The following is a 143,196-nucleotide window of genomic DNA, read 5'->3' on the forward strand; positions in this document are numbered from 1 at the left end:
TTTTTTACTTAAAGGTCTAGTGTGTAGAGTTTGGCGCCATCTAGCGGTGAGGTGAAACTCTGACAACTGCGATGACTGACGGGAATATGCAAAAGAAAATGTCACGATCTTGGTTTGTCCGTTCTGGGCTACTGTAGAAACATGGATGCTTGCTTGTGAGGAGGACGCGCTCTCGACATGAACGGCTCATTTTAAGTTAACAAAAAAATAAAACCTATTCATATCATATTCCATTTCTGCCAATATATCCCCCTAAATGCTACACATTGTCCCTTTAAGTAAGTAAGTCATTTCTACTTTTAAAATAGTATTTCTGCACTGTGGTATTACTACTTTTACTTAATTAAAAGACCTGAGTACTTCTTCCACCACTGCTGGATCGTGAGTAAAAATTTTAATGGAATACTTTTATTTCTAATGGGGTATTTATATTGCTACGTATATTGCTGCTTTCTCTTAAGTAAAGGATCTTTATTTCTTCCATCATTGCCTACTAAACTTCAATGACTTCATTCTGGATCTTTCACCTTGTGGACACCTTTTAGGGAGGCCAGCAGAACCAGGCCAGCATTCTCTGTAAATACATTCACAAAGTGTGTAAATCTGTTCCTGCGTGATCTCAAATTAGACTTGCGCTTACATTTGTCGTGAATAAGGTTCCCGAGCTGCAGCCGGAGAGGAGCAGAAACTCATTTTCTGGTTAGATCTGAGGGAAACAGGACAGGAAACAGGAACTTTTTGTTTTCCCTGCAACAGAAACATAAAATATACAGACCAGTCTGTGTGTGTTATTGGTGTTTCAGCTCTATTGTTCTGTTTTGTCCCAGATCTGACAAAGCTAACTGTATTAATGATGAGGAGGCTAACACACACACACACACACACACACACAAACACACGGGGCAGCGTTAAGTTGTTGGACAGCAGAATGGAGCTCTGTTGTCACATCTGCAGCCCTCTGCAGTTTCCTTCTTGCGGAGTTCAAAGGTAGTTCCACCACTGGGAGGTCAAAGGTCAGAGGTCACCACAGCCGCTTCTCCCTTTACTGAAGTCTTAAAGCTTACACTTGAGTCTCGGTGTGACTGCAGTTTGCGTTCTCCTTTGTTCACTTCCCTCAGCAGACTTGTTACATGTAGCGCACACTGCTGCACAGAGGAGGATGAGCAGGCCTGTGAATCCAAAAACAGATGTTCATCTTCTTACAGACCGTCTTGTCGTGAACTGGGCGGCTCGTTCCCAACATGAATTAACTCATTCTTTAAACGTTGTAGTGTAAGCTGTTCTCCAACATTTCAACCTGTGCTATAAAGACACTGCACCACGGTTGCATGACTTCACGTCACCACGACGGACCAGTGTTCAGTGTGATAAAGACACATTGAAGCTTCAAAATTCACAAGAGGAGTATTTCATGACACAGTTTATGTCATAGAACAAAACGTTAAGACCTCTGAAGGTTGCATTAACCACAGACCTTATTTCAAGCATCTGGCTTAAGCCCATTTAAAAAACCTACTGACTTTGAGACAAAGGCAAAAATGCTCACTCATTTCCGGGTTTTAGGACTCATGCCTGAAGCACCCTATTCACCCATCCAGCACACACAGAGCAACATGATTCTCCCCTGAGTTGGGTCCGATAGATATAGTCCAATTCACTCATGTTTAGCTCTGTGTTTGGTCTCCACCAACTCCGGAGGGAAATATCCGTCTCTTTGGCTGCTTCATGCTCCACGATGTTCACCAGTTAGTCGCTAACTGTGACTGTCTGCATGTTTGGTGCTGAGCAGGTAATGTACAGTGGGTTGTGACCTTTTTCATGAGAGAAGTGAGAAAGCACCAAAAAAAAGCGGAAGCGTCGGGTGATAATTCTCTGTTTGGTTGTCACATTACTCCGTTTGTCTTACTACTTCTCACTGAGGTCTCTCCTTGTTTTCTCAGCTGGCTGGCGTTAAAGAGGAGTTAACGAGCCAGACAGGTTATAGCATCTGAGGTAAAAAAAAACATATTTAATCTTTACTGCATGCAGCTGAAAACTGTCAATCTAAACAAATTAAAAATGTGAATAAAAAAGCATTCTGGAAATGTCTCTGAAGAAACACAGCAGCTACAATCAGAGGTCAAAGGTCACAGGATATAAACTCCTGTCAGTTACACAAGTACCACTCTCCACATCCCACGCTGGTTGTATCGGCAGTAACAGGACCGGCTGTGTGTGTTTTGCTGCCAAATAGCTGGATGAGCGGCTTTAATAATCATTTGAAAGGGAAACGGTCTTCATTCAGAAGAAGAATAAAAACCTCTGTTGCTGGCTGGTCACATGTCAACACAAGCAGCCATCTTGTTGTTATGCCAGCAAGACAACATCTGGACGCTGAACAACCTGAACCTCATCAGGAGGCTGCTGGCTCCACAACAGCGCAACCGAGAAACCAATTGTTGTTTTAGAAAATAAAACTGCTTGTGGGAAACTATTTGTAAATTAAGTTTATTGAGGTTCATAATCTATTTTTCTTATCACAGATTATATATAACACTGAGTTATCTGAAGAGGCTGTCGAGGTAAACCTAAAGTAAGATAATTATCATTTAGCATCTGCGGCTAATGTGGCCAGCTTTACCGTTAGCTTAACTGCTATTTGCCCACAGTACTGCACACAGGAGTCACATCTTCACACAGCGGAGGTAAGAGCAGTGATGTTGGATCCTCTTGATTCTTTTTCTTGGTCTCATTTCAAACTTGTGTCTCGATTTTGGGCGTTTGACAGATTTCACGGAAAAATAAAAGGAAACCGATCAGAGCAAAATTAACCATATACTACAAAAGAATAAAAAAAGAATACAAAATAAATACAGTAGAATACAAATAAAACAGGTTGACTATGAGAGGCTGGAAGAACTTATTAAACAAATATCGACTGATTGTGATCGATTGGAGTATCTTTATCAGACTGAAATATGTGTCATCTCAGGAATACAAACCTGCAGAGCTGCGTATTCGAAAGAAAAGAATAAAGGATAAAGCACAGCACAACATCTGTGTGTGCAATATGCATGTTGCACCAGGGGGACTGTATAAAACAATACGGCATCACAATAACTGAACCACATATTTATCACCTGCAGTGTCAGGCGTGTGTGTGTGTGTATGTGTGTGTGTGTGTGTGTGTGTGTGTGTGTGTGTGTGTGTGCTCATTAATCACAGCAGTGTACTTACTCCTGCGGGACGCTCTGATCTCAGGAGGGAACCATCTGTTGATCGACACCTTTTCTTCTTCTGTGGTGAGAGGAAACACCCAGAAGTCTGAGCTCAACTCATTACACATCAGAGATGATAAAACACAGAAATCTGTACTCGGGGGGCTTCTCAAAGAGCGACAAGCAAGTTTCTTCTCTGAATTTAGACTTTTGGAAGGCACAACGTTTAACACGCTCCAAAGATATGATACAGAATATTTTAGGAATTATTCCAGGGGATCCCGGGCGGCCTCCTGTGTGGAGTTTGCATGTTCCCCCGTGTGTTTTCTCCGGGTTCTCCGGCTTCCCCCCACAGTCCAAAGGCATGCAGTTTAGGTTAACTGATGACTCACAGGGCTGATAGCGTGGCTGGAGAAATACACTCTTGACATCATGCATCTGCTGTGGAAGATAAACCCCCCAAATCTCTGTTAAAAATTCTGAAAGATAATTGCAGTTACATCGAAAGAGTCAGAGAAGAGGAAGCTACTTAAACGCTTATTGCCTTTAGTGAAAACTAAAGCGAGGCCTCCCACCTTAGTTTTGTGACTCACAATTAGCTTAAAATACTGAATATGGAAAAAATATTGCATTCTATGACGTACTTGTTAAACAAAGAGATTGAATCCAGCCCATTACTCCTATTTGTCTCCAAAACCCACGCCACAGGTTCTCTCAGGTTTTTATTTTAAGATCCTGACTTCCAGTTTTCCTGAGATCCTCTTGCATATTTTGACCATCTTGTTTGTTACACTCCACAATACACTCCTGGGCCTGACAGTACTTGCCTCTCCTTTGCTCTCTTTAGTGATGCATTACTGCCATCTTCTGGAGTGAGTGGACTCCTGCAGGGTCCTGGTCTCTTATGGTAACCCACCAAACGTCTACTGCCTTGTCCACTCCCACCATAGTACCCCAGTATGCTCTAGACCAGGGATTCCCAAAGTGTGGTGGTGCGCGAGCTGCCTCTAGGGGGTGCGCGAGAGGAAAAATGTAATGGTGGTCTAATGGTGTAATAATTAATATTAAACATAATTTTAAAAAAAATAAGTAGGATTTTTTAAGTATAAGAATTCCCTTTGTAAGATTTACATATAAAATTAAAAACGTACAATTTAATAAATAGATGCACTTCCGGTCCGGCCGCCAGACTGTCTTTTACTACACACTAGCTAGCCTAGCTCGTGCACCTAGCGTCATGTCATTCATTCAGCAACATCCATGAAAACATGTTAAACTGGCTGAACTCGGGGAAGCTGTCAGGTGGGACATCTGAAGCTATCAGTAATAAAAGAGGAGAGGGACAGAGAGAGAGGGAGGAACCGGAGGGAGAGAAACGGAGAGGTGCGTTGGGGAGAGACCGGGAGAAGAAATCGACCGGGAGTCGGAGAAAGAGGAGACGGAGGAGACCGAGAAGGAGGAAGGGATATCAGACAAACCGGGAGCACAGAGGCCCATCGCGGAGTCAAGGTGAAAAAGAGGAAACGAGAGTGAGCATCAGACTGGGGAAAAAAAGAGGAAATATGATGACAATTATCTGGGTCTGGGCTTCACTTGGATTGGCGATGCAGATTGTTGTGCAGTGAGGTTCTGGCTAACTGCTGTCTGAAGCCTCTTATTTGCGCCGCCACCTGAACACCAGCATGCCAGTGCAAGTCAGAAGCCCCTTACATTTTTTAGATCAAAATTGGCCAAAAACAATTGCAGTCTCATTCATGTGTTGGGTCTACACCAGGGATTCCCAAAGTGTGGTGCGCGCACCCCTGGAGCCTCCTTTTTTATTTATATCTGTTTCTGAGCCTATGTGCCACTCTTTGTTCTTTACGTGGCTTACTGTGTTTAAGTAAATACATGTGAAATGCAATCTGCCTCTGAGCCTGTGCGTGTGTCCTCGCCATCTTTATTGCTCTTTAAAAGTGACGCCTTGTGTAACTGAAATTTATACAGCGGACTAAATCTTGTAACAAACGCCACGCGCGAGCAAACAGTTCTCGCATTGGTCCGATTTTATGCGGCTATAAATAGGCTCTGTTGCGTTTTTTTTAAGGTGTGGGGGATTGGGGGTGCGTGAACCCGGTCGGGATGTAGAAGGGGGTGCGTGGCCTAAAAAGTTTGGGAACCGCTGCTCTATACCAATGCTCCTATGGGTCTTAATCTTTATATGTCTTTCACATTCTGCAATAAACAAGCACACTTTCTGAAGTTTCTGGCACCTGACTTTACTTCAGAATCAGGATTATATGCCAGTTATGCACTAAAATACCAATAACACTGCAAGACAAGAATTTTAAATATAGAATGGAAATGTACACTAACTTTACATTATGTAACGTGTCCATGCAGTACTATAGTTTAATCTCCAAAGACTTGAAAAGAAAAGCGAAAATCTATCTTTAAGTCATTTTTCATGTAGCACCTCTGTTGTATTGAACTATTATAGTTTTAAGATATACATTGTAATATGCTATTATCTTTATAATTATGTAAATGTAGAAGTTGTACAAGATAAATTGAAATACATTGTCCACTGTACAGTAACACTTTTTAAGTTAGAGAATAGATACATAGACTACAATACAAGCGTTATCAAAATAAATGAAAAAATAAGATTTCTAAAAAAAACTATAAGAAATAAAATGTTTCCCCGCAATTTTAGCCTATTTTAGAGTACAAGTAATTGATTGAAAGTTATTCAAAATTACAAAAGAGCTTGGCATTTCTCCATTTTCTACAATGAATATATTTGCCCATAATAATGATCAGATCAATCATGTCACAAAATAGATGAGTTTAAATCATTCATATACAAAAAAGAGAGAAATGTCAAAAGTCAGAATGCCATTTTTGTTTTTGTTGTCTATCCAAAATCGTTTTGACGCGAGGCAGGAGCTCTGTTTCTTCAGTCACATTGCTAAAGGTGGTCAACTTAAAATTTAAATAAATAAATAAAATGCATTCTACACCGGGAAATTAGTTTTTGGACGTTTGGGGAAATAGGCCGTTTAATAAATCCAGAATGTGCTTTCCCTACACGGATATGTATATCTGCCTCCAACTCCCGTCATGCACCGCGAGACTTTCACCGGAAGAAAACCTACGCTTTGCCCCTCGCACTTCCTCTTTCCGTCAACGGAGTTTAGGTATGGCATCTACAGTCCGATTCCCTTCGTGAAATCTGCTCTATATCATGTTTTTGTTTGTTCATCCACTCTAATGCCACACTTCTAAATGTTCGCTATTTGTATAAGAATACGTTATACTGAGTATTTTACTGGCAGACATGTTGGGGAGCATTTATTTGTGGTTCCCAGTAGCTCGGTGATAACATGGTGCTGTGACGGCGGGGTTTAGCGGCTCAGAGGCCGGTAGCCGCTCCAAGCGGGGCGGATATGTGTTTTATCTTCTGACCTGAGCCGCTTGGACAAAGTAAATGTTATTTAAATGTATTATAACTGCTACTAAAGCGGCAGCAAGTTGCGCAGTTACTGTCAACCGATGTTCCGCTGTGAGCGTCCCGTTAGCACACAACAGCTAGCTCACTGCGAGGAGGAGGAAAGCGTCTCCGTGTCTGTTTTAGTTTGTAACTTCAGCTCAAAGCGAGTCCCCACTGCGTCTGAGCAGACTCCTGTCACAGCGGACCAGACTTTATCTCCAGAAAGAGGAACGTGTGTAAAGAAGTCGGCCGTTAGCCACAGGCCTGTTAGCTGGTGAATAACCGTCTTGTCCTCCCGTTGCAGTACACGATGGGACGTGTGATCAGGGGACAGAGAAAAGGTGCGGGCTCCGTGTTCAAAGCCCACATCCACCACAGGAAAGGTGCCGCTAAACTCCGTCACATCGACTTCGCTGAACGCCATGGCTACATCAAGGGGATCGTGAAGGTACAGCTGTCTTCTTCTTCTTCTATTGCTTTGTATGGCGGTTGGCAAACAACTTTCGGGTGCATTACTGCCACCCACTAATCTGGAGTGTGAACGAGGGAAAGTAACTATAATGCAACCCAAAACAAACATAAATATGGTAAAGTTGGCTGAGAACCCAAGACACGTTTTTTAGGAGCAGATTGAAGTTGTCCTGCTTGTCAGTGAATGCAGACTGACGTTGTGTCCGCTCTCTCAGGATATCATCCACGACCCTGGCCGTGGTGCTCCCCTGGCCAAAGTGGCCTTCCGTGACCCATACCGCTTCAAGAAGAGGACAGAGCTCTTCATCGCTGCAGAGGGCATCCACACCGGACAGTTCATCTACTGCGGCAAGAAGGGTAAGCGTTAGAAGTGGACTCTCCAGGCACGCGGGGCCCCAACCGGTTCCGACGACCCCGCTGTCCCAGTGCTCACATTTTTTTGCCCCACCGTGGTTCTGATGTATCGGTGTCATTACAGATGCATTTGTATCGTTTTCGCGCCATCAAGCGATGGATATGAAGCCATATGTTGTGTTGAATTCCAATCTTACATCTGGCAACTGACAATAAATTGTATCCAAAATCGCTACGGGTGCTCTGATCAGGATGTTTTGGGGGCCGATCCACGGAGAGCATTATAGTCCTGAAGTCTGAATTGAGTCTTAAATGTTTAAAATTAGAATCGTGCATCATCTGACTAATACACAGCAGCGCCTTTTCAAGGTCGTGTGATTAATTGTTAGAATACCGACGCCGCAGGTTCTTGTAAACTGAAATTGAGGTCACGTTGGATAGAAGTGTGTTTCAGTGTGACGCCCGTGTCTGACTATTCTTTCTTTTTTATCCCACAGCCCAGCTGAACATTGGCAATGTCCTGCCCGTTGGCACAATGCCCGAGGGAACCATCATCTGCTGTCTGGAGGAGAAGCCCGGTGACCGAGGCAAGCTGGCCCGCGCGTCAGGAAACTACGCAACCGTCATCTCCCACAACCCCGAGACCAAGAAGTCCAGAGTCAAGCTGCCCTCCGGCTCCAAGAAAGTGATCTCCTCTGCCAACAGAGCTGTCGTCGGTAAGGATCCTCCATGCGTTGCCGAGCTGACGTTTCCTCGTTGACTACTTTCACGAGTATCGGTGCGTCTTCTGACCAGCGCTGTCCTGTTTGTCACAGGTGTGGTTGCCGGAGGTGGTCGTATTGACAAGCCCATCCTGAAGGCCGGTCGTGCCTACCACAAGTACAAGGCCAAGAGGAACTGCTGGCCCCGTGTCCGTGGTGTGGCCATGAACGTAAGTGAACACGAGCGCACCGCAACTGTGTTTACGCTGGAAAGCAGGTACCACGGGTTTTATGAAGTCGACAAAGGAGGAGAAACGGTAGACCAATGGCATCTTGATTTTAGTGGATGCGCTTATGAACGCGTTTCATTTAGTTTATATTTTTGCAACATAGATTCTGTTGCGTTGTGAACAGCTGTCTGCGTAATTTTAGTTTATTGCGTTGGTCCCGTCAAACGGCCTTAATCTATAAAAGTTTGATGAAAAGATATTTCACTGACTTGCAAGTTTATTTGTCTCATTTCAACGAGGTGATTCAAAGTGAAAGGTGTAAGCTTTAACAACGTCTTGTGATTTTTACATGCGCCCCACAAGTTCTCAATAGCTCAGGAGAACCTGTACATTTTTATCTTGGAGAAGTTTTCCAGACGTTGCACGTGTTGAATGCAGCACGTTTTGAGCGCCTGTAGATGCGAGCGGTTTCAGACTGCTCTACGGAAGAGGTGGTGCCGACGTGAGGCTGTGGTCTTCACTGTAGAATCATGTTTGAAGGCTGGACCACTTTTCTACTTGGATGGTGTTTAACCCTTAAGGGTCTTCATTTGAAAAGGAATCCCTCACATTCCAAATGTCAATGTGACTTTAATGTTTTAAAAAAAAAAAAAAAGGAAAACCACTCTCTAAACAGAAGCTTGTTTGGCGTGGGGTTTCTGCAGCTAATATAAGGCCCACTTTCTGAAGAGCTGCAGTCTGTGCGCTCTGGAAACGAGACAGTGTTCGGCACAGTAAGGAAATGAAGAGGACGTTTAGTTCTTGCTGAGGATGTAACTGCAATAACAAATGACGGTTCCTGTGACTGACGTCCTTGTTCCTCTCTGCAGCCCGTTGAGCATCCCTTCGGTGGTGGTAACCACCAGCATATTGGCAAACCCTCAACAATCAGGAGGGACGCACCTGCTGGTCGCAAGGTCGGTCTCATCGCTGCCCGTCGTACCGGCAGACTGCGTGGAACAAAGACCGTCCAGGAGAAGGAGAACTAAATCTGACTTTCTTGATAATAAAAAAATGTGTTCTAAAAGAATCTGTTCAGTTTATTCATTTCCAGGTCAGTAAGATGACAATAAGCCCTTCTCTCCAAACATCACAGGTCGGGTACAGCTGGGAATTATGAAAGTAATGATTAAACGCTAGTTCAATCAACAGTCCAGCTGTGTAAATGTCATCTGGAACACCTGTTGCTGTCTACGAGTCAAAATGTTTGCAGTGTACAAAAAAAACACGTTTCGGCTTCCAGGTGGACAAACAGGATTTATTTACAGTTGTAATATGAAACATAAGTTTGTTTTGGGCTGTTCAGGGCTATTTTTTTTTTTTACATTGAACAGATTGACTTGATAACTGGAAAACCAAAATGAGAGCTAATCAAACTAACTGCTGTTGCAGCAGGTAACTTACGGAGGACAGTATTGGTACATACAGTGTAGACTGATACAGGACATTCTGTTAAGATACATTGAAGCTGTGGTTTGTATTGAATACTAAACCAAACTAGCCTTATGAAGGAATATTTAGGTAGGATTTCAAGAATGTTTAAACCAATACGGTGGTCTTCAGTGCTTGTACACTAGAGGGCGCTCTTGTATCAGACAGCATAGGCTGATTTAATAAGGCAGACCTTCCAAAGTCTTTGGAAATGCTTAGACGTTTGACCCACTTAAAGATGTGGAGCAAAGAGTGAGCGGGGTGTTTTAATTTGAGACAAGCAGAAGTTATTTTGTATTTCAGAAGCATTCAATATTTTCCTGAAGGGTGCCCACCTCCCTCCAGTTGGGAACGAAAGATGAAAATGTGTCCGATCTATAATGCTGGGGCACTCAAACGGACCTTTAATAAGAAAACGGTCACAGCTGAAGCAGCAGAGATATCTTGAGTTTGGATTAGGTGTTGAACTCCAGAAACACTACTTCCTACACTTCCCACAATGCAACAGTGACCGGTTCCAAAGGATGTATTGCAGGGTTGATGTCCCGAGTTCAACGCTTGCAGGATGCGTTAGTCACATTTACAGAAACTCGAATGACGCAACACCCTCAGCTGCCAGTTGGTTAGGTACACGGAGCTGAAACTAGCGCAGTCACATCCAACAGTAATGCAATATATCCGACCTTGAGTCATGCTCAGTTCTTGTTTTTAAACAGACTTGGAAAAGTGTTAAATCATGTTGGAGGATGTAGTTTGTCGCGCTGCTGAACTGAAGTACATTAGTCGTTCCTATTATTTTGTCCACCCCATGTAGATCCATGGAGGTCGGATAAATGAGTTCAACTGCAGCACAAACTACATCCTCCAAAAACAACAGAGTATTCGACTGCATTAGTTTCAGCTCGGTCTTCCTAATGACCTCATCCCACATTGGCAGATGCAGAAACCACAAACCACCCACAACTTCCCAACTTGGTACAAAAACATCAAATAAAAAGTCAGCTGCTAGCTTGTGTGCATGTTTTCTGGATGAACTCTGGTGTCGCTCGGCAGATGTTTGCCGGTCGTTGTCCACAAGTAAAAATGAGACGCGGGCAAGATTCCATGTTCTTTATTTGCTAAGGGCGCAATGCTTTTTTTGTTATATTTCTGTGCACAAAAAACCTCACAAAGTGAAAGTCCACATCGCGACTGTAGCTCCAGAATTCAACGTCACACCATGGCCAAAACAAAAGTCGGCAAAAAACAGGGCGCAGAACTCTGTACAGTCAATATCTCCTTTAAAAATAACACAAGGACAAAAATGTTCCTCTTAAATCAAATTCTATTTTTTTTTGTGAAATACAACAAAATAAATTCTATAAAATAAGAGCAAAATATTTAAATATAATACGATGGGCAGAATATTTTCATTTGCAGGAGTATTTGGTATGTTTTAGACAACAAAAAAAAGAAAAGAAAGAATTCAAAAAAAAAATACATGCATTCAAGTTACCAATTAAATACAGTATTTACTGATGTTTACCTTTTACTCCTACAGAATTACAAATTAGCTCAAGTTGCAACATGACTAACCAGCCGCTATTCTTACGGAACAACCCTGCTGTGGGACCGGTTCTCCGTGGAGCCGCGGGATCGGCCCCGAACTCGGGGGCGAGACGCCGACCCCGACCGGCTCCACGGCAGAAAAGGCGGCCGACCGGGCAGCGGGTCTGTCTCGGACTAGGCTCTAGTGAAGAGACAGAAGCAAACCACAGTCTATTCTCACCGGGAGGCCCCGGTGCAGCGATTCTGTTGCATATGTGTTTCATTTTTCAGAATTCCTAACAATGAAAGCCAAGCCGTCTATCCCACCAAAAAAAAAAAAAAAACGGACTGCCAAATGTTGAAGTTGGAGGATTATAATGTGCAATTGAAAAGCCACTTATTCATACATTGGTTCAAAATATCGCCCTCATTGTAGATAGGGTAGATGAGTAGAAAAAAAAAAAGAGAGAAGGAAAATAAAAACCCCAAACAGAAAAAAAAACCTAAGGGTAACAACACCCCTCTGGAGATGTGGATTAAGAACAGCTTTAGGTTGTTATGATCACAAGTCTTCCCTTGGGCTACACTATTCTGGTGAGAAGCCATGCTAAATGTTACAGCATATTAACTAGAGCTTCAAAAAGGATTGAATTAATTACCAGAAAGAAACAAAAGAAACAAAAGAAAAAAAAGAAAGGCAATGAGTTTCAGAACAATGTTGCATCACTGCTTTTTCACGTCAACCAAAACACCGTAAAAGTCCACCCAACCATTCCATATCTCACACTAAAACCAACCACAGCTCGTGAGTTGATTTGGCATGGGTCGTAAGGTTGCCAAGGAGCTTAAGAATAATAATATAATTATGATAATAACAATGCGTCCTTCTACAGTTGAATGACCAGTTAACTGTCCGATGGCAGAACAAACTTTACTGCTGAGCATGGGTGATAAAACAAAGAGTCGTTGTCTTCTTACAGTTTTTTTTGGGCATTTTTCTTATTTATAATATCCATTTTGTTTTTTGTGTTTTTTTTTCCTCAATAATATCTGCGACATCTCCCAACAGCAAACCACACAGAGTTATGCTACCGGGGGATCTGAACAGTCAGAAACATTAACATACTATGTACACCTTTTCGTCGTGTAGACAAGCGCGTCAGCATCGTCCGCTCCGGGTAATCTGTGTTTCTTTAGTAGAACTCTTGTCCACTCCGCTCTCCTCCGCAGCCGCCAGCAGGCCCCTGTCGCGCGGGTCAGGCGGCCCCAGGCCAGGGGAGAGCGCCGCCCGGAGGCCGGCGGGAGATAGGGGGCCTAGGGGAGGGATGGAGCCCTGGCTCTGCCCTGCCCTGGGGCCAGAGAGAGAGAGAGAGAGAGAGAGGGAGGGAGAGAGAGAGAGAGGGGACGAGGGAGCGAGAGAGAGAGAAGAAGAGAGAGATAGAGCGAGAGAGAGAGGGGCCCGACAAGGAGCTCTGTTGACCAAAGGATGAGAGGAAGGAGAGCGGGACGATGGAGGCTCGAGGCACAGCAGAGGAGGAGAGAGGGGGTCGTTACTCCTTAGGTGGGGCAGGCGCTGGGGTGGTGGAGGTGGTAGGCGTGGCCGTGGGGGCCGGGGCCGGGGTCAGCACCGGGGTCTGGGTCGGGGCCTGAACCGGAGTCGGAGTCGGGACCAGGGTCGGGGTCGGAGCCAGCGCCGGGGCCAGGCTCGGGGTCGGGGCGACCTCCTCGGTGCTCTCCCAGTTATCTTGTGCTCGCGGGCCTGGGCCGGGAGTGGGACCAGGGCCGGGGGATGGGGCGGTCTGGGCGGGGCCCGGAGTCGGGGCAGAGGCCGGACCGGGACGCTGAGGGTTGTTCATGTGCTGAGCAGCGGGCCCGGTGTACGGCTGCCCGTGGGGGTGGTTGTTCTGTTCGGGGGAGGAAGTGGAAAATCAGTGTAAACACAACAGTTTAATAGAATACATTAAAACATTAAAAGATGTAATGAAACCTGACGCCCTTTTTTTCTCTTCTCCCGAAAATGAGAATTTTATTTTTTCAAAACTAAAACTGTGCTGTCTCCTCATCCACAGTTCCGATTTAATTCATTTGAATCCTAAAGTACCGTAACCATTGTGACAAGAGGTGTGTTGTTTTACATTTGAAAAAAAGTTACGTTTTAATAATTCCGTAAACTCCTTAACATGGTTTTTGGACCGACTATGCTTCCTAACATGTCAATGCTTGGGTTTATTGTGATTATTATTGCAGATCCAAATGCTTTAGGTCGTCATCTTTCTAAAGATGTGCAGTATTACTCTGTGGGTTGATGGGAAGGAACAATACAATTAAAAAACTGTGGGCTCAATCGAGGAGTCATTTTTGGGGAATCTTGCTCAGACTTGATCATATTTATGCTGAAAATAAGTTTAAACCACATTTTTTCCCTTTTTTTTTTTTTTAAAAAGGCAAGGAGTTGCAGATTCGTTAGAGATCAAGTACAATATGTTCTGGTATTCATATCGTGGTCATATGAGCTGTAGAACAAGGGGACTCTAGGGTGGAACTGGTTTTAATGTGACAAACTTAACCAATAATCCTAAATAATACTGTCTGTTTATCAAAACTTAAAAACTAATCCTGAAATAATGTCTTTTGTCTATGGTGACTGGCCTACGAGATTTAAAGTAGCCGTCTGCGCTCCACAATAACAAGAAGCAAACGGTAAACCCGACATTCCCAAAGAGCGCACGAGGAAGGAAAGCAACCAGAAGGCGCTTCCTACGCCGCCGCCTGCCATGAGGGCGCCGAGCGGCGGGCAGGAGCCCCGACACGCTACCTGCTGAAACTGTGTGGTTCCAGGAGAGTGCGGGTACAGGGAGGTGTCCTCGGGAGGGGACGAGTCCTGATCGTCCGGCGCTTCCTGTTCGTCCGGCTCCTAAGCAGACATGAGACAGGCGTTATCGCAAATTACATTTAAACTTGGCAAAAAGTAAAAACAAGACGACGCTTCTATGGGGAAAAAAAACGTGCACAGCAGGAAACGCTAGTATGTGTTTTAACGCTGCAGTGTTACGCTCCCGGGGTTGTGTGTGTGTGTGTGTGTGTGTGTCTGGGGCGCTACGCTGGCGAGTAAATGTGTGTGTTCTACACCCAAGAGCATCCGGCTGCTAATTCAAAGAGGACAAGGCTGGAAGATAAACGTCTTCTTCTGTGAGTAAGTGTTTTTCTTACGCTCGTGAAACACCAGCCTTTTGTTAAACATATCTATGTATCATGGTGTTGGGTCTAACATGTGTGCACACATACACAGACATGAATATTAAAACGTGATGTGAAGTCAGAAGTGGAAATACAACCGATCCTGTGAGGCTATCAACAAAGATTTGTAATATGTAAAAGGTTGTGCTTTATTGGTGACGTCACAAAAGCCTTCCTCATCTGTTCTTTAACCATCTAGCTTTTATCAATCAAAACTGGACATTTTTACTGCCTTTGAGATTTTAAATTAATCCGATTTAATGCAAATAAAATGTAAAAGATTGACATCCTAGTTAGAGGGTCTGCCCCTAAAGGAGTAGCTCTCCCATCTAATAGGTGAGAACGTTATCGGTTAAGTACCAAAGTGGAGGCAGAAAGAGCCTGTTCATACTTAGTATATTGGCTACGATATAATGAGAAACAAGTCTCGCCTAATAGCACAGTACAGTCGAGGTCTCACATTTGAAATGTCGTAAACTGAACACTGAAGTATAGCTGAAGCTAAGAGCTTGCTATCAGATGCAGGTGGCTGGCGGCATCACAGTTTGAGTTGGGGAGGAAGCAAATATTGGCAATAAAAAATGTAATAAATAAGAGCGCTAGATTGCTCTGGAGGACCGACTGCGTCAGTGACGTGTCTTTAGGCGAGTCACTGGGTGTGTAATGCAGCAGGACAAGCGGCTGCATTACAGACCTCCTGATGCCCGTCACACTATGCGGCGCCTGTCCTGTTCCTTTACTCGGGACGCAGGGCGGCAATTTTGTTTGTTTTTAATCTTTGGTCACAATCTGTGTTGCCAGCACGTCATGTACATCGTTTGAGAGTTTTACAGACCAACAATTACACACATCTCAAGGTATATACTGCAAATATAAACTGTCAAAGGTGCAGGGCAGTTTGTGGAGCCTTACTTGAAATTCCTGTATTTGCATAACACTTGCATCACATAAATGCATATAAATAAAAAAGGGGACAAAAAGAAAATGGAGCAAAGTTGACAAAATGGGAAGAGCCTATGGGGACTCAACACAACACGATGCTTCTAGCCTCTGCCACGGATAACACGTTAAGCTACAACTCAAAAGTGTGCAGGTCTAACTAAACAAAGTGTTCACTGTGTCGGTGATCTAAACATTCGTTTCTCTGCCGGTTTCTTTAAGAAAAAAGAAAAGAAAAAAAGATTTGTGTTCATTTCCTTCCTTTATGTTGTGGTGAAATACTGACCTTCCCTGGGCTTCCCTGAGTACACTTGAGCTGTGTATGGAATATTACAGGAGAAGTGTGTCACTTGACTGGATTTGTCAACATAAAAATACAAGTAACTTATTTTACGTGATAACAAAAAAATTTAAATCATATGATATTTGTATGCATTGTGAACTGCAGCCATGAATCAAAAGACAAAACATATTCAGCATAGCAAACATAGTCATAGCTGTAGCTTAGGGTGGACATTTAACATGTAATGGCTTAATTAATTTACTCAATGACAAGATATTTAATTACTTAAAACCAAACATTTATTTGATCAAATGTCAGAAAAATCAACAAGCCCAAGAAACTCAAATGTATAAAGACATGAAATAAAGAAAACGATAAATGAATCATTCAAACTGTTGATCATGAATTGTAAATCCAGTACTTAAATTATCCCTTCAGTGTTGTTACATGTATACAGATATATATCCAGTTAAAAGCTGGTCATGTTCATTCAGGCTGTAGAAGCTCATCTGTATTTCTGATATATTATGGATTTCTGTTAGCTTCACCACTGCACACTATTGTTTACTTGTTACTGTGGCAGCATCGGGCCTCATAGGCATGTTTTACTGTGGTGTTTTCCCATTATTCATATATGTGCATGTAACAGAAAGACCCCCTCCCTCCATATTGTCTTAATCAATCACTTTTGAACAGCTGTTCTCCCACTCTGTCCCGCAGCTTTATCCTCCAACGTCTAAGCTCCCTGGGCACCGCCCCTGAGACTGAAGGGTGATGGATAACGTGCATTGTAAAGTGTGTGTGTGTGTGTGTGACGGGGACAACGTCAATGCCATTTACCTCCTCGGGACAAAGTTCACAGGCCTTGGCGAGTGTCATGCGTGCGCTGTGCGAACGCTCCAGGAAATATCCGTTGGAGGTCTCGTTGCTCTGGACTGGAGGCGACCAGTTGTTGTAGGTGTACTGCGGGTTCCCCGTGTACGGCCTCCTCTCCAGCTCGTCCCCCAACCACTCCACCGCCCACGTCCACTTTCGTTTCAGGTCACCATTGCTCTGTGTGTGTGTGTGTGCACAAGGAGGAAACGGTGATTAGAACCACGGCATTCTATGTTCATAGACAGAAAAAAAGGAAAGAGCGCATTGGCTCTTATTCAGTCAATGTTTGCTGGTGTTGCACAAACAGGATAAACATCTAAAATGAACCACCAGCTGCCGTGTACGCGTAAAACGGGAAACTGAGTCTCCAGTTCACCCTTCTGAGAGTTGGTCGCCATGGTGTTGCGTGTGCGTTGTCATGGACACAAGGGTCACTTTCCCAGCGAGTCTCCACTGCATCAATTGAGTTTAAGCTGCAAAGCTGCCAGCTGTGTGTCTGCTAGCATACTCTGAGCCAGTGTGACGCAAGCCTGGCGTCCAGTCAAGATAGTGAGTGAGTGTGTGTGTGTGTGTGTATGAAGTTATGAAGTTAGCATCAACATTACAGCTGTGAACAAATATCTATAACCATATCTTTGCGCCAGCCACCTGCTAATTAAAGTGAAGGGCGTTAGCGCTCAATTAAAAAGGTGGGTTGACCTTTAAGGAAGACAAACAATATTTCCTGTTAAACTGAAAAAAACATGTTGACGGAACAGTTCATTATTAATTATTTATTTATGAGAATTATTTCTATTCATTCTCCCTAGAAAGTGTAAATAAAATCTACTTTCTTGCAGGAGATACGTGCTCACAGTGGAACAGTAACCGAGTCCGACAACAGGAGAACTACAACGTGGATACGTCTTTTAGCAAAATGTGTCTAGCACTTTCAAGTCACAAGTTCCTTTGTGTAGTGTGACGTGTAATTAAGGAGACAAAAGGGGAGGTAGGGAGATAGGAGAAGGAGAGAGAAAGGGAAAAAGAAAGATCCATCGGGCCCCTAGTGTACCTGTAGGATCTGGTAAGCCACCGAGCAGTTGCTAAAGAGGGCCACCATGCACTTGATGCACTGGTAGGCCCGTTTCTGGTAGTGGTTCTTGGAGCGCTGGATGGTGTCAAAGAGCCCGTCTCTGTCATCAGGAATGCCCTTCAGCACATTGTGGATCCTGCGTGAGCAAACGGGGAAAGGAGAGATATAAACTCAGATCAAAACAACAACAATGCAGCATTCATCCGTTAAACACGGAGCCACCGGTCTGACCTGTGTGTCTGCCAGGAGTCCTCGATGAGCAGGATCTGTAGCAGCAAGTCCAGGTAAGGCCTCAACTCATAGGTGTAGGAGTACGCCACCTGCACACGCACAACACACACACATGTAGTCTGAGGTCTGGCGGACATTGCAAGTGAGCCGCCTGCCGAATTCTAGTGGGTCGGACATATTTACCTGCCAGAGCAGCTCACTGAGCACGGTGGAGGAGAACTGCGGGTTCTCCCAGCAGCTGAAGCGGAGAAGCTTCACCGTCTCCTCAGAGTTGCTGCAGTCCTCGATGATCTTCTTCACGTAGCTGGTCCTCACGAACAAGATCTCAGCCACCAGCTGCTGCACCGGCATCACCGGGGTCGTCAGGTTGGTGTCACCGTACGGGTTGGGGAGCGGAGGGTTACCTGGAGAGGGGAAAACTAAGAGTAAATATTCTGAAACGCAGTTCTGAAGTTAGTAAAAAAAAAAAGGCAAAAAAAATATACATCTTCAACCCGTCTATGAAAGCCCTCAGCTCCAAGCTCTGCGTGCACAGCAGAGGCTCAGAGAGCCGTGTTTCTCAGTCACTAGATCATGAGAAAGGATGAAAATCCTCATCGAGCTCCAACTCCGCTTCCTGATTTATTACTAGCTCACATCTGCAGAGCTTGTGTCACATTTTGTGTTGCTGAAGAGTAAAAAAAACAACAACAACTACTCACCGTTGATGGATGACTGCATGCGTGAAGAGACGTCACAGCAACGGACCAGCTGGGAGACCACGGTGTAGAGCTTTCCCAGCTCAGCGTACTGATACTTGATGGGAGGGCCGGGACCCTCGTCCAGAGCGACCAGCATGAAAGTAGCAGGGACGTTCAGCTTCAACAGCTGGGTCTTTTCTGCCAGGCCTGCAAATGGGAAAGGGGCAAATTATTCTTTCCATCTTTACAGAAACCTTGCTCGTACGAGTCACGCCGCAGGTGTACGAGTCAGGAGTGCGAGTGCCGTGCGCTCCTTACCCAGATTAGCATACATGACGAAGAGGTTAAAGTACTGCTGCAGGTGACGGCCGTGTTCAGACACCTCTCTCCTGAGCAGGTTGAGTACGGCTCTCAACAGGTGGTCACTCAGACTGAGGTTATCACAGCCCTGATATACAAACATGGGGGGAAACAAAAACAAACAGACGCAGCAGGGTTACTACAAGCAGCACAGGACGAGAAACCTCGTTTTCCTCCCCATTCTCCGCTAAAGTCGGGCACCAACCTGAGTGGAGGGCCCGGGCGAGGCGGTGGGGGAGGGGCACGGGCCGTCTTGCAGCGAGAAGTGAGCGATGAAGACGATGAGCTTGGCGAATGCGCCGCGGACCTCGGCGCTCGGGCACTCGAGCAGGTACTCCGAGAACCGGTTGGGGTAAGCAAACAGGACCTTGTGTGCAAACCAATAGCGTACATTCTTACTGTGTCTCAGCAGGATGCAGAGGGCGTCATACCTAGGACGGGAGGACAAAGAGAATGTGGTCAGAGGAGGACGAGGACGAAACGGAGGGTGAAACCCCTCCTTACCCCACAAAACCCAAGAGGCGGGCGGAGCTTACCAGTCGCTGGCAGGACCCCGTACTACCTTCTTGGTGTGAAAACCTGTGCTGAAGAGGAACCTAGCAGCCAGCTGAGCACTTATCATAGCAATCTCCTCTGCCTCTGGCAGAAGATGGTCTTGTCCTGATTAAAGAAGAAGAAAAGAGAGTGCAACGCTTAACTAAACACAGTGACAACCTTCCTGTTAATTTGCTTATAAAGTACTCTTAACATGAGCAGACAATCTATTAAGCAAGAGACCAACGTACACAGCTACATTTAACTCGTGTTGGAATCAAATTACTGGATCGTTATCGATTTGACATCAACTGCGACGCCCCAGACGGCGGGTTAGCGTGGATACAGCGCACGCCGTACGGTCAGCGGTGACACACGTACCCCTTTGTTTTCATAACTACAAGGTTATAGAGCAGACTTTCTGCTTTCAGGGTGTTTATTTTAAATTAAGTCTGATCAGACTTTGATTTCCCTAATTGGTGGACTAGAAATACAATTTTACAATACTTACACAGATGTACACCTCATTAAAGTAAAGCAGGCGGCAGCTTAACCTCATAATCCAATGTGCTGAGGACACGAATAATGTGCTACATAAACATCTCATGAATAGTGACGACTGCCATTTTTTTTTATCCTTGTTCAATCAAGTATGAACTAAAATGAAGAGTGAAGGCTCAGAGAAAAAATATTTGCTGCTGAAAAGCGTTTAAAAATAAAATAAAAGATACAATCGTATCTCAACTGGATACAAAGTAGCAAACAAAACATCCTGATGACGGCCCTCAAGCGTCTATTTCCCTGGGAAACATTACTGGGCTCTGGTTCCATTAATAATGCATTTACAGAGGCAGTGCATTTCTGGGAACACCACTGACCACCAATTATTTCCACTGGGATGCTGCACATTTACATCACTTTAAATGTATATATTCTTTTTTCTTTTAGACAAGCAGGCCAGAGATTTGTGATAAAATCATAATGGCAGCTGCTATGTCTTTGAGAGGGAAGCTTTGGACTCTCCAGTGGAGCTACGACGCCGACTTCCTCGCAGTGCAAAGGGATCAAAGCAGCCCTGTGGGTGTATTGGATGTGCAGAGTCATGACTGGAGGAGTGACACTGTTCTGTGCACAACAACGCACATGCAAGGGCTGAACTAGTTTGTAGCAGCAACGATTTGTCGGCTACATTGACGATCCCTGAGGTGTGCACGAATGTTGCAGAAGAACTAAGACATTTATACTGATTACTTGTGTGGTTAATGATCCGCCTGTTAGTAGCTTATTTTAGCCTTCTTATATGTATTTTGTATAATCTGTTTTTCACTTCAGGTTTTCAACTATAATGGGCCTGACATGGTTAGATCAAAAATAAGGAAACATCAGATTGCGTTCATAAAAGAAACATTGTGTTCACAACCATCATATAGCAGCACAATATCTGTCGTAACAGCCGCCGCTTTCTGCACGTTTTTGTCGTAGTTTGTTTCAAATGTGCTTCTAAAACACCCCACCCAGGGTTTGAGTTGAGCTGAACTGGCTACCTAGATTAAATTTTGTTGTAATAATTTAATATACAATAAGACATAATCCACGGAATGAATACATTCATTCATAAGCCACACCCACACACACACGGAAAGAGGCATACCTGGAGGAGGGTTTAAATAGACACTGTTACAGGTCAGAAGTTTCTTAATGAACTGGAAATATTCCAGGCTGTATTGCATTCGGTTGTGCATGAATTGGACGTTCTGCTTGCGGACGCTGCACTCGATGACAGCGGGCATCTTGACCTGATGCGGCTTGGTAGAGGAGATGGTCAGCTCCGAGATGTATTTGACAAGCTCGCTGTCCTTGTCCAGTGAGTCCATGCGCTCATAGAATAAGATGTAGGCGTTCCACCAGCGCTTCTGCCTCCGGTACGACATCCTCTTCATCATATGGTCGAACACCTCGCCCATGTATTCCCCTCCGAAGCACTGGTTCTTCATCTCCTCCTCGTCGTCCATCTTGCACTCCGTCACGTCGCCGTCGTCGAACTTGTACCAGCGGTTCTTCTCGCCGTCGCCCCCGTTCCTCTGGATTATGTAGGAATAGTAGTGTCCGCCACTGGCCTGGCCCGAGTGGACCAGCACTCCAACCAGGCGGTACTTGGAGCTGCCGGGAGGCGTGGGCTCGGAGGGCTCGTTCTGTTGGATCACCTGGTTCTCCGGGTTGACGTCGTCGCCCTCCAGCTTCGCCACGCCCGCCACCGTGTACGGCTCCATGTCCAGCTCCCTGGGGAACTCAAAGTAGTCGTTGAACTTGATGGCGCACTCTCTCTCCCAGTCGTAGTCAAAGCGCTTCAGCTGGATGGCCAGGACAGGCGGCAGCTTCTTTATCAGCAGGCGCTTCACTGTGTCCACCTGGCGAGGAGAGCGAACATAACCGGTTACCTCTCTGGCCCTTTAAGTGAATGTCTAAAACAGAAAAACTTTGAACCGAGGGACAGCCATTAAAGCCTCTGCTATTTGTTCCATCGCACCTTATTATCACATTCTAATATTGTCTGGCGACCAGGTGGGTGCTTTATTCTCACCTTCTTATTACACTTCTCACAGTGGTAGGCGTTAGCTCCCTCAAGAAGATCTCCCTTGACATACTGCTCCATGGAGTCCAACAGGTTCTGGTGGTTCCTGATGTCCACATTGAGCGTTGTGAACGACTCCTCGCACTCATACCTGGCAACGCAAAAAACATTAATGGTAGCGTAAGTTTATATTTCTGAAACGGTTTCCGGTGACTGATGGGAAGTCTGCACTCACCTGTGGGGGCATCCCTGACAGATCTTCTGGTCGGCGAAGGACCCTCCCAGCACCTTGCTCAGCATGGCGGGGTGGCCCAGGGCTTTCAGAGCTTCGTCCAGACTGTCCACCAAGGAGTTGAAAAACTCCAGCGCGTCGTGCTGCTCTCGCAGGTTCACAGGCTCACCCCATAACCTAAAACAGACGGTACAGAGATCAGACATCAGCGACTGCCAAAACAGGCAAAATGCCACAATTACTAAGAGTCTTTGAAATACCTGAACTGTTTCCAGAATCCCCTGGGGACATAGTACTGAAGTCTGGATGCAGCCAGGTGTCCGAAAATGACCTGCAGGTGGCGAAGTACCCCGATGTTGTACTCCTTTCTGTCCTCTGACTTGCTGGAGGGTTTATCGTCAAACTGATGGTGGTAGCTGAACACCTCATCGCGAGGATCCACGTTACTCTGTGGAGACGAAACGCACGGGTGAAAAATGACTCGCATGTCTCCAGCATCCACAAATGTTCATTAGCTTTTGCTACCATATGTCGTCGTGTTCTTGGGGGAAACGAGTAATGGCCTGTAATGGTTTGGGCAGAGGCGTTGCTCCAATCCAAACTCCCACCCTACCTCATTCTCCTGCTTCTCATCCCCCGACATGTCGTCATCCACGTCTGTGCCTGTGCCCTCAATGGCCAGGATGCCATTGCGGATTGGAGGGATCATGTAAAGCTGCTGAATGACCGAGTTCATATAACAGGTGGCTCCGGCGTTCTTCAAACCAACGAAGCCTTTGTTGGGCCGCGGCCCCACCGGAGGCAGGTACTCCCATTCCGTCAGCGTCTCGCAACCTGAAAGCGGAGGGAAGCGGCAATGCCCTCATGCACCATGTAGTTTACGAGTCATCAAGTGAAATTGTCACACCGCCGTTTACATACCCAAGTAGTACATGTCAGTCAGGGTGTCGACTATTTGCTTGAGGTTGCGGACACATCCGACGGCCAGTGCTACCAGGAGCTCAAAGCCAGCGTTGATGGAAGCGGGGGTGCTGCACACGGGGATGGCCTGCTCTGTGGGGAACTCCCCACTCTTCATGTACTGCAGGTACACGTTAGATGCCGGGAAGATGAAGTCGTCGATCAGCTCCTGGTCAAGAAGAAGAAATATTCTGTGAGTAACGTCATGAGCAAGGAAACGATCATCGCGGACAATGCCGACATTTTCAGGTGTGGATTGTTTCACCTTGATGAGGTTAGCTCCTCCTTTCTCGCAGCCGATGTAAAACTTCTTCTCTGGTGTCTGGAAGGCCAGAAGCTCTTTGGTAACCCCAAGGTGTCCCTCCAGGATGGTTTCCTCCACACCGGTCTCCCCCGTCCTCTTAACCTCATCCTAGTTCATGAAACATGTTTGTGTGTCATCAACTCAGCCGCCACACTAAACTAGATCAATTCACAGGGAGAAGAATACATTCAAATCGGATGAAACGTGTGATTGACACGTGATAGTTTTACCCTGATCCGTTTCAGCCAGTCGATCTCGTTGTTGAGCAGCACCTCAGCGTTTGGCAGGTTGATATTGCTGTTATACGCATAGTTCAGAAGGTGTCTGAGTAAAGTGAAGTAGTCTCCAGCGTGTTTGGCTCGCTCCTTGGCCGTACTCTGGACACGGACAACTTCAAATTAGGATCTTGCGGGCAGTTAACTGTTCTGATTATTAGAAAGCACCACGGACAAATAATAGCCTTTAAGAACACGAGGCAATAGTCACTCACCCCCAGCACGGTGAAGAGGAGGGTGATAAAGAAGAGGAGCGGTCGATGGCCCATACAGCACCTCGTTGCCATCAGGAAAAACTGCTCCTGGGCCATTTGACGCACAGATCTGTGAAACAAAGGACGACGTCACCGTCACGATATCCTGTCGGAGCTACGAGAAGGCTGGAGTTCAGGACGTCTCCGCGATGCAAAGAGGGCGTGGAACCCATTCCTGGTGAACTTACTTGCTGTGGCAGTGTAGCAGCAAGTCAATGATGAAGGTCTGCCAAGCCTTCTCCTTGCTGAGTGTGTCCAGAGCCGTAGGCATGAGGGCAAAACACAGCGTCATCACCTCCAGGGCCTCGCAACACACCTGCTCATCTTCCCCATCTGGCTCCTTAGCTGCATTTGTCTAACGAGAAAAGGGAACAATGGAAGCATTATACAAAATTACACAGCGGTGCAATTTTACATTGCTAATCCCTTGAAAGTCCACAAAGCCCATCAAGTGCTCTTTGTCTCTTGGTTGTATATTGAGCCCTTTACTGTCCTGCATCTATTATCCTCAGGCTTCCTATCCAGCTTATTATACTGTATACTGTAAGTATGCTCCATTCAGCTCTAACAAAGAGCAACATTCAAAAGGGAACTTACCTTCTCATATATCTTGCTGATTTCTTCATTTGAACTGAAGACGAGCTGCACTGTGCCACAGCCTGATGCCCACACTATTTTCTGCACCGCTCGGATCACACAGATGTCTGGGATGTACTTCGATGCCTGGAAGAAATTCTGGTGAAAAAAGTAGTCCCATAAGATCGTCATCTATCCGTCTCAACATGGTGCCTACAAAAGACTATTCACAATAAAACAAATTACCGTTGCTAGTTCACTGTATTCTATTCTTACAAACCTCTATCCATTTTCTTACATTTTCTGTGACCTCATCAGAGATCTGCTGAGCTAGGCGGATGGCTACGTTGCGCAGCATGCATTCTGAAGCCGGGTTGGGGATGTTTTGCAGGGCACTCTGGAGGACCAGGGCCTGGTCATGAGTGGCCTGATTGATCTGTAGACGGTGCATGGAAGGTGATGGCAAAAAAAACATGTCAAGAGATGCCAGTCAAGTATGAAAGCGCTAGCCATACAGGTATGAGTCTGTGGGAATTGTGTCCGTGTGTGTGTGGCCTAACCGGTGAGACAGGAATATTTCCCTCGGCGTTGGGCTGGCAGGCCTCGGCCACGGCCTTCACATGCCCGAAGCCTACGGCGGTGAGGAGGAGCTTGGCGATCTTAAGCGCATTGAGGTAAGCACCGCGCCGTGTCTCCATGTCCGCCGATGGGAGGAAGTTGTTCCTGGTGAGCATGCTCAACACCAGGGGCAGCCCACCGCTCTTCAAGAAGTTGTACTGGAAGTCGCTGGCGTCTTCGCCCAGAGTGGCACTGGCTGGCATCAGCAAAGCATAAACAACCTGGGACATGGGGAAGAACAGTATGAACCTTTTTTTATAGCTCAACAGACATGGGACTGAAGCCTTCGGCTAGTCTCACACAGCAGGATCAGCGGCATATCCTGGTTTCTTTGTTTAAAAACAGGAACTCTCTAAACCTGGCACATTTAACAATTTATAGTCACTGCAGTTATCAAGCTAATTTTGTAGTTTTGCCCTGCAAGATGGGGCCACATATTGATGTACTTTACCACGTCCTGATTGCTAAAGGAGTTATAGCACTGCTGCTAACACCAATCAACCCACAATAACCGAATACTACTTCACGGGCCAGTCAAGAGAATGAAGAAAAAACAACAAAGAAAACATTGTTACCAGGGCACAAAATGTACCACAACTTGTGTAGCAATAGCACACTGGGACTCACCTCAATGAGGTAGAGCACTTGTGAGGGTGAGGGGCCGAAGAAGCGCGAGTCCAGCGACGGACTGAGGCTGTTCTCCCCGAGCTTGGCGTGGTCCAGACACACAGCTCGCAGATTCTCCACGGTAGTGTTGTCTAATGGGGGAACAGCACAAACGTGAATGAACTTCGCCCGTGTGTGTGTGTGTGTGTGTGTGTGTGTGTGTGTGTGTGTCGTTTCATCAAGTGAAGCGGCTGAATAGTAATAATACTCCACAGGTGCGTGTATACCTGGGGGCATGAGTTTCATGAGAACTCGAGCTCCATCTCTGAGCAGTGGCATGTTGAGGTTGCAGCCCAGGTCGGCCACCTGCCACAGGAAGGAGATGTAGCGCAGATGCAGCGACATGATCTGTGAAACAGGCCAGAGGGCGTTAATCAGAACCATTTATTGCCATGCATGTTTTCACATAGAAGGAATTTGTCCTGGCGGGAGATGCATAACATTTAACAATAAACAGAGTGCAATAACGGGGAGCATGAATATTTACAATTAAATCTACAGTAGAATATAAAATTAAAGTTAAAATAAAGTGCACAGTTAACAGAGAGCAGTACTTTAAGGTGGGATGTAAGTGTTATGTGAAGGTGACAAGAGGACTGCTGTTCACATCCTGGTCAACACACGGTGACTTAAACGACCACATTGTTGATTCAGGGATTAGAACAGGAGGGCCACTTCCGATTATTTTGAAAAGTAAAAATCACATTGATCGTAATGAATAATAAAGGATCCTAACTGACTAAAACAAAATGATAAACACACCATCTGATTAAAAGGTTCAGTGGCTGTCGCAGGACTGTACTACGCCTACCTGCGTGCCTTCGCACACAGCTTGTGGAAGATTGGTGACGCCCAATGAGTGCAAGCGCACTCATTGGGCGTCACCAGTCTTCCACAAGCTGTTAGCTTGACAGCTGTTAGCCATGTTCGCTGTTTTTGTTCAATAGGATAATTTGGGGGGAGTGGCTTTAAGTAGAACACTTTCAAATCAGGTTTCTCACACAAATTGAATGCAGTATCTGCGGCATAAACTCACCACACCAGGAAGACAACTCTCCACCTCAGGGTTGGGGCCATCACTGTAGTGGTTGCCGTGGTTACCAGGAGAGCCAGTGGATGAGTCAGAGGAGCTGTCTGGGCTTGAAGGCATGTTGGCACTCACCTGGGTCAGCTTGGCCGTGATCAGCTGTATGTATGTATATATATATATATAAAAAAAAAAATAAAAGAGTGAATTCTGATCTAAAAACAAACCTTTTGATGTTGACACAGTGGTTCGGATCACTTTAAGAGTAAAAAAAAAGAAATGCCTATTCTATGTATTCATATGCAAAAGCACAAAAGAGGCAACACTGCATCTTCGACAAACGTATTTTCTTTTGCAGAAGAACAAACCAACACTCACCGTTTTGTCCTTCAAATTGAGCTGCCCAATCAGCTTCCTGTCGTCAGCTGGGTCAACGACCTCTCCGCCGATGAAGAGCTCAATCTTGGTGTGCGCGGCATTGGCTTTGATCCTGTTGAGGATGCCGCGCCGGACCGAACCGATTGTGTCATTGGTGTGTGACCAGATGTCCAAGTCGTCCACCTGACGCCCCTGGTTGGGGAAGCGGACGATCAATGTGATATGCTTCCCTCGGAAGGCTCTGCAAGAGAGAAAATGGAAGACGGGTTGCCTCGAGGTTTCAGTGAAGGAGCACGAGGAATGTTAATTAGCGTTCCTGTATAAAAGATGACTGCGATCTCCGAGTGGGCGGCAATGTTGATTGCGTTTATTCTTGTGGCTGTACCTCGACATAGGCAGTATAGTCCTCTCCTCGTGGTAATCGCTGTCACACTCGTTGATGTACTCTTTGAGTACGGTGAGAACTCGCACCATGCGGATCGCCTCTTGGCGGGCGCAGTTGATGCTGTCTTTGTCTCCATCTAACACACACAGCGTGTCGTAGGACGCCTTCAGACGGTCAAAACAGGACTGGATGAAATCTTCATGAATTTCCACCTAAAAAAAGGGAAAGGAAACGGGTACGACGATGAAGAGACGCAACTTATCATACCCCGAATGATTTAAATTTGGTTTGAGTTGACCTCTGCACAAGATCATGTTTGTTGACAAATAAATCTGGACAGGAAAGACAAGAACTAGTTTAAACCTCGGCTCTACCTGAAACAGAACGGCCAATGTACCTGATTGACTTGTAGTTTTGGTCCGAGGTTGGTGTAGATCTCTTTCAGCAGGTCTATGGCTCGGCTGGCGATGTCGTCGCTTCCTTGAATTACCACCTGGGAGAGGAGAGAGGAGAAAATAGAATGAAGTCCCACTCGGAGCTGAGAGCAGACATGTCTGTGTGCGAAGCCCTTTAGGAAGAGAGGAACCTCATTATCGGCCACTCAGAACACAAGAGGGAGGAAGGAGAGCGGCGCAAGGATCACAAAACTCACAGTTCGGATTGTAACACGGTTTAAAATCAGCAGAAAATAAATGGAATAAAAACTGAGATGCCCCAATCACATTTCTTTTTAGAGCGAACATGATTTGCCGATTGTTTTATAATCCATTTTGGCCGATACAGATTGTTTTTGTTGTTGATTTATGTTATAGCAGCTGGTACACGGGGCTCCAGCCTTTTATTTTTCAACAACATCTCGAAAATTAATTTTGAGTCAGTGTAAAAACTTGTTTTGCTTTGTCATAGTCATCTACAGTGGTTCTTTGCAAAACAAACATTTCAAAAGATTAGGAAATAAAATATTGCATTCATATTTATAGAAACTGATCGGGTAGTGCTAGGAAGTTAAACAGGTCCTACTTCCCTCTCTAATATCTGTATACTGCTGTGAAAAAATCTCTTTCAAACAACTGTAACAAAAAAGATTATATTTGAACACAACATTAGGATATACCATAATGTGGCTCAATGGAACATCCCTACTTTAGCCGTTAGCTCCGGTGCTGCCAACGGTACTCGCTCTTCTCCAGAAGATTTCGCTACAACACCACGCTCCATTACATGACTAGGCAAGGTGCAATGTACCAGGGCTGCTGTTTTATCGCTTGCAAGAGAAACCTAACCTCGCAGAAACGGCCCAGGTGGTAAGAGAGGGTCTCAAAAGCACGAGCACAGTGCCCATCATGCATTGTGTCCACTGTCAACTCCTCTTTTTGTTGATGCCATTCCTACCTCAAGGCTACAAGGACAAGTGTACAGTAGTGACACCCTGCGGAGCATCTTTTGCTCCATCAAAGCTTAAGTTATGTCAGAGCAGAGAGTGCAAGTGTAATGTGAGCCCAACCAATGAGTTACATTTATTCATTACAATCCAGGCACCAATAGATCACGGAAGAGTCTTTGAGATTAAGTGCATCATCACCCAGTTCCACCTGAGTCATGTGCAACAAACCGATCAGATGCATGAAGTAACGTAGCAATTACAAATGTTTTGAGAGCCAGCGAGACGGTATATTAGGTGAAATATGTATTCTCGGTCTTCAAGCATTTTCTTACGTCAAAAAGTGATTCTGCTGACTGAATCGGGTTTGGTCTCAGCAGGCCACACACTGCAACTGGTCATGCAGTCAGAATAAATCCTACACATCTCTCCGATGCGTTTCCCAAAAACAGTGCATTGCTGCTCTTCTCTGTGATACACACAAACTTAAAAATGATCCAACCAGAAGCTTCTAAAATCAGACGGCCAGGATTTAGGCGGTGCTCAAGGTGACTAAACCAAGATCTCTTTTCAGTTTTGAATGTTTTCTTAAAGTTAATAAAAGGTGTATATAGCATAAAAAGAAAGCCTCCCTCCCCAATAAACACACTGTGTGTGTGTGTGCCCATTGCATCGTTTCTCCTCACCCTCCAGAGGTAGTCCAAGCCTATTAGTTCCAGGTCATCCATCATGTAGGCCCTGCGCTTTGCCACCAGCTTGCCCTCCCTGCAGTTGACAGCCTTGAAAAACCTTTCGAAGCATTTCATGCCATTCTCCGTCAGCAGGGACGGGTCCAACTGCAGAACGTTGTTCTCAAAGAAGTCCTTATTGATGTCTGGGTCCAGGTCTGGTTCATCACCCATCAGTTTGGAGTACCTGTTGGAGGGCAGGGGAGCAAAACAATTGTATTCAAACCACATGCTTTCTGCCTTTAAAAGATGCAAGGAATTAAGTTCAGGCGAGAAGAAATCCTACTGTACCATTTGAAGCAGGCCTCGCGGTCGCAAAGAAACACTGCGTTCTCAGCCAGACACTTCCATATCTGCTTGGCCTGAGGGGCACACAGCCACAGCTGACCGTCTTTTAGTAGGAACCTGGCAAAAAGACAAAACCAACAGGAAAATCAATAGCAGACACTGGTGGCCAGAAGGTTAAAGAAATATGCTTGTGAAGGTAATTTAGTTCCTCCAAGACTGGATTTATAACTGCTGGTGGGGTGAAGTCACTGGGTACCACTTGCTCCTCCCTAATTACCCACAGTTGTCCTTGAACAAGGTACTTCAAATGAAGTGGCTCAGTAGCTAGAAGACACAACTGTGGATGCAACGTGTAGCTGTTACAAAATGGACTATGACAGCATTTGTAGCAATGCAGCTGATCCGAGCCAACACACGAGATATCGGATCCTGATTTAACTCAAAGTCAAGCCGTGCTTTAAGACCGAATGTGATTGATAATTAAGGGTTTTATATCCTTCCATTCGTAGTTGTACGCTCAGCTCTTACTAAAATGTGAGATATGGTACCTCAGGAAGTTGAGTCGTTCCTGTACTTCCTGCACGTGGCTGTAGCGGCTTCCTGGTCTGACCGTCTGAGGGTCAAACTCAGCCTGTTCTTCTGTGAAAGCACACACACGACCAGTCAGACTGCAGACAGGGCACATCCCCGACCCAATTGCTGTACCACCCGAAGCGGGGTGCCGTTTCTGCCCCCCAGCCCCGACAGCGTACCTTTGGAGAACTGCCTCATGGTCTCCATGTAGGCCGAGAGGTTCTCGGCCACCAGGGTGACCAGAGCGTGGTTATGCTGCAGCTGGTTGATCAGGTCGTGGCGGTAAAACGCATGAGGACTTCTCTGAGTTTGACTAAGGAGAGAGCAGCAGGAGGGGGGGAGGTTGTCAGGGGGAACAAAAAACAAAAAACTGAAATTTGCTGAGGAAGCAAAGGAGGACTAAAAAACAAAGTGAGAATGAAGCTGACATACACAATTTCTGATAATAATAAAATAATAAATAAACATAGCATGACTGATTTCTCATTTGTTTTTTATCAGGGACATTAAGAAAGCAGCGTTTGGTGTATTTGTGCGTGTGCGTGTGTGTGTGTGTGTCATAGAATAACCAGCAGAAGAAGTGATATCATTAAAGGCTATTTCCTGCCTTGATTTCCACATAAAATGATTTTCTTTGGCTTGAAAACAAAACTCAAAAACCAGATGAGCTTAAACTATATGATGATGTTTTGATAGCCACATGGGAATCTGCTGTACATTAAAATCGGTTTGAATTACCAATGCCAAACAATAAAAAACTAAAAGAATTGGCAAAGATGTATTACAATTCTTGAGTTACATTCAGATTCAGCAGGAGCTGGATTATGCAGAATAGTGCTACCTGCTTTTTAAAAACCCATTGTGGTGCTTCTACATTTCTCGACTCATACTATTATTATACGTTTGAGTGGGTTCAAGGCATGAAATACCCCTGATACTTTTGCCTCGAGTGATTTGTGCTGAAAAGAGCTGGCATCAGGAAGAATGGGGCTCCATCTCAAAGGACCTTTCATTTAGTTGTGCAACGGTCTTGATTAAAATGACTATTCTGTGCATGCACTATGGCTTGTGTTCAGAACTGACAAACTGCACAGGAACTCCCTCAAAGTGCCTCTGTAATTATGCAGTAATTATGCACATCCGATAAGACTTATCCCAAAAGTGTCTGCGTTTTAGAAATGATGGTAACGTCGTCTCATACTAATGTTTGGACTTGGCTCGCATTCAGAAACCACACTGCGACTTGATCTGACCTGAAGATGCATTTAATATAAACTATAGTATCTCAGGCTATTTGTTTATTTATTATATTGAATAAACATTAAAATGGTAATAACTGTCATTATGATTATTATTAATTAATATCCAATATTAGGAAGGGCCTATTGTATTTTATAATATATGATTGTGACTAAATCTTTTAGTCTTATTGTCCTGTTAATGACACCAGTGTGATCATTCTAGAATTTAGAGGGAGAGCCGCTTGCATGACTTTTCAGGAGAGTTACATTTTGGAAATTCCTCTTCAGAATATCCTGATATCGTCTCAGTGACACTGAGGAGGTCTGCTACTATTTTGAGGTAAAATTGGCCAGCAGAAACAGGACGTTACTCAATGGCACCAAGTTGGTGCTCTCTAATTTGCAAGTTGGAAATTGATTGTTTGACTAATTATTCACACAATTGAAATTATCTTTAGGTGTGTAAGCAATATTTTAAATATAATATTAAATAATTTGTTTGAATTACTTGTGTATATTAATTTAATTAATATTGACAGGCCGACTGACTGACCTAGTGAATTAATGGCAAATTTCCTATTGCTTTTATTTATTTTATTGGGTCGCTTTTATTTAGACTTTTTTTTGTCAGTGCTCTTACCATAATGCCTACTATATACACACACACGTAGCTCAACTCTAATTTGACTGTCATTTTGTTTAAGTAGAGCCTGGCATATTTCATTACCGTTTCAGTTTTCAACAGGTGTGAACTTGTGACTACAGCTTTTGGTCCAATTGATCAATGTTTGAGGCCTCAAAGGTCAAGTGCAACAAAGAATGTGATGGATGAGCGTCTGGGTTGCCAAGGTTTCCCCGTCCCAAAAAAAAGGATCTGCAGCTTATTGCTTCGCGATCAGAATACTAGCATCTTGTCTGTTGCTCGACTGAACTACACATGTGCAGGACTTTGAACAGGAGATAAGATGAGGCGTCAGTCATTTGAGATGAAACCCAAGAGAGAATTGCATAAGCGGATTCATGTCAGAGATTTACATTTTATATAGTGAATATATCATAAACATGTTCAAAGAGAAAGTCAGACTTGACGTGAAACAGAAATAGGTAGAACCCTGGAATTAGCACTCAACTTACCCCACTAAGTTCGTTTGTATGTTAATTGGCATTTTCTTTCTGAAAAACAACAGGCATGTATACTACATGTTTTCTACATTGACTAGAAAAAAGCACTACTTCAAATCAAAAAGAATTTGCGAGTAATGCTAAACAATATGACTTCATATCATTCTTACAATTCTTTCACAAATGTTTCACATGCTAATGTTAAACTAATGTTAAGGCACTGCTTATGTTTCTATAAATCTCTACAGCTCCCTGGCAACATGATTGACTGACAGAACAAATTTGGAATGAAGCTAAACCTACGCCTCTCTTCAGCAGGTATAGCAAATAGGCCCTTTTTCATTGGACACATTTTGACATGTCACCGAAGGAGAAGAGCACAGGTGCATCTATTTTTGGGGTCCTGGTAACACATTCGTTTTAAAAAAAAAAGAAAAAAACTGGGTTTTCCCAGTACTACCAGTCAAAATGTCCGCAGTGAAAAAAAGGTCTATGATTAAAAAAAGAAAAAACATGTAAACACAAACTATCTTTTAATATCTACAAGCTAGCTACGAGACTAGACAGATAACTAGCTTGTCGGCTAGAGACAGAAATGGCATTTTGACTGGATGGATGTGTGATTCGGCACGGGCTTGGAGGAGTTTAAGTTGGACCTGAGTCTATAGACAGTCTCTGTTTAGCTGCAGTTGCTGAGTTAACTTTGTTGCAGTATAACAAAGCAAATTAAGGAAGTCTTAATTCAATGTAATGAATAGAAAAGTGTGCATCCCTTTGTCCACTATTCCTAACTAAAAAAAGTTGCCAAATATCTGTAATGCTTGATTTAAAGCGCCACACACAGACACAGTAGGACGTAGGATGTTTTAAGAACATACTGAACAGTGAAAACGTGACGTTGGGAGCTTGATTTGTCTGGGGGAGAGATATTCAATAGAAGAGAAGAAAAAAAGTCATATATTGTGTGTGCGTCGCCCAGCCACTGGTCAGCACTGATGGTTAATTCGTGCACCGTGATGAGTTGCAGAGGACAATCGTGATGTTATCGTGCAATGATGTGACACTAAACTGCAGGTCCACTTGCTCTCTTGGGCGCCAAGCGAAAGAGTTCGACATGCCTGGGGTCTTGTGCAAATGTGATTAAAATGCCAGCTGGCCAAAATTAAGTGAATGTGAAGGTCACGGGTCTTGTCGCTTTCCTAGTGGGTGTTCATGCATTATGTGCAAAATACAGATTAATAATTCAGAATAAAGCACTCTAAGACTACGTTAGATAAACACTTCAAACCTGCCGACATCAGAATCGTCCTGTACACGTTCCTGTAGTGTAAAGATCACTTACCTAAGGTTTTGAGGGGCTTCTCCAAAGAGGCTACAGATTTCTCTGATTTGCTTCAGGGCAGGGATCACCCATTTGTCATTGGTTCGTAGCTCCTCTATGAAGCGATCTATCCACTGAACCTTCTGTGTGTCTCGGTCCTGTGGGTGAAAATGAAAACATGGTCAGCATTTTTGCCTCAGGCAAGTCCTTTATCTGGTATTTTTGCATTTAACTTTGAACAAATTCACCAACATGCACCTGTGAGCAACTGTAATCTAATATTTTGATGTGAGCACTAAGCGCCTGGTCCATGATGTCTACAGGCACGTCGTCGCTGTGCGCCAGGTTCCACAGCAGGTTGAGGACCTTGTGGGCCATCACCCCGTCCTTGTCGTCCTCAGCCAAGCGCCGGATGAGTTCCAGCAGTTTTTCCCGCTGCTTCTTGCTGGCATTGGTCCAGCTTGCCTGCACAAGAGGAACCACCAAGTCCAGGGGTTAAGGTGACGCGTGCACCGCTACGTTGTTGCGATATTGTGAAACAAAACTTTTTTGTGATCCGTGATTAAGTTATTTATCTGACGCTTACTCACCTTGAAACAGTCAAAAAGGTGATCGAGCTGCTCAGGCGAGAAGTCCCACGCCAGCTTGGCCAGGAGGTCGTGGACGTTCTTCACGATGGCCTCGTGCTTACCAGCCTGCGGATACAAGAACACGACTGTTGGCTTCACAAAAACACTTCCAACATTCCCCAGACGTCTCGGCAGCGTCAGGGATACGCTGTTAGTTGCAATGTCAATTTGACAATGCTTGTGTTGTGAGAGTGACCCGTGATTCGTAGCACAGTTGTTTTTTTGAAAACTCAAATCCCAGAAACTCCTTTTAGTACAGACAACTTTACTGTGAGATGCTTCCATACCAAAGTGGAATTCATCTCTTCAGACGACTTCCTTTCTCTCTGTGCACAAATCCTTCCTCTGCTTTCACTCTAGGTGTGACCAGAGCCAAGTGTGTGTGTGTGTGTGTGTGTGTGTGTGTGTGTGTGTGTGTGGTGTGATAGCGCCACGGTGGCTCAACTGGTAGTTATTGTCGGTATCACAAACGCTAGTGATAGCAGCCCAGTGACTGGTATAAACTGATTTTTTTTTTTGAAGTGGACGTCGAGGACCATTTCCAGTCTAAAAACATAGCAGGGCAAGAAAAACGTGACTGAAGGGAACGTGACCAGACAACCCACCTGGATCTTCCAACAGGTGCTCACGTGGAAATCCCCAAACATGCAATAGGAACTAACTAAATATCTTGACGCTCTTCATTTAGCATTCCCCCAAAAAAGTACAGCAACATTCAGTTTGCTTGTACAGTGCAGCACAAAACAGACCCACGCACTGTTAAGTTACAGCCGTTTGTGTTTGCAGTAACTCGCAGCTCGTTGGCTGTTTGTAACTGCCGATGATTGACTGCGGACTCATCGTTTGTTACTCTTAGCCTGCAGGTGATAACACCGCCGAGTGCTTCGCCCCTGCTCTGTGTACCTTTTGAAATTGGGCATCAACATCATGTTTACACGCGTATTATCAAAGATGTATTGATTTAATAAATACAACCTACATTACAGCAGTGGTCGTTGCCGCCCCACCTGGCGGAGATCTGCACTCGACTGAGTGCACCTTTATAGTTACTGAATCTTTTGGTTCCGTCCCATTATAGACTAATCAATTAATTATAAGATTAATACTTAAAAAATAAAAGTGTGTTGCAGTGTACCTGTGCAGCCCAGATGTTGTCCAGATCCTGCATTGTAAGAGCTTTTTCTTTGATAACGAAGCGGAGGATCTTTTCCAGTTTCTCTACGTACTGCGGCTGGTGCAAACTGTCCCTCAGCACAATGGACAGGATGTGGTTCTGCTGGATCCACTCCTGACGCAGGACAAGAGAGGTGCATTTTAGAGGGAGGGAGAAATATATATATTTTACGCACAGCACAAAAGTCGAGAGCTGAGCTTACCGCCATGCGCTCCGCAGTCAGCCACTCCTCCTCTTCAGGGTTATGCCGATGAGTGTAGTAGGACACACTGGAGATCACCTTGTTGACTTCATTTAGTGCATTCATTTTGCCGTTAAAAGAAGAAATTTGCAATAACCTGGAGATGAAAATGGAGAGTTAATTTAATTAAACATCAAATCATAAAGGTGTTTAATGATGACTGCACTAGAATGTTAACAAAACACTGACTAATAATATGAACCAACATTAAATTTCTTGGTCTGATAACTCAAAGATAAATAAAATCAATCAATCAATCAATAAAAAGGCATGATCTTTCGGTACTCACCTAAGAATCATTTTTAATCTAAAAATCTCTAAATTCTTCACGGTCTCCTCCTGCCCCGGTACACGAGAAGCCAGATTCTTCAGAGACTTGATTATCATGGACAGTGCGTCGTTTTTGGCTTCATTCTTGGCCTCTTTCTTCAGCTCCTCGTCGGTGAGGTTCTCTAGAAACTGGGGAACCATCTCGATGACTGGAAGGAAGTACTTCTTTACCGTGTGCAATGTGAGGAACTCGTAACACTGGCCAAAAGGCCTGTAAACGCAGGGAGAAACAAAACCAGGATCAGCATTGTACGGACGACACAGAACGCTGTTGCAGAATATTGCTCTCGGGGAACAGCAGCCTCACTTGATAAGTGCAGCGATGATCTGGACGTTCAGTGCTTGGCCGCTCATGAAGCGATCGTGCAACATTTGAAACCCGTTTAACGTGCCAAATTTGTTTATTAAGTCCACCAACCAGCCCTGTGAAAACAAACAAACGTCACATTGAGACATTTTTTCGAAACACTTCCCCAGACTTTTTATTTTTCGTGCAGGATATTCCACCTTAGAATCAGGCATTCACCACCAAAAGACATGCAAACGCATATGTTTCTTGTAGAACAGCCAATAGGAACGCACCTTACTCTGAAAGGATCCGTGATTGGCCAAAGTCGACCGTCACAGGCTCGACATTCTAATGACTAAAGCCAGGCGGCGGTGCAGAAGTCTTCTCTAAAGAGGTTCTCTAAGACCACTCTACTTACAATATGCTGACAGGGTATCATGTCATTTTCAACCAAATGATGCAAAAAACTAAAACTGCCTGCCCCAGCTTTAACTTTCTCAACAAAATTAAACACATTTTTTGTTTAATTTTTTCTTCACATGACCAAATAATTCCAAGCTTGCAAAACATTATTTGTGTGCATTATTTTTTCATTTGAGAAATAAACTAGGGGGAACCACAAACAGCTTCACCTGACAAGAAATACAACCATTTTTTGCTTTGTAGCCAATAAATACTTTTAAGCAAAAAAGAAAAGTGACTTAATAGTCCCAGCGGTACCCTAAGTAGCCCTGGGCCGCCTGCCAACAGAGGCAGACAGGCAACAGGGCTGCAGTGCTGTTCATACTGACCCTGTGCCCACGCTGCATTCATCACTTTTTACTACAAAATCCTATTCTCCGGTGTATCTCTTTCTCTTTAATGCAACCTGCTTTCTGACACAAGCACACAAGTGTCCGATGGACTGCGAGTTACATCTCTTTCTCCGTCACTCCACTCCACGAGGACCCCGAGGGTGAGACTAAAATGCGCCTCTATGGATTTTTGTGTTTCGGGAGGAGAGACAGGAAGAAGAACACGGGCCGTTTCTGGTTTCATTTGATAAAAGCCCAAACATTTATTACATGACATATAAATGTGTGAAGTAACATCATGCACAATCTACACTGTAAAAAAAGGCGTGTTGTAAACGATCACCTGATCACACAATACAGGGCACAAAGATCGGTTTTAATAACAAGGATGAAAGAGCCTACGATGAGCCTCATTAAACTGGTCAGACATATATTAAAAAAGGAGCACAATTTTCACGTTTGGTTTGCGATTCACCTTAGGAGAGCGCGGGTCCGGTGGTCGGGCGAAGAGCTCGTCATCGGCCAGCTGTGCTCCAGCGGGGACGGTCTCAGAGGGCCGTGTGCCGTTGTAGATGTGGAACTTGCAGTGAGGGTTGGTGGCCATGGCCAGTAGCTCCAGTAGAGGGAACCAGTCCTGAGAGAGCTTGGCCACACACAGCTCCACCAACCGGTGTGTGTTATTGATGATACACCTCTGTGAGACATGGGTTGTAAGGTAGATACAAAATAAAATGGTGACGTTAACAACCAGACTATGAGAGACAGAACAAAAACATGAGTGGGCGAGGAAGAGAATTTCAAAACCAACTGGGGAAAAGTCCTTTCTCGGAAATGCTGCGATCCGCGTCTGGTTTCAGAACATCAACCTTGCATTCTGACCTTAAAATCCTGCGTTTCCCACGCATTGCTTGGGTCGTCCCAAGTATATTCTGACTCATTACTACACTAAAGTCCAGAAATACAGATTGACGACATGTCATTTGCGGTAAAGACCCCAGACCCACCTCACCTGCTCACCGTGTCAATTTAACAGAATTGTAGAACCACTTTCTTGACACGACTCCAAAGATTGAACTACATTAATTTCAACCTCAACGGCTGCACTATTCCCAAAATGATGCACTCTTAATGTAGTCTTTCATCTCCTGGATCTACTCTTTTGCATCAGAGGCCCGGTATGTTGAAAACAGATGAGGAAAGGATGTATAATGCATTTTTAAGATTTGAACAAAAGATATTTGTCAGAGTTTATAATGAATGTTTTTCGCACAAATTAAAAGTAAAGAGGTCAGTCATATGCCATGGCCTAAAACATACAATTACATAAGAGCCAAATAAGAATATATTTTAATTTACAAGGTGTATCTAATTCAACAATGTGGGTCACTTCAAATGAATGTGCTTCTACTTTGTGTTTTAGTTTATAAAAACGAAATGTTTTCACAGATACCTTAACATTAATACACTTTACTTGGAAATATGAGAAACCCTATATTATTCATGGCTTCTGCCCGGTTACCCTGCAGTCAGGCGAGCCTTGATAGAGCAGCTGCCACAGACTTAACCCCTAAAATAGACAACCTGTCAAGTTGGTTGTTTTACACAGACTTTGGTGCAATTACTGGCTTGATGTTTGAAACTTCAGATTTACACATTAAAAAAAATAAAAAATACTATGAAGTGAGCCTGCATTAATAAAATGAAAATCTAAAGCCCCTTCTGCACAGTGTCCATCAGATTCACAGATCTCAAGGAGCCAGATACCAGTAATCAATATGGGACTGGCTCATCAAAGCATTCCAGAGAAGCTTTCAGACATCAGTAAAGTAGTGTCGTTTACGAGCATCTGGTTGCATCTTTAACAATTGCTGGGGATCAAAAAAAAATAAGTTTCTTGTGTAACGTACAACTTAATTCAAAGGGTGACGGTAGAAAAACTGTCAGTTTTACTGGTTTATCATGAAAAGGTATCCAGAGATCAATCTCCTTCATACAACACAACAGTGAACCTTGGCTATTTTCTAACAAACAGTTCATTGACGGATCGCTGCTGGCGTTGCCTCTTTCTCTCGGCTCTAAGAAAACTAAACGGATGACTCAATTTGCAGGCAAGCACCTGGTCTGAGCATTGCATGCATCCAATGGCATGAGGACAAAGATGGCAAAGAATCACCAAAAGCTAAGCTGACAATAACACTGACTTTTGTCAAACCAACACCCTCGATCCCTCCCATAATCAACCAGTACAAAGTAGTAGTCTGCTCTGTGGGAACTGAGAGTGGGGTCAAATTGCATAGATGCTTATCCGTTACCACTTAAATTCAGCTTTTACATGAGTTAGAAACAAGCAGCCATATTTTCTTTCATTAAAAACTGAAGAATTGTTTATTTTATTTGAAAACAGTATATATATATATATATATATATATATATAATTATTTTTTTATCAAAAATATAAAGCAACAGCGAAAACTCACATGAATCTCAAACTTCCAGCCACTGACTGCCTCGTCCGTCAGGATCTTTGTGAAGGAGATGGTCAGACCATCTCGGAAAAATCTCTGACAAGCCTCACACTTCACATCCAGTCCTGCAACGGGAAACACATCTCTCATAAAACACTGGACCATTCATATCAAATGTGCTGCAAAGTGAAATGAGAGGCACTCATGAACATGACGAGCATGATGGCGGTGCACGGACAAATGCGTTGGGAAAAGCTTCAGTTAGCAAAGTGGCGATTCTGTTGTGGTGTAAAAACTGGGGCAGCTTTTTGAGCCCCGTTCAAACAGAACGACAACGATTAATCAATCAGTTATCAATTATTTAATTAATTGGTAACAATTTTGAGTATTATTTTTCCAGTAGACTCAAGATACTCAGGTATTTTTATATTGTTACTAGATGTTTGCTCCTATATTAATGTTCAGAATGTTAAATAGAGCTCCATTAAACGTGATTATTTTCTAGTTTGAGTAAACTGAGTTTCTTTAAATTGTGGAAGAAGAAAAAATGAGAAGAAATTTAAGGACATCATCTTGACCTTTGGGAAACACTGGTCAACATGTTTCACCATTTCCTGACATTTTATAGACCGAACAACAAACAAATGAATTATACGCCGACTCCACGTTGACAAAATGTAGACCCGCATTCAAATGTGCTGCTTTCTCGGTTTCATTTTAACTGAAATCTTTGGGTTTCAGACAGATTAATATATAAAGAAATACGTAGAGAGAAGAAAAATGACAGACAATGAATCATCAACCATATTTATAATCTACCAATCGTTTCCCAAGAGATTTATCAAGCACAAGGGGTAAAACATTGGTTTGATATAATTGTACATTACATATCTGTGTCTGATGTGTTACTCTTACTAGTTGGATCCAAATGGTGAAAGAGATTTTAGAGATTCTATTAAAATTAATCAAATGACTGAAAACGTATTCAACAGATTAATTGAAAATGAAAGTAATCAGAGTAGTGGCCCCATTCTCTACAATTAAATTGACTTTGAAATGATTAATAATCTGTACTGCATGATTAGTCTTGAAAAGCAATGACTGGGATGCAAATGCGACAAAGCGTCTCTATAAACACAAAAGAACACGGTGTATATTCCTACCTTTTTTACTCAGGTCAATAGCAGCTTCCAAGAGGACTTCTAACTCTCCTTTTGGCAAAACTGGAACGACCCAACGAGGCCTGGAGGGTAAAGGAAACATGAATCAACAAAGGCATACTAAGTCCATGGGAAGACACGAGTAGAGGCATGGCGCACCACATTGAGCTGCATTTAAACAATATTTGAACTTGAATCAAATTTGCGTTAGTCACAAATTTTGAGGAAGCGGCCTCTGTGTGTGTCCCATGTGAGCGAGTACCTGTTGATCATATCATCCAGCTTGGCTAGGTCAGTGTGAGGGAAAGCGGGCTCCTCCTCCTCCAGCTGAGGGGGCCCATCGCCCTGGCCCTGCTCATCCGGTGGGCTCACTGGAGAGTTCTCATTAGATGAGTTTGGAGATGATGTCTAGAAAAAAAGTAATCACACAATCAGAATCAAGCAATGCCTGTTGATCTCTGTAGATGTTATCGCATAAACAAAATCGGTCAATCACACTAGGTATCAAAAACAAATTCCAAGAATTAGTCGCATGGTTAAGGACACTAAATCCTTCAGAGCTCTTCCACAGATATGAAGCTGCTGTGCATCCTCTTTGCAACATTGTCGGAAAAATATTAACATCTGGAAACGTAATCTAGCTGAAACAACTCTAAAATGTAATTCAAGTAGAGTAATACATTCCCAACTGCCTTGTTTAGTACATGTATAGAAGTCTATGGCGGTGGGAGAGGAGGCCCAATCAGCTGTTATGTCCATTACACACCAAATACTAAGAAACAACTTTGTTGCCGTTTGTTTCTTTCCTCTTGTGGGGTGAATCATTCCAAGTTTGGCTCAAGTATGGCGATGAGTAACAGCCAAGTTGTTACAAAATTATTTATGATAATATATTTATTCAATTCATACATCTTGTTGACATTTTGTTGTATTTATTGTGATAGTATGACGACGAAAAGGAAACACAGAGAGGTGATGACAGGTTGCGGATGTCATGGGAACAGGGCATGTGCATTCAACCAGTCAACCAGCAGGATGCCTCCTGGCAATCTGTTTTGATTTTGTGTCTGTTAACATATACATGTTATTCCACAAATAAATATGAGAGCAGCAAGCATCCTTTAGGGCGAGAAGAAACTCTGAAACAGCGCCATCGCTTTTCAAGGTGTATTTAAATATCCCTTGCCCGTGAGCTCAACGACACTCGCGGTTGTGTCATTAACTGAAACAGCAGGCTGCCGTTTATCTCATTTGCGCGCTCGTCTGGCCACTCGCTAACAAGGCTGTGCAATTTGTAATGTTTTAATGGGGGAACAATGGGTCATTTTTCATCACCGGTGTATCGAAACAAACAAAGGATCAGAAATGGACCCGGCTCTATGTAGCTGATACCAATCCATCCATCAAGAAAAAAAGAAATGGGCCCAACCCACAATGCACCTGTCCGCCTCACCACATCTCTTGAAGAATTATTGGGCTTTTACTAAATACCGTGTTTTCCCATAAATTAATCCAAATCTGCGGCGAAACAGGAAGACAACCGCAAAACTCTGTTCTGTCATTTTTGGTTGAAAGATCCCCAAAGCCAGAGTGGAACTTAAATTGCTGTTACACACACCGGTTTCTATAGGGCCGTAAACCAATGGAGAGGTAAGGCCCAATTCTGGCATGGGATAGGGTTTCTATTGTCATGGGCCTCTAAGTGTACATGCATGTGGGCATAAAGAAGCAGGTGTTTCTCCTGAAAGGCCTTTAAACAAAGCCATTCAAGTCATTATGCTGGTAGTATTTGGTACACAGAGCAATGCTTTTTTCATTCTGATCTAACCCAGAAGAAACAACAAAAACCTGTAGACCAACATGGATGTGTTAAAGGTACAAATGTGTTAGTATGTGGGTGTATCGGTGTTACGGTGATGTCAAACAAACTTCTTTTTTTAAGGAAAGAATGTTTGAGAAAACAAAAAGGCAGCAATGTGCATCCACGAATGTGCATTTCAGCATCGGTGTGACCGTTCCCGTCTTTATCGCTTTCCTAATGCCAACGAGTGTGTACGAACATCGGCGGCGGCAGCGCAAGCAGCTGTGTGTGACGGAGTAAAAGAGGGACACATATAGTGGAGGGAGAAGCATAACAGAGAAATATGAAATGTGGGGGTGTGTGGTGAAGGCTCCTTCTGCTTGGCTGACCTACATAGGCAGCTTGCCTCTCACGTCTCACCACGGCTCATCTCTAACCAACACAGGCCTGCACATGCACACGCACGCACACACACACACACACACATCCTTTATCCATCACTCAGGAGGCTCTGTTCATTGATGCCTCGCCTCCACTCTTTCTCCCTCTTTTCCGCTCCCTCCTCCCCTCTCTATTTTTGTCCCCTTGAGCATCTGTGTGTGGTTTAGGTAGGAGCAATATCTGTTAAAATAAATAAATAAATACTGTGCTGCAGTGTCTGGACGAACAAAAAGAAAAGAAGAAAAAAAGATATCAAAACCCACCACGTCCCGTCTCCTTTCACATATTAATCGAAATACATGCCTCTTCCGTCAGAAAAGGAAGTGTAGTGCAGTAATCATGTCAAACAAAGACGACACGATGAAAGCAGTAGGCAGCCAACAGAAATATGCAATACATTTGACAAAATATAGTGAAAGACAGTGAGGAAAAGTATGAAGTTTGCTTTGGCCAAAAAGAGTATGCTGACCTGGTTCTGTGCCAGTGGGGGTTGGCTTTGCGCGTCAGGTGCCTGGCCCTGGCCCTGACTGTCGTTGCCCCCCACTGGAGAGCCACGCGTGGTGGCCGTCATGCTCGCCACCGGGCAGATCTTGGCAATCTTGGCCTCTTAGGGAGCGCTGGCCAGGAGGGAAATCACAGCCACCTCAGCTGTAGAGCAGAGGGAAGAGAGCCCGAACGCACGAAAGAGGGACACAAGCACCTGGAGATCTGGACGTGCCGCTGAGACCATTGCATAACCTGGAATGAGGGAAGAGGGGTAAAGGTCAGAACAATCAGCAGGTTGGTTGAGTTGTAATGCACAGGCAAAAAACACAAGGTGGTTATAATCAACCATCTAAAACAACTTGTTCTGAACTGGGCCGTGCCTGATAGTTAACCACGTTCTCCGCAAGCAACTTCACAAAAGTTCTGTGTTGAGTGATCAATTAGATGTGTAATGAATTTGGATGCTCCCGACAAGCCTTGGAGGGCCGAGACGGATCACTGATTTGAATTATACTTAGAATATCCAGCATCAATCATTGCTGATTTGTTCCCGATTCAATATATCTTAATTACACCTTGCCAAATTCAGAAAACGCATCATCTTACATTTACAGTTGCAGATGGTCAATCGCTAACAGACAGTTTTAACATCTCTTTCAGACAGAGTAAATTTGCCAACCACAAGGCGACGCTGCAGTGACTGGTGTTGGGACTCGCTACTAGCTCATCTAGCCCTTTAACAATAATAATATAAAATGATGAACCGCATAATGAATTATATCAAACACACCTCAAAAATAATCCTACAAATGCCTAGTTTCATTTTAACTAAATGCTGTTGCCCCTTGCTAACACAGGGCGCTCAACACTTGCTATGAATAAGTAGCCGGAGGATACAGTCTGCCTGAATCCATCTCAAGGCCCACCGTCGACAGCATCATCTAAAATGTGTACAAAGGCGACGTGAACACACAGCCTCAGGTGTGTATCGTGGCACTGGGGCAACAATGATGAATTGTTCAGTGAGTGCAGTGTTTTATACCGAGTCTGTTTCATTGCAAACTGGGTGTTATTTTGGCTTTTTTTCATTATTATTAACCAGAATAAATTGAGCTCACAAAGTGAATTACCGAGATCTGGGAACAAGGTGACATTGTCACACGCTACAGACCAATAGGGCGAGAACCCTGAGCAGTCCCGTGGTCAGATCGCTTCCAACAACCTACCGGTTCGGCCAGATTATCTAACCCACTTCATTTGGAGGTAAAATGTGAAGATAAGATTTCCCAACCGGGCGGTAAACCAGGAAGTTGGTCCGTAAACTGTGAAAGATATTTACTGCGGAATGTTTTGGCAATATCGTTTGCTTTCTATTCTTTAAAACCTGCGCAATCACGACACCCCGTGTGCCAAATAGTTAAGGAGCATTCAACATAACGACAACAGCCCCGGTTCGATTCCAGCCAGAGGACATTCATGGCATGTCATACCTTGCCCCGTCTGACTTCTTTTTCAGAGGGCTCGGCATTCCCAGACTCAAGCAATTCATTATTAGAAATAGGAATGATGAAGAAAACAAGGAAGAGAAGACCCAGCTTGTATGACACAGGAAATCCCCCCCCTTTAAATGTCAGCACGACAATCAGCACAACATGATTCAGACTGCCAATTTAGCACTTGGCAATGGCACTTGACTGTCTGATCAACAAATCCTGACGATAAATGTCCTTCTAAAAAGGGTAGCTTCCAAAAGCATATCAATTGAAAAGTTCCAAGCTTTAGCTTTCATTACAGATAACTTTCAAATACATTATGTTTGTTTTTTTAGCATGCATTCTCTTTGAAAATAGTGGCAGACACTTGAATAAGAGATATTTTGTGTCGGATAACTGTGCAATGATGGAACTATGAATGAACTGCCATGCCATTTGGGACCTATACATTAGCACATATCCCTCTAGATCAGCAGCCAAAAAGCTGAAGTCTAATACTATATATTGTCTTTATATAAACCAATTAGTTCCTGGTTCTTACAATGTTCAAGACTGGTCATTGGATGACAAATCAAACTGCAATTGTTAAAGATAAAGTAGTTGGCTAGAAGACACAAATAAGGCCAATGCAACACCACACCTTTGTCTTTAAGCCATAAACATTAACACTCTGGATATATGCTAGTTCAGAGCCAATACTGTTTTCAATGCATTTTTGCAACTGAAGGTGAAAGGGGGCTATATCAGGTTTTTCCACTGCGATTCCAGGGATCAAAATCAATACGGTGCAGGGGCATCATAAAATAAAAGGGAACGTGACTTGGTGTTTTGTTTAGACAAAATGGAACATTTTCAAGACATCCCCTATGCTGTTTAAACAGCTGAGAGCTTGAGTGAAATTGTCAATCGCACTATGTCTTAGTCGGACCCTTTGTGAGCTCCAAAAGATAGGAGTCCTTGAGCCATTATGATTGCAATTACGTTCCATAAAAGCCCATGTCTCCTGAATCTTCTGCCCAAAAACATCAATAGTTTACCACATCAACAAATGACTGGAAATAATATAATTCAATTGGAATGATGCACATAATACAAAGTTTTCAGATACAAACAAGTCAACCCAACACCAGAGAACATGAACATCATTAAGAACCATAACCCTCTGGGAGCGGGGCGAACATGGGCCTCACACGTTAACATGGGCATACTCAAGTGGCTGATTTGAATTGTGTTTACCTCAAATCTATTTGTGAGCTGCCATGCTTTTTTTCCCCTCAGATATGATTGGGTTGAAACCAATTGCTAGCACGTTCGTTTGGTTCATCTAGTGTCACAGTGTTTTCCCTGGTGTAAGGGTAGTGAAACTAGATTATTTCCTATTTTACAGGTGGCCAGTGACATCTGCTTCAGCATCAGCAATTTCGGTTGCAGCTGTCAATACAGACCGTACATTTCGTTATAATAGGCAAAAGATCTGGAGAGTGTGTTTGGCTTGCAGACAACGAAATGCCATCTCATGTATTGAATGCCACAATCAGTGAACCACTTAGTAGCTAACTATCTACTAATGGGGGTGGGATAGGGTAGGTTTCTTTGATGACGCACAAAAAAACAATGCTTTATCAACAGTGTCAAAAAACCGACACACAGAGAGATCAAACAGCAGCCACCATTAAAACAAGCGCTAAGCTATGTAACATATAACTGCGGCCTTTAGGATCGAACCGGCTACGAGACCTATACGTTGGCGTCATTTAGAAGAAGAAATACATATTTAATGGACCGAGAAATCGGTCATATTACATTATGTGTGTTACCTTTGTAATATTGTCAAAATGAAACAGCTCAAGGTGCATATAAAGTACACGGTGACGTTACGTAACTATCAATACACACAAGCACAACAGCTGTTAACAGCTGATGGTTTAGTTAGTTAACGCCTGCTGCTAGCTAGCTAGCTGCTAGCTGCGGCAACTAACGTTCGGTTAGCCTGCGAGGCGATCCGCCCAGACGGCGGAGCGGGGACGGCCTTGTCGTCCGAAGCCCTTTGCGCTGAGACACACAGGCCTCAGTACTCGACCGGGCCTGGCGTTAAGACTTGCCCAGCAAACCGTTGCTACACAACGGGTGACCTTAAGCACATATAGTTTGGTTAATAACCGAAATCATCAGCTAACATCACTTTCCCCGCGTTAATTGTTGACCAACAATGTCCATGTAACGCCGTTTACGATGCGCTTGGGTTGTGCTAGTATGCTAACGAGCGGCAATCTAGATAAACAGTTAACGTTAGCTAGCAGCTAGCTTCCGAGCGAGTAAATACCCGAAGGTGCATCGAGCTAACGTTAACGTTCCTATTTTGACAAGCGGCTCGCTGGTATGACTCGACAACTAGCAAACTAGTTTCCCCATCTATAAAATAAACACCAAGCGTTTAAGCTTAGCATCACTTTAAGGCAATTTCAGCGTTTTAAATAAATTAACCTGGCCGGTTGCTTTAGATAACGTAAAATATGTTAGTGACAGGGGAGTCGTCTATTTCCTGAAATGTAGAGTGTTCTGACCTGTATCGTCAAGTTACAACTTAATGTTGGCTAAAACAAACTAAAAAAAGGATATTGGAAGCCCAAGTGAAACTAAATGTTAACGGCAATGTGGTTTGGACAAATCGACCATTAAGGAAATATAGAAATAGTGTGCGGAAGACAATCAAATATGAGTAACTTGTAAACAGGAGCCATTAAAAGAAACCGTCCATTCTCAGTCGGCAGACTGTGTCGAGAACCGTTTTCGGGTAACGTTAGCTCAAGCTAGCTTGCTTTCAGTGGCTCCAGCGGGGTAACATTCATCTAATCGGACTGCACGTACCGTTAAAGCCATGAATTGCAGTTTAATCGCGTTGACACCGTCACATTTTCATCAAGCAGCAGCTAGCAAAGCTAAAACCGCCATCGACTGAACATCACAAGTAACCCAAATGCAGTAACGTTACCTTGCATCCGCCACCAGCTGACGCTAGGACTAGCAGTAGCCAGCTAACAATCAGCAGCCAGCGTACAGAGCTAGTTAGCTAACAACTCACCAGGAATTTGATATGACTTCCCCCTCTATTCACGGGCTACGTCCAGCCTTGAACGATGGTATCGTCGTATATTACATAAACGCGGCCTATACCAGCGACAGTTTTTGTAGGACCCAAAACCTGTTACTAGAAAGATCTAATTCCGACGTTTTCCTCCTCTGCTTCTGGGTGTTTTTCCTGCGTCACCGGCGCGGTAACAGCCCCCTAACTCTATCTAGTCCGATTTCTGGGGCTTGTCACTTCGGTCCCAGCAGTCACTCACAACTTGAATCAGTTCAACATGGCGGAAGCGCAGTCGGACACAAACGCCGCTCAGTGAAACGGGCCAGACGACTGTGTGAACTCCAGCGGTCGGCGTTGTCTGTGAGCCAGTTTGCACCACACAACGGAGAGCAGCGCCGCAAACACAACACCCGCTGAATGGAAAGGGCATAAAACCCCTCTCAATTCTGATGAAGTGACTCCGGCTCCAGCGGGAGTACACGGCCCGTTGTTTGGTAAAAACCAGGCGAAAGAAACGGAGCAACCGGGCGCACTTGACTATATCGCCTCCTATCGCGCGGGGTGGTCACACATGAGCGGGCCATGTTATCAAGCTAAACACACAAACTGACATTAAACCATACATTTTATTAGAGAAGGTGCGGTTAGGAGGAAACGCATAGGGGACTCATGTAATAGAAGCTCATGGCAAGCACTATAAAAGTCATGCAAGAGTACATGGCAAATATACTAGGATGATCACTTTCACTTTTTGTTGGGCAGATTAAAAGATATGGTGACACTTTTTCCTGTCTGTCTGTAGACATGTGCCGATATGAACGTTGAAACAAGACATACAAATCATAATCAATGAGTGAAGAGTCAACACGTTCACTCGCAAATTAGAGGGATTTCACTAAGGTGGTGGGCCTATACTGGTTATATTACAATGAATAGGGGTTAACCTTTTACTGTGTTACTCGCAGCTTCAGTAAACAAGCAGCTGGCAGGATTTAGGGTTTGAAGGGGAACATTTCATTTATGACTAGTTCACTGGCAGCATTGAGGGATGATAACCAATTTTTCCCAATGTGTTTTATGCATCGGTCTCCACAAATACTACTCCTCCACCCTTGGAAGGCAATATGGTTCTGGGTGCCAAACAATAATAATAACAACAATAATCCAGAAAGTACAATTTCTTCAATAAAGTTCAACCACAACGTGCTCTCAGTAAGTGTCATTACTATATTATATTAGAAAACATAGAAGAAATCATGGTATGACTCATTGCAGTGTGAGAATGGATGCATGTGTTAAGGATGCACCAATCCAACCTTTCCAGTCCCATTACCTGAGATTTGGGGTTATCAGCCAATTAGTACCGTTCCAATCCAATTCTTCTATTACTTTAATAACCCCTGCTTCACAAAGGGGTACTACTGACATGCCTTTGGCTGGCTTTATAGGGGACATGTAGCAATAAATCGAAATACAGATAAACTGTGACCTCTAATAAAACCACTGCAGAAATGAAATGTATTCATATATTCAGACTTTATAAACCATCTCTTAGAAATGAATGCTTTTCAAGGTAGACTTGATCAAGATAACGTACCAGAATTATAATCACATCTGTGTTATAAAAATTAAAAAAAGCACATGAACACAAGCATATCAAGTATTTAAGACTGGATAAGGCAGAGACTTGTTTAACTGTTGCCTGAGGTATCTCTGTCAAACACAACAGATCTTACCAGTTTTAATGGGTCATCTTGAGTGGTTTGTTTTTATAGCATTTCATGATTCATTATGTTCTTGTCTTTTTTGTCGTTTTGTTTATTCGTTAACCTTCTCTGTCATCAACAGTGGTGGAAAGTAAGTAGTACTGAAAAGTATACATTTACTCAAGTAGTCTATATTGAAGTATAAATTTGAGGTACTTGTTTAGCCCACTTGAGTAATTCCACTTTGTTACTTCATACTTTTAATCAGATTACTAATACAAAATATAACCATGTAAATATATGTCATCACAGATTAAGCAACACAGCAGTATAAACAGTAATTACAACTATTGCCACGCATTATGTTTATTTACTCTTCTGTGATCCCATATACAGATTATCAGGGCCACAGATTAGATAATGCATTAATACAAAAATACAATAAATGACATAGAAGCAATCAGAATAAGCTTTATTGGCCATGTGTGTTTACACATACATGGAATTTGACTCCGGTTTCACGTAGCTCTTCGTACTTATACACAATATACAATAAACAAGAGACATATGAAAAAAAGACATTAAAGACAACAGAGACAAAAAGACAACAGTAGCTATCAAGTTTAAACTAAATCCGTGGGAACACCGAGAGCCCGACATGTACCACCTTGTTTGGTCCCAGTTAATCCAGTCTGGGAACCAGGTGTCAAACACAATTATGAGGAGACGTTCACGACTCTCGCTCCTCCGAGGCTCCGCTCCGGGTTTTCCTCCTCACCGGACATACGACAGGCATTCCCAACAGCAAAGATGGCGGCCGAGCGGCGTTGAGCCTTCTCCGTTATGAGTTACCAAATTTGGCACATTTGTTGAGTTTTCTGCCGACTAAGGAAACCGAGTCCACGCCGAGAAACCCGTCTTGTGAAAGAGATGTTGTGAGACTGAAGAATAATCTTTTCACGAGGAGTTCCCTATAGTTTCTTTTTTTTTCCTTCTCCGTTGTAGCGCTGGGTGGTGATTGCCGTAGCTAACTAGCCCGTACCGTCATTGTAAAATGGCTCCGGTGCAGATTGGGTCCGATGGGCAGCTTGTCCCGCTCGGGGGTCCGGTCGTCTCGGGTCCGCAGCCGCCGCCCGGGACGCCGGCCACACAGGGGGTCCGGCTGAGCCTGCTGATTGAATTTCTCCTCCAGAGGACCTACCACGAAATTACGCTGCTGGCAGAGCTGTGAGTAACACTACAGCGGTGTAGGCCTCAAAGCTAACCAACCGGCGGGCTATTCAGCTAACGCGTACAAACTTGTACTTCCCGAGCCGCCATACACTAACGACAACTAACAACTAACGGTTGCATTAAAGTTGGCACTAATGGAGGAATTGGGAGATGTCTCTTCCTATTTCAAGCCCTGAGAAACGTGGCTAGCGGCGGGTAACTGTCGTTACCGGTGTGCCAGGGGGCGTACCGGTAAACAACACGTCGTTTGGGTCCGAAGAGCCCAAAGTTATAGCTCAGTTGCCCGGCGTTAATACTTGGTGTTTATTCAAGACCAGTGTTATATACTTGGGTTCATGATGGACACTTGCAACAGTCTGCTGTTAGCTAGCTAGCTGCAAAGATGAACGTTTCCATTTACTGTAATGGGATGCACAGATTTTAGGCAGGTGATAACGTCAGGTTGTGCTTTTGCTCTGCTACTGAGGATGAGGAACTCTTTCAGTAATTACCCGTTTTAATGCATTTGTTCTTTTTCTAGGCTTCCCAGGAAAACTGACATGGAGAGGTATGCTTTGATTTGTATTCTGAACTTATTTATTCCTTCACTCCTGCAGCCATGCATTCTGTTAAGCTGTTTTTTACATCCCCTTTTTCTTTTCTTTTTTAGGAAAATTGAGATCGTCCAGTTTTCCAGTCGCACCAGACAGCTGTTTGTGCGTCTGCTATCCCTGGTGAAGTGGGCCAGCAACGCAGGGAAAGTGGAGAAGTGTGCGGTATGTTTACTTGTAATTTTGACTTCCTGGTTCAGGTGTTGTTGTTTTTTTATAATGCACTGCACGCTGACTTTTCTCCATAATAAACTGACCACCTCTCTACGTTATCCATGGTAACAGATGATTTCCAGCTTCTTGGATCAGCAGACCATCCTGTTTGTGGATACAGCCGACAGGCTGGCATCGCTGGCCCGAGATGCCCTGGTGCATGCTCGTCTGCCCAGCTTTGCCATCCCCTTTGCCATTGATGTTCTCACCACAGGGACGTACCCACGCTTGCCCACGTGTATACGAGTAAGTCTGTTGAACTTCTCTGCCGGCTAAACCTGTGTGGTGTTGGGGGATCAAACTCTGGGCTTTAAAAAAAAAAAAAACGTTCTTGTGCAAGCTTGGTGTTTCACCACAGTTGTTACCACGTCCATTTCTTTAGGACAAGATCATTCCTCCAGACCCCATCACTAAGGTTGAGAAGCAGACCACCCTGAGCCAGCTTAATCAGATTTTGCGACACCGCCTCGTCACCACAGACTTACCACCCCAGCTAGCAAACCTCACAGTCGGTAAGCAGCCAACCAAACCCGCTCTGGTGTACTTCAGCTGATAGCCGTTCTCACAGCGTATTTAGCATTTTATTTTTTTAAGATGTACTGGTTATGAGAAGATTTCACGAGTGTGTTTTGCCTGTGTGTGTATCTTTTCCTAGCGAATGGACGTGTAAAGTTTCGTGTGGAAGGAGAGTTTGAGGCCACATTGACGGTAATGGGAGATGACCCCGACATTCCCTGGAGGCTGCTAAAGTTGGAGATTCTGGTTGAGGACAAAGAAACTGGAGGTATGGCGTGCACTCATCCAGCCTTGCTGCACACCACAGTGGTTACCGTTGACTCACCGATTGACAATACACTTCATTGCCAATGTTTTGCTCTCAACTGGTTTGTCTCCCTTCGCTCCTTCTTGACAGACGGCCGCGCCCTGGTCCACAGTTTGCAGGTGAACTTCATCCACGAGTTGGTTCAGGCACGCCTGTGTGCGGATGAAAAACCCCTACAGGACATGTACAACTGCTTGCGTATCCTTTCTATCGACGTTGCATTTTGTTGTGCGTCCTGCACAAAACCACTTGGCTTTGGTCCCAGTCCGGTGGGAACTACTGCAGTGGGGCGGGGGTGTTTGTCGGAGCATATAGAGTATTGACTGGTCAAGCAGACGCTTGCAGCATTCCAATGAGTAACACAGCTGCAGAACTGCATCCTACTTAAAGCCTTTTTTTTATGATTATTAATTCTCAAACAACACAATTGCCTTTTCCGACTGACGGGTAAAGAGTAGCACTGTTCTCACTACAGCCTGTCACTTAGTCATATCATATCATATCATGTGAGGTGTAATTAATTCCTCATGGCGATGTGTTTCCAACATCTTTTATTAATACTGTACTAAAAGAGGAACGTATGTTGTTGTTTTTATTTTCATGTGTTCATGCTTTTGTGAAATTTTTATCATCATTTCATTGGTCCAAACCAATCACCGAACATTTTTATTTTCAGGCAGTGATGAGTGTGCCCTTCGTCATGCCGTTGCAACCTGTACACACAGGAAGCAAAGGATTTGCCCTGACAGTCATGTGCCTACGCAACAGCCTGTTAAGCGTTCACGCAAATATAAAAGACCCTAATCGAGCATGCAAGCCGAGCACGACTGTGCTAATCACAATGCTAATCAGTACATCTCCCCCACCACCGCCAGCAGTGCAGCTCACCGCGTCAAAGAGCAGTCTGTGATGGGCACAAATACCCCTTTTTACTAACCAAGTGTATGTGTCTTGAGGATGTGTGAGTGTGTGATTTGAATATTAATGGAAAGATGAGTATAGTACTTCTTTTTTATTTATTTTTTATCTTTAATCACCTGGACTTGGTATTTCCCCACACTGTTTTCTTTAACCGCATTGTGTCCAGACTCCTTCTGCCTGTCACTGCAGCTGGAGGTGCTCCACTCGCAGACTCTGATGTTGATCAGAGAGCGATGGGGAGACCTGGTACAGGAGGAGAGATATGTGCCCGCAAAATACCTCACGCTCACTGTCTGGAAGTAAGACGTTTTAAAATTGCCCAAACATAAAACATTTTTTTTAAGAGAACACTGTGTTCTCAAAAAAGAAAAAACCTGAGAGAAAGTTCAAAATGGCAGATGCATGCATATAGGAGTCATTCTTATGCTCTGTCCCTTTTTTGTTTCACCAGCCAACAAGTTTTGGGGAGGAAAACAGGCACAGCCTCGGTGCATAAAGTCACTGTCAAGATTGACGAATCGGATGGATCTAAGCCATTGCAAATATCTCACGAGCCTCCTCTCCCTGCCTGTGACCCAAAATTAATGGAGAGAGCCATGAAGGTACAGTGGACATGTGTTTTCAGCGTAATGTATAACAAATGGGCAGTGTGGCTTACCGTACAAATATCCATCGGATAAATAATGTTAGTTTTTGTCTCTCGATCATCCCGTAGATTGACCATCTGTCGGTGGAGAAACTTCTGATCGACAGTGTGCATGCGCGGTCCAATCAGAAGCTACAGGAGCTGAAGGCCATCCTAAAGACCAACAATCCCAGCGACAACTGTGTGTATTAACTCTACTTTCTCGTCAATAAATCAAGAACGCATTATATCTCGAGCCAGTGCACAGAAATCAGCGTTGTTGCCTCCAACACCTGCTGTGCTGCTAATCAGTGACAACAGTTGGGGAGAAGAAAATAGGCCTTACGGATGCGGGAACGCACCATTTTCAACCTGAGAGAAATCTAATCTATTTGCGTTATGTCAATGAATGTGCCGTTGCCAGGGTTTAGAGTCCTCTGCAAAAGAGATACTTAAGCGTGTGTGTTTTGTTTATTTCAGCGTTCATCGAGACTGCTCTACCAACACTCGTTATCCCGATACTTGAGCCCTGTGGTCGCTCGGAGTGCTTACACATTTTTGTAGACCTGCATTCTGGCATGTTCCAACCCATGCTGTATGGATTAGGTAAGTCATAACACACGTTAAGGCGGCACTATTGTATAATCTTTTTGTTATATTTGTTCATTGGGTTGTGTTTTATATAAGGGTTTGGTTTGTGTGTGTGTGTGACAACAAAGGGTATCAGCAGTTTGGCTGGTGATGTCTCCTGGATGGTGTAATTGTTCGTATGCTCTGCTCTGTGAGAGTGAAACCCCGGTGTGTTCCCTCTCTAGATCAGTCCATGCTGGATGACATTGAAAAGACCGTTAACGATGATATGAAGCGCATCATATCCTGGCTTCAACAACTGAAGTGAGTTCTCAATTTGTTACATAGCTATGAACATGCAATGTATATTCGCAGCCAACGGTATAAAGGTTTCTTTTGTTACAGGCAAAAGATAGCAAAGGCTGTTAGCCGTCAACAGTAGACATCAAAGTCTGGTGGCTGCTTCTAGCGTGTTTGACTAATAACTGTCAGTAGCGACACTTGGCTTAGTAGGGTGTTGAAGGATTGCCACGGCTCTGAATTTCCCAGAGTCTCGCACCAGTGAACAGTGAGAATGCTATGTGTAAAACTATGAGCTATGGATCTGGGACTTTTTGCACCTTTTTTTTAATATTTTGTTTAGATGCCAACATCTTTCTTTTTCTCCGTGGTAAGGTTCTGGTTGGGGGAGCAGCGTTGTCGCCAGTCTGTGAAACACCTTCCCACCGTGTGCACTGATGTCCTTCACTTGTCCAACTCGGCTTCCCATCCCGTCGGCAGCCTGTCAAAACACAAACTCTTCATCAAGCTCACTCGTCTTCCGCAGTACTACATTGTGAGTTCCTCAATCGGTATATTGTTGAAAAGTGCTATTAAAAAATAATCTGTCCACGAAGGTAAAAAAGTCTTATTCTTTTTGTTTTTTTTCTGGCAGGTGGTGGAAATGCTTGAAGTGCCTAGCAGCCCCACAGCGTTGCAGTACAAGTACTCTTTCCTGTCCGTGTCTCAGTTGGAAGGAGACGAAGGACCCATATGCGCACAGCTCCTCCAGCACTTCAAACCCAACCTTGAACACCTCGTTCAGGACACAACAGGGCGAGCGGCCCGACCTGGGACGAAGAGAAAGGTAGTCCGTGCTACAGCAGTGGTACACCAACCATTCAGTACTTTAGCATACACAAATTTGTTGTTTTTGTTTTAATGGATGTGGTGCTTGCCTTGTTTTTCGAACTAGGACCTTTTTGTGAAGACACGCCATTGATAAGAAAGCAAAACATGTGAGCCTAGCTGGATAAATTTAACTAAATACATGTTTTTTTTTGTCTTCGTAGGTAGCTGGGGACCATGGGGACTCGGAGCCAAAGAAGCCGAAGCGGTCTGGAGAAATGTGCGCCTTCAACAAAGAGCTGGCTCACCTAGTAGCCATGTGCGACACCAACATGCCTTTCACTGGTCTCAGAACAGAGGTAAGTCACTCAGTGCTCAGAGAGATGGAATCAATTCATGCCAAGACGTCTCGTAAAAATATAAAAACACGGCAATCTCAGTCTTTTTTGGGGGGGGCTCACGCTTCAATTCTGTTTTTGTGTCTGTCTTTGAGCAGCTGTCCAACATGGAGATCCCAAACCAGGGTGTCCAAGTGGAGGGAGATGGCAGCAGTCATGCGATACGTCTACTAAAGTAATACACACAGTTACAAGTGCATGCATGCATTTCTGCACACACAATGGCAGCTAAATGTAATTGTTTTTCTTCTTAAAAATGTGAGTAACTCAGCGTAATTGTTATCTGCAGGATTCCTCCCTGTAAAGGTGTCGGAGAGGAGACCAGGAGGGCTTTGGAGCGGTCCCTGCTGGACTGCACCTTCCGACTGCAGGGCAGGAACAACCGAACCTGGGTGGCCGAACTGATGCTGGCCAACTGCCCTCTCAACAGCACGCACAGCAAGGAGCAAGGTACACACACGTAATGTGTTCCCAGTCCGTCACTAAAAGTTTACAACGTGGCCCGACGTCTAAACAAACCCATCTGTCTCCCCCCGCACTAGCCTCCACTCGGCACGTGTATCTGACCTATGAGAACCCTCTGTCGGAGCCGGTGGGCGGGCGCAAGGTGGTGGAGATGTTTCTCAATGACTGGAACGCCATCAGCCAGCTCTACCAGTGTGTCCTCAACTTCTCTCGAACGCTGCCAGGTACGTGTGCCGTCGTCTGTGAAGCAAAGATTTCACTCGCATGTAAATTAAAGACTGCGTTGCTCTTAAAATCAGCCGGTATGTTGCTTGCCATTTTGCTGCAGGCGCGTGGATTTGCAATAACTGGGATATGTGTTTTTAAAAAAGTTTTTTTTAATTTAAAACCCAGATATATCAGATTCACTTCACTTAAATGTAGCGTGTGTGTAGAAATCTGCACACAACTAATTACAGTTAGTGAAAGCTCGCAGTCATCAGTGTCACTCCCGCTGTGGGTCTATGCGTGGCCAAAGAGGCACACTGGTCTAATGCAGCTGCTCATTGTGACTGCTCCCCTCCAGAGATGCCATCTTACCTGAGCCTGTTTTCAGAGGTGCGGCTGTACAACTACCGCAAGCTGGTGCTGTGCTACGGCACCACCAAGGGCAGCTCCGTCACCATCCAGTGGAACTCCAACAGCCAGCGTTTCCACCTGGCCCTGGGCACCGTGGGGCCCAACTCCGGCTGCTCCAACTGCCACAACATCATCCTCCATCAGCTGCAAGAGATGTTCAACAAGAGTCCGAACGTGATGCAGCTGCTGCAGGTAAACGACCGCCGTTATGACACCACAGCCGTGACATCTTCTAGGGCAGTGGTTCTCCACCTTTTTTCAGTGATGTACCCCCTGTGAAATATTTTTTCCAGCCAAGTATATCCTAACCATCACAAAGCATTTTTGGTTGCGAAAAAGATGTAATACACAGCGCTGTGCCATCAGTGTCTGATTTAATATCAAATATATAAAATTCAGTTTATGAACTTACACTTATATTTGATTGAATAAGTATTAAATAACAATTTTACATTTTTTTTTATTTATGCTAATTTTAAATATATATTAAAATAAAATCTTGCGTACCCTCATTTGAGAACCACTGTTCTGGTCTCCACTTGAATGTGTTCACTTGACTTCCTCCCCTGTTCCGCGTTCCCTATCCACATCAGACACCATCTACTTATTCTTCTGTGCTTTGTGTGATTACCTGGCTAACGTTGCTACTTATCATCTTTCCTCAGGTGCTCTCGGACACACAGGCCCCTCTGAATGCGATCAACAAGCTGCCGACAGTGCCCATGCTGGGCCTGACCCAGCGCACCAACACTGCCTACCAGTGCTTCTCCATCTTGCCCCAGTCGCCCACGCACATCCGCCTGGCATTCAGAAACATGTACTGTATCGACATCTACTGCCGCAGCCGCGGCGTGGTAGCCATCAGAGATGGAGCCTACAGTCTTTTCGACAACACCAAGATCGTCGAGGGCTTCTACCCTGCTCCAGGGCTGAAGGTACACCCGGCTTGGAGGCACAGTAGTGGTGTCAGTTTCTGTCTAAACTGTCTGACCAAAGAAAACCCTGCATTAGTTCTAATGGACGTGCACCTATAAAGTAAACTAATCAGGATCCACCCAAAAACAAACGTAATGCAGATGAATAACTTGAACCTTTTTTGTCCTTCTTTTTAACATAATCGTCTGTCCTTGTCTCGTGTCCCCCGTCTAGACTTTCCTGAATATGTTTGTAGACAGTAACCAGGATGCTCGCCGGCGCTCCGTCAATGAAGACGATAACCCGCCCTCGCCGGTGGGCGCCGACGTGATGGACAGTCTGATGAACCAGTTGCAAGCTCAGCAGCCACAAACGATGAGAGGGGGCGCGGGAGGCGTCTACCCGCCTCTCACCTCACCGCCACCCAATTACCACGCCAACGTAACGCCCTCGCCGTCCATGATGCCCACCCAGTCGCCAGGTAATGGGCAAACTTTCTGTGTTTGTCCCAAGTTTGTGCGAGTGAATGATTTCCCGTACCGTTTGTGTCACCCAAGCTTGTCAAGCTGCCATGCAGAGTTTACGACCGGCCAATCATTGTTTTTGTTTCTATCCCATTGCTGTGATCACCCCTCCCCCCAGCTGACTTGTACATTTCATTGCAAGAGCGAGTCGTGTGAATGAGAACGAGGAAGAGCAACCACGTGTGCCCATTTTGATTTTCATAATAAAAAATAAAAACATGAGATCAGCGGCGTTTCTCATGCAACATGCACATGCACCTCGCAGCTGAGAGGGAACAAAGCATGCATTTAGTCCTGCTCCTTCATTCCTCCATCTCAGCCCGCCAGCCGGAGACTACAGCCCTTCCGCCCTGCTTTAGCATGTGTGTACATGCGTGAGTGTGTGTGTGCGTGCGTGTCTGTGTGTAAGGAGAACTTGTCAACCCAAGAGTCTGACGAGTCCTTTGGTGTGTGTGTGTGTGTGTGTGTGTGTGTGTGTGTGTGTGTGTGTGTGTGTGTGCGTGTGCGCAGGGAACATCCATTCCTCTGGCTCCCCTAGTGGAGCTCTGAGGGCACCTTCTCCTTTCGGGCCCACCCCGTCTCCGTCTTCTCTGGGCATAGCCATGGGCCCGACCAGCTTTGCCAGTCCCCACGGTAAGCAGCCGGGTGGCCCATAAATTCTGGCCCCAGTGGTAGTTCTGGTCTGTGGGACAAGGGCTGGAATGGGCTGCACTGAACAGCTTCACTTGGTGCTGCAGACTATATGACCAAGTGGCCTGTGGTCAGTAGGCCCACGGTGCTGTATTTGTTTCACTGTGTTTTTGTCGTCCATTAAGTTGTTGTTTCGTTGCTGATGGCTGTTCCTCCCTCCCCATAGGTGCTCTGGACCCCAGCTCTCCATATGCCATGGTGTCTCCCAGCCATAGGGGCCAGTGGCCGGGCTCACCCCAGGTCTCAGGGCCTTCTCCTGGGGCTAGGATCCATGGCATGTCCCCTGGTAACCCATCGCTGCACTCGCCTATCCCCGACCCTCATTCTCCACGTGCCGGGACCAGTAAGTACTCGCACCTAGTTATGCACTTCTTTACTTGCGTGTTACTTAATGCAACTACACACACCGATATGTCTGCAGCAAGATGACATCGTCTGACACGTCAACGTAGCTCGATTCTAACTTCTTTCTCCCTCTCTTCTTTGGTGTAGGTTCACAGGTCATGCCGACCAGTATGCCTCCCCCCCGCAAGCTACCTCAGCGCCCCTGGGCTGCCTCCATTCCCACCATCCTCACCCACAATGCCTTGCATGTACTTCTGCTCCCCTCGCCTACTCCCTGCCTGGTGCCGGGCCTGGCAGGGAGCTACCTCTGCTCGCCGCTCGAGCGTTTTCTGGGGTCAGTCATCATGAGACGGCACCTTCAGAGGATCATCCAGCAGGAGACTAACGTAAGTACTGCACTCATTTGGAGAGATAATTCCTTGGTGGGGGTTTTGTTTGTGTGTGTGTGTGTGTTCTGCTCTCGCCTAACTTCCCCTACTCTTTCTCCTCTCCTCCAGTTAGCCATTGTGAACTCCAATGAGCCGGGCGTGATAATGTTTAAGACGGATGTACTCAAGTGCCGCGTGGCTCTCAACCCAAAGAACTACCAGACGCTGCAGCTCAAAGTCACTCCCGAAAATGCAGGTCCCTGGTCCCAGGAGGAGCTTCAGGTCCTGGAGAAGTTCTTTGAGACACGGGTAAGAAAAAGCAGCAGCCACTTGAAGCCTCAGTCATACATTAGTCAAACACACACAATAATTGTACATATACATGATAACTGTTTTATGTATTTTTCGGAAGCATTTAGTCAAAGTGTTGTGCTTCAACTAAAAGACATGTCAGATCGGTTTACAGGGATGGACTTAAAGGCCATTCATAGAAAAAGACATGCCTCACTCATGTTGTTATTATTATTCCGTTGATTCATCTGCTGTCGTCCTTTTGCTAGGTTGCTGGTCCTCCCTTCAAATACAACACTCTGAATGCCTTCACAAAGCTGCTCGGGGCGCCCACTAACATCCTGAGGGACTGTGTGCGCATCATGAAGCTCGAACTGGTGGGTAGCTGTTTCTTTTTTTACGAGCGGTTGTTACAACGTATTGAATCATGCTTGTGTGTGTGAGCCCCCTCAGTTTATTTGTTGCTGGTTTTTTTTTTAAGTATTTTGATCCAAATAGAAAACGACTAAAATTGCTTTGTCTCTACGGAGAATCCATAAAAATGTATGAATATGCAAACTTTAGTTCCCAGCTGACGAACAACAGAGCAAACATTGCAACGAGATAACAAACAAGTACAGGAAACGCTCTGATGAACTGCTTTTTGTACTGCTGTGTTTTTGTGTAATTACAAGATTGCTGTTCTTTACCTTAAATACAGCTCTTAGAATTGCTTCTGCTTGAAAGGTATTACATGTACACATGTGTAAATTGCCGCTCTTTGCAGTTCCCTGACCAGGCCGCTCAGCTGAAGTGGAACGTCCAGTTCTGCCTCACCATCCCTCCCAGCGCCCCACCCATCGCCCCTCCTGGAACCATCGCGGTGGTGCTCAAGTCCAAGATGCTCTTCTTTGTAAGTCTCCTCAGCGCCTCCACGTTAGCTCCGTGTAGCATCCTTTTTTTGTGAAAAGGCCTTGAACCTGTATGTTTTTTGTTTGCCTCACAGTTGCAGCTGACCCAGCGTATCCCCGTGCCCCAGGAGCCGGTGAGCATCATCGTGCCCATCGTGTACGACATGTCCACCGGCCTCACGCAGCAGGCCGACATCCCCAGGCAGCACAGCTCCTCCGGCGCCGCAGCGCTCATGGTCTCCAATATCCTGAAGAGGTTCAATGAACTGCACCCGGCCCGACAGGGTGAGACTCGCATGCTGAACGAACACCGAAGGATTTGCCACGTCGGGAAAAAACGGGATAAAATCTGCTAAACTGAAACTCGTGGCAACTGGATATTCACAAATGTCCTTTCTAACGCTGTTGTCTTTTTCTATCTGTCTTCCAGGCGAGTGTACGATATTTGCGTCTGTTCACGAGCTGATGGCCAACCTCACTCTACCCCCCGGCACTCGTCAGTAGAGACGACACACTCAAGAGTCCTGGAAGTCAACCAGAGACCCTTTGAGACCGAGGACGGGTCCATCTCTGAGCTGAGGAGAAAAAGGAAAGCAACAGCTGTGGTCCCAAGATGTCAAAATCCAGACCGTCTCTCTCGCTCTCGCCGCTTCAGCCACTGGACTATTGGCCCGATGGGGAAATGCTGTTATGAAAAGAATTTAATTATGTACAGTTGTGGACCACAGTCTTTATTCTTGATAGGAGCTCACAAACCAGATTTGCCGTTGAGGTAGATCATGACGAGGGGTGGAATATAAATGTTATTTTTTTCCTCCAGGTGCACTTGTAAACAAGATTATCTATTGAAATTAAGGTTGTTTACGAAAATATGTATTATATTGTATATTTGAGTGTTGAGCAGAATCAGGTGAGTTAGAGTTTTTGCTAGAGAATTGTCTTCAGTTTTTCCTTTTTTTTATTTTTTATAATGCAGACTGATATTATTTTAGTATCAGGAGATATATTCCTTAGCACACTATTTAAATGTTTTCTTTCCTTTTACTTTTCCAAGACCTCTGCATTTTTATTTCAAACTTTCACTTTGGATACTGTAAAAACTGTGACAAACTTTATAAGCCAGTTGTATTTTATTAAGACCCATTTTGAGTCCTGATTGGGGATTTGAGACTTCCTGTCTGACTTTGCTATTTAATAAACCAAGCCCAGAGTTGGTTTGTGCTTCAAGGATCATCAACTGGCAGCACTAAACGAATCCCATCATTTACTGAAGTAAAGAGAAGCTACACACTACACTATACTATACATACTATATTATAAGTACATGTCATGCTGTGACCATTCAGGGGATTATTCAACATAACCAACAACAACATCAACATCATTGCCTGTTCCCGCCTCTCAGTTGTAAAGATTTTTCAATATTTTTTGACAGCGCGTCGCTCAAATGATCAATTGAGGAAGTGGCAACCCTAGAAAAACACAAGTCTTGGTGTAAAGGGCACAGTAATTCCCTTTCAAATAGTGGACTATAGGTGTGAAACGAAAATACTAAGCTAGGACCGTGGTGGTCTTTGTGCCCTGCATCCTCCCCAAGTGATGCTGCCACCACCATCCCTAAAACATGACATCATGCAGACTGGTCCCGGGGAAGGGGGCGTTCAAAACTGCAAATCACGGACCTGTCCTTGCAAAGGGCGTGGGCATTGTTTTTGTTTTTTTATTTGATATTACATAGCTGCATGGATCCTCCGGGTGTTGGGGATGTATTCTCCACCTCGCACCTGCGGGGAAAGCGGAACGGATTGCGGACGAAGAGGCGCTCGGAAGAGACGATTGGCTTTTTCCCTCAAATCCGACCAAGCGCTTGACCCGCGAACGCAACTCTCCTCGCGATGGATTTGGATACTTCCCGACAAAATGACATAAGCTAAATAAATAAACATTTATCTGTCTTTTTCCCACCCTTTCTTCGTCTCCTCTATAGCCTCAACTGGTGACGTTGCGTCTGCAGAGCCCCTTATGGCTGTTATCAGCGCTGCCAGTTGAGAATAGCGAGATAACCACACAGCCGGGTTGAGTCCGATATGGCGGCGAGCACGTCCGAGCCGCTCTGCCAGCCGTGCGTTTACCACGACGCGTTCAAAGGTAAGTCCCGGCGCTGCACACTCGTGTTTTTTTTAATTATTATTTAAATGTTGGGGCAGTAGCAGCGTTAACATCTTTCTGGTGCGCGGTATTACGCGCAGGAACGGGCCGCGTCTCATTTCAACGCGCTGACCACTCCCCTTCGGTCACTGTAACAAGTCCTCCATCCTTCCTGTAGGATAGATGACGCATGCACCCACCCCTGCTGTGAGTTTGTGTTCGTTATTAAGGGGAGATGTCAGACAGGCCTACTGATTTGGTTGCTGTGTGGTCAGTGGAGCTGCAGGTGAGGAGACCTCTGATGCCGGTCCAGCTGAGTCCGGAGCAGGTGGGCCTGGAGATGCTGTGTCTTTGCGGGCAGCTGGACCTCCTCATCAGGGCTCAGATGCAGCAGGTAGAGTTGACCCCGAGCGACCTCAACGCATCGCTCCGCCGGTGCTGACGGGGAACACATATTTAACCTGCACTTTGTGTCCTGATTTCATCAGTGTCTGTCAACTATCAAGAAAGTCACATTTTATATAAAAAATAAATAAAAATGAGCCCCATGCATCTCCATCAGCCTTAACCAAAGCAAAATACCACTTTAGTTCAAGTTGGTGCTTGATGGAAACCCATCGATAGGAAAAACCCTCAACAAAACAAGTTAAAGAATCAGCTCTGCTTATTGCCTTAATTTGAGTTAACATTTTTTAGGGGAGGGCTTTCATTAGCCGGGAGCACGAATCCAGATAATGCACATTTAGGCCCTTTAGAAGTCCTTCTGGCCCTTTCCCACATTGTAACTCTGTAATTCATGACAGCCCTCTATGGCCGTCTTAGACTTGAGGAAGTCACTGTCAGCTCGAGCAGGATTATGTGCATCTTGTCCCAACATGCCAAAACCCATGAACTGGTCTCAGCTCCATTTGTGAAGTCTGTCCTGCTGTTCATGAAGATTTTCACATCAATCTCTGCGCCGACGCTCCTCCTCCTCTTTTTAAAAAATCCGATGACGTTATCCTCCGTGGTGTCTGTGTTTCCAGTTCCAGGAGCAGTTGGGACAGGGCTGTAGCCCAGAGGAGGCCGACACTTTCCAGGCTCAGGGGTCCGAGATTCTCGACCAGATGCTGCAGTGCCTCGAACATCTACCGAAGCCCATGCCCCAGCTGGAGGTAGACGCCGTCCGACGATAGTGTCCAAATAAAGTGTTCACGTCACGCGCCTCCTTAAAAGGGGCTTGAATTCAAGGCTGCTGTTGCATGGAGTAACAGCTGAGGGCTCGTGTGTTTCCTCAGGACTACCTGGACATGGTGGGTCTGTCGGTAATGTTCCCCCGGGTGGAGGTGTTCCTCATTCAAGGCAGCCCCGTGGACATGCTGGAGAGGCCGCCGATGGACGGTAGGAGGAGGAGGAGGAGGAAGATGAGGAGGAGGAGGAGGAGGAGGAGGAGGAGGAAGACGACAACGACGATGCACATTTCTTTTTTTTATACATAGATTTAGAAAGGAATGTCAAATATCAAAGTTTTTCTAAATTCTAGCTGGGATTCAGTTCAAGACACATAAAAAAAAAAAAAAAGTGCAAAGCTGTCAAAAAGCATCTGGTTTCTAATTTAGAAATATGCATGTTGTATCTTTCTGCTCCGTATTCATCTCAGCTTTAGCACCCAGCCAGCGATGGGATTTTAACGACTACTTTAACAACTTCAAGCAATTGTACTTTACTCAAGTATTTCCATTTAACGCAACATGATACTTAAAACACACTATGTTTCAAAGGCAAATATATACTTGACTTTTTACTCGATTTGAAAGCTTCAGTTACGATTCACTTTGCAAAAGGAAGATTTCACGCACAACACACAAGATTGCCTCATGGTGCCTCGTTATAGATAAAACCGATGAAACCAGTAGTTTATAAAAAAGGTTTAAAATGGGCTCCACCTTGACTTTACATTAAATGTATACACACGATCAAACGCTCACATTATCCTGCACGACGAGCACATTAATAACCCTCTTGTGCTTTTATGTATAAGTTTCAATGTGGGAAAAATAAATTGACTAACGTGAGCCGATGCTTCCTCCTCCTGCAGAATACTTCTCCCACGTCGCCAGACTGAACCAGCTCCTGGTGCTGAGTCAGCAGCTGGAGGAAGACATCAGGCACCTCGGAAGTCACAAGTACATTGCCCACCAGCTGTCGGTCATCTATGTGAGGAGAAAACATTCCTATCGTGCATCGACTGCTTTGTTTTAATCCCACTGTGCTTTTTTAACGTGGCTCATTTTCTTCTTCTCGCAGCAAGTCGTCAGCTCTTTCAGAGGAATTCAGGCTTTCTCCGAAATGAAGAAAGACATCGAGGCCAACTTCAAACAGATGAAGCAGTCTCTGGCGGTGGAGGAAGGCTCCAGGCACGAACCTCAGCTGGCCGCTCACTACACCAACTGGTGAGTGAAGAGTCCAAGCGTTAAGTTGATGATGATGATGATGATGATGCTTAGTGCTGATGTGAATCCTGCTCCCTGTATAGGATCTTAGAGCTGACTCAGAGCTTAACTTCGGTGGTGTTGACGCTGCCGGAGGAGCTCACGGAAGACCTCGAGCAGGCCGTGACCTTTGCGTCCCAGTTCCTATCCTGACCCCCCCCCCCCTCCCCCCCCACGTCTGACTCCTGACGCTATGAGGCTCTCAATGAACTGGTGTTGTCACGACTGTGAGATGGTGCTACGTTGTTCATTCAACCGGTGGGGTTGGATGCTCCATTTACAGATCATGTAGGTTTTTATATATCCTCCCCACCCCATGAATGTGTCCCGTGTTAGTCCCCTGTGGTGAGTCAGTTGGAGATGAATGTATGAATCCCTCTTTGCACTACTGTTATATCTACTGTCATGCTTTTCTTTTTTTAACCTAAAGTGGAATAATAAAATTTAACACAAATTAGGGAAATGTGTTTGTGTCCTCCCTGTTCCGAGTGCATGTGATGATCATATCCATGGAGAGAGCTAACACATACTATTATTTTAGTTAGTGTTTTGAGGGACAAGCTCCTACACAAACACAACTTTTCTGCCAAAGTTGCCAACAGTTTGGGTCGTTTCACATGAGAGATCTTCTCTGTTTGGGGTTTTTGTCTGCGCTCTTCTCTCTGGTTTGAAGTGGGCGGGGCTCCATTTTCATAGGAAGTACAACGAAGTCATTGATCCAGGAAGCATTCAAAGAGTACACAAGTATACGTGTAAAAACAACAACAGTAACAGTTAGTCCAACAGTGATATGATAATTAGAATTGACAATGATTAGCAACACATTAGCCTCACACAGAGCACGCTATCTTGGTTAAAAGTACAAGCGTTTCCATTTTCTGCTGCCAGACTAACTCATAATGTTATTGAGCAATGATACTCTGTTTGAATACAAAAATATACAAGAGACATAGTATATAATTCAGTAAAACCGTACAACACGCTAACATACTATATCATGATATAGTACAGTATAATATATTATGAGATATAAGGTACAGTAGCTTATATAGGGAAATGCACTAATGTAAAATAATGCATAGCAGCAATATACAAAGTAAACTAGTCAATGCAACAATATAATTTAAAATACTGTGGTAGACTGCCGGTAAAACTGTGTTTTCTCGGAAGCAGTGAGAGAGACGTGTACATTCCCATATATATATATATATATATATATATATATATATATATATATATATATATATATATATATATATATATATATACACATATATATATATATACACATATATATATATATATATATATATATATATATGGGAATATTAAAAAATTAGGGGTGCAGTATAAGTACAGTATAATATGATAAAATACCACGAGGTATTTAATACAAAATAATAATAAAGGTATATTTTTATGCCAATACTTCACTTACATACTTTTATTTTTAAGGTTTAGGACTTTTGAATTTTTGATTTAATTTTTATTTTAGGATAACTCATGACTTGACAATAATAAGTAAACGGCTCCCCCTGCTGTTAAATCCCCGCACAATGTTAAATCAGAAAATACCTCGACAGGTTAATTTAAAATAATCGCCGCAAACAGCGCCACGCTGAGACCTTCTTATAGCGGGAAGGACACAATATAATAATATAATTTAAACCCCCGAGATGCCGTTCATTAGAGCGCTGCACGAGGCCGCCTCCTGTCTGCAGACTGTCTCGTGTCTCACGCGCCTAACGGATGTTTACAGTGTGCAGAAAAACAAACCGGACGGGCCCGTCTGTCTGTGACAGCCGCCGAGGGGGCGGGACTGAAATGTGAGTGACGCGTTGGTAATGAACCAATCGCACACGTTCACTGTGGTTCGCCAGCCAATCGAAACGCGCGCTGGGTTAGTCCCGCCGCGGCAGCTTGACTGTGAGAGCCGGGGAGGAAAAAGAAGGAGGGATATTCGCGATGGAAAACGTTTTATAAAAAAATAAATACATATATTAAATGTGACAGCCTTTGGAACATTAAGGAAGGGTGAATCAATGTGAAGAGGGTGAGTTTGAAAAGTTTCGAACAGGCGACAGATCCGTCTGTTGACCTGTCCGTCATCTTGGTTGTGACGTGAATGCACCGCAGGGCTGCTTCAGGGACCCGCGCGCTAGAAAACGACAGAGACGCAGGACAGCAGCGTAAAAAAAAAAAAAAAGTAAGAGTCAGTTCGTCTCTGAAAAGCTGTGCCGGAGTGTCCACGAGCAGCCTTTAAATCCCCTCTGGCAGCTGCTGTTTGTTTCTGTTGCACGAGCGGTCTGACGTGCCGTCTTTATCGGTCCGTCTCTTCCAGATGCAGAGGAGCAGCTGGGCCCCGCGTTGAGACCTGAGGGACGAGGAGATGATCCCGGACCCCTCAGCTGCAGCCGCAACCAGGGCCACGGAGCAGAAGTAAGATCAAGATGTGACCTTTATTGATTGAATATGTTATTTAAAAAGAACAACATAAGAGTCAAATAGTAAACTAGGATAAGAAAGAAGAGTGTTATGGTCACGCCTGATGTTTGCGTCCTTGACAGTGGTGGAGGAAGTACTGTGATCATTTAGTACTTTAGTAAGTACAATTTGCAACATCGCAGTGTAATAATACTCGTGTTACAAGTCCAGCATTCTACTTAGAGTAGAGGTACTAAATGTACTTTAAAGTATCATTAAGCAAAAGCTCCTCCTTCTGCAGAAAGGACCGTTTTAAAATCTGGAGTATTCAAGGTCTGGAAAGATGGTTAAAAAAATGTTATGCACACAATTTGGACACACTGCTGTAAAATAATAATACTAATAAATAACTTTATTATTTGCGATATAAATCCCAGTAGGTCTAATCAGCAACATAACCTGGGTCTTTTCGCCCTTTAATCTATAACAATGCATATTTAATAAGTTGATCATGTTTTGTTTGTGAACTCAAAGGAACTATAGCAGTTACATAAATGTAGTGAAGTAAAAGGTACAATATTTCCCTCTGAAATGTAGTGGAGTAAAAGTATAAAGTGACCCAAAGCATAAGTAACTCTAAATAATAATAATAATAATAATAATAATGCATTTACTTTATGTAGCGCTTTTCATTGTACTCAAAGAAACTTTATGTGATATAATCCAATGTCTTGACTCCCCAGTAAGAACCCTCATGACGAGGCGAACTCCTCCGGGGCCGCCAATCAATCGGAGGACGAGTCGGGGAACGAGAACCGGCAGAAGAGCGCGGTGGGTGTTCTTCTGTCCGTCAGTCAGCGGGCGGGTCTAACAGCCCGAATGCGACCGTTCACAGGAAGAGTTGGTTAAAGCATGCAGGCACAACCCAACAGTGCCTTCTTGGTGATATTGTATCTTTGATTATCACAACTGTTGATGGGATATTATGAGCAATGAAACAATACGTTGATTGATAAAGTTTTTTGACATTTCACTAATTTTTTTAAGTAAAAATGCCAAATGTGAGGACTCGCTGCTTTTCTTCATCAGATGTGAGAGTCAAGTGAATATCTTTGAGTTTTGGTCATTTGAAGACATCACTTTGGACTGTGGGAAGTTCTATTGAGATTTGTTATCTGACACTTTACAGACAAATCATATAATTGAGTAATTGAGAAAATAATTGGCAGATGAATTCATCATGAAAATAATCGTTCGTTGCAGCATTAGATATCGTCATACTCATCAATGCTGTTATTTCCCCCCTGATAAAGCTAAACCTCCCTTTGAATCATTGCGAATAGATAAAAAAGAGACACCTACTTGAAAGCTTTTAGTGTTGCTGGAGTGTGATGCCGGAGGAGTGAAGCTGGAATCTGTCTTTTTAGAAATGTGTATTTGGCGCTTGCTTTTTAAAAACTCACATATTCACCGCCGCTCGTTTTCGAAACCCGCAGCAGAGGCGCAGAAAGCGACCACACGAGGGCTGCGAGAATGTCAAGCGCAAAAGTGCCAGAGCCGGCCGCGGCGGCGCCAGCGGCGCGGGAGGCAGCCGGGGGAAGCGGAGACGCGTGGAGGCCGTCACCCTGTTCGAGGTGCTCACCATGGGCAGGAGCGCCATGCAGGTAAGGCCAGCTCGCCCTCAGTGTGACAGCCGAAAGGGGTTTTCTGTGTTTCCTCAGAAGCAGTGTGAGAGACGTGCACAGAGCACGCGGGTTCACCTTTTGATTTATAACATGAAGGTTATCACATTGATATTACAGTTCTATTCGCAGGAAACACACTATTGACTCTTGTTTGATGTCTGAGCAGGCGGTGATTGATGATTGGATCGAGGCTTACGGGACAAAAAGAGACTCTTCTCTCCTCGATCTCATCAGCTTCTTCATCCAATGCTGCGGGTGCAAAGGCAAGCAGATGACGCACACACACACACACACACACACACACACACACACACACACACACACACACACACACACATTTTTACATTGCAACAGTGGACTATCGGCTACTTCAACTGAGTGAGGACCTCTGTTTCTGGTCTTTTTGAGAAAAACAAAATTTGAATAAAATATAAATTTACTTTTAGGATATAGACCTGTCAAAGATACACGCACACACACACACACACACACACACACACACACACACACACACACACACCACACACAATCAGGCGTGTGTCTCCCTCCCGTCTCTCCCAGGTGTGGTCACAGCAGAGATGTGTCAGAGCAAAGATGACAGAGAAGTCATGAGCAAGATGGTGGAGGAGCTGGATGAGGTAACAGGTCTTCAACCTCGGCTTCTTCCGGCGTCTTTATCAAACGTAACACTGTGTACACTTTGCTTCAGGTTGCTGGTCTGCAGTATAAGAAGTTCCTGGCCTTTCCGTGGATCCTCACAGTCACGTGGCCCATGGACACAGTCAGTAGTACCTCCCTGCTTAATGGATTTGTTCTGACATTTGCATCTTATTTTGGCTTCATGCCCAACCGTTTCTCCAGTCAGGTTTATAACAGTGATCAACATGTCAGTTAGATGCATTATTATATTGGTTTCCTATCTTTTTACCCAGAATCCCTATTAGTTACTACCAAAGTAGAAACTACTCTCCCTGGGGTGTGTACAAAAACACACACACACTACATCACAATATGAAAACAAATATTTATTTAAAATCTAAAGCAAAAAATGTAAACAAAAGCAAAATGCGGAGACGCTAACCAAAACAACAACAATAAAACCATGAATGACAATAATAACAACAAATGACAACAAGTCAAAAAATGTAAACAAAAAACTAAAGAAAAACATGCAAACTAGCAAAAACGTCTAACGCCAATAACAAAGCAAATACAAGCACCCACACCTAAAATACCTAAAACACAGAAAAACTCAACTAAAAAACAGCAGCACTATTTAAGAAAAAATATATTATGGCGCAAAACGTGTTGGATTTGGGGATACAAATAAAATGACTCTGTCATTCACATGATTTCTATTCCCTCGATAATAAAGACCCAACAGCGGTCATTTGAGACGATGGACACTTTCCATTCATAACTATTTTAACTCAACTGCAAGCTGTTCAGCTGAAGTATTGCGCAGCGACGCTGAGGAGTGAAGATAGCGTAATGAAATCAGGCTGTACCGTGTTATGCGACTTAATGCTGCTGTATTCTTCTCACTGTTTGTTTCTTCTTCTGTGTACGCCGGAGCACTGAAGGGACACAATTTCTCTCCCCTGTTCAGTACTTCATATGGAGAGCAATTCTCCCTTGACCTTTGGGGATGACCTACTTCTTTCTTTCTTTGCTTCTAACTGAACTGATATCCAATTGGTTTAAGCTCCAGCGTGATCCCTGACCCGCCCCAACATGCTCCTCCGCCTCCAGGAAAGTAAAGATGCCAAATATCTAAGTGACTCTCTTCTCTAACCTCCAAGTAATTGCTGCTTTTCAAAGTGTTTCTCTCTCTCTCTCTCCGCTCCCTTCTGCTCCCTCCCCTCTCATGCAGGACAGTGTGGAGTATCCTCTCACTCAGCCCGGGCCGTACGGCCGCTGGTTCCACTCGGAGTTCTGCGACTTTGTGGCGGTGCTCGTGGCTCGGTGTCAGCACAGCGTCGTATTTGACAGTTACCTGATGACCACCCTCATCTCTCTGCTCACCGAGCTGTCGGACTCCTACGTACGGCCTTTCAGACACACCTGCACGCTAGCGGGTAAGGAACAGAAAACACACACACACACACACACACACATACACAAGAAAAAGATAAGAAAACTAAATACAAGGAGAAAGAAGAAGGAGTGGGAAAAAGGGGGTGTGGTCACCTCCATCCTGGTTTACACCAAAGCCCTTATTATTTATTTTCTTTTTTATTATTATTATTATTATTGTATATATCTTTCATCCCTGTTGTTTTTATATTTTATTTTTTGTCTGTAAATTGCTGCTACCAAATTCCCCCGTGGCAATTAATAAAGTATATATTCATTCATTCATTATTATTATATAAAATGTTTCCCTTTTTTATTATTATTATGACATGTACCTTTATCTATCCTTACAATTACTATTATTATTGTTAGTGATGATGGTGATGATAATAATAGTACTGTTATTATTGTTATTTATGTAGTTATTAAACTTACTTATCAATGTAATAATGTTACTATGACTATTCATTACTTTTTTTGTTCACTCATTTATGCATTCATTTCCCTTTCCTCTTCCTCCTTCTCCTCTAACAAACCTGTGGTCACAGCTATTCACACAAAGGAATATGTGACACACTTACACATACTATTGTTTCGTACCTCTTGTCTGTATATTTTGTGCTACACCTTTAGTCTGTGTAATTTGTTTCCCAAAAAGCCAGATAAAACACGCACACACAGATACATAAACACAATCAATAAACTAATCTCTGCTTTCCTTGGGGGTTTTGGTTTGTGACGTCGCTGACCAGCCGTGAAGCTGCTGAGCGCCCTGGTGGCCGTGGCCCTGAGCCTGAGCGCCGGCATCGAAAACAGTCAGAAGCTGTACCAGGTGCAGAAGAGCAAGCCGATGAGACAGAGGAGCCCGCCGCAAGCGGAGAGGATACAGAGGAAGATCGCGGAGGTAATGACCGGCGCATCTCAACATCGACAGTATCTGAAGGCATTTATCTAAGTGATGTCTGACCCTTCAAGCTGCGGGAGAAGAGGGCGGAGATAGAGAGCATGATGGACGTCATCTTCAAAGGGATCTTTCTCAAGAGATATCGGTGAGTGTTTCTCTGACGCTGTTGGCCTCAGGTGCGTATGTATGAATTGAAAATGAAATGGTGGTAAGAATGAGATAAATACAATTGTTATAGTAGGTTCAATATGGAGGATGATGATTTATGATGATTTGTGTCCGTGTTTTTCTGTCCTGTCTGATTGTTCGTATAGTTGGTTAAATAAATAAAAATTATATAAAATGAGATAATCTTTTATTAGTCCTGCAGTGGGGAAATTGCAGGATTACAGCAGCATTGCACCCAAGAGACACATAGTAAATAAAAAATCAAGTAAATAGTAACAAAAAACAGTAAAGAAGAATACAATAGCAATATTAAATATACAGACGGAATAAAAAAAAGTATATACAAAATATTTAAATGTATATATTGCAAGGTGTATTGCACCAGATGAACGTAATTAAAGTGGCCAAAAGTGTTTTTTGTTGTCTAGTAATGTGAGTCCATGTGTAACTTGTAAAAATGATTGAAAGAAAGAATGCGTATACTTTAGTGCGGAGCTGATTGTTGCGTGTGTGTGTGTGTGTGTGTGTGTGTGTGTGTGTGTGTGTGTGTGTGCAGCGATGTGCTTCCAGAAATCCGCTCCATCTGTATGGAGGAGCTGGGTTTGTGGATGAAGCTCTACAGTTCTGCGTTTCTCAACGACAGCTACCTCAAGTACATGGGCTGGATGATGCACGACAAGGTAAACGCAACGTGTCGCAACGCAAAGATTGCACAGATATATGGTCTGGATATTTTTGGGTGAAAAATACAATCTTTCAGAATGTAGACAGACTGCTGCCGTTTCAGGTACCGGACGTGCGTCTCAAGTGTGTGTTGGGCCTCCAGGGCTTGTATGGCGATCCTCCGCTCCTCCCTAAGCTGGACCTGTTCACCACCCGCTTCAAGGTGAGCAATTCTGCTTCAAGGAGCATTCACGTGTTATAACCACCAGGGAGCGGAGGAAAAACTTAAATATCAAATTCAGTATCGACAGTTATATAAAGTTGTATGGAGAATGTTTCCTATTCACACATTCAGCAGACACAGTAGCTCATTTTAAATTTAAAAACATTGTGACGATGTGAAAGAGGTCAGCCTTACAAGGCTTTATGGGGAATTTTGGCCAAAAACTTTACAGTTTTGGCTGGTAGAGACCAAAACGGAGCTAAAAGAGAGTTAATATTGGATTACATTCACCAGGTGGACCAAAAACACCACTCTTGTTTCCGCTGCCCCCAAAGTAGCCAAAAAAAAAAGGATTTTGCCGCTGGAAACGACTTCTGAGACTGAACCAATTCAATTAAAACAATGAGATAAAAAGCTGTGTAGAGATGCAGAAGTCTGTGTTTTAGCCCTTCAAATAATTCTACAACACAGCCTCCTCACGTGCTACAGAGTTGATTCACTGTTACTGTCCAAAACACGACCAACGCACGTTTCAGACCGCCGTGCTTGTAGAAGTGCGCTCACGTTTTGTCCTCCAGGCCCGGATGATCTCCATGACCCTGGACAAGGACGGCGAAGTGGCGGTGCAGACCATGAAGCTGCTGCTTCTCGTCTCCAAGTGAGTCGACAGCCTTTTTTTATTCTCAGTCAATTTCCAATCGATCCCGTCATGCTTCCCGACTACATTTCGTGACATCGAACCCCCTCTGACCCCTCAGAGCGTCCGACGGTGCGCTCGGCCCGGGCGACTACAAGCAGCTGCTCCAGTTCGTCTACTCTTCGCAGCGCCCTCTCGCCGCCGCCGCCGGGGAGCTGCTCTTCGCCCGGTGCGTTCATCTGCATCACCGTATCATCACGTATTTAATTACTGTGTTTTTTCTAAATGCGGCCGGTCTCTCTCTCTCTCTTTGTCTGTTAGGGTTCTCGACACCGAAGCGCCTGCGTCCGATGCTCAGGATGAAATAAACGAGGAGGCGGCACACGAGCGACAGGCATCCGCCAGACTGAGGGCTCTGCTGCACTTCTACCAGGAGTCTGAGGTGGAGAGAGAAAAGAAAACACGATACGAGTTTGAACTGAAAAAAAATGGCCGAGGGAGGGACCAACTTGTCTCTGTTGTCTTTCAGCTGCACCAGCATGTGGTGTACCTGGTGGACAGTCTGTGGGACTGTGCTGGAGCCCTGCTGAGGGACTGGCCCACACTCACGTCTATACTGCTGCAGGAGCCCTCGCCGCTCGGCCCAGGTGAGAGGGATGTCGCATCGGGTTAGAGGCTACAGGGTTACAACAAGAAAAGTATTTGGTTGAATTGTCATCTGTTAAAGGGATTCAGAGCTTCGTCTTTGAAATTTCTAATTTCAAAGATGATGTTTTAGTTTTTTGTTCGATGTGATTGTTTATTTAGAGGTCGCCTCCTGACAGCCTCATGTACATTTCCACCACAGACATTGATGATGGACATTCTCAATTCACCTTGAGGGGGAAGTCACATGCATTAAGTCTGTAGCGGTCATCATCTTGTGTGTGTGTGTGTGTGTGTGTGTGTGTGTGTGTGTGTGTGTGCGCAGGTCTCACCCGGGCAGAACAAGCGGTGCTTGTGGAGATCTTGGTGGCTTCGGTCCGTCAGGCCTCGGAGGGACCGGCGCTGGCAGGAAGGAGTGGAGCCAAGAAGGTCAGTGGGGGGAACATCCTCATTTATGAGCAGACAAGCATCAAGGTCTTTTTAAGTAGAAGTCCTGCATTCAACATCCTACTTAAGTAAAAGTATTATCAGCTAAATGATTCTGTGTAGTTATTCCTGATGCTTGTCATACGTGCCACTGGGCCAGAAAGTCCTTCAGCTCAGACTTGTGCGGGTCTCCGGCAGCCACCGGTCCACCGGACATGGGGCCGACCCATGCTGCAGTTACATTAGGGGTTCTAGAGGTCACTCTGGAGCTCTTGAGTCAACACAAACGGAAAGCTCCTCATCGTAGCTTTAACAGTTAGGTTGTTTCATCCTTTGGTTCCCAATCTAGGGGTTGATCTCCCTCTTATGGGTCACAAGATAAATCTGAGGGGTCATGAGATGATTAACGGGGTAGAATAGAAGATCTGGTTTACCAATTTTTTACTTAGTTATCATTTTTATTGAAATGAATCCATCTGCTGAGTTTAAAAGGGAAACAACTCACAAACCAAAAAGATCAGAAACCACTGGTTGAATCTTGAACAATTTATTGTATTTTCTAATTATCATATGTTTGTTTTTTTAATCTGAGAAGTAACTAGTGACCAAAGCTGTTATAAATGTAGTGGAGTTAAAAGTACTATATTGGCTGCTGGCATGTGTAGTGGGGTAGATGTAGAGAGTAGCAGAAAATGGACAAACTACAAGGACCCAAACCATTTGATCCTGCTTTAATACAGCAGTCTGTGTCTTCCATGCCTCAGGTAATGAGCTCCAGGGAAAAGAAAGTCCAGATCGATGACTGTACGAAGCTCACGGCTCATCTCCTCGTGGTGCTTCCTCAGTTACTGTCCAAGGTATGTATTCATTCCTCGTGCCGACATATTAGCCTTTGATTCTGTGTGAGGAACATCCAGATCTCTTTTGCTGCACAGGCTTTAACCCGATGGTGATGTTTGTGCAGTTTTCAGGTAGCGGTGACACCGTTGCCTTCCTGATGAAGATCCCTCAGTACTTCCTCCCCGAGCGTCCCGAGGCCAGCAGCACACAGGTCGGCATCAACGGACGCAAACAACAGCGGTGGCAAATAAATACATAAATAAACATATAACATTTCTAAAGACATAAAACAGAAAGAAGCAGCACATCCTTATGAATGAATGCTATTTTTTTAATGAATAAATTACTTAAAATGATTAGTTGTTGTCATTAATAAATGCAATTAATCACCTCATTATTTTACCATTGTTTAAATAATAACAGAGTACAGTAGATTACCTCTTGTGTGCCTTTCCCGCGTGTTAAAGCTCCTCTGCGGTGTTGCCGTCCTCCTCCTCAGGCAGCATCCGGCCTGATGGCGGAGCTGGGCGCTGCTTTGGACCGCCACCCGGACCCGGACCCCGCCCTCCTGGAGGCGGCGGCCCGCACGTACCTCAGCCTTTGTGGGGGCGGGGGCGCGTCCTGGTGCTCCGTGACGCGGGCCGCCAGAGACTCCCTGGTGCGGCGCTGGGTGGAGCACCTGACGGCTCTGCTGGGGGACTCGCTCCAGGTGAGGAGCTGCAGTTACACTGCCGGGCCACTAGGGCGCTGATGTTTCTCTGCAGGGTTCTTACGGTCATGGAAAACCTGGAAAAGTCATGGAATTTTAAAATGGTTATTTCCAGGCCTGGAAAAGAAATTTGTTATGTTCACATGTTCATGTCGTTCATTTACGCCGAGTTTGAAATAATTAATATGCTTTTAAAAGAAAGACGCTCAAAATATAAGCAGGCATACATACAGGCATCTATATAAATGTGTATTCTTTTAATCAAACTATTGTCTCATTCATTTGTGTCATTTAAGGTTTACTGTATGCTTTGTATTCTCATTGTTAGTTTAAATACTACATTGTATCACTTTTTTTTGTTTACACCGAGATTTCACAACATGTTTGGTCATGGAAATTTGGTTTAAGGTCAAAATGTGTCTGAACCCTGTCTCTGAGTTCTGCACCTGTTCACCTCTTCTGGTCTCTTGAGGCTGCGTTCACACTGCAGGCGTTTTTCATAACAAATAAAGAATCACATGATATGAGGGTGGGTCACCAGTGGACATTCCTTTATTCCAAGAGGTGCCAGACCTCCACATATGCAAAGAGCCTTACTCCACATGATGACCTGTCATTCTGCATTCCTCCATTGCAGGGCGAGAGTCCGCGTTTCTCTGCTGACGAGGAGAAAACGGCAGAGATTCTGGCCACGCTGAAGAAACTCCGAGCTTTCCACAAGTGAGATTTCAGCGCCGGTGTGTGTGTGTGTGTGTGTGTGTGTGTTTACTGACTCTCCTTTCTCCCCGTGTCCTGTCAGCTGTCACGACCTCCTCGAGTGGGACCTGTTCGGGCTGTTGTCTCCCCTGCTGTGGGCGCAGAGCGGCGAGGGAGGCGCCCCGCCTGAGGTGCCGACGCCCCGCCCCCCCTTCTTTTAAAAGCCGGTTTATTCACCGTCCTCCCGTTCTAACGTCTCTCCTCCCTCTCTGCACCTCTTCGCCCTGAAGGTGCTGCTGGAGGTCCTGCGGTGTCTGTCGTCCTGCATGCTCTGGTCCATCAACACGAGCGGTGGAACTTTAAACTCCAGAGTGAGTAGCAGCATCTCACTTTGATGTGTGTGAATATAGAAAGATTCTGAAATGAGACCATTCTATGAGCAGCTGGGCGCGTGAGGCATTAGTCTCGACAAAATATCATCAAAGAGTTGCAGAAATCCTTCGTACCGTCTTCGAGTAGCACAATTATTAAGTGGAGTGAAAACGAATCCCTTGTAGAGTTATGTAGTTTGAGCAAAACATAAATGTAATTTATTCACGCCTAAGATATAAACATCTTTGCTTTGGTGAGAGAAGCTTCTTGAGGACATGACATTGTTTTTAATGTGAAAAAATAAAATATATTAATGCGATAAAATGTATCTTTATCTTTTCTTTCATCTTATTCTTGATTTTCCTCACAGGGATTGCAGAAGTCGAATAAACGCAATCATTATTCAATTGATGGAAATGAAGCAGCAGCTATTTAAAAAATGTATTTATCATTTAGGGTTTTTTATTTTAAAGGCAAAAAATGACATTTATGCGTTTTTTTTCAAGTTCCTTGGAAGTTTCTCACTTCCAAGAAACTCATGAGCACATCTCTGCTGAACACACGATTATTAAAGTGGTGAAACTCACTTTTACGGATCCGTCAATTAAATAAAATAATGAGATGACTCAATGAGTGCTGGTCGGCTAAGGGCTTCTTCGGGTTCGAGGACAATAAAGTAGTCCAATCAATAAAGTAATGAGGGAAAAATGCATAAGCAAGGTGTAGAGTGTTAAAGTGGGACTTCACTTGAGAGGCCCATGTTAAAAGACATTATTCTGTCCCTCTAGAAAGCTTTTGGATTAACTACGTATCTGTGTGTGTGTGTGTGTGTGTGTGTCAGGAGAAAGCTGTGTCCCAGAGACTCCAGCTGCGTCTCTTCTGTGAGAGAGGTAATCGCTGTCTCTCCCACTCCGACCACAGCGTGCAGCAGCAGGTAAACTCACGTCTCCCATCAATAGTGGCACCATTGACTCTTTCTTTCTTTCTTCTTTTTCCTCACCTGTTCATAACCTCCTCCGCTCTTTATTTCATTTGATTGTTTTGCACGTCAGGCGTTCCTGGGCCTGTGTGACGTCCTGACGGCTCACTCCTACCAGCTGCAGGTGTGGGACCCCACCTCCTTCGGCCCGCTGCTCTACACTCCCAGCCCCAAACTGCAGAGGGCGCTGTTGACCTTCGTCTGCGCGCACGTCTTCGTCGGACCAGACTGTGACGGCCAGAGCGCTGGTGAGACGCTTAACCCACGGGCAAATGCGTTTGGCTTTTTGTTACTTTGAGTTTGACATTAAATTGATGGCAGGAAAACACACATTTTTATTAAATATACTTCTTCTTGTGAAGTCATCGATCAATTGACCTCTGTGGTCGTCGAATGGTTCGAATGCTTTTCTTTCATGCAAAATCTCAATCTGAAAAGTATACTACAGTAAAAAATATACTATATTAAACGAGTGGGTAACTGGTGTGTTGACCTGCATGTGTTTTTTTTGTGTGTGACATTTGCACTCAACCACACCGCAGCTGGTGCGTTCATGTACCCAAGCAGTGTGGGAGACTGAACGCACCGCAGCCTTTTGCACAGCAGATGGCGCTCTCGATCTGTCCGAGCTCAGTCGTCTCTTTCTCCAAAGCGCCGGGTTCAAAAGCAACAACCATGCAGATATTAAATGCACGGCCACGCGTTTGGTTTTAATAACTCGCCCGCCGCCCACAAAATGATCTCTAAATTTACAACCTGGCAATTGACCCTGTTAATGTCCTCAGGACTGAAAAAGGCTGCACTCAATTCTACAAGAGGACGTCAAAGACTTTGTAGTGAAAAGACACGCAGCTTGTAAAGTTGATGACGGCTGGTATGTGTGTGTGTGTGTGTGTGTCTCCCCCCCTGTCCGTTCTGTAAAAAAAGAAAGAAAAGAAAACAAGATTGACGTGCTGGAAACACGCTCTGTTTGTCTTTGCGAAGCCGCCGCAGGTACTGCAGGTTAATCCACTCACGGCTGACTGTAACTAAAACATTGCATTATCTTTACAACAGCTCCTGCTTCCAGAGGCATATTGCATCCAAATATGGGCTCGTCCGGAGGAGTCGATGGCGGTTTCCTGGTGGGAATCTCCTAAACGTCCAACCAAATACAATACGGGATTATTGGTTTTTGAACATGCAATAAAAGAGCTATTGTTTTATTGGATTTGCCTGGTAACGGCTCTGTTATACAGACAGTGTTTTCTATTAGCTGCTGGATCAGGGATCACTCGGAGGGCGAGGGCGCTGAGTTAAATCACAAAATCAGGGCAATCTCTTTCCGTGAGAAAATTCCATTAACTCTGGCTCACCTCTGAGCCCGTTTTATTAGCCCTGTGAAAGATTGAAGCCACATGGTGTCACAACCATAACTCCGGCCTCGTGTTATCTTTGATTTCCACCTGCGAAAGCCATCGTCCTCAAAACTGACTGCGGCGCTCCGCTTTGTTCTTTCCTCCTCGGTTACATGATTTCTCGTGATTGATCACTCACTTCTTTCCCCTTCTCTCTCTCTCTCTCTCTCTCTCTCTCTCTCTCGACTGCTTTTTCTGACCGTGCGACGCTTGGACTCAGCCGGCGAGGACTCTGAGGTGGAGCGGCTGGAGGAACTTCACAGACGCAGAAATCTGCTCGCGGCCTTCTGCAAACTGATCGTGCACGGCGTGCTGGAGATGAGCATGGCGGCGGAGGTGTTCACGCACTACATGAAGGTAAAGGGGGACTTCTTGAAGGAATAGTCGGGACATTTCTTTTGGGTATTATCTTTCCCGCTAACATTATGCGAGAAGATTGATACCACTCTCCATGTCCGTAGGTTACATATACAAATAACAGCCGGTTAGCTTAGCTTAGCATAAAGATCGGAAACAGAGGGGTGGGAATATGTCTATTATCTTTCCCGCCAAAACTAGACGAGAACATTGACACCCCTCTCCATGTCCGTAGAGAACATATACAAAAACCAGCCGGCTAGCTTAGCGTAGCTTAGCTTAACGTAACAATTGGAAACAGGGGAAGAAGTCACAAAGAAATATGCCGTCATTAAAAAAAAAAAAACTTTTTAAACAAACAAGACATGACGTCACAATTTGTGAGCTTTTGAGCCCGGCCAGCAGTTTCCAGTCTCTATGCTAAGCTAAGCTATCTGACTGCTGTTTTCCATTTAACGCCCAGGCATTTGGAGAGGGGTATCAATCAAGAAAGTGCATTTCCCCCCCAAAAAAATCTGAGCTATTTAAGTCTGTCTTTTTATTATTATTATTTTATTTATTTAACGGTCGCGTGTGCAACAGGAGCTGATCTCTCCCTCTTTGCCGCCAGTACCACAACGACTTCGGGGACATCATCAAGGAGACGATGTACCGGACGAGACAGATGGACAAGATGGACAGCGCTCGCACATTGGTGCTCAGTTTGCAGCGGGTACAGTTGCGCCGTATATATATATATGTATGTACATCCTGAAATATAAGCTAACCCCCGCCAGCTGCTGATGTGTGTTTTTGTCCTCAGCTGTTTGTGCGTCTGAAGCGAGAGCAGGAGGGCGGCGGCAGGGCTCACCCGGGGGTGCAGACCTTCACCAGCATCAAGGAGCTCGCCAGGCGGTTCGCCCTGACCTTCGGGGACCTCGTCAAGTTCCGCGAGTGCGTCGTCGTGATCCACAGGTCGGCCCTCGTTCGTCCCCGCTCGGGTCCGTGTTTTTTTTGGAGGTCAAATTGGTGTTCTTAAAGGTTTTTGCGTCTGTTTGTTAACACGCGCAGAAACGGCATCGACTTCGTGTTCCAGGAGTTCAGTCAGACCCCGGACGCCCTCACGCCGCCGTACCTCTCCTACCTGACTATCCTCGGCGAGTTCTCCAGCAAACTCCTCAAACCGGACAAGAAAATAGTGTGAGTGCCGTGTGAAGCGTAATTCATTTAAATATTTGATTTTTTTATTCAAGTGTGGCTTCCTGACAGTCTTGTCCTGGTGCGGGCAGGTTCTCCTACCTGCAGAAGCACACCGCGGAGCACATCGTTGACCTCAGGGAGGAGTGCTGGCAGCCGCTCGTCTACTACCGGGCGTCCCTGCTGGCCGCGGCCGAAGGGGAAGATGCCGCGTCTTACGTGAGCTCCGACAGGAAGCCGTACCTGCCCGGCCGCTCTGCCTTCTCCAAAACGAAACCTGAAGGTGCTACACCCGAACAACGGAAATCAAGCACAGAATTTGTTTTAAGTAACCGCTGCTTCATGTGTGTACTTTTATTTCATTTTTTAGGGAGCAATACCCCCTTTCCGTTCAGCCCCGTCGACTCCAAAGTCAGCGCAGGTCACAGGTCGAGCTTCAGTCCCAGGTGAGCGACGTCATTCGTTTTATAACCTCGGTCCCACAGCAGGTCTCCAGCCGGCTCGTACTAATAACTCATCTGCCTCCTTTTAGCCACCAGGAGAAGACGGCCGACTCGGATCCCTTCTCCGTCCCCGTTGAACCTCCGGCAAAAAGGTTGAACTTCGAGGGATCCGTCGCCAGCGGCGGCGACGAGGCGGAGGACGACACCGTGGACGTCGAGCTGTGACAGTGAGGAGGCCAGAGGAGAATCCGTGCAGACATACCAGCGTCCCATTTGATTTTCTTCTCCCTACAATGCTGTTTATACAGGTTTAACGTGCAGTACAGTATGTCTTGTATGTGGAAATGGTTTCAAAGGATGTTCTTTATATTTCTTATAGTCAACAAATCCCATGAAAACCAAAACCAGCAGGACGGTATCCTACTATTACGTGTTCCTGACGCATCTTCCTCCTCGGTGCCATAAACTTCAAAGTGTTGTTTGGAAAGTATTAAAAACACATCAGCGTTCCACTGGGGGACGTTATCCTACATGACAACCAACATGGGAACTGTAGTCCTATTGGAATCAATGCCACATTCACCGCCCCGCCGCAGCAAATACCGACTAGAGCAGCAGATATGTATTAATCCACGGCAGAAAATAGTGCCAACAAATGCACTGTTTAGTTCTTAGCAAATATTACTCAAAGTGTTCACCAGGTATTTATATATTTATATAGATCAACTATACATTTGTCATCAGTGTTTAAAGATTTTACATGTTACAGTAGAAACCAATGGGAATTACTTTCATGGGGTTTGTAAACAGAGAAATATAATGAAATATCCTTATTCAAATAATGTCAGACTCAAGTATATTTTATTCACAGAGCAGTTTCATTAGGACCAAGTGAATCAATAAGTGTAAAGCTTGTTTAATATTCACTTCCATACTGTACTTGAGTGGTACATTATTTTTACATTCGGGTCACTCGGTTCCAAGATTTGTCTAATTGTCTTTTAGGATTTCTGCTTTATTGTCCTGCCTGCCACTTTATTATCGCTCCTCATAGGATATGGTTGCGTTAAAGTTTGCCAAAAACTACTTGTGTATTGTTGTAAATGAATTTAAATAATAAAATATAAATAGTCCAAGCGGTTACATTTTGCCAAGCTGTAATATATATCTAATATATCTGTTTTTTATCATCTTTCCTGCGGTTTTCAGTGAACACATCAAACCCAGTTTTCTCTAGAAGGATGAAATCAAACTGCACAGTCCCGTTGTCGTTACTCTTCCGTTAACCAAGGCTTTATTATTAAAGAAAAGCAAACATTTTAAAATTGGTTCCTTTTGTTCTGTCAAAAGTACATTCAAAATAAGTACTTGATAACATAGAAAAAAAAAGAATTTTCTCTCAAAACTATTTTCCCAAATCATTTACAAACACAGCAAGCACCAAATAAATATTTACAGTTATTTATAAATCCATCGCTAATAATTTAATAAACCCATCTCACACATACAGTAAATCTATCATAATGAATACAGACCTGTACAATATACAGTGTGTGTGTGTGTGTGTGTGTGTGTGTGTGGCAGTGTGAGCTGTGTGTGTGTGTGCAGCAGGCTCAACGGTGGCTTGTTTGGCATTTACACACCAACGTCTCATTCCAACAAACACCATGAATGAGTTTACAGTCTCCAGAAACCTTTCTCCGTGAGGATCACTGGAATGTAACATTAGCCAATGACTTCAGACGAGAAGGAGTTTCAAAACCCGAATCTACTTGCTTTCTGTCCAACAATCCAGGCAGCGAAGACTTGTAGCTCGTGTGGCTGTGATTACACGGCACGGATGTTCAGATGAAACACTCGCCCCAAAGCATTTTTTTTTTTTAAACCGCTGCGTGCACAAACACTACTTTTTTTCCTGCGTTGACTGAAGCGACGGTCTGCTCGTGACATCATGAAGTCAGATGTGGAGACTTCTCTTAAGTGTGGCAGGTGAGAATAATAAAACATCTGGTAATGTGTGATACCGTGTCCATCCGACCCCACCAGTGCTCCGACAGCCTCTTTATTGTCCTGATACTGGGAACCGGGGGGGGCTTGATGGGATTCATCCACTGGTGCTGCTGGTGGAGTGTGTTTCTGTGTTTCTGGGAGCGCGCGGTGCTCAGCAGGCGTTTGAGAGGACGCTGCAGGGAGAGGGTAGGTTCATTCAAAGTCCTCTTCGTAGTCATACTTCTCCAGGTCCAGGTTGCAGTGTGGACTGGGGATCTCAAAGAAGTGTCTCTTTGTCAGACCCAGCTCGGTGGAGATGTGCTGCCCTAAAGGGCTCAAAGGGTTATCGTACCTAAATGGACACACGGAGGAAAAGGTCAGCGGTGGGGGTCATTCAAACACAGAGCATGTGCCACAGGAACGTTCAAGGAACAGTTTGACAGTCGGGAAACAAAGACATGTTCAGCTGGTTAGCTTAGCTCAAAGGCAGCAGGACCGACTTTGTTCAAAAGGTAACACAACGCACCTACTGGCACCTTTAAAGTCGGCCGATTAACTAAAACAAACTGGAAAAACAAAGCCGCAGCTCAAGGTAAGAATCCAGGACGTTACCGTGTCCTGCAGTTAACCCCGTGAAACAACAACCTGTCGGGTTTACACTTTTCTACGTGGATTAAACAAACAATATGTAGCGGGTTCATGGTGAGCCGTAGAGGATGCTAAATGGGGGATATTTCCTCACAGAGCCAGGCTAACTCTTTCATCCTGTTTTCCAGTATCTGTGCTAAACTAACTAGCCCAGGCGGTAGCTTTATATTTTTATTATGTAACTATGAGAGCTGTGTCGATCTCTTTCAAAGTTCCCAACTTGTCAAACTCTTCCTTTAAAGACAGGAGACTTTCAACCGGACAGCACAAAGGAGCAGCACATAAAGGCATGGACAGAAGGAGAGGAAAAGATCAAAACAGAAAGCGCCTGGTTCAAAAACAGACTCCCAGCTCTAGGACACGTGTGCTTTCTGACAAAAACAACTGACTGCTGTCAACGGGAGGCTCAGATTGGGGGTAGATGCTAGGAGTGTTGTTTAGGACTGGACTAGAGAAGGAGGAGGAGAACACGGAGTCCCTTGCTGGTTCCCTCCCTGGGTGTCTTACCTGCTCTGGTTAGCGGCCTGTCTCTAGGAGTCGGTGGTGTTCCTAAAAGCCGCCACACAACATACCCGTCAACGGCCTCATCTACCACTGACTCGCTCTCCCAGGGGCTCTGCTGCCGGACGTGACGCGTGAACTCTGTGCTCAGCCTTCACCGTCCGACTGCACAGTCGCCTCTGATCAACTACGACCGGGCTGTTCCTGCCAGGACATGGCGATACATCGTCTGCTCTCGTTTTCCACATTTAAAAACCACAAAGTCTCAGTAATACAACGCTCAAGATCGTGCTTACGTTTGTTCGTCAGGGCCTGTATTTAGCAAACTTCTAAAAATGACACTTTGCTAAAGCCAACTTGGGAGTAAAAAAAAAGAAAAAAGAGAGGAGACATTAATAAAAGCAACAAACTAAAAGCAACTTGAATTGGTCACATGATTTATCACATGTAAGCCTCGAGCAGGAACAGCCAATCAGAGACAAGGATTTACATCTGCTAAATTGTCAATTTTTTTTAAATAAATCTATCCATCGAAACAAATAAATATAGCCCTTTATTAGCATTATTATTAAATAAAATATGTTATTCTGCAAAAGGACATAGTATTCTTAAAAAGAAGAAGATATTTTTGTGAAATTCTTTTTTATTTTCAGGAGCAATTAATAACAATCTAATATATTTATAGTCTGCAAATAGGGATGAAATGATAGTGAATTGCTGGTAGACGAGGTACACCAGAATGTTTCACTACTGCAGAGTGAGCTCTCTTTTCATTGAAGTTGGAAGAAATACAATAAATAGCTTTTCTTAAGATATAGGAATCAAAGTGAAGGACTTTAAGACCAAAAGTCCAGTTTTGGCTGTTTGATGAATCCCCGCCCAGGATTGTAACGTCTAACGATGATTAAAGTCTTCACTTACGCGTCGTTGCACTGGTCGTTGGCGGCCTCCTCGGCCACGAGGATGTCGTACTCCTCGGCGGCATATTTCTCCCAGTCTGAGACCTCCTGGCCGTCCGTCTCCAACTCCTTTAAAACAGGACGAGTAACGTGATCCCTCCGACAGGAAAACAAGTCCCGATGCTCTCACACATCTGGTTCAGCCTTACCCGTATGATGGAGAACGGGTCCTTCTGCTCGTGGTCCAGGTACTTCTCGATGTTGAAGAAAGTGTCGAAGAAGATGTGGGACATCTTGCACCGTTTGAGGTCCCGCAGGGTGATCTTACCTGGACAGGACGAAGTAGGGACAGGTGAGTTATGGCATTATGGGTTATTAAACTATTCAGGGGGTCTCATGGACATCCAGATGTGGGGGTTTACACCCTACCTCATCTTGTAGCGTGACAGTGGTTATGGATGTGATCTTTTGTCTAATAATCAAACTGCAACACGGCTGGGCCCCAATTTGTCAAAAATAGGGCCGCAAAGAAAGTCTTGTTTTTAATTATTTCTGAATCTGTCAATCATTTGTATCAATTAACCGACTCATCTAGTCTCTAAAATGCTTTTCAAAAAAAGTCTAACAAGTTATTAGTGTCAAGTTATTTAAATCATTTTGGTTGAAAAAAGATATTCTATTTATCAAGATATGAAAAGAGAATGGCAGCGCATTTTTCAGATTTGAAAACCGGATCGATGTTATAAAATTGTCCGCGTGTTTCCAAATAAATCAGTGGCGAGTCAAAATCAGGATAAACTGAGCCGATAAAAAAAAAAAAACTCCAGATTTCGCCAGCCTAACCTCCTGAAGCTGCTGAGAAAGCTCCGGGCTCCTGACAGCGACGGCCCAATCACCTTCAGCTTTTAAGCCTTTCAAATCTGGAACTTCCAGAGCGTGATGTTTGGAGGCGGCCGCCAGCTCGCTCGCCGTTAAAGATGTCCGATTTTCCTCATTATAAGACACGAGCGTGCTTTCAAAGTGATGTACCAAAATCTTAAAATCCACTCTAAACCCAACAGATAGACTTGTTTAAGTGACGCCTGAAATGAAGCGTTTCAAAAAAGACCAGAAAAGAGACTTTCCATTGATGAGAGAATTGAGTTCAGCGTTCCACGACAGTGGTTTTTAAAACCGTCTCTGGTCTGTCTGTGAAAACTCCACCAGACTCATCTGATCTGCATATTACGTTGTCATCAAATGTAACATCCTCATCCACAGCGGGCGCTGCAGCTCACATGCCCGTAAGAATATCACATTCAATCAGACATTTGAACCGACTTATATGTCTCTTAAAATTGTGGCGGGACTAACTGTTGGGGGAAACATCAGCCTTAAAGTACGAAGTTGTTGCTTCTCATATTACTTAGCTGCACTAGTGCAGCATACCGGCAGCTCGACTGAGGGTCACATTCACGCTGTGGCTTTCAGTACTAAACATGCACAGCCTCGCCTTGGACCAGTGTCTTCCAAATGGCTTGGGGACAAGGCTAAGTGCTGGAGCGGATTTGTTGACAGCGTGGACAACACCAACAGCTGGCACCCGTCAGTCCGTCTCATCTGTATGTCGTCGTTTAGCAAAATAGAACCCACTAGGACGTTCTGGTGTGTGTGTGTGTGTGTGTGGGAACATAAAAACGGGGCTGACCTTCGACCTCGGGCTTGACGAGGTCAAGCATTTGGCAGAGGCAGTCCTCGAAGGGAAGGGGCTCGATGGCCATGGTCTCCAGCCTCTGGCACTGGTCCTCGTAGAAGTACTCCAGCTCGTACATGCTGAGCACGCCGTCCCCGTCCAGGTCCATGCAGCGGAACCAGTACTCTATACTGGACACGGGTAAAAGGAAGACACAAGAGTGAGGACGAAGGCTTTGAAGAAACGGAAGATGCGATCGGTGCGGCGGCGAGTCCACCACATACCTGGTGTCGGTCTTCTTGTCCTCCTCGGAGATGAGGAACCAGACGAAGTCGGCGTAACTAAGCCGCCCCTCCTTGCGCACCTTTCTGTCTCTGGCGGAATGAACCAAGCGGTTAAACCACAGACATTTAAAATGTGTCTTTTCTTAAATAAAAGAACAGCTCGGCACCCTTTGAACTCTGTCGCATTCTTCACTCACCTCGTTACTGTTCCTGAGAATAGTCTCTCAATCATCTTACTGGAGATGGCTGGAGGCACAGAGCAAAGAGATAACTTAGAATCCAGACTTTTGGAAATAGAATTCTCTCATACGACAGTTTTATCGGTTAACGTACAACTTATTCACGACACATGCAATTCATTCTCACAGACTGTAAATCCAAACTGGCTTGTGTAAGCGCTCTCTCTCTCTTTTTATTTTTTAATCTTGACAATGCTATAAATCTTCCGGTCATCATTTTTTGCCCATATAGCGGTGGAAATTGTTCCAGACGTGGCGTCATTCGAGCAGAGTATAAATGCTGCTCTCTTATTGATCTTGTGTCTCATTTCCCTTCTCTCTCTCTCACTCGCGGACCATCAACCAAGAACATGTGGCGTGGAGTGTGTGGGGAGGAAGCGCCGAAGACGAGTCCCGTGAACGTGTTTGTGGGCGAGCGAGAACAAAAGCCGGGACCAAATAACATTCACAAGCACCTTTTAATGGTTTCCCTGTAGTTTCGAACTGGGCCCTAAAAACGCCAGGAAGGCTAAAGGAAAATGTGTATTCTGACAAAGTATCGGCACGTGTCCCTTGTTGTTGGAACTGTGTGTTTGTGTGATTATAAAGATACACAGTTTATCCAAATACAACAAAATCTGACAGATTCTATTCTGGTGTGTTTTAAAAAAAAAAGAAATTGAGGTGAAAAGTGAGGTTTGTACACACCTTGGTCATTGTGCTGTTCCAGGTCCTTCTGGTCGATGTAGAGGTCGTGGTCGGTGTCCAGCTCCCAGAACTTGCAGTAGATGACATAGAAATGTTCATAGGAGAAGAACTCCGTCAGCTGGTTCACATCTTCTTCCTGCTCCAGCAAAGACAAATTCTGGGAGAGAAGAAGAAGAAAAGATTCTGGCCATGAGATTTTTTTTTTTATATATATTTATGATCAACATACTCCAAAATACGCCAAATTGCCCATGATAGTTTACAGGCCGGCTTCCTTGTTAATTTTAGAGCTACAGTACTTGGTGTCTCATTATCAGACCACGCATTTGTTTTGTTTCCCCGGCACGACTTCATCGTAGCGTCGTTTTCAGATTTCAACAATGACTTTGTGAGAACAATGTTATCGTAACAAAAGGAAATTATGGCCCAAACTACAAAAGATAATATTGGAATTTTCCTTTGATAAACCATACATTATTAATACAGCTTTTCTTTAGAAAAACAACAAACAGGTGATTTTGATGGTTCAAATCAGGTGCAAGTATAAGTACATTAAGATTTCTATTTAAACCTGTAAATGTGCAATTGAAGAGAAATGTTTATATGAAAGAGCTCACAATGGGACATTTAAAACAATCAATATTTCTAGACGTTTAAAGAACCAGAAGACACCCTTAGTATCAGAAAAAGGCAATTGTGTTCATGTACCTGAAGAAAATTACTTTTCCTGAGCTCAGAACACGTTATCTTTCCGGTCCACGAGCGGTTCACATTGTAGAATATCCTCTGAATCACCTGCAAAGACAGTGGACAGTGTCATCATGCGTGACTGGACTCAGTGAATGCAGTGGCACTTCAATGCGTCACGTGGTAGCGTACCGTGGTGATGTATCGCGAGTGAAAGTCCGGCGCCTCCTTGAGGAAGGCCAGGCCTGCGTGCGAGTTCACCACATCCTGGATGGATAAAGTAAAGTCAGCTCACTTTGTCTCTACTGCAATGTCTGCTTCATTTCCATAACAAATCGCTCAGAACTGGCAAACGCAAATGCAAGCGGACAACTCAGTGACATGCTGTGCCTACAACAATAACAAAAACACAAGTTCAGACAAATTTCTGCAGTTACTCTTACAGAGACGAGTCAAATGGCAACGCACATGTGGCATTCTCTTTTTGGGAGACGGAACACATGACAATCAGAGCAGGCATTTAAGTGCATGCTTATTCAGACATTCAGAGTTGTCAGTGTCTATCTGCATCACTCTGGCGTGCCATATGCTTTATGAATTGGGTTATGTAAAGTAAAAAATGCTTCGGGCTTTGTTGCGAGAGGCCATCAAATTCAAATGTTCCTTTGAAGGCACAGAACACTCGGTGGACCGGTTTCGTCTTGTTTTAATTTGACAGCAACGTGGCGGGACGGCCGGAGAGAAGACGCTCGCTGGTGACGGCTCTTAACCTTCTCTCCTTCCTCATGCCATCAAGCCACAGGGCTGTGCTGCATTTCAACTGAAAGCTATATTCTTGCCATGAACCCCCATTGTGTTTTTTCTTCTTCTGTATTCTATCCCCTTTCCCTTTCTGCCGGGGAGGAAGGGGAGGGAATTGTTGACAAATGCGGAGGCGGCAATGAAATTAAAAGGCATTATTTCGGGGCAGCCGTCGTGCCTCCTTGACTCTTAGTGTGAGAAATTAAATCATAGAGAAACACATAAATCACAGGGCACAGGAAACAGGCGGGGACAGTCAAATCTACTCCACTGCAATCCGCCTTTCATTCATCAAAACAGTCAAAGGCGATTCGCGGAGCAGGAACCATACAAATTAAACGGCGGGTGCCACAAGGCATCTCTGCCGGTATGCTAACGGCTGTTCAGCGCGGCGCGGCAGCTCCTGCCAGCATGAGAATGAGTCAGGTGGAGGGCGGGGAGGCGCCTGTGTGGAGCGCCAACGGCTTGTCAGAGGGAATGAGAACACAAACAGCCAGCACAGCATGTCCACATGGCGAGACTGACCAAACGGTCAAGACGGACATTTATGAAACCATCTGATGAAGCCGGAATCCATGATTTCGAGGATTATTTTCGACGCTATAATGCACGTATCACATTTCCATCGCCATCCCTCCCTGGTTAATTTCGACTGAGCTTGAGTCCCGCACTGATGAAGACCTCCTCGCAGGATACTCCCCCTCCACCATGTCACAGTAACATCCCTGAATTAGTGCTTCGCCACATGAAAACACGCCGCTTCAAGCAGGGCAGCCTCTAAATTAAGTCCAGTTTGCAGTTTTGCCAACCCGCATTGCTAAGTCCAGCCCTCTCCCTGGGTGTGCCGCAGCCCGTACCTGCAGGAATGGAATAAGGTCGTCTTGTTCCAAGTAATTACAGCCAGGCTTGGCCAAGAGGTGCACGAATTTAGAAGCGTCGTCGTGACAGGTCTGCAGAGTTCTGGGGAAGAAAAGAGAGAACAGATGGTTGCAAGGTTACTCCCTCTTTTCGCTCTTGTGTTCTCTCTATTCTTTGTATTAATCATTCTTTCAGGAGCACAAGTTTTGAAATTGTCCCCCATAAGTGCAAGTGCAGGTATAATGCATTCTGAAATTAGGATTCTGAATCGCTGCCTGGTGATTACGAGCGCCGAGGGTTGCGTGAGCGACCGGGAAATAATGTGAGCGGTCTGTTGTGGCCTCGTCTAAGAACGGCGAGGTCACGATCTCAAGTCAGAGGCCAGGTCTATCCGGTTCTCTGGAGGCTGGCGCATTAATACAAGAGCGTGCCTATTGCACACGGCTAAGAGCAGAGCCGCCATTACAAAATCCCTGTGGTGGTCCTTTCAATTTCCCGCAGGAAGACACTGAATCGATGTTTTCATTCAAATGTAATGTACGCTCAGCAACTTCTCCCTCGTGGGGCCTTTGTGATCACTGACTTCTGTTTGGAAATTAAAAGGATAACATCGCAGAGAGCTGCATGCAGCTTCTGTAGTCTCAGCGAGTGGTCATCATCGCTCAAAAGGGGGATTGTGCGAGCCATTCGGCCGCGAGTGTACCAGCGGCCCAGGGAGAATAAGAAGAGCCATTGTCTTACTTTCTCCACATAGCCACGAACTTGTGAACGGACACGAAGCCGGTCCTGTCGCCTCCAGCCGAGCAGAACAATGGCATTTTCCAGTAGAGAGGACACTCGCTGGCCTGGGGAGACACAAGAAACAGAAGAGTTTGGGAAGTGTGTGGTGTGGATGGGGGAGGGGTACACAAGAAAAACACAACACAACACAGTGACACTGTTGGTTTTGACGAGCAGTGTTGCATCACTTTAAGACCCGGAGGGAATCCAGCTGTCATTTCTCTCTTCACTCAGGTTACCCTGAAGCCGTCGCTCACATCCCCTCAGGGAGCTCATATTTTCCAAAGCGGTTTCAAAATCAGCAAACCTTGGTTAGCGAAATGGCGCTAATGAAAACAACTTTGCTGGGTGGCAGCGAAGCACACTCACCTTGGCGACCTCCCCCATGTCCTCAATGGTGGCCCTTTCATTTGGGAATTGGGAAAATGTTTTCTCAACTTTGGAAATGAGGCTGTCGATGTTGATGTTGGCTTGGGGCCGGCCCAGTGGGAAGTAAAACTTTGGAATGCTTTCGCTCAGCGCTGTGGTGACGGGCTCCTGCGTCCTCACCTGGGCCTGAGATAAAACACACAGAAATGCACTGTTAGCCACTGGCGCTAGCAACGGCTAGCGGTTCACAGCTCAAGCGAGCCTCGACACAAACGCTACATTGCTAGCGCGAGGACCACACCTCTCAAAGGCCCCAGGGCCCACCAGGGAAGAGCTGTGATTACGCAGCTAGTAGTTATACTTAGCATCCATTTATCTGTAACCCTGAATTATAATTTAACCCCTAAATTGATTGTCACTCCGTAATAGCTTTAAATGAAGATGTGTCAAGAGACATTAATAGCATGCTTTGATTGACAATCATTTCAGGCTGTTGCTGAACACCATGATTGACCTTGTTAATGTCATCCATTTATCAAATGATGCCTAAGAATCTGGAATTTAAATGGGTCCTATAGAAAATAAATAACATTTAAATAGGTGATCTACTTACAGGAGTGCTGGTCCATGTTTGTTGAAATACATGAGGAGGCGGCGGGGATGACTCATCGAGTATTAGTCATCGCATTACTGGTTATTATCGGTTATGATCTGTGGCACCATAGTAACGTTTAATTAAGAAGTATACTTTGATCTTTAGCCGCATAATGTGTAATCTAACTGTAAACAAAAAGATATCTCTAAACACCATAAAATGTGAGTGACTCGTGTAGACAGAGGCTATTAACAATTAACAGTTATGTTCATAAACAGACCAATATTTGCAGTTATCAGTTTAGATTTCAGTTAAACTCCTCCTATTATGATCCGTGTTAACATACTTGGAAATGATGGGTTCAATAAATACGGACTGGATCTTTAACAAGTACAAGATTTTCTTAACGACTCTGTTCATTAAATAAATCAATAAATTCCCAGGAGACATTTTGACCAGATAGCATTAATCATGACTCAAGTATTCCAGCATAACAACACCGTGGCCTCAGAGCGAACACAACTCAATCAAACACCAACATTGTCATTGGCCTGTGTTATTAATTAAACTTTTGTTTTGTCTGCGTTGACAAGGCCTATAAATTAGAAACACCTCTTCTTTAATGGACAACTCCAATAAAGATCAAGGCGATGGCAACACCACCGTGTATAATGAGTGCTCCCGTTAAATAAAGATTGAGTCACCTTTGGTTTAGTTTAAACGTGGGATGCACTGATCCAACTTTTTCAGTCTAGACACCGACTCACTCAACTTGAACATTGTAAAACTAAATGTAGCAAATAAATACAGAAGTATAAGTAAACAATTAACAATTCAAATGTAAACCTTTTTATTGCAGCAACAAGTTGGCCAACACGTAAACAGGCATTACAATTTCAGTATATAATATATGTAGTAACGTAAAGAATTTAATTGAATAGATTGGCCAATTGTCACCGATACTCGATCAAGCTTTTTGAGACGGTATCGGCCTGATATCGATACTGGTGCATCCCAAGTTCAAATGAAGTACCTGATTAAAGGCAAGTAGTAGACAGTAGTTGGGTGTTTGAACTGAGGAGGTACAGTGTGTGTTTAGGGGTCTTTTAGCTGGGATTCATGACAAGATATAATGCTAAGCTACATTTTTTAAAGTCTTCACAGCCTTCCAGTACATGACAACACAGAAACGTCTCTGTGCGAGTCCCTCTAACTACTTCTACCTCGGACCCCAAATAATAGCTTTATGTGCGCTTCCCTTTGCTGACTCTTTTTAAGTCTAATAACAAAGATATAATGCAATAATCATTTATGCAATGACACATCTTATTCCAAACCAGAGTGATTTATTACACCAACTGAGCACAGCTGACACACTGGGAGGAGATCACATTCATTGCTAGAACATCCACTTGGTGTGTTGATGAGGATCTTGCTGGAGAGCACATGAATCCGTGAAGCCACAGACTTAAAAAGCCAGAATATATTAGGATCAAAATGTGTTATGTTGCACATATCAGCCACTTACTAAAAACAGCTTGAGCGGAGCATGCTTCACTCATTCGTCATCGCATACCCAAAGCCTATTTACATGACTGATTTGCCAACTGGATCAGTATCCATGGCCTCACACGGGCGAAGAGAAAAAAAAACATTGTGTTGTTGTTTTTGGTCCAACATATTCTACCAATTGTTCTCAAGTCTTGCTGGATTTGTCAAAGCCTACACAAGCATCATGAAAACCTTAAAGTTATAGAAGGAGAACTAAATCCAGCCTTCTACAAGATATATGTCAACACTGAATGAAATGGTTTTGCCGTATTCCGTCAGCGGTAATCTGCTCACTTCAACCAGAGAAATGAGAAATGCTGCTGATCCTCTGCTCTTCTCTGTCCTGTGCGTCGGCGTCAGCCATGGCTATAAAAGGACATAAACATCTCCTGTTGCCCTGCCCCGGCACTGTCCCCTCTATCTCTCGCTCCATGCTAAACGCTAGCAGAGCTCTTGAGCGCAACCGCTAAGCCCCGTGACATTTTGCACGTTTGCGATGCTGTGGTCTGGAAAAGGACAGTAAAGCGGCTGAGAACAACATACCACACAAGATGAAACATCCCCCACGGCTCACGTCTCATATTTCTCGGCACAAAGAAGAATACACTGATCCCCAAAACACCCTCAGAAAGTGTGTATGACTGCACAACAATCACATTGTTACATGGCGCGGCAATGTGTGTGTGAGCTAGTTGATGAAAGTCGTCTTGGGAGAGCAACTGGTTTGTCCAACAGCTTTCTCCAACAACACCTGTAGTTCCACTTCATAAACATGGTAAGAGTGAGGATCAGGTAGAATTACCGTCATTCAACAGTGGCCTGTATCATAGTGAATACGTAGCAACGCAAGTTGAATGCCAAGACATGAAGCACACAAATACCAGTCTAGATTATTTGACCTGCCCACTGGCTGCCAGAGAAGCCTGTGGAAGAGGGCACTCATACACTCAACACCTGCCTGTCCTTGCTGGAAGGCTTTGAGCCTCTTCTTGAACCGAGAGGGCAGAACAAAGTCACAGCCGCGTGCCAGCAGGGCCAACTCCTTCCTCAGGTCCGGGTCCTGGCGCAGAGACAGCTCCCTCATCCTCATCCTCGCTCCGGACAGGATGGGGAAGACATAAACACGCGAAAAACACAACCCCTCAATCCGCCGTTATCCTCTCGACTGTGCAGATCACTTGGTGCCAGTGAGCACTGTGAGCAAAAGGCAGTGGCAGCAGCAGTGGAAGTCCTCCGTGTCACTGTGATTGTCCTCTGTCAGAGTGAGAGCCTCTTAATGCAAGGGAGCAGCTGCTACTGTGACTCTCTCTCTCCCATTCCAGATCTGGTCGCACAATCTCAGCTCTGCCTGCTGCTGCTGCTGCTGCTGGTCTGTCCCAGTCCCTACATAACATGCACGTACGCACACACACATATACACATATACACCACACAGGGTCAGGGAGCCCTTGCCTCAAAGCCAGTGGGGAGATAAGAGGCGGCAGGGTGTTTGTGTGTGGGAGTCACTTAGTGTACGTGTGGGATGGGAGGGGTGTGTGCAATGGATCTGCCCTTTCCAGTTTGCATTCCTCAGCGCTCATGGAAGGTTATGCAAAGAGACAGACCTGTTGTTGCAGCTTGCAGCAGCCTCTGAAGCCAAATGAGGGATGCACCTCAATACCGCGATGACACGCTACTCATGTTCACTGGCTTCCTTTCTGAAAAGCTCCCACACGACCAAATACATTGCTTGTGCTCTGAGGCCTGCAAGCTGGATCCCCCTTCTTTTTGGACAGCACGAAGAGACGCTAATGGGGAAAATATTAAATAAAACCCCTGAAGTGATGGAATATAATTCCAGCCACATGCTAATTCTGCCTGCATCTGTGACCAAATCTGCCTAAAAGAATGAATCACAAGAACAAGCGGCAGACAAAATAAACTTAATGAGGCGTTGGCAAAGAAATACACAACCATGGTACGACTATGTCATAGATAACAAGAATGTAGGTCAAATAGATATATTCTATACAACTATTCTGCATCTTGTCTAAGGGTGGTCTTTGTTTTGCCTTCTCCTTGCAAGCCTGGGCTGCCAGCCATTCCACGTCTTATTATAGTTGATGGGCAATATAGGGGGAGGGGGAGACATGTCAAATTCAAAGAATGATGACCAAACAAGTCTGCGCCTATTAAAAGCAACAGTTTGGGCAATCCAAGAAACTGGACCTGGAAAACAAGGGTGTATCTTTAGTCCTCAAACAAACATCCACTTCCGGTTGCTGTTCCTCCCGCCAGGAGTGATGGCAATTACATCAATTCTCCACAAATGTGCTGATCTAACAGCTCTGGGGTCGCCATCACTGCACCGACAGCATACGTACGGAAAGCCTAACGCCTCCCTATATCCTCTTGCTGCTGTTGATTAAACAGAGATGGTACAGAGATGTCCACATTAGCATGCTATTTGAACAAACCTATGTGTGTGTCAATGTTATTGTTATTTCACACAGAAAGTGAAAGAACACCCACATTATTTTTAGATGACAGGATCACAAAGTCGAGAGTTTTCCACTGGTTTCTGCTCAAACACAATTCCTGTTATTGTCCACACAGGACACTGCACGTGCTTGATAAGCTGTTTGTATGACGGCTTTTTAACACCGACTGTTTTGTTCCTGCTCATCAATTCAAACCAAACATGGAAAGGGCAGCACCAAGGCCCAAAAAAAAAAAATTAAATCAAAATAAATACGGGTAGATCACAACTCACGAGGAATACTGTTCTGTCCGACCTTGTGTTGGCGTGTGTTTCCAAGACAGGCGTTTCACAACACAGACAGGATAATGAGGTGTTTGTTTACATATGAGGCAACACCCCCGTTGGTGTTTTAAAATCAAGACACAGCAGAGTGTGGACTGAGGAAAATCTCTTTTCAAACCCCCAAACCGGGACCCTTACAGTAAATGCACTGCACGTTCATGCACACGCAGGTGTATGCGCTTATGCATGCGCCACAGGGGTGCTATTGTATATCGATATCTGGCCGTTTTAATAAATTGTGCGCGAACAAAATAATTCAGCGTTGCCATTGTCGGGTACTTGAAGTGAAGTATTTTTAGTTTTTTTAAAGAATGATTTTCTTTTTGGCATGATTGCTAACTGTTAGGGTACAGGCAGGTCCTGCCAGAAAGAGCCCCCAAGCGTCATAGCAACAGCCTCGCCATTGACAAATTGATGGATGTGGACACGCATCAAGATAAATCAGTGTTGTCAGATGTGCGTTGCGCTGTTTATGTTTATATGCTGGATTAAGTAATAATGAAGCACAGAAAACAGGTATAATACTGTCATTAATTGTATTTTTGTGGTGACCCCCCACACACAAGTTCTGAAAAGTTAGCTTTCTACAGGAGGATTTGAAGTGTGTGCCTGTTAAAGTCTCAGTGAAACAGAAGTTAGAGCGCTTCCGCCCTTGTACTGTGAAGTACTGTGTTTACATTTTGAAAACGGGACTGTAAATAACTAGGATGAGAAACTCCAGTAAACCTCATCCCTAACCAAATCATCTTAGGGCCATTGCAGGTGCGCTGTCCAAACAACCCTCTGAGGTAACCGACTACCAGTCAGACAGACTGCTAAAGTACTATGTCCACACTCTAATGGGTCCCTGTGACGAAAATGCGAGAACTCAGACTGACCCCACAGTACGTTTAACCTGTCAACATTTTAATCTAATTTGTACAGAAACCGGAGTCCAGTCATGTCCTCTTATTACATAACACGTGAGATTTTAAAACACACTGCGTTAATAAGTAAGTGACTATTGGCAGGTCGTGAAGTTAGAACTCCCAGCAGTCGGGTGACTATTCACAAGTTCTTGAGGTTGTATTTTAGTTAAGCTGCCATCAAGAAGGCAGCCGACACCGTTTTAAAACTGTGATATTCAAGAGACAACATGCAAGGCAGACAGGCAACGGCAGTGGAGAGAAATATTACATGAGGGTGGGGCAAAACCGATTAAATCTCCCCCAGAGGGCTTTCCCAAGCTGTCAATACAAGCAAACACAACGTATTAAGCTGGCTTCAGTTTCTGCATTATGAACATGATTGAACCAGTTACATGTACCACGGTACACCCACACAGAGGTAATGCAGAGCATCCCATGACAGTGGGGGCGGAGCCATAGCTGTACAGAGATGATGCTGCAGTGAAATCCAGAACGCTCCGGTCCAATCCATCACAATCGGATGTCTGAGACCGGGATTTGGGATACATGTGAACGTGGGCCAAAAATAGGCCTGATTGACTGACAACATGGTGGGCCGACAAGTAGAACATGATGTGAGCAGATCAGCTGGCTTGTGTAAGAACAAAAACGCAGGAGCAGAGTCGGACAGTTGCCGTAGGGGTTTGTTGGAAGATCTATGTCGACCACATGGCACCAGAAGTAGAACAAAGGGCCAGAACCCTAAAGAAAGAAGCTTCAGATAAAGTGTGACAATACTTTGACTTTAAAAATGACATTGATTTGATGTTTTCAGGGTTTTCACTACAGTGAGAGTCCAAATGATGTAGCTAATATGAGTAGTTAACCGTGTTTGGAGTTTATACATACTGAGCTTATGAATAAACAACAGGTCAATTGAGACTAATGACAACAAATTAAAAGGCAATAGATAACCTTTCAGGGAGTTAAACAAGAACAATAAAAAAAAAACGAAACAGTTTACAAGGTGCTTTTGTGCTCCAGAAATAATCGTAAAATGGTGACGTAGGTATCCACCTCATATTTCTTTGTGCCATCTCAAAGAAGCCCTGGATCAACTGATTCCGAGCTGAAACCCAACGTTTGGTACACTTCATACTGATAAATTCTTAAGACTTCAAAATAAAATGACTTGTGGGAAACCCTTCAACACCTGGTTCTCTCTGACAGTTCCGGCAACTGATAACGTGACCCTAGACCCTTGCTTCAAATAGCTTCAATGTTGCTGAGCCAAACCTTGGACGTTACAAAAATACATCTTGTGAAATAACCTGTGATCCTAAATGTGGACGCTGAGAACTGAAGAAAAAAAAAAAAAAACTCTCAGAGTGAATGTATTTATACTGATCTATATTGCTAAAACTATCGAGTGTCTCCGTGTGTGACCCTTTGCACTCGTACCACAGAGGACATTTCAGCTGTTGAGCCGCACAGCAGAACCAGAGCCCTTTATAGGAAGCCGCTATTTACTGTACATAGTGCAAATGACAAATCTATGACCACGTATTCTGACAATGAGCAGCTTCTAATAGAAGTTGTTTCAGAGAAAATTACAGAGAGGATGAATGTGCTGCCACGCCTCATCTCGCTGGCAGAGTTCTGGGTGTCTAATGCCAACACAAGGGAACCAAGGCTATCTATATCGGTGTCTGATGTCAAAGTCAGACCAGCTGTTCCAGGCTGCATCAGCGTGACATAAATTGAATTTTTGAGTAATCCTTTGAAGAATGCATCTGTATGCAGGAATTCATTTTGTTGTCTTTAAATAGGAGTATTATTTTATACATCTTCCCGATCCCTTTAATATTGAGTGACACGGTGAGGCCACATGCCGTGACACGTCACAGAGGAATATGCACAAACTGTCCAGCAATTGTGTGTTATGAATCTGGGGCTGGTGGCATTGGGGGACAAATGTATACAGGCATGGATGTGGAAATCAAAAAGTCCAAATCCATCTGTGAAACCTCTTACGGCTCCACCATCGGGGCTCATATAAAACAAGACAAGTAGGAAAGCTCTTGGTAAAGATTTAAAGCCACTCACACTAAAGCCACTCACACTTGCGAGAAAGCGAGAGTCCAGCAATGCCTTTTACGTCCTCTTCTTCCTGTGTTTAGGCTGTTTTAGCAATGAATCATTTCTCATCTGGTCACAAAAAGGCCTAAGCAAGACTATGTTTGTATGATTACCTAGACCCGAGACATCCTGGCGTACAGAGGATCAAAAACTGTAACGGGTGTTTCATTTTGATGCATTTTACGTAATTACATTTGTCCGAAAAGAATGGAAGGTTAAAGCATTATGCACTTCTGTGTATGTCTTTTCTTCCATTTTTTTTTACTAGTCAGTTAAAAAGGTATGCTTTAAGAGAAACCTATGACATTTGCTTTCGATATAAAGCAAATGCCCTGGGGTTTCAGGCAGAGAGAGTGATGTCTCACCAGTGACCACTGGAACGTCTCCGCGCGCCTGTCTTTAGCATGTCAACAGCATGTCAAAGGCGGAGTCTCGATGAGCTTGTGCCTCCAGTTGTCTGGCTGTCACCACACTTGCTACGCTCACAACTTCTTATCTTGACAGAGCCCTTCAACAGACATACTAAACGTTTTGGGGGCCTTTTAACTGCTTTCGGCAGCTTTGTTTCTTCTATAAATCGAAGCAGCCCAAAGCAACAAAAAAAAATCAACCACTATTTACATCGAAAACATAAGATCAGCAACACACGGACCGAACGGAGTAGCCAGAGTGGCAGTGATAGGCTTGGTTCAGACACTCCCACCTCTCATACCACACTAATTCGCGGGCGAGGCCTGAACATTTGGAAAGTATTTGCCTAATAATCACTACATATGCCTTCAGACATGGAGGCTCCACTATGATAGTGCAAAGTGGACAGGCCCTCAGTGCCTTTGATCTTGTTGGCTACTCAGCAGCCCCTTGTGGCAAGCCTTGGAAAATAGAGACCCCAGAGGATACATTAGGGCCAACTTTGAGAAACTAGAAATTGAAATCAGTAAACGGTCGGAATGGCCTAAAATAAACTAAACACAGCCCCTGAGTGTAGGATTGGGGGGGGGTTGAGAGACACTGCAGCAGACAGCATATGTTGTTGCTACTAACATGAAGGATGGCATAATCATATGGCAAAAAGATCAACCACAAACTCAGTAACTCATTCCATTTCCAATTGGATATTTATGCTATGTCTGATGAGGTGAAACTTTTGGCTGTACGGCCGGTGCACTCCGCAAAGCCATGAATGCATAAACTTAAACAGCGGTTACGTTTAGCCCTCTTTCACAGCAGACATTTTGGCCCGTCATAATACGAAAAGCACCAGTGTTACTAATAACATTAATATTGGCTCCATTTTATTCAAATATATCACTAATCCATGACAGTGCACCAGCATGTTTAATACCAGGACTCTCAAATAGAAGCAGCTCTCTGCCTGTGTTTTTTTAAAATACTAAAAAAGGCCTATTGGCACGGTTCTTGTGCAACCGTGTGCATACATAATGTAGGTATAGATGTTTTAGTTAACAGATCTCATTTCCTTGGTTGAAGCAAAGTGATCGAGCATGTGCGTTTTTTGAAGGTGGTTATTAACATAGCTTGACAAACATGGAATTCATTCCAAGCATAGCTTGCATTGCAAAATAATGTTATATTCCCAGTCTCTACCTGCGCCTCAGATCTTACTGCTTATACCTGTTGCAAAACCAACGGAGCTTTGCAACACACCCTGAAGTCACAGGTACCTCAGGTGGCTCCAGGAATAGGGCCAATAATGCAGGACACGCCTTGTTGATGTTCTTAAGAGCAACCTCACATGACAGCCCCGACGCATGATCTCGTGAGAACCTCTGAATCCTGTTTGAACATGTGAAATGGTTTCAGCAGTTCAAATGTTGTTCAATATCCTAATTGACCATTTCAGTCCGAGAACTTGCCTTTTTTGTGCTGACAGACCTCCGTAGCACCCTGCCATTGGATCCGGTCACTCTGGTATTGCTGCTACTGCCCGAGGGTAGTGTGCTGGCGGACGGTGGGCTGGAGGAAGTACCGAGGGGAAGGGGCTTCTTCTCCGCCAGGTTCCTCTGTGATGCCACATTGTTGTTCTCGTTGAAGGTCAACGACCTTTTGCCCTGGGCGTCCCCGGCGCTAAGGTCAATACGCTGTCCGCTTTTGATGATGTCAAGATAGTCTTTGAGCAGTGACTGGGTTGCTGTGTCACTCAACCAGTTGAGAAACAGCTCGTCAACTTTCATCTTCAGAACCGGCTGGAGGACTTGTGGGGACGGCATCTTGCAGGGATATCACCTGACGGCTCGGACCAACGTAACGTCACCTGTGGATAAACATAAAGGGGGCGTTAACATCACGAATACGGACACACTGTAGAATCGATGACATGACCACGTTATTATAAATGCAGTGACTGAGCAACGCTGTCATTTTCTCGGGGTCAGTCGTCCTTTGCTTTGAGTACACACCACGAACACCAACTGACGTTATTGAATTTTTAGCGCGAAGCGTCAATGCCCCAGGCCACAGGCGACAGTGCACGTGAACACATATTGACCAGTATCGTTAGCGTTAGCTAGTTTAAAAAAAAAAAACTCCATTGTAGAAAATACAGCTGCTTAAAGCCAGCATATACTTTGCTAGCGTCACGTAGTTGTTAGACTGAACGTTAACAACGAGAAGGGTCTCCAGAGTTACTCTAAGTTGGTGTGAGATAATAATATTAGCAGGAGGCGCTTGTTAGCTCCGATAGCTCAAGCGAGCTAACGTCATGTAGTTGAGGTACCAACCTGGGGGTGAATGCAGGGTGAGGCCTAACGCGTCGAGAGGATCCTCTACGTTACTTCCTTCATCGGCGAAGCTGTTGCGCGCGTATCCGTGGACCCGAATTACAAAAGCAACGCTGCTGTATCTGCGGCGGTCATTTTTCCGCCGAGCGAAAGCAAAGCACACAAGTGGTGCTACTTCTCGGACTCTCGTTCCCCTGGTAACCACAGCGTGTTAACGCGAGATCTCCCGCAGGCTGAGAGTTCATTCGCTGGTTCGTCCCAGACCCACGCGTTTCTTTTTCCTCCCTCCAAGAACATGTACTTTCACCGCCCACCTGTTCAGAGGAAGAGTCTGCTTGCTTCACTGCTCGCTGTGGTGTGTACACATATATTTCTCCTCTCTGTCATTACTTCTGCTGCCTCAGTACTCAGCGGGGAAATAAAAATAGCATTAGTGTCGGTTTAAAATACTTCCAGTTCTGCTAGCAAAAAGTAAAACATGGGCCCTGAAAGTGTTACGTTAGACTAAACTTATTACTAACTATTATTTAACCAGGGTTAGCAGTATTAGTACTGTCATGGATATATGAATGAAACCTTAAATGTGCAAATTAATGAATGTCCTTATGTGCAATATATCTGTTGGCAATATGATGAATGTGAAATGTCTTCCTTACACTGTGATATTTTCTCTTGTTTCTTATATATATATATATATATATATATATATATATATATATATATATATATATATATATATATATATATATATATATGCGATTCTTTTATATCCATTGTTAACTTTTTATTAACGAACTGTTGTGTATTGTCAGCTATGGACTAAAATTGATTGTAGTTTATTATTACTGCATTTGGCATGACCTTTTCCTCTAGGACACTCAGCCTGTATATTCTGGCAGGGGGACAGACAATGGAAATCAGCCTTGCGGCTGTAATTGGGTGCATTTACATTTGAATTTAAAGTGTTCATCAATGTACATTGTCCCTCTCGAACAAATAAAAAACGTAAGCTTAAACTACTACAAGGCCTAATGCTACAACAAAAACTTCTTCTATAGCGTCTCGCTTCTACTACTAATGTGATCTGATCAAGGTAGTTAGAGAAGTTTAACTACTTTGAAGACTGTTTGGTAAATTTAACCTGCAACAATTAACAATGTGTATTTTATGTCAAATATTAATTCCAAATGTAGTAAGTAGCTTTTAAGTAAAGATGCAGTGGAGTAAACAAAAAAAGTTTTTCAAGAAATAGTAAATTACCTCAACATTGTACTCAAATACTTAATGTAAATAATGCTTTATGTAATTACATTTCACATCTGCACTCACCAAATTCATCTTGCATGAACTCAGACTATACGACACTGATGTAGGATGCAGGCATTCTTAATTTTTTTGTGTGCAATAAACTGTGATGTTATATGGATACATTGTGTTTCTGCAACCCATGTCCCCTACGAAACTGCCATCTACATTCCTTTTTGTCAATTCACGACTGTTTGGTTTCTGCAATGCACGGTCCAGATCAACTGGGTCGTCGTTGCGGGACTCCTCTCCAGGAAACGAGTCCTGTGTGACCAATTTGGCCTCTTATGAACTTGATCCTGACTCTCCGTGCATGAATAACAATGACACATCTGCGCCTGATTCCACGCTCTCTTCTCCCCTCGCAGCCTTTCTCATCGCAGCAGCTGGGCCGAGCACCTGGTGTGTGTGTGTGTGTGGAGCTGGACATTCTTATTGATTTTCCGTAGGGGAGGAGTGGTCGGTCCCAGACATCGTCCCCCCCACCCGCCGCGCACCTCCCCACTCCCAGCGTAGAAGGCAAGCAACACAAGGAGAGGTCAGTCAAAAATAATGGGCACCATATTTGACACCGGGGTGCAAAATAAAATGGAGTGGAAAGACTTCAGCTGCACAGACTCTCTATCTGGTGCTGAATCCAACCATCAACATGTATGCATATTTAAGAGATGAAGAAACTCGTTCTGAAAATGACCGGCACCCATTCCGTGATCTCAGAGTCAGGAAATTAATGCTGCAATAACAATTTCACTGCGAATTACTTTCACTTACACAAGCATTGCAACCAAAAAACAACAACTTGATTACTCCACGTCTCTGTGAACACAGAGTTGCTGGGTAATTATACCGATTATGCAGGCAACATAACAAAATGGTCTAGACCAATCTGTCCCTTTTGGCAATGACAGATTATAGCCCCAAACAAAACTTTAATATGTACTTATTTGTTGCTAATGGTTAGATTTTGTTTTACTTTTACTGAGATGCAAAGCCTTAGTTCTCGATAAAGACCATCACACAGCTGTATGTTGGCCTAAAAAAAAAGAAACAACATGTATGTTATTAATGGTATGTTATATTTCTCTGTATTTTTAGCATGAAAGACATTCGGGACACCTCTCACCTGAAACCTCTATCTCGCTAATAAACCACATTCAAAGTGCCTGCGGACTCTCAAGAGCAATTTAATGGCGGTTGCGCGGCTGTGGAAATTATTGACTGAATTCTCCTGATTGCTTCCCTTGATAGTGCCAGTGAATCAAATCTGAAACATTCAAAGTTGTCTGAGGCCCGGCACGTAATGAGAAAGCTCTTTGTTCTGTGTTTTGGAGCCTAATCAATATCAGAAACGAGAAGAGGGAAAAAAGGAAGAAAAAAGAAAAAGTGAAGGTCTCGAAACTTTAAACTGTGCAACTTTTCAAAGTGTAATTACAGTGTACAAATAGGATTTTACCCAAAGCAGTCTGCATGTTTTTTTGTGTGTTTTTTCACGCCTTGAAGGACATTTCAAAGGTTTGGCCGAAGCTGAAACCACAGGGGGACAGCTGGTTAGCGTAGGAAAGTGTTAGTGAGGAGTTCATGTGTGCAGCTCTCCCTTACTGCTGTCAGCGATGCTATACGGCGCTCTGTGAAGTAGGCGATAAGCAATCTGCTCTAATAAGGAGAGTGAATAAAGTTGAAAGTGTTTGTGTTGTAGCTGCGCTCTGTAGAGAGTTATTTGGACCGTATTATTGTCCATGCACATAATAGAATAGGCGATTACTTTAAGGTTCAACTTTGTTTTGCGTTGTGCAAGTTAAACACAACTTTGTTCTTTTTGTTTCTTGAAAAAAAAACAAAAAAAAACACTCATTTATGGATTCAGATTCTATTTTATTTTATTTTTTATCGACTCAAGTGCATCAATTTCACCACATTCAAGAAGGCGCCTAATTGAACTGTAACTCTTGGCTTTGGGCAGCTGTAATAACACAATTAATTTAAACATAGATGGATGGTTTGAATAGTACTTTGGCAAATACTTTCCCCGATCACTCATTGCATTCTGACATTCGAACAAAATGGACTCCCAGATGGTTGTCATTGCAAAAGGTTTTGGGGTCCTTTGATTCCGATCCAAGCCTTTATATCTTCATGTGATCGCGGGGGATTCTGGCGCCGCTAACCTTGAAGTTACAAATAGCCGGTCTGGTCTGTAATTTTCATACAAAAGGTACTTTTCAGATTAAATCTCCTGTTTAAAGTGGGGGACATAAAGATCACACGGTGACATCGGCTTGAGCTGCTCAGGCAAATCTTTGTGCCAGACATAAGTCAAACCACGGTCATGCAGTCAAACAAGTTCTTCTCTTCTGAATATTAAAACGTGATCTGAATAGTTTTAACAGATTTCCCCCCAAAAAAAAAAAACTGGCTTGACAATTTTATTTAAAATACATACAAAAGTACAAAATACATACAGGTTTAACTTCTACTCTGGAACATTGTTGTAAAATGTAATCTGCAGTGTTATGTGACACTATGCAGTTTGTGGTGATTTAAAAAAAAAAAGGCTCAGAATGTATTTCAGTGAGGATGAACAGAACATTTTAATACCGGGTACAGTTATGCAGCTGTACAGTTATGAAAATATCAAGTTCTGTGGATACTCGATGCGTCCTTCCTAGAACGACCTGTCACACACCGTCAAGTAAACTCTTGTATTATTCCTCACACACATTGTGTTCATTTAAAAAAAAACAAAAAAAACAGATGGGATAAGTACTTGGTACATTCAGAGAGAGCTTATTCCTATTTAATTGGAACACGGAGACAGGAACTACACACACAAACGGGCACATACGAGCATGGAGATGAGTTTTTAAACCCTCTACATTTGAACTTCTTGGCAGCGACTCAAACAACTCGCTGACCTCACAAGTCAGATGTCCTCCCCATTGAAGAAGTGGAACCTCCATCAGCTAATTACACTAACTGTTGCCTCCGCATCATATCTCTGTAAACTATGAGTGTATGTGAAAGTGATTTTGGCGTATGGACAGTGCCGTGCCTCTTTCCAGCAGCGAGCATTCAGGGCCGCATGCGTGTTTTCATCTTCCTCTGTCGTCTCTTTCTCTTATCCAGACTGTGCAGAGACAAACAAAAAAGAAATTATCTGTAGCCCGTCTGAATGATCTTAATCTCATTTATGTTTTTTAAATTTTTTTAAATATCATATTCGCTGTTTGCACTAAAATGTTGATTACAAGTCTACCTGTAAATTCCGTTTTTTGGGGCTTTTCCCATTAAGCTTTATCAACACAAATTGTGCAATTTGTGGGTAAAAGAGAAAATTGAGATTTAGTGTTTTTGTATAACCCAGCTCTTAAAAATGACGTATTGCTCATTTCCGGGTACATTTTTTCAGAGTTTCTGTTCAATAGAAGCGTTTCAGGCAGAGAAAGTACCAAGCAGCCTGTTTCATACACTTTATTCACAATTTAGACATAGAAGTTTAAAGAAATGTCCCAAAAGTACATTTGAATATTGTTTTCAATCATTTTACAATTGCGTTAGCCCTGACGAGATATTTTAGAGCGCGTAGTTAACAATCTGAAGGCGATGAACTTTTAGTCGGGCGCATGTTGCACCCTGGTCCATATTTCAGGTTTGATCAGAAGCCGGATAGACTTGTAGATATTTCTCTGTCTGTCTGATTTCCAATAATAGCCCGACATTGTTGAAATAACTGCTAGCATAAAGTAACAATCTTACAAGACTGTAGCTTCTCTAGTGATATGTTTTTTGCTTTGATCCCGGCCTTAAACATTCTCCGTTTGATACGGCTTACAAAATGAACCGCGGCGCCAACCTCACTCTCCGCCCCCCCCCAAAAAATGGCAGCGGGTAGTGATGAGCCTTCTCGTTGCTCTTTCATTGCTACACTGTAAACACGCGCCACTGTTTTTTCTTCTTCTTCATTATTCCTTTAAGAAAGAATCACAGGCAGGAGAATCAGAACTGTCTTCAGTCAACATTTAGATTCCTAATGCGCCGCACAAAAGGGAAAAAAGAAAAGCCGAGCCGCAGAGGAGAGGAGGAGACTTCTTTCATTAAGGCACTTCACTGACGCTCTGAAGTTTGCTCCCTCCATCTGAGATGACTTTAAAAGAGAAACAATGCCTCTGCCTGTTGGGGCCTTTGGAGACGCTTCTCTCTTCATCACGTATTAATGAAAGAGTTGGAGAGCTGGAGCGAGGAGAACCTGGTTCCACGAGCAGCCTGGCTTCACGTCGACACACTCTCTTGTGTCGTGTGTGAATGTATATATATATACACACACACGCACACGCACACACACGCACACGCTCACACAGTACATGTACGAGAGAGAGTGTATGACACGGGCCTGCAGAGGGCACACTTTACCTGGGATGCTTCGGGGCTACACCTTTCCAAGTCTCTCACCCTCTATCTCCACAACCACACACACACACACACACACACACACACACACACACACACACACACGCAATATTCATATTGAGTGTAATCCTCTCATATCAGGCAGTGAGACCGTATGAATTAGAGGTGAGTTCACGCCAGTTATTCTGCATCACTTTCCGACACTGGCCTCCATTCCTCCTTTTAATGAGACAGGCCCATCAAGACGGAGCAGTGTGTGTGTGCGTGTGTGTGTGTCTGTGTGTGTGTGAAGGGGGGGGGGGGCTTTTGATATCCTCTGAGGGGCACGTCGTGCAGAAACATTAACGCTCGTAATTCACGGCAAAATCAAGAGCGATATTTTGTCGGAGCGGAGGGATCACACCAATTACCAGTTGTTTATTGTTCGCCATTGTTGTGTTTACCGCAGTCTAATCACATTTGGAGGTCGGCCACGGCGCTACATCAGCTCCAAGTGGAGGAGCTCTTTTGAAGCCTTTCATTTTTTTTTTCTCGCTGTGCCGTATTAGCAGTGCCGAGCGGGCTCCAGACAACACGCTGCCTTTGCTCTCAAGATTAAAAAAAATACAAGAAACAAGCATTGCGTCACTCTCCAAGTAACTCTCGAAATTGAGGAAATTGCGAGTGTATTGGTCACCTAAATAAAAAAGATAAATATAAAGGGAAAAACAGAGCAGCCCGTTAAGAAAAATGTGCCTCATCTGTTCATTTGTCTCAAGATAATAATCGGTTACGTGGTGACTTGAACGTGGGAGCGAGTGATCCTGTTCGATTCTTTGCGAATGTTTGGCGGACGAAGCTCTCCTCCTCCTCCTCCTCCTCCTCCTCCTCCTCCTCCTCCTCCTCCTCCTCCTTTTTATTTTTTTCCTTCTCGCCCCTCCTATGGAATAGAAAGATTCGTGGCATGAAAGCAAGAAAATCATGGAAATCAGCAAGGCCTTCATTATGCCAAGGTCATTACAGCTGGCTTTTATCCTCCTCTGTACTTATAGGAGGAGGTAAGGGAATCCTATTCTCCATCACCCAAGGCCTCACCTTTGAACACACACACACACTCACACTCACACCAGGGCCAGATTTCTTCTCATACACACACACACACACACACACACACACACACACAAACACGCATCAGTTTCTCTTTCATTTGGCCTCCTTGAATTTCATCATTCACTTTTACATCACATTAGCGCGGCGTGCTAGTGGTCGGCATGCCTGCACATCGAGGGGCGGCTGTTACTTCAGGAAAAGACTGAATAATGCACGGGGAGAAAAAAGATCGGGGGGGGGGGGGGGGGGGGGGGCTGGAGCAGTCGGCAACAGCCCTGATGATGATGATCTCCTCATACCGTATATATGTGTGTGAAACAGTCAGGAGTATACATGAAGTGAGATAAATAGATCACAGGCCTTCTCCGGCGAGGTAAACTAGAATGTGGTCCACACCGTGGGGGTAACGGCTCCGAGATTCTGTTTTATATGGTAAACCGCATCGAGGCGACCGAACAGCCATAAAAAAAGCTTTGATTCCCACAGTCCCGATCTGTTTCTTTGCATCCCCGGCGAAGCACAATGTGCAGATCAAGAGCATGATGCAGACTAAATTGGAGCAATTCTGTTGCCAAATTGCCGCAGTCACTCGTGGAACAATGCGGAGCATTAACAGCAAATTGGGCGTCTTCCCAGATAAAGGTTTGTAAAATAATGCATTAAGTTTCTGTAATTAGCCCATTACTTTAAAAGTAACCCAATTTAGAGCACACAAAAAACTCTCTGCGTTAATATTCCTAATGAGCATCACAAGACTTTGAGTTGAGTCTTCCTCAATGGCTCCATCAAAAAAGAAATAAAGGGGGGGATAACTGTGATCTTGAGGGGGAAGGAAAGCGTTCTCCTAATGTGCACCAAAAGATGGTCTCTTCCGTCTGTCTCGGCTGTGTCTGATTTGAAACTCTCCATTGATCTGATACCACCAAGAACCGGCCTGCATATTAAACCGACGCTGCGATGCGGCTCCCCGGAGACGGGTGGGTTTTTTTTTTGGACGGGTGTGTGTGTGTGTGTGTGTAGGCTCGTGCCTGGAGTCCAAGTTCAGGGTGAAAAGAAGAAAGCCCAGAGAGGAAAATGCAGTCAGGGCTCTGTGCTCTCCGTTGGTCGTACCAACGCACGCTGGCCTTCACTACGGATTGCTGACGTTGCGTAATCTTCAGGAGGTTTTTTTGTGTTTGTTTTGTTGTCGTCCCAAATCCTTGATACCTCGCAGGATGAGCCTCGCCGTCCGGCCTTCCAAAGCAGACAGGCTCGTCGTCGTCGTCCTCCTCCCTTTTTGTCCGGGACGCACCAGACCGTCCTCCCGTCCTTCGCTGACGAAGCCTCTCACCGTTGCGACCCCTTAATACTTCCCCAAAACCGTCCTCACCTCAGCCGGCCTCGGGAACTGACAACAGGCCAGGAGATATCTCGTTTCATGCAATCACAAAATAAACACATGCAAGCAAATGCACCCTTTGTCCAGGTTTTTTTTCTTCTTCTTTTTTTTTGTCCACGGAGACCCTTTTTTCTGCTTTTTCCGCTTCTGGGTGTTTTATGAGCAATGGGGGGAGAAAAAAAAGGGACGCTTGCTCCTCAGATTGGGACTGGCAGAGGCGGGAGCCGGAGAAAGGATGAACGTCCAGCACCTGATCGGACAGGATCAATGAAAAGCAATTAGATGATAAGTCTGTGGGAGCAAAATGTGTCAGATCATTTATATTTTTTGGGGGTGAGAGTTGGATCTCGAGGTGAAGGAATTTGTCGAAGGCTCTGACGATGCCGCGCGTCCTACAGTATTAATGCGCTCCTGTCTCCTTGTGTTTACGTGTTTTGCCTAACATCTATTGTCATAATGATGTGCGATTATTAAGGGAGCAGGGTTTTCGCAGCGGGGGAACAAAAAAAAGAAAAGGGGGCTGAGCCGACAACAGGTCGGGCCTCCCTTTGTGTCTTTGTTTGAGCGCTCGGCAAATACATATTCATGCTCCCAATATGCACACATTTGTTTACAATCTTTGTTTATTTGGGTTGAATACAATAACAGAAACATAATTATAATTTTTTTGCAGGTTTTTGAAAGAGGTGGACCCAGTGTCCAGGGAAGCGATGCCTTGTTATTTTAGTAGCCTCCCTGGGAGAGGTGAGGCTCTCGCAGCAGGCTAGCTATTAGGCTAAACCAGGGTGCGCTGGGTTGCGTGTGGGCTGAGCACACAAGTTCTGACCATTAGCGTCGCCTCGTTCCAAAGCACACAAGAGTTTTTATTCCAATTTGTGGGTGTAATGATGTTTCTTTCTTTTTCTTTTCCTGTTTATCGGCTGAAAACCCCTCGTTTGTGGCCCTTTTCAAACCGAGTGGAGGCGGCGTTTGTTGACACATGCGAAAGAGGAAGAGAGAAAAAAAAAAAGCAATGACTGTACGCATAGACAGCAGATAATGTAACGGAGGGCTGCAGAGGGCCTTGGTCTACATCAATCTGTTAGAATAGAGAGACAGAAAAATATTATAAAGGTGGGAAAAGACACAAAATCTGACCGCACACATGAACAGACATCCATACGCACAAGGTAATGAAATAAAATAAAAAATGACTGATTGTCAGCGGGCAGTTCATAAACCATAATCCCTTAAATAAAAAATAAAAAGCCTTTTCTATCCCCGCCGCTCTGTGTGCATTAAACCAAACTATGAGTGATGCTCCGACAGATCAGAGATCGGAGGAGGCGATCGGAGGAGGCGATCGGAGGAGGCGGTCTGAGGAGGCGGTCTGAGGTGACGATCGGAGGAGGCGATCGAAGGAGACAACCGGAGGAGACGATGGCACCCACGATGCTCCGGACTGGAGGAGCTCGGCCCTCAGTGCATCTGCTCCCTTCCGACACTAGATGGCTGTCTGTGCTGCTCTCGCTGCTGCGTCTCGGCTCCCTCCTGCAGCCTCCTCACGCTGCTGCTATTGGCCCCGGGAAATGCAAAGGCTGAGCCAGAGAGTATTTTCTTTTCTTTTTTTTTTCTTCTTTTTTTGCTCATAATGCTTCGAGACACTCGGGTTATGAAAACACACAGCTACACAGACGTAGCGCCCAACTTAATGTTTTGATGTTTGAAATTTGCCAACCCTTCATTTTCTTTTTTTCATGAAGTCATGAACAATGGTTTAAATATACTGTCATCACAAAAGTCACGTACAGATGCACGCTCGCCGGGGTGAAAGTGCACACGAGTAGATTTAAAAATAAACTCTATGCAATGTCAATTTTAATATATATTCCATGAATCTAGATTTTTTTTACTTTTTTATTTATTATTTTTTTGTGCATCAGTAAAAGACTTCAATTAAACTGACAGATTTCAAAACAAGTCAAGGGTGCCATTAGTGTCAAAAGACACCACTGAGCACGTTATCTATCATCCCAGTTATCGTGTAATTATTCTGACTCCCTCTCGTACCAGTGCATTCGTCTGTGTGTGCGCTTTGTGCGAACGGCTATTTGTAGTTTCATTATGTGCAGTAAATGCGACCGCATAGAGCACTTGGTTCGCAGTATTGACTTTGAAGACCGCCTTTCTTCTTCTTCCTCTTCTTCAGAGGCCGTCCGTCTCTTCAGCCCGGAGCTCCCAGACCGCACAGCCGGCCAGTTAGCGGCGGCCCTTTTTATTATGATGTCAGCACTTCGCTTAAAGAGCATTCAATATCTCCGGGATGACCGTTGGAGGAACATCAATAGCGTAATACAGACGGCTTCTCCTCATAGCCGGTCAGTTCATTTGCTCATTGATCTATTGGTGGCCGACGGTGTAATGGAATTAGGCGAGCGGTGATTATCGCGACCGGGAACAGGTTGTTTGTTTGTTTTCTGAACACTCTTTGCGTCCATCGAGGTTTTTTCAACGCCGGGAAAAAAACGGAGGGCCGGACGAATGCACGTCGCTCCTTCGAATCTGCAAATGCAAACGCATTCAAAACAAGTCCTCCTGCATTATTTGGAAGGAAATAGGAGGAAAAAAGAGAAGCTCCCCAAACTGCTGGGGCGAGTTATGCGATTTCTCATTTGACCCTCAACTGGAGACAGAAGGTCCCGAGGCTAAAAAAGATAGGTAAGGCGAGGAAAAGGAGGACAGGAGGTGCAGTTAAAACAAATGAGCAAAGCGGCGGTGGAGCGGAGGAGAAGGCTTATCAGGCCCCCCGGTCTGATTCGCAGGCCTATTAAAATCTAAAAGATGGAGAAAACAAGCGGGGCATTCAGAAGCACCCCCACGCAAATCATTGTGCGATCACTTCAGGAGCACTGCGGTTATTGGGTGCTGACGTTAGCGCGTACACTCTCTCATTAACACTCTCAATGGTGAGCTTGTAGCAGGAGCCCCAATCTCTCTTTTACAATGGCAACAAATCAACAAAGATTTGGGATTCATTCAACTGGTGTCGGGCCTGTTTCGTCCTCCCGAGATTGAAAGAAGTTTGACGGTTCGGTGCCGAGTGCTTCGTTGGGTTTTTGTCCTGAGCACGTGTATGTTTGTGTGTGTGTGCATGTGTGCGTGCATGTGTGCGTGCACGCGCCTCACACATCTCGATCCGCCCGCCACGGCGTCTCCGGGCTCTGTAATTCATGCAAACCCAAATGAAAACCTTCTTAGCGATATGCAGATTTCTTTATGCAAAGCAGCGTTACCTATGGTGCGCGGACGGCAGCTCACGCCTTTGATCAGTCTCCCTGACATTCTCTAACTACGGAGAAGAAAAGAACTTAAAAAATTGTAAAGGCCCCTAATTGAAGTGAACATAAAAGAAGATACATGGTGTTAATTGGTATACGCTAAGAATAATCTAGACCTCAGAGACCACTGTCCCTTACCGCCCCCCCTGCCAAAGTGTCAGGATTTACATCTTTAATTCAAGATTTCCCCACATTAATTACCTCGCAGGCAGCGGAATACGCATCACTTCATTTTAAAGTATAATAAACATCCAAATAGTTTCTCCCCCCCCTTCCCATCCATGAATATCAATTTTTTTTGTTAGTGTGCAAAAGCCTGGCTCTGCTGTTATTACGCGTGCTGTGTGCATAATTGAAGTGAACACTGGACAAAAACTTTAATCATAATCCTTTCAGAAAAAATAAAAAGAAGCTTGAAGATGGAGAATTAAAGATAAAGAACACATTCAGAGGTCACTGGGAAACACACAGCCTGTTTACGGACAAAACTGAAGCGGGTTTGGATTGAGACCTGTTTTTAGAGCAGCGTATTTGTCACTCCGTAACTTTGCCATGACAACTAATTTGTGTGTGTGTGTGTGTGTGTGTGTGTGTGTGCATGTGCGTCTGCTTTGCAGTGAAGTAAAGCAATTTGAACACTGAGCCCCGGTATGACCTTTGATTATGAGAGGAATACAGCGGTGCTCATATCCCGGGCCTCTCGGTTCCCTCTCAACATGATGAATGGGACACCCTCAGCTGCAGGACAAAACAACCATTCGAGGATCCAGGGTGACACACACACACACACACACACACACACACACACACACACACACACACACACACACACTTACCTGCACGTGCACACACACGCAGACAGAAATGCTGACAGACAAATGACACTCTGATGGAAAGTGAAGCACTTTTAAGTCCTTAAATGCCACCAGCAGCACACACACACACACACACACACACACACACACACACACACACACACACACACACACACACACACACACACAGAGTGTGCAATATTACAACACCTACACTTATCTCCTCGTGTTTAAAGCACATTTAACACTGCGCTGCCCTTGAAGATAACCAGCTAAGCTGAGGCTTTTATCTCGGGAGCAGATAGAGATTTATTAGCAGAAAATAGAAACATCCATTGCGGCTTATTGAAACAGTTTCAAACGTACCCAAATGTGGTTGAAATTATGCAGTTTTATTAAGCAACAATGAGCAATTTATGTAAACATAGTTCAAGCGAGCGCCGCTCCTGTACACCTTAAAATCCTCTTTTTTTAAGCAGGTTTTATTTTCGGGGGGTTTCATCGTAATTTATTGGCTCAAAGTGCACGGCGCGGTGTTAAAACTGATTTGATATGGAAACCTGCAGGGACATATTAATTAAAATAGCAATCTAATTAGCATTCCGCTGTGACCTAAAAGTTGAATATTATTAGAGCCGCAAACCGTCGGCTGTGATGAAAAGAGCTTACATGACAGTGAAATTGAAATTCAAAGAGCTGGAGATAATGTACACACAGATCAAAAGAACAAACGGTGGGGAGAAAAATAACACAGCAAGAAGTTTTACATTTCCTCACGAGGGGGAGGGGCCAGCGTGTGCACACTCCTGCACACACACTCCTGCACACACACTCACTCTGCATTAGGTAGTGTGGTGTAATTTAAGCCCGCTCCAAAAAAAGAAGTCTGCCAGATATAAATATGGCCGCTCTGACAATGCGCAGGGTAGTAACGTGAACTCACTCTGCTGTCTGCTCTTTATTTGCAGAGCAAAGAGTTTGGCCTAATTTTTGGGGGAATCTTTCATCATGGTGCCGTGTCTCCACTTCTATGCGGTTAACGGCGCCAAGGAATCACAAGGTGAAGGATTCCTGCGCATTAAACAAACATTATGCACAGAATTACTCGTCGAAGCGGTTAGCATCGTGATGCTATAACTGTGGCAACGGACGTATAACGTGTTAAGCTTTAACTGCTGACGTGATCGGAGGTTTTTGTGTGCTGGTTATGTATTGAACCGACTTTTACTTAAATATAGGCGTAAATATAGAGTCTTTATTTAAGTAAAAAAGGACAACGCCACCATTCAGAAATACTCGTAAAGAATACATGTAAAGATGTAATATCAGTAAAAGTTACACGTAAAGCATCGAAAGTAGAGGGGCTCATAATGCAGACGGGTCCATTTCAGATGTTATTAGTGTTACGATTATTGAGCCATTTTAATGTTGCAGCAATGTCATTTTACATTTGTTTGATCATAACATTGTATCTCTCATAATCTGCGTAACCTTTAACTACCTCAAATAAACATGGTGAAGTAAAATCAGAAAATACTTCCCTCTAAAATGGAGCAGATCTAGAAGCATAAATCAGCTAAAACGGGAAATGATGAGGAGCTCACAGTTCATACTGTGAGCTACTTTAGTGAGGCCTTGAGTAAAGGCAATCGGTTGTGGAGCGTATCAGCGTATACATATAGTCTGTTTTCAAATCAGATCAATACATCAATATGTATTGACACTTTTATCCACATGAATCAATTGCTCAAATGATCCAAGCGCTGTAAATAAAAAAAGGAAATGTTTTATGACGGTGGTTGACTCGAGGTCAGAGGTCGTTCGCCACTTTGTCCATGGTTGACTTCCAATAGGCGTCCCAGTCACACCGAGGCGTAGTTTTCCCCCCGACAGTCCAGCCGTGGGGGGTTTCTCCTCACGTCACCAGAACGTGGCGCTTCAGGTTAACCTCATGTCGTTTCACAGCACGCTCCCCCGATGTACATTAGGCCTCACGCGGGTCATGACCAATCAAAACAGCCCTCGCAGGGGTCAGCGCACTCCGGTCCTGCTCGGTGTTACTTTAGTTTAACCTTGAGGGCTTCTATGCTTCCTCTCTGCATCCCTTCAGGGAGCGTTGCATATTCCTGCACAGCCTTTTATTTTCTTCCTCTGCCGGGTAAGGGCCTCCACGCCCCTCCATAGCGGCCCCACAAGTGGGCGCGTTAACATGTGTCCCTGCAGTGGGCCGGCGCGCCAGCGAGCCGGTGATAATTATTCATTAGTATTCATTAGTGTGAGGTGCTGGCCGGCGCGGGATCAGATTGAATCATCGTTTTGACGAGGCCGCGGCCGCGGCGCGGGTCAGCGAGGAGCCAGTAATTAGGCCCACCAGTCAGGAGGCATTTTCCTTTGCACAACACGTGAGGTTGAGAGGGAGAAGATGCAACCACCGGGGAGGTGCAGAGAGAGGAGAGGGTGTGTGTGTTTTTTCAAAAGGGGAAGCCAACCCTGGCCTCATTGCTTCCCCGTCTGGGTGCCGTCGAGTGCCTTAACCTGCCCTCCATCACTCCCTCCTCCAGCGGTAGGGAGGCGCGATAACCTTGGGCGCCCGCTTTGTTTGCCTCGCGTCCTCTCTGTTGTTCTGTTTCCCGTCTTCTTTGAAGCCTTTTTAGCTGGAATTTAAAATGAATCTCCTCCCTTCTCCTCCTCTCACCTTCTCCTCTTCTCTCCCCCCTACTTCCTTCTCCTCCTCTCCTCTCAACCTTTTCTCTCCTCTCCTTCTCCCTTATCCTCCTCTCACCTCCTCCTCTCCTGCTACCTTCTCCTACTCTCACCTTCTCCTCTTCTCTACTCTCCTCTCCTACTCCCTTCTCCTCCTCCCTTCTCCTCTCCCCCTCTTCTCTCTCCCCCTACTCCCTTCTCCTATTCTCACCTCCTCCTCTTCTCTCATCCTTTTCTCTCTTCTCCTGCTACCTTATCCTCCTCTCCTGCTACCTTCTCCTCCTCTCACCTTCTCCTCTTCTCTACTCTCCTCCTCTCACCCTCTTCTCTCCCCCATACTCCCTTCTCCTATTCTCACCTCCTCCTCTCCTCTCATCCCTTTCTCTCCTCTCCTTCTCCCTTATCCTCCTCTCCTCTCCTAATCCCTTCTCCTCCTCTCCTCCCACTCTCTCCTCTCATCCTTTTCTCTCTTCTCCTTCTCCTTCTCTCATCTCCTACTCCCTTCTCCTTCCTTCTCCTCCTCTCATCCCCTCCCCTCTTCTCCTCTCCTCTCCTCTCATCTCCTCTCCTCTCCTTTCCTCCTCTCCTTTCCTCCTCTCCTCTCCTCTCCTCTCCTCTCCTCTCACCGTACACGTGCTTGTTTATTTCATTCCAATGTGTCTGCCTTTGTTGCACATGTTTATTTATGGGTCTTTGCATGTCGCGTGGTTGATAATAACAGCAGTTATTATCACTTATAGACATAATTGTGTAATGGTTAACATGACAGAGTGGTCGCCTCCGAGGAACGCTGTTAGTGTGGTAAATGCGACAGAGGCCTAACTGAATTAATCTAATCGGAAGATAATTACACTGGCTGGGACAAAGCTGGACCAGATTCATCAAACCGATTCTTTGCCCCCGCGGGCCGTGAGAGAGGGAAAAGATCTGCGAGCCCGGCGAGGTGAAGGTGCCTCAAAGCCGGCCGAGCTACAGCTGTCAGTGCACATCTGACACAGGAAAAAAGAAGGGATTTGACAGCAATTGAGGAAACGAAAGGGGGTCAAGCGTCGAGCGGTTGGGAGGCAGGAGAGCGAACCCCCGGATCCGAATCCCCGCGGAGATGATATAGCTTGTCCTGTCATCACACAACGTCAAGTTTACCTTGACTCAAAACGAGGACATTGGCAACCTCTCTCTCTCTCTCTCTATTTCATTCCATCTGGTTGTTTCTCTTCCTCTCGTTCACGCACAAGCGTAGGACGCTCGCGGGAGGAGGAGGGGGTGCATTGCGTAGCCTCCTTGTATCCTGACATGATTCCAGATTAGACAAATTCCCTAAACTACAAGAGGATGGCATGACCCCCCTCCATCCTCCTCCCTTCTCTCCCTCCTCTGCCTCCCCTCCCTCCCCTCGGTTTCCGGCGTGCGTGATTTTCCTCCTTCAGATTTATGACACCGGCATATAGGTACACTTGACAGCTCTCAGATTGGCGCTGTAGAAGAGGGAGATCCCAAAGTGAGTCGGGTTTGCCGGGTAAATCTATCAGGGGTCCGTCCGGGAGGAGGAGGAGGAGGAGGAGGAGGAGGAGGATGAAGAGGGTGAAGAGGGTGTGTATATGTGTGTTGGGCGGGGGGGAGCCAAGGGATAGGTGGAGAAGGAGAGGAGAGTGAGGGAGAGAGAGAGGCCTCGGTGGGGCCCCGCTGAGCACATGAGCCTCCATGCTGAGCGCAACCGCGGCTGGCTGACAGTTGTGCTCAGCCTTCACTGTAATAATGAATAAAAGGAAACTCCCTGCAGATTACACATCTTCCGTGTTTTGACATTGACCTTAATACATAATTTAACCACAAAGCCTGAAGAGTGTGTAACGAGATAAGAGAGGACCAGAGGGTAGGAAAAAAGAAAAGGATGCCCGGGCTAAAACATACAGGCCCCAAAATAAAAAATATATACATAAAAAAAAGCCTCAGTAATGCCTTTTTTTTCTTTGCAGGATGGGGAAGATTGTTGGGAAGAGGACTGGAAAATGGAAGGTAGAAAAAGAGTAAAATTATGTTGTGTGTGTGTGTGTGTGTGTGTGTGAAAAATGCAGCGATTTTCTAGCTTATCGAATTCCCAGTGGGAGGAAAAAAAGGTAGTGCTGCTAAACCACAATAGAATAGTAGTGTGCCTGTGTGTGTGTGTGTGTGTGTGTGTGTGTGTGTGTGTGTGTGTGTGTGTGTGTGTGTTTGTGCGTGTGTGTCTGCAGACGGGCAGAGCGCGATACCTGAGAGGTATTTGTCACTGTCAGTGTCACTTCCTGGTTTGTGAACGTGTGTTTTCCTCGGGGCGTGTGAGCGCTGTGATGTTTCGAGTGACTGTTTACAGCGACGTTTGCTGAGCCAGCACTCTCTCTCGCTCTCTCTCTCTCTCTCTCACCACAGGTTATGTCACTCCAGCTGAGGTCACAGTGTCACACACACACACACTGTCAGGAAATGCTCTCTGTAGCCGAACTCCTCGCTCAGTGGAATTTGTCCAGTGCATCAATAAATGATGCTCAAAGTCAGCAACGGAATTTTAATCTTTGTTGTTTTCATCTAGTTTGGTGCATTCTCTCTCTTTTTTATAAAAAAAAGGGAAATGTTGCTGCACATTGATTCATGCATTAACAATCCTTACAACCCAATTACGGAGGCGATTACGTCACCGGTTGGGTGCCGCGAAACACAGATGCAGATATTAAATATGAATTACAGAGGCCGTATCTGGCCCCCCTCCTCCCCTCATCCTCTTAACTCCTCTCAAACCCTTTCGTCTTCGGGCTCTACAAAGACAGACTGTTCTGTAATTGAAGCAGCGCGTCAAAGACGATCTTCCTGTCCGTGCGTGGTCCTCTGATTCACGCTCTTCTCATTAGTGTCATAATTACAGACTCGGTGTAAACCCCCTTTCGGGCGAGCGCTAAAGGTGAGAGCGCGGAGGCCCCGCGGCGCTATGGGTTGTGGAGAGGGGAGGTGATGTACTGAACCCGGTAGTCCACAGCGAGGTATCTTTAAAGGCTGCATGCTAATTTGCATGGTAGCAAGCTGCCGTAAAGGGAAAAGATTGGTTGAGGAATGAAACATGAAACATTTGATGAGCTTTGCTGCTTTTTCCTCACGTTTTCTACCTCCTCTATCATCCATCCATCCATCCATCCATCCATCCATCCATCCATGCGGGTACCTCCGGTCACACCTGTCAGTGTGTCCCCAGGCCTTGGCCTCGTTCTGTGTCTCTGAGCTCTTCAGCGGATTTTATTTGGCTGCGGCCTAACTGGCCATGAACTGCCTCCAAACTGGTCCAGCTGGGTTGGACATATATATATGTGTGTGTGTGTGTGTGTGTGTGTGGACTTGTGCCATCATGGCTCCGTTACCACAGAGAGCCACAGCTATGACTGTGGTGGCAGTAGTGCTTTGGTGCTTTGCCATTAGGCTTCCCTCCAAGGGGCCGTGTCAAGACCGAGAGAGTCTTGGTCCGGGTGTGCGTACACGCACGCACGTGTGTGTGTGTGTGTGTGTGTGTGTGTGTGTGTGTGTGTGTGGCGATGCAGGGCGGTGCTCTACTTCTGCAGCAGTAATCTAATGAGCCTGTAAACACACTCATTTGACATCATTAATTGGAGGGAGATCAGAGATCCGAGATGGGGTGTGTGTACAGTGTGTGTGTGTGTGTGTGCGCGGTAGCGGTTGGAGGGTTCTCCCAACAGAGAGGGTTCTCTCAGATCAAAGATTTAGAGTGTGAAATCCTTGATTATGCGACAGAGAGACACATTAGAGGCATTTTTCTGCCAAGCTGAGTGAGCAGCAGAGTGTTTGGTCAGTGCCAGCAGCAGGCCTTGATTTCACCAATGAGAAGCACTAAAGCACACACACACAGACACACACACACACACACACACACACACACACACACACACACACACACACACACACACACACACACACACACACACACACACACACACACACACACACACACAAGCCGCCCTCTGTTTTGTCAATTTTAAACCATGAGTGGACAAATCAAAGTTGGCAGACGGGGAGTTTGTCTGTCCCCGGTTGATTTTTCAAGTATTGCAGCGATTGTAAACACATTAAGCTCTTTCTCTCTATATATATGTTTTTTGGGGGTGAGGAGGCGACAAAGCATCTGCCAGCGCTTTTGAAAAAAGTTTTGAGTCCTCTTCGTGACAGTCACAGAGTGGGATCCATTAGCTCTAATTGTGCTGCCATGCTGCTTCAGTCACATTTGTCAGCTGGATGTAAGCTGGGGGGAAGCAGAGGTGCAGAGCCGCAGTAGCTCGCTACCAGTCCTCCGCTCTGACTGTAACCCAGTCCGGTCCTTAATGATCTATCTGTCTACCACCCTCACATACAATGGCCCCACACCGCTGTTCGCTTTCATTTACAGAGCGCCAGTCTCTGAACTCCCCTCATCAACCCTTTGTTCCTGGCTGTTTCATGTTTTTTTTTTTGGGAGGGGGGTTGTTGAATGGCATAGCTGTGTATATGGGATACTTTTGAGCGCACACGGCTGAGAGAGACAGCCAGAGCGGGGGAATTTTTCCAGCGCAATGCATTATGAAGATTTCACTTTCTGCCTTTGATTCGGCGCTGACAGTTGTCCTTCAGCCCTCCTTTAAAGTCCCACTTTCAATCCCTAATGGCTGTCATGTCGCTGCGCACTCTGGACTCTTACTCAAAGTGTCATTGGCATAATGGTCGGCAGCCGTTGGCCTCTTTTGATCATCCATGCTGTGTGCGAGAGCATACTGGAGCCGAAACAGTGAGGTGTGTGAGGTGTGTGTGTGTGTGTGTGTGTGTGTGTGTGTGTGTGTGTGTGTGTGTGTGCGTGTGTGCGCACTGCTTGCACCTCTGCTCGGGCTGCCACTCCTAGGCAAAGCTCCACGACCGGAAATCTAAAATTCACTTTCAAATAGTTTTCCTCCTGTTCTTGGCGCCTAATCGCCAAGCAGTGGAAAGTGTGTGTGTGTGTGTGTGTGTGTGTGTGTGTGTGTGTGTGTGTGTACTCATTAAAGGGGTAGCGTGGATTTCTACTGTATCAGCATCTCAGGCTCAGCCCAGTTTGGCACTCCCTTAACGGTTATGCATACTCCGACAAAAGGATGAAAGGCCGCAAGGGAGCGAGAGCAGAACCAGGAGAGCGAGAGGGTGAAAAGGGTGTGTGTGTGTGTGTGTGTGTGTGTGTGTGTGTGTGTGTGTGTGTGTGTGTGATGGTGAGCTAAGGCCTTGGACAGACGGAGCCAAGCTGCACTCAAGTTCAAACACCCCCGGCCCGCGTTCAAATGTATTAAGCCGGTCCAAGATAAAATCACACTCACCAGGCCAGAAAAGACACATCTAAGCAAGGCGGCCGCGGCCAGAAAAACATCCGGAGGAGCTCCGACACATTCCAGCAGAGTCGTGGTCGTGATGGGAGCCAGCGCGAGTCGACCGGATGACATTAATGTTCAAACATCCTGGGATGAAACCCCCCCATCACCTCACCTTGTGCTGCTCCAAGCTTGTCCCCGGTGTCACTCGTCCAGGACCCGGCGTCCTCTCATTTGCTGCCTGCTTCATTCACCTGCTTGCCCCGCAGCAGCTCAGGCCCTGGTCCAGGTGTTAGCCTGTGCCGGGTCCGGCGCCCGAGGCGCTGAATGCCATCCGCGTCCAACGAAAAAGAGACCAGAGAGCAGGCCGGGGGGCTGCTGCACAAGAAAAAGTTACCCTGCTTTGATAAACATTCGCTCAGAAAAAAGGGTTGTTAAGTTTGAAAGCAAAAAATACAACAACATGTAAAGAGCTGGAGAAACATCATCTTCTTTGTCTGACATTGCCCATTATTCCATAATGCTTTCTCTTGATGCCCTTTGAGCCCATATGGCTTGAATCCACCATTCTCTTTATTTTGTTCATGCTCAATGTTTTCTCGCTCGCTTGCTTTGTTCCTGCAAATCTTTATTAAACAAAGCTCGCTGCCTCCCGCAGCCTGAACTTTGAACTCAGTATTTTTGATGCGTGCAGCAGCAGTGTGCACAGCCACAGCCTTACATTTATTATTGCGTATCTGTTGCGGTAGCTCCATACTACTTTTAAAATATTTATTTATTTTTTGTCTAGTTTCCCCCAGAAAAACTTTGGTGTTAATCGATTTGTCTTTGGACTTTATTTATTTAACACACACACTTGCACTCGCACGCACATGCAGCACCTCCCCTCCCCTTTATCCACAGAGGGATCCAGATCAGAGCGCTCGGCCAAGATCGCGTGTGATGTAAAGTTCTGGAGAATAAAAGATGTCTCTTCCAATAACATATTTCCCTGCATGTATTGAAAGACGTGTCAATTTCAGTTACACCTGGCGCGGCGGTTGGAAAACAGAGAGTTCTCCGCTTCTAAAAGACAATGCCATAGCAGTCACTCCCCACCTGAATGACTGATACATTAAACATGCAGAAAGCAGCGGGAGGACACTAGGGAAAGAGCGTTCAAAGACAAAAACAACGCATTCAAAAATAAAGAAAGAAAGAAAAATATGTTGCTCGCTACAGTGCAGTGCAATGCAGCCGTCTGGTTTCCAGGAACAGGGGGAGCATTTTGCTTTACAGACAATAATGGAGAAAAAAAAGAGCCTCATTTAAATGACCATTTTAGTGGGCTATGAATTCCCAGATAACCGAAGTTACTTCCCCCCCCCCCCCGCTGCCCCGTGAATCTATTTCTGTATCTCTGTGATATTCCAGCAATGTTAGACATTGCCGAAGTGAACGTTTTCTCGCCCCTCCGTGCCCCGAAAGCCTATTCCAGAGAGGCAGCTGATCACACAGGCTTTTGGTAAGAGGAGCCGAGGAGCATCTCTGCCTTCTAGTTTTCCTGACAGGACTGTCAGAGTATCCGCGCGGGCCCATAGACCAGACGTGCTAACATCCGCAGTCCTCGCCCAGGCTCTCGAAGTGCTGACACAGCTGCCCTAGGCCTGGCGCTGTTGTAGAAAATTAATGCAGGCAAGCCAGAGGACGCCTCAGTCGGAGAGACAGACAGACAGACCGACAGACAGACAGAAAGACAGACAGACAGAAAGACAGACAGACAGAAGGGGTCCTCTAAGGCAGGCAGTGTGAAGAGGAGTTTGGGCTCTTTTTTCGCTGCTGGACACATTACGACTCCATTAAGGAAGCCTCGCACACGGGGCGACGGCTGTCTGTGTTCTGACTGAGCAAGCAACTTACCCGAAGAGTGGAAGAGTGGGACTTCTGCTCTCTCTCGCTCTCCCTCTCTCACCTACTCTCTCTTTCACTGTGTCTCAGCAAAATTCAAAGTATAATCCTTGGTGTTTCTTTGGACTTGCAATTTCCAAAAAGAAGAAATGTTTTACTCGTTCTCCACCGGTGGCAGCAACCCCTCAACATTAGCGTTGTCGTGTAGCGAGACGTCTTAAATTTTTTTTAGGTTTTAATCTGACGTTGTCTGTAGGCCTACTGGTAATTTGACTGGGGCAATAACTGCGTGGACTTTGAGGCCAAGCGGCAGGAAATGAAGCCAACGAGGAAGTGCCAAAAACTGCAGTTCCTTAATTGGCCACTTGAAGCTGGCTCCAAAAGAGTAAATCCCTGTAGACGTCCATGTGGAAATGGCCAAATTTACAGAAGGTTATACCCCAGTGTAAAACTATTTTTCATATTAAATAATACTAAATATATTTAAGCTTCACATTATGTATAATTAAGGGGCGTGTCATCTTAATATGGACTTTGAACGAAAGGTGGGCGCCGTCTCAGCCTGCTAGCTGCTAGCTGCTAGCTGTCAGCTCTGCTGCGTCTGCCCCGCCTCCGCTCCCACATTTAGTTGAGTTGAGGCTGTGTCGTCATGGCCGGAGCCACTCGCTTCAAGCTTTTACAACGGCTCCTCAGTAACCTGTGGGCGATGTCACTGAGGCTAGGTTCTGTGAGTCATTAGCTTCAGGATTTGGGGATGCGGTTACAAGACGGTCCCCTCGCTGTGAGCTCTGACCGTCCGGTCATCAAAATCGGACCAATGAAAGAGAGACCGCTTATGCTAGCTCGACCCCGACCTTTAAGTGATTTGGGGACGAACGCAGCAGTACGGTGCGCTAGCTAGCTAAGCTTGTTGTTGATGAAGATGAAAGAATAAGTCTTGTTATCACCATTCGTAGGCTGTACAGGGTCAGTAGCACATCTCTTACTAATGCCGGCCCTCAAATGTCAACAGCAAAGCCCAACCACATGTTTGAATCTTAGACGCTGTTTCCAAAAAATATGTGACATTTTTTCTTTATCCTCTTCTGAAAAATGGGAATGCGTAAGATCGCTCAGTAATATTTTCCCAAAACAAAAAGTCAGCACATTCAATTCCACACCAATAATACAAGTATTGATACTTTATTTCTCCCTTCATGTGCAAGACTGAACAGCCACCAAATGCTTGCTAAATTCTCCAAACTGACTTTTGCTCAATAATTGCTGCAAGTAAATTTTTCAGTAGATGAAGATGTGATTTACAAAAAAAAGAAAATGTTTAATCAGCTAGCGGTTTCTGTTGCCAGACCTACATTCAGACTGGAGTCTTAATCTTTAGTCTTTAGTTAGACCTTGGGGAATCCTTGTTAATGGATCCTCTTGCTTAGGGCCTCTGGCTTAATCCTTGCCATTTACCACTTCCTGTGCTAGTTTGCTAAATACTCTCAATTAGGTGGCTAGCGGGGCATTTTGCACCACTCCAAGTACTGACCGCTCCTTCGTTTTTTGGGGGGGATAATTTTTGCTTGACCTTGGTTCTTTAAAGATATGTCCCTCTCTCTGGATATACTAACTTCATGGTGAAATGATAATTAACTCCCAGCATCAATTAGCATTCTGCATGTAGATGGGTAACGAGGAGCCAATTACAAAAAAATATACATAATCAATTATTTATTCGCTCTTAATTACCGTGAGTTTTACCCTCTTACAGCAGCGGCAGTTAAATTAATGACCTTCAGCTATCTTCATGTGAAATTGCCGCCGAGCGGAAGAATTTACCCATACCCCCCCAGTGAAACAAAGCAGCAGAAACACACACACAAACACACACACACACAGGCTTGCACAAACTCAGAAAAAGACACTGAACAAGGGAAAGAGAGCGAGACAGAGAGAGGGGTGGAAGAGTAAGAAAGAGATGTAGCGATAGAGAGAGAGAGAGAGAGAGAAGAGGGAAGGGACTGGCACTGTCTGTCAGTCAGATGCCCATGAGCGGCGGCGTGCACGGTGTCACCCACACGACCGAGCCGTCTGTCGAGGCCACCTGCCTCATTATGGGAAATGTATGCATCTGGGGCAGGCTCTGGCTGGCTCATCCTCAGCATGGGCAGGGAAAATGGCACGCTGGCAACTATTACTGCATTATGTTAGCAAGCTGTACACACTGCATGCATACATACTGCCCTGAGAGAGAGAGGGAGGGACAGAGGAAACTAGGGAGCCAAGAGTTTTTACTGAATGGACTGGAACATTTTTGGAAGTGACTCGGTGTGTGTTTGTGTGTGTGTGTGTGTGCAGTATTCTCACTTGAGTTCAGGAATGGATATATAGCGATGAGGTGGAATTTAGAGGAGAAGGTGCGCGATCTTTGAGGAAGTTTGGCAAGAGTTAAGTGTGTGTGTGTGTGTGTGTATGTCAGCGAGTGGACAGCTAATTGTGTGTGTGTGTATGTATGTGTGTGTTGAGGGTGCTGCTTCTTGGACCCGGTGCAAAATGCCCCCTCCGCCCCCTCTCTGGCCACGGGGGTCCTGCAGCCAACCAGCACGCACAAATAGAACAAACTGATCACGACAGGAAACTTTTCTCCCTGTCCGTCCCTCCCGCTCGCTCTCCCCCCGCCGCCTTCCGCCCAATACCTGGCCTGAATACCATTAGACCCTAATGGAGCGCGGTGTGAGGGACAGCCGATCACGATGGCGTCCCGTCAGTGACACCGACATGTATCTTGGTGCTCATTATCACCCTTGAACAGCGCCAATTTACATCTGATGCTCCGACTAATTCTGCTCCAGTGTTGTCAAGAGGCATAGGAAGTGGCCTGGCCGTGATGACAGCGCGGCTGTCAGGAGCCCGTGGATGGAGGATTCCTCGGGGCATGATTTAATGCCCATGTCAAGCCCCGCTGTCAGGCTCTCTCTCTCTCTCTTTCTCCCTCTCTCCCTCCCTGCTCCCCGCGCTCCTTCTCTCCATCCAGCCATTAGGATTCAGCCAGCGGAGCGATGGAAGCGATGGAGCTGGCGACTGGCCTGCTTAGGATTCACACTCTGGGCAGGAAAATAACACGCCCTGTTTCACAAGTGATTACCCTTTCCCTGTAAACTACAATTAAGGGTTTGTTTCCAGAGAAACAAAAACGTGCGCGACCGCCAAGTGGTGGGGGAAAACCTTGAGCATTTTTTTTTCTCCACGGCGGCTTGTTTGTCTTATTTCCGTCGACAACTTCTCCGTGGTGTTTTGCTGAGTTGTTTTGGTTTCTGTGTGGTTGTATAACAGCCGCACATTTCTTGCCCCCCTTGCCTCTTGTAGAGTGATTAACATATTGCATGATGTCTCTGGATAGTTCCCCTTGCACTATGCAATCCTTTCTCGCTCTCTACATATTTACTTCGGTCAGGATGGAGCAGAATTTTTAGCAGTTGTCAAATTATTAGAATTTTTGCATCTTGTAAAAGTGTATTCAGCGAGGGGTACCAGACGTGTTGTGGCGTCGAGGATGAAGCTGTGTGCGTGTGTCTCGTTTTCTTTCTTTTTTTTTGAGACAGACTGTCTGCTTATCTGAAACAATAGGCCAAAACCCGAGACGCCTGACCTCTGCTGACCCCTGCTAAAGGTCAAAGGTGAGAGGGGCCACAGATGGCCGGAGACAGGCCGGAGAGGGGACACAGAGGGGACACAGGGTGCAGATATTTCGCAATCCCACAACACAATAGGAGAGGCCGGAGGTTATATGAGATCTGCGAAAAAATATACATTGTGGCCTCTTGTCTGTGTGATGGTATTCCCACAATATGGTGCCGCAATATGTTGCCCAAGCCCCCGGTCTCTCCCCTCTAACAAGGCAGTGATGGATGACCACAGAGCTAGCTGCCCAACGTGCAGCGGGAAAAGGACAAATGGCTTCGTTTGGTCCGTCCTTGCCCTCGCCCGGCGCGGTTTCCCTGTGATTCAACGGGCTTTAAGATCACAGACGCAGCAATTAACCTGTTCGGTTCCCCGCCTGCTCGAGCTTGTAATGAACGGGCGTTGGGCTCGGTCTGCCCCGTGCATGTTTTGGCCCGGCTTCACATCCTCTTTGGCCACGTTCGTGTGCGCTTGCCGCCGATTGCAGCTCTCACAACGCTTCAGCTGCTTGAAGGAAGAAAAAGCATCCAAGACATGGAATGTTTGTGTGTGATTTTGGTGAGCGATGATAGGCGTTGTTTGTCGAGTGCTGTGTACCTCTTAGCTACGGCTCAGCAGCTGGCAGACTGAAAGGAGGCTCACTGGGGAAGCAGGCTGGATTTGGGCCTGGTCCATATGGCTCAGGGCGGTAAGTGTCTGCTATAAGCCGGCATTCATCGGTGTAATTTGCCCACAAAAGTGTGAGAAATTTGTACAGATGCTTTCAAAATCAATTAATCTAATGGGATATTTAGTAATGGCAAATGGGTCATTTAAAGACAAAAAGGAACATGTTAAAAAGATGTGCCAGTCACATATTTAGTACATAGATTAATTATAGACTCCACGATATCAAAATAAGTATACAAAAAATGGAATTTAATTTGTTTAATCATTTTGAATTTCAGTGTAATTCATAATTTAGTTTCCTCTATATTTTTCCTTCTTTTGCCAACTCTGTTGAACTTTCCTTGGCGATCAACTTGAACTTATTAACATTCAGTGGACATATGCAGCGAGATACGAAAAACAGGGTGCAGGAAAAAAAGGGACACAAAAATAAATAAAGGATGAATGTTGCAGTCCTCTGGGAAAAGTTGAGTTGATTGTTAAACTAATCATGTGTATAAGCAACAGCGCACAGAACGACAGGGTCCTCTGCATTCGCACAAAATCACTCCACGGCTTCCTGTTGTCTGCTGCTGCCAGGCCATTTCAGGCTTTTCCACAACCTGTGTGTGTAAAACAAAAAAAGGGTGATTTGAAGATTTGATGTGCTGAGCGTTGAAAACTGGACCAAAAAACCTTAAAAACCTTAAAAACTCCATGAAAGTGTGAACCTCCTGACTGAATAACACAACATATAACATGTACATACATATAATGCTAAAAACAAAGGCATGTGTAGATATCCCCAGTGTTAGGGTATGCTGTGGAGTTTTTGACCACCCATTGACACTGGAGAGCTTCTTTTATTTTTGTATCTACAGGTGGCAGTAATGAGTCCAGAAACGTCTCAATGCACCCAGAAAAGGAAGGGGAAAGGAAGAGGAAGCACATACTTAAACAATACAGGAAGTAAAAGACTTCTGCAAATCTGGAGGAAGGAAAATGCATTCATCATGTTCGTCGGGCCTCCAGGACACAGATAATACGTTGAGCAACACTATGCCATAAACGCCATAAAATCCCCCAGAAAATTGAACTAAACAGAATCTTTTGACGACGTATTGTAATAACATTTTTTTATAACAGTACAGTCGTATTGCACCATAACATACAAGTGGGCTCTATTTGCCTGGGCTCTCAGTGAACGTGTGTGAGAGTGGACGGGTGAAAACACATCATCCCACTTACCCCAAAGGATCTCTAGAGATTTGTTTCAGTTGAGCCATCACACCAGTAATATGAGGAGGAATGGACTTTTGTTTGTGGCGCTTAAAGTATTGCAAAATTATCTTTAACAGATAAGAAGCAGAAAAAAGCCACATCTTTTCCCAGAAGCGTTGTCCCACTTATTGCCTAGTTACAAACTACAAAGCACCGATTGGATGTAGTTTTTTGTCATTTGGGTGAACGCACCCTTTTAATAGTTAATGGTTTGTTGTACATGTAAACCAGGCTCTATACAGTAGAATGAATACGCATTGGGGACGGATGTAATACTTACTGTGTCACCGGGAAGAGTCGTTGTGGCAACAAGGGCCCAACTAACCCACTGCAGTTATTATTTCCAGTTTGCGGTTAACTTCCTGTCTGAGCGTGGAGATTGATGGATACCCAGAGTGCTCCTGTGTGTCTTGAAGGGAACTATTGATCGCTGTTGCCGTCGGTTTCAGCCTCCATTTGTTGATCTGCCCATGAAAGCCCAACTGCATGGATCATAGAAATGACCTCGGCTCTTTTTTAATGATGTTTGAGCCTCGGAGGAAGAAAAAATCCAAACAAAAGAAAGCCAGACCACGCGGCTTTTTGGCTCCGGGTGGACGGGTTGTGTTTTCTCTGAGTTTCGGTGGACAGCGGCGCTGCTGTGGGACGCTCACGTATCCACAGACATATGAGTGTCAATCGCAGTGATTCCGATAACGGCGCTCTCTGAATTATGACACTTCGGCTCTCCGCTCATTTGCTAAATTGTGTTTAGTGTCGTTTTTTTTTATTTTTTAATTATCGCAATTTTTCATCGCCGCTTTCTTTCCCCCCTCCGCTTTAAGAAGAGAAGGGATCATTAGCCCAGGACTGTTCAACCATGCACAGAGGAAAAATGCCATCAAAGTTGACACAGAAAATGTCCTTGTTCTCTAATTTATAAACAAAAAAACACAGATTCTCCCTTTCATGTGGCTTCTTGGAGATAATTATGACAAGATGAAAGCAGTTAAATTCCTCCCTCTGTTCTCTTGCTCTTCAGACGGTTCCCCCATTGTCAAAAATGGAGATGAGATTTCATGTGGCTGTCATTGCCCGTGTCCCTGTCTCTCTCTGTCTCCCCCTCTCTGGCTCGCGCCTCTCTTATCCTCCTCCTTCCTGTCTCTGTCTCTCTCTCTCTCTCTCTCTCTCTCTCTCTCTGTCTCGCTGTTTCACTCTTCTTTGTCAGTTTTAACATTTTTTTTTGTTATTGAACTCTGATATCCCAATCTGTAATGTTTTCAGAACTGTCTATCAATCAGTCACTATCTGTCTGGAAGGTTGCTGTCCCCTAATGGAGCAGAATGATGAGCTTTTATCAGCGCACTGATTTATATGGTTTCAAGCTCTCGCGCTCAATCAAAGGGACGAAGAAGTCTTCTTCTTGCATATGTTTCTGTGCACGCACGCACAAACACACACACACACACACACACACACACACACACACACACACACACACAGGCGGTGTTGATGGGATGTCTACACACACCCCCCCTCTCACACAGTCTGAGGCGACGGGCTGGTGCACTGCGAGTGTGTCGTGCCACGCTGTGGTGTGTGTGTGTGTGTGTGTGTGTGTGTGTGTGCCCTCTTGGGAGGTAATTACCAGAATAAATACAGTAGAGGCCACGGCTGCTAATTTATGCCTGATTGTTGACAGTCTGAGTATTGTTTAACATGCACAGAGAAGGCCCTTGGTGTTGTGTTGCATGATCCTCCTTTTGTGTGTGTGTGTGTGTGTGTGTGTGTGTGTGTGTGTGTGTGTGTGTGTGTGTGTGTGCAGCGCCTCCTTGTTTTCTCTGATTGTCCTCTTACTCCTCTCTGTGTCTGCGACCCTGCTGGTTAATTAGCTGAACATACAGTGATACTTATTCCGTCTGCCTTTTCCTGCTGACAACCTCTGGTCACTTACTGCTCGTTGTTTGCGGCGGCTGCCAGTTTGAGTGTCGGGCCTTGTCACGTTTTTTTTGTTTCGCCTCACCTGTTACAGGACACTTGACACTTCCGACTTGGTTTTTGTTTATTGTTATAGTTAGAATTAGCTGTACCTGGAGGAGGTTGGAATAAAGGTTGGATCAGGCATGAAGACGTGACGGTTCAGGCTGTGTTCAGACAGACGACAGTGATGAGTGAGAATAAAACGCAGCTCCCTTGTTCATTAAAATCAGGTCAGTGTGTTCACCTGCAACAGTAGACTGTATATAAGAAGTGGAGGTATCGTGACGACACACATTGGTTTGTAGTCGCCGCTTTGAATCCTCGATGTCGGCGATTTTGCGATCGCCATCTTGGATTACGGCCGTCACCGTGTTTTTAGAAGTTGTCATATTTGAAATGCGGAGGAGTGACGTAGCGACGCGACCTGTCAATCACAGTAGCCCCGCCCAAAAGAATACTCTCCTCTATGATCTGTTTGACTCTAAATGGTATGTTATGGTATGGTATAAGGACACACATATATAAATACATACCTAAATACACACCGACAGAAATGCCTTGCTGTGTAGTTAGATGCCATCCAATAAACATTGTGGCACATTTGGTGTTTTCTTTGGTTCGCATCACAATGGCGGTCAATGGCTCAGGGGAATGAGCTGTTTCAGGCCTTGGCTTGTTGTTCGTTCATTTTCATGGAATGTGTATGACAACAAGAGCAATATTAAATGTCGCCGACTTTATCCTTTGACATTTGGGTCATTTATTAAGTAATCAACAGAATCACAGTTAGTGAATGGAGTGTTTACAACAGTTCACTCACGACTTCATGTGACTGCGGCGTGTGTGTATATTGGTTTTCCTCTTGTGTGACTACACACACACCCCCCCACAACCACTTTCTGTTGACTGTTCCCGAACCGTGCGGTTGTTATCAGATAGGCCAGCGGTGGCAAGCGTGGCTTTAAGCGCCTCATGGACACTCCATGGGTTTCGCGAGTACGAGAGAATGGAGTGAAGAGACTGGAGAGAGTTCACAGCGACGCAACAGAGAGAGCGGCTGAGGCCCGGCGTGGCCCAAATTATCTGCAAAAAGTCACTCGTGGAAGTTCAAGACGCTGCCACCCAAATGAGGGTTCGAAGGAAGTTAACGCTTAGTCCAGAACTTTTAACGATAGCCTGGGTCTATCAAAGATATTGGATATTAATTCATTAATAATAGATACTAATGAGCTTTGAAGTGGGTGCACTGTTAGACGTTAGAAGTCCCCAGTGACTAATGAACCCTGTGAAAACACCTTTGAGGTGCTGGGGGCCGGGGGGTGGGGGGGCCTGGCTGGAGGAGACACTACGAGTCTTTGTATTAGAGCTGATTGAGCCGGTCCGTGCCCCGGCTTCGTTACAGCCGACCACTTACGCGCCCCGAAAACTCTGGCTGAGGAGTCCGCCGATGAATTTGTTTAATTGAACGTAAATAATGAATTCCCAAGGAAGAGATTTGGCCCAGTTGTAATTGCCGGAGATCAGACGGCACAATGCCAAACTTCAAAACGGCCGAGCCAGGCGGTCGTAAGAGTCGTAACGATGACTTCGAAGAAAGAAGAAATGAGCGATATAGGAGGGGGGGAAAGGGGGATGACAACAGAGGAGGAGTAACAGAGACAGAGTCGGAGAAAAGACGATGAACTAATGAGGAACAAAGACCTAACGAGTTTCGCGAGGAAAATGAAGTGTTTCCAAAGTCGTCTTTAAACTTGGCGAGATGAAACGCGGGCGCGGCAGTTGTTTTTGACAGCTCGGGACGAGACGGGCCACAGCTCAGAGGGAGAGGGGTAATTCCCTATTCCTTTATATTACCCACTCTCTCTCCCTCTGCTGGGAGCCCCCTCATCCCTCTCTCCGCTTCCCGACATTGATTCTTGAATTAGACTGTTTTATTGAATAATTAATAGCCCTTTTCCCATGATTGATGATTTGCATGGCTTGAATATTAGCTTTTCAATCAAACGCAGCTTGTTCTAATGTAACCATATTGAAAACATGTCAAACACTGTTTACCCACTTTGTGCGGCGATGTTGTCTTAAGTTCCGGGCTGCCGAGGCCCCATAATGCTCAGCGGTGGGTAGCGGCCTTGTCAGAGCGCCGATTACAAGGCCCCTGAGTTCTGACACGCGTGCCAAACATGCATGCTAACGCGCGGTTGCGCACGCTAGCGGTTTACGGCATGCTAGCGGTTTACGGCATGCTAGCGGTTGCGGCATGCTAGCGGTTGCGGCATGCTAGCGGTTTGCGGCATGCTAGCGGTTGCGGCATGCTAGCGGTTTACGGCATGCTAGCGGTTGCGGCATGCTAGCGGTTTACGGCATGCTAGCGGTTTACGGCATGCTAGCGGTTTACGGCATGCTAGCGGTTGCGGCATGCCCGCGCAGAAACGTAGCGACATGCACCATCAGGCCCACGCTTACAAACAAAAAGGAGCCCCGGTAGTTTCTCTTTCCACTGAAAAAGCCATCAGTTCCCCAAAAGAGCCTGTCTAATAGCCACAGCGGCGCCGCGCTTGGTTTTGAGTGGCAGCGAAGGCCAGTCTGGGAATAGATTGTCAGGCATATTGGGTCTACCATCGCAGCGCCATATCACAGCACATCAATGCTGGGAGAGACACTTGCATTAAGATTTCCCTTTTTAATTTGACTGGGATTGAAGTGGAGCGCTAAATTACGCCGTCATTCCGCCCCAATGCTCAGGAGCCCCTCCTCCCCCAACCCCGGCAAGTGTTTTTTTGTTTGTTTCGCTTATTTATTTATCCCCCCCTCCACCCACCCCTCGTATGCGTTACTTATTCATTCATTCCGAGAGTCCGATTTTCTGAGAGCGTGTCAGCGCGTCGCTCGGCGCATGAAAGCACTTTGCGTGGCGTTGTGTCTGGTGTGTTTAGACGCTTCCAAACATGTGCACGGCTAAATAATTTACAGAGCAACTGACTAATGACAGGCAGTGATCATGTCGAGACGAAGAGGCCTGGGTGACTGCTGATCAGGGACGGAGCTTGTCTCTTCCCTTCACGCTCACTGTTTGTGTGTGTGTGTGTGTGTGTGTGTGTGTGTGTGTGTGTGTGTGTGTGTGTGTGTGTGTGTGTGTATATGTGTGTGATGCTGTGGGTTTGGCTACGGCGTGGGTGTGGGAAGGGAATATGTTTGTGTTGTTGTCTCGGTGCTGCAGGAAGCTGCGGAAGATGCTCACTCCGCTATATATGGAGAGGACGGATCCCTCCCAAGACATTTGTAGAAAATTGATTTTGAGTTCCATTCATCACTTGGGGTTTTTGTGCGTGACAGTTCGTTCCCTGTGTTTACAAGGGAGCGATGAGCTCTGCATACTTTAAGTTCCCAGGACATTTCACTGAGCATTGCATATGAACCTTAGATTGAGTGCAGCGCATAATCTTTTTACCTCTGATGATATGGTTGTTGATGACAGAGGTTTATGCTATTGGGCTCCATCAACACTCTTGGAATCAGACCACGCCCACCTCACTGTTTATAACACCCCACCGGCTTACTTACTTCCCACACCTGACTATTGCTGAAAGTCAGGGCTCATAAAAGGCGTTTATGACAAACTCTATAAGTGATTTATTTTGAATATGTGAAAAAAAGATTTATAAAATTAGCACCATGCACTGTCGGGGATCTACTCATATTAAACCACAGCGCCCACTTTTCATCATATAGAAGGAACATGCAACCACGTGAGCTGTGTTCGCTGATGTGTTTCTATTTTTGGATGGAACAATGGAGCTCTATGACACGGAGGAATAACATATATATATATATATATATATATATATATATATATATATATATATATATATATATATATATATATATATCCAGTTCAAGCTGCACAGCCAACAGTTTGCATACAAGGGTAATGTTGTTGTTGGTTTTGGTCTTTTTATGGGATTTGTTGACAAAAGGAAAGAAATAGAAAATCGCCAGACATAGCCTTTATGTCACCTCAACATTTGTTGCAAAAGGATCTGGCTGACTTTAAACTGCAGCGGTAAACAGTGAATGTGAATGTGTGGGGACATCAAGGTGAAAATCTATTTACACCCATCTGTTTTTTTTCCGATAGGACACCCCTCACTATCATTTCCATATCTCACTTCTTATATTTAAAATAATCATGTTTTTAGTTTTAAGCGCTTTTATTTGTTTATTTGAGGTTGTATCTGCAATCTTTGATATCTAACTATTGTTCCTTTTCAGTTTGAATGCACTAATTGTAAGTTTTCCTTTGGACGAAAGCCAAATGAATGTAATGTAATATCAGAAATCTGTGTCAAACAGAAGCAATGACACTGTAAGGCGCAGAGGACGGCAGGTTAATGCCCTTAAAAGATCTTGTCCATAACTAAGTGGTGTGTCTTCATAGAATAGCTCCGTCTGGTTGAAGGGAAAAGGAGAGTTAGGGAAGGCCCTGGCTTCTCACAGACACAATCAATTACCAACAAAGATATTCAATAAGAAGCAAACGAGCTATAGCAAGAAACCCAGAATAAAAAAACAACAAAAAAAACACGTATAGCACAATAACATTCTCCCTGCTCCCCTGCTCCCCTCACTATAAAGGCACCTTGAAGAGGAGGGCCGCTCCCTGGGGCTTACCAAGTATCTGATCTATTATGCAAAAAATCATTAGGCTAAATTAAAAAGCTGTTTGAGGGTAACCAGATCCTTTAATGAGGTCAGCGAGCAGAGGAGCGACATTAAAACACAACCCTGGAACAGAAACGCGAGACAAGGGGAGAGGGGAGGCCATCGATTATCAATCACGTAGGTCATTATCTCGCTGACTCTCCTTCTCTCTCTCTCTCTCACACACACGCACAAACACACTCAATTTGAAACACATTCCATTCCTCTCACTTTCTCCCTCTGTCTTCATCAGACAGGTACACTTTTTTGTTTTGTCGTTTCAGTAATCATCCCTTTAAGCTTCCCTCACAACTCCGCTGGTCAGCCGGTGACAACTGCAGTAATCAGGACGGATCCTGCACATCTCGCTGGCAGGATCGTTTGTTTTGAAGTGTGTGTGTGTGTGTGTGTGTGTGTGTGTGTGTGTGTGTGTGTGGGTGTGTTTAGGTTCGGCTGACAGTCTATCGTAGAGTTCCTGGGAAAAAGACTTCAGTTTATTTGGCATGGCGAGCGCCTCTGTCTATTTAATTAGCGGTGCTGAATCTCAAGCAGGCTGCAGATCTAAAAATACAACCAAAATGATGTTAAAGAGACAAGATACAGTAAAAGCTGACAATTATGATAATGCGGCTCGGTTTTGATAAAGATATACAGCAGGATGTGTCCAACCTGCCTCCTGAAGCAATGCAATACTGGGTGAAGTGTGTGTGTGTGTGTGTGTGTGTGTGTGTGTGTGTGTGTGTGAGTATGAGTGTGTGTGTCTGTGTGAGCTACAACAAAAGCCTGCTTTCTGCACATTTAGCTGCATTGATTTCTAAACAACACAGATGCTCCTGATTATATTTACATCTCATAACCATAAAACAAACACATTATCTGAATCTTAATTGGATGACAGTCAAAGCTTAAAAGCATAAACTCGTTTATCAAACGGGACAGTTGGCCTCATCATGTCATGCAGAAAGCCACTTGACTAAAGGCTAACATGATGACCTCTTGTAACTTTGAATGTACTTTGATATCCCGTCTCCTGGAGCTGCTGGGACTAGTTATAGTATCTGATGCGCCGCAAGAGGGTCACTGAGAAACTTGTTTTGGGTCATTTGGTTAATATCTTGCAAGACATTTAATATATTTTTCAGCTGGAGCGGACAAGAAAGAGATCTGAAAAGAGGACTGCAGTGTTGTTACTGCAATGTTGTTCTACAAAATAGAAACTACATAGGTTTCTGGATTTTAGAAACTAAACCCCAAATCTTAAGACTTGGCAAGAAAATAAATACAACACTCCAACAATTTTCTATTTGTGGAAATTGATGAAAACAATCTTTGTGTCAAAGCTGCGATCTTGTATTTAGATTTAATAAACCAGTTAGATTAGTGTTCAGTAGTCTACAGCTCAACTAGCATCTCTATGAGACTAGTTAGGCCAGAAGTTGTAGATAAGAAGTGGACGTAATCATCAAAGTTCTAAGATGAAAACACTTGACAACTCTCAGACCACCGTGGTGGCGAGCTGTCAATCACCTTGTAGCCCCGCCCGAAAGCACACTCCGCTTTATGGTCTATTTGACTAAATTGACCATCATTTACTAAATAAAGTTAAGTAGAGTCATTCTCTCATAGACTTCTATACAACCAGAGGAGTCGCGCCCTTATGGCCATTAGAGAGAATGCAGGTTTGAGACATCATTTGAGTTACTTTGAGTGCACTACTAACTTCAGCATACTAAAGACAACGCACGGTTTGTGTAATAACCTCATGATGGTAAAGCCCCTCGCCACGATGCGTAAAAAAGTCTCATCGCTTATATCAAGTTACTTTTTATTTATTACTTTATTCATTAAGAATTCATCAAAAGACGTAATATGTCTGTAATATGAACATGCACAGAAATGTTTCACCCCACTATGCACTTCAGTTTAGCATCTTTTTCCTTGCTTTCACTGTCCGCAACGTGACTGTTTTGGTTCCCCTCACAGCTCTTTACAGCGTTGTGCCCGGACACAGCAAGCAGCTGTTTGCAATGATACAACTCGGATAAATCCATTGTACACTACCTGCACCAAAACAAACTAGCTAGTGGAGCATTTAACAGCTAAAGAGCCAACTGTTTCCTTCAAGAGTTGGAGGAGACCAACACAGAGGTAAAAGGAGAATCAGTATTGGACTAACTTTTTATGTTGCGCCACATTTGCTGTACGTCTGAATAAGCTGTTTGCTAGCAGCTCACCATATTAACTCAGAAGAAGCTGATCAAATGTCAGCGTTGTGTTAACAGCTTGTTTTTGCTGCCCTCAATGGGCCAAAAAATAAATTAAATAACGTAATATGTTTTTTTTAAAGCGTGGCATTGTCTGCCCTCCCAATCTGTGATCCAACTATAGCTAAAAGGAATTGTTGGTCCTCTGCTTTGCCGCACATGCCTCACTTGTGTGTGTGTGCATACTTCTTGTGCATGTGTGTGATGTTTGGAGGGTTGATTAAAACCTAAAATAGCTTCCCGCTGATGTATCCAATCAATCACTATCACCCTCTCCGACCTCTGTTGACCCTGTCCTCTCTCCATCCCTCTCTGAAACTCTCCCTCTCGTCTCCCCTGTCCGTCCGACTGAATGTCTACGTCCATTCTTCTCATCTGGCATCATCTCTCCGTCACTTGCCCGTGCTCTGGGGACGGTTTGTGCGCGTCTGTCCGCGTCGGTCGACCCCTTGACCCCCGGGGAGCTGAGTGAGAGGTCTCAGTCTGGGCCTGTATCAAACGGGATAGTTGGCACGGCTCAATCAGATGCAATTACGGCGGCCGCGATTAGCGCTGTCAGTGCGCGAAGCGAGGCCACGGTGAGAGGCGAGCAATGTGAATAATGGAGGAGCTGGCGGCTCACCGGAGAGCAGCAGCCTTCAAACAAATAGCCGCTCTTAATGCCCTGGCCCTGATCGCTCTACACCTGTGGGAAAGGGTTCACCGGGCGGCGTGTTTCTTAGAAGGCTGTTATAATGTTGCTCACAGTCTTCCATCAATGGCGACTGTCAGCTGCAGAGAGAGAGAGTGAGAGGGAAGCGGCCATGGCGGCTAGAATACCTAAAAGGACACGCGGCATTTACTTCACAGCGCTTTGAGATCAACAGTTGTCAGCTGATCTGAGGACAATTGTGAGAACACCTGCTGGATGCTTTTGGTAGCACGTGGGCTCCTCTCTGTCTCGTGATCATTCTCAGACGTGTCTGACTGTGAGATGGTGTTGAGGGAATTAACAGGGTGTATTCATATTCATATTCAATTGGAAAGGCAACAAATGTATTCTATTTAGTCTATAGCTTTACTAAAACCGTGTCATTGTATAAGATTATTTGTATAAATAAATGATCAGAGAATTCACAATTTGGACCTTAACAGCAAACCAAACCACAACGACAGAAACTATTTTTTATGTAAAAGAGGAAAAGAGTCATTCGTCCTTTTGCACAGCCAGGAATAGAACCTCACATTTACATTTGCTGTATCTCTTGCAGGTTTAACCATTTTTATACATGCCAAACTACATACATACCAAACAGCATCAGACATTATTTGGTCCTTTTTCTTTTCTGGGAATTGACCCTTCTAAGCCCTTGCTGCTACCATGCTCGAGTGTGCATCGGGCTTCACAAAGAAGGGGATAAAAGTTGCATAAAATGGAGCCCACACTGTCACTAACTGCACTACCTGCGTGAATATCTTGTGAGTGATTTCCGAGACAAGCAGACAGAAGGGTCTACGGTATGAGTCTAAAGCTGCGGTCCTCTACCTTTTTTTTTTGCCACGGACCGGTTTCGTGTAAGACAATATTTTCACAGACCGGCCTTCACGGTGTGGGCGATAAATATGACGTAATAAAATGATTAGACTGGAATAAAGACAATTATAAAGTGCTTAAAATAC

At 44.9% G+C, this 143,196-nt stretch overlaps 6 protein-coding genes across 9 annotated transcripts; 4 read left to right on the forward strand and 2 right to left on the reverse strand.

Moving 5' to 3' along the window:
- The first annotated feature begins 6,329 nt into the window (after positions 1 to 6,329).
- On the forward strand, positions 6,330 to 9,488 carry rpl8 (ribosomal protein L8). Its single transcript, XM_079231395.1, has 6 exons — positions 6,330 to 6,376; positions 6,974 to 7,117; positions 7,356 to 7,497; positions 7,992 to 8,210; positions 8,310 to 8,425; positions 9,295 to 9,488. The coding sequence occupies exons 2-6, from the start codon at positions 6,980 to 6,982 to the stop codon at positions 9,451 to 9,453; spliced, it is 774 nt and encodes a 257-aa protein (XP_079087521.1). The 5' UTR covers positions 6,330 to 6,376; positions 6,974 to 6,979; the 3' UTR covers positions 9,454 to 9,488.
- A 1,503-nt stretch (positions 9,489 to 10,991) lies between these two features.
- On the reverse strand, positions 10,992 to 44,430 carry usp9 (ubiquitin specific peptidase 9; the record flags this gene model as incomplete). Of its 3 annotated transcripts, none has more annotated exons than XM_079231423.1 (45): positions 10,992 to 13,326; positions 14,238 to 14,336; positions 16,722 to 16,934; positions 17,809 to 17,965; positions 18,061 to 18,149; positions 18,244 to 18,464; positions 18,762 to 18,947; positions 19,059 to 19,188; positions 19,306 to 19,531; positions 19,637 to 19,760; positions 21,286 to 22,042; positions 22,216 to 22,357; positions 22,442 to 22,615; positions 22,699 to 22,886; positions 23,052 to 23,272; positions 23,360 to 23,567; positions 23,664 to 23,810; positions 23,933 to 24,079; positions 24,193 to 24,301; positions 24,420 to 24,586; positions 24,829 to 24,954; positions 25,118 to 25,243; positions 25,368 to 25,646; positions 26,053 to 26,183; positions 26,319 to 26,439; positions 27,128 to 27,277; positions 27,497 to 27,737; positions 27,882 to 28,093; positions 28,279 to 28,374; positions 29,949 to 30,177; positions 30,282 to 30,395; positions 30,827 to 30,914; positions 31,031 to 31,164; positions 34,557 to 34,693; positions 34,794 to 35,000; positions 35,126 to 35,230; positions 36,300 to 36,452; positions 36,541 to 36,676; positions 36,869 to 37,120; positions 37,217 to 37,332; positions 38,468 to 38,686; positions 40,470 to 40,582; positions 41,621 to 41,700; positions 41,880 to 42,025; positions 44,329 to 44,430. In XM_079231423.1, the coding sequence occupies 45 exons, from the start codon at positions 44,428 to 44,430 to the stop codon at positions 12,973 to 12,975; spliced, it is 7,872 nt and encodes a 2,623-aa protein (XP_079087549.1). In that variant the 3' UTR covers positions 10,992 to 12,972. The 3 variants fall into 3 exon arrangements, with proteins under 3 accessions (XP_079087549.1, XP_079087548.1, XP_079087550.1); XM_079231422.1 differs by having other exon boundaries at positions 16,698 to 16,934; XM_079231424.1 differs by having other exon boundaries at positions 30,827 to 30,917.
- A 7,253-nt stretch (positions 44,431 to 51,683) lies between these two features.
- On the forward strand, positions 51,684 to 63,424 carry med14 (mediator complex subunit 14; the record flags this gene model as incomplete). Its single annotated transcript, XM_079230698.1, has 29 exons — positions 51,684 to 51,856; positions 52,383 to 52,409; positions 52,512 to 52,617; positions 52,738 to 52,911; positions 53,048 to 53,177; positions 53,321 to 53,449; positions 53,579 to 53,686; positions 54,576 to 54,708; positions 54,861 to 55,011; positions 55,125 to 55,236; positions 55,515 to 55,640; positions 55,850 to 55,928; positions 56,280 to 56,439; positions 56,539 to 56,730; positions 56,936 to 57,070; positions 57,208 to 57,284; positions 57,399 to 57,559; positions 57,652 to 57,798; positions 58,140 to 58,384; positions 58,858 to 59,127; positions 59,342 to 59,588; positions 60,142 to 60,264; positions 60,488 to 60,664; positions 60,814 to 61,052; positions 61,164 to 61,343; positions 61,595 to 61,702; positions 62,092 to 62,217; positions 62,311 to 62,500; positions 62,646 to 63,424. 29 exons carry the CDS (start codon positions 51,684 to 51,686, stop codon positions 62,717 to 62,719), a joined length of 4,299 nt encoding a protein of 1,432 aa, XP_079086824.1. The 3' UTR covers positions 62,720 to 63,424.
- Positions 63,425 to 64,302: 878 nt separating this feature from the next.
- LOC306747868 (uncharacterized protein) lies at positions 64,303 to 66,604 on the forward strand (the record flags this gene model as incomplete). Its single annotated transcript, XM_079230968.1, has 5 exons — positions 64,303 to 64,363; positions 64,639 to 64,757; positions 65,389 to 65,517; positions 65,641 to 65,743; positions 66,441 to 66,604. The coding sequence occupies 5 exons, from the start codon at positions 64,303 to 64,305 to the stop codon at positions 66,602 to 66,604; spliced, it is 576 nt and encodes a 191-aa protein (XP_079087094.1).
- A 2,571-nt stretch (positions 66,605 to 69,175) lies between these two features.
- Positions 69,176 to 84,757, forward strand: LOC306747720 (cohesin subunit SA-2). Of its 2 annotated transcripts, XM_079230805.1 has the most exons (31): positions 69,176 to 69,273; positions 70,002 to 70,089; positions 70,755 to 70,922; positions 71,110 to 71,206; positions 71,505 to 71,581; positions 71,653 to 71,724; positions 72,817 to 73,021; positions 73,772 to 73,923; positions 73,995 to 74,068; positions 74,648 to 74,771; positions 74,879 to 74,977; positions 75,556 to 75,635; positions 75,736 to 75,843; positions 75,936 to 76,056; positions 76,144 to 76,261; positions 76,585 to 76,688; positions 77,450 to 77,542; positions 77,650 to 77,736; positions 78,025 to 78,234; positions 78,872 to 78,954; positions 79,034 to 79,121; positions 79,221 to 79,301; positions 80,144 to 80,236; positions 80,355 to 80,529; positions 81,899 to 82,035; positions 82,646 to 82,747; positions 82,838 to 82,989; positions 83,086 to 83,214; positions 83,304 to 83,494; positions 83,582 to 83,657; positions 83,744 to 84,757. In XM_079230805.1, exons 1-31 carry the CDS (start codon positions 69,224 to 69,226, stop codon positions 83,877 to 83,879), a joined length of 3,570 nt encoding a protein of 1,189 aa, XP_079086931.1. In that variant the 5' UTR covers positions 69,176 to 69,223; the 3' UTR covers positions 83,880 to 84,757. The 2 variants fall into 2 exon arrangements, with proteins under 2 accessions (XP_079086931.1, XP_079086930.1); XM_079230804.1 differs by lacking the exons at positions 69,176 to 69,273; positions 70,002 to 70,089; positions 70,755 to 70,922; positions 71,110 to 71,206 and having other exon boundaries at positions 71,556 to 71,581; positions 72,553 to 73,021.
- A 157-nt stretch (positions 84,758 to 84,914) lies between these two features.
- ppp2r3b (protein phosphatase 2, regulatory subunit B'', beta) lies at positions 84,915 to 104,274 on the reverse strand (the record flags this gene model as incomplete). The annotated part of the gene is made up of 13 exons (XM_079230806.1): positions 84,915 to 85,995; positions 87,714 to 87,820; positions 87,901 to 88,019; positions 89,379 to 89,554; positions 89,648 to 89,737; positions 89,845 to 89,893; positions 90,574 to 90,730; positions 91,282 to 91,368; positions 91,453 to 91,527; positions 92,919 to 93,021; positions 93,661 to 93,764; positions 94,069 to 94,254; positions 103,921 to 104,274. The coding sequence occupies 13 exons, from the start codon at positions 104,272 to 104,274 to the stop codon at positions 85,857 to 85,859; spliced, it is 1,746 nt and encodes a 581-aa protein (XP_079086932.1). The 3' UTR covers positions 84,915 to 85,856.
- Positions 104,275 to 143,196: the final 38,922 nt, after the last annotated feature.

The sequence above is a fragment of the Taurulus bubalis genome (genome assembly GCF_910589615.1).
Source record: "Taurulus bubalis genome assembly, chromosome: 15".
NCBI classification, from domain to species: Eukaryota; Metazoa; Chordata; class Actinopteri; order Perciformes; family Cottidae; genus Taurulus; species Taurulus bubalis.

Coding starts and splice junctions, on each gene's coding strand:
- LOC306747720 (XM_079230805.1), top strand. CDS start 69,224: ATGATCCCGGACCCCTCAGCTGCAGCCGCAACCAGGGCCACGGAGCAG. Junction 73,924..73,994: donor TACAGAGGAAGATCGCGGAG/GTAATGACCGGC, acceptor TGACCCTTCAAG/CTGCGGGAGAAGAGGGCGGA. Junction 77,543..77,649: donor TTCCTCAGTTACTGTCCAAG/GTATGTATTCAT, acceptor ATGTTTGTGCAG/TTTTCAGGTAGCGGTGACAC.
- rpl8 (XM_079231395.1), top strand. CDS start 6,980: ATGGGACGTGTGATCAGGGGACAGAGAAAAGGTGCGGGCTCCGTGTTC. Junction 7,118..7,355: donor ACATCAAGGGGATCGTGAAG/GTACAGCTGTCT, acceptor CCGCTCTCTCAG/GATATCATCCACGACCCTGG. Junction 7,498..7,991: donor CATCTACTGCGGCAAGAAGG/GTAAGCGTTAGA, acceptor TTTATCCCACAG/CCCAGCTGAACATTGGCAAT.